Source organism: Gobio gobio, assembly GCF_949357685.1.
Source record: "Gobio gobio genome assembly, chromosome: 21".
Classification (NCBI taxonomy): domain Eukaryota; kingdom Metazoa; phylum Chordata; class Actinopteri; order Cypriniformes; family Gobionidae; genus Gobio; species Gobio gobio.
This window is the reverse complement of record NC_137117.1, coordinates 10,433,807-10,558,208: the sequence shown is the minus strand read 5'-3', so window position 1 is coordinate 10,558,208 and position 124,402 is coordinate 10,433,807. Positions and strand designations below refer to the sequence as shown.

Genomic DNA, 124,402 nt, shown 5'->3' with positions numbered 1-124,402 from the left:
TCAACCTCTTCTTGTCTTCTGTGTGTGCCTCCACGACGCATGCACGAGAATATGATGCAGATCCAGCGTTCGGGAATCCATGAAATGCACACTTTAACCCCATTTTGAGAACTACGCCGAGACCTAAAGCACGATCAATGTAGAATTCAACAGCTTAGACACGCGCGTCTTCCTCTGCTTATAAACAAATCGCTTCTGGGTCATCTGTCCGAACGCCGGATCTGCGTCATATTCATATTCCGACAAGAACAAGTTGGATAAAGGTGTTATTTTGATTTTTTTTGCGCACAAAAACTATTGTCGTCGCTTCGTAAAATTATTGTAGAGTCACTGTGGTGAGATGGACTTTGTAACAACGTTTTTAGTGCCTTTTATCGGTCTTGGGAGTATAAGTGTACTGAATGCCAATGGAGGCCTTTCTCAGCCATCAGCTTTACACTAAAATATCTTCATTTGTGTTCTGAAGATGAACGGAGGTCTTACGGGTGTCGAACGACATGAGGGTGAGGAATTAATGACAGAATTTTCATTTTTGGGTGAACTAACCCTTTAACAGTAGTAGGGCTGTCAAAATTGCTCAAAAATGACGTTCGAATATTCCCTCTAAAAAAAGCATGAATATTCGAACTATTCCAACATCTGGTTGCGCATTTTATCAATGACGCGCATTACGTCAATAACAGGACAAATGAATACAAAGAGACATAACTACTTCTATAGGTAGTCTAGTTAAGTTTAAACATATTTGACAACGTATTACCTACACAAAAACAAGTAAATCAACTAATGGCTAAAGACCGCAGACCTCAGTCTCTCTCGCCCTCGCGCTCTCTGCGCATAACGGGTTAAATGAACACACACACATTGATTGCTGATCAAGAGTTTTGTGCAAGCAATTTAAGGTCGCGACTCTTGTCCCAAATATAGCAGGCTTCGTTCAGTGATTGAAACAAATATTAATATGAGTTTTACAGCATATTATTGAACGCTCCGAGCGAGCTGTGCTGTGGTAAACATGGAACTTTTCCTTGACATGAAACGGTAAATAATCAAACCAGTGGAAGCAGTGCATTTATCCTTTATTCATGCAATATCTCTTCAGTCAGTACCTCGGTTCCACTGCTTGACAGAACTCCCTGTAGCCCCATCCACGACACTGATCGCTCTCATGTCCTTACAAATGAACAAAATTAATTTCTCCGTTATGGCCTCGCGTGTTGCAGACAGAGAGCTTGTGGCGGGCGATGCAAAGTAAGGGTGGTCCAGTTTGCACATACAAATTAGTTGCTTGTATTTACAAAACGACCCTACAAAAGCATAAAAAGCCCGTTTAATAAAGAAAAGTTCACGAAACTAAGTGAAAACTCACTAAAGTGTTTAGTGAAATTAGGAAACATTTAGATATCATAAATTGAGTTGTATAAGTTAACATTACATTTCTACATACATTTTGTTCTCATGTCACAAGTAATATCAAGGTTTATTTTGATCTGTTTTACATGATTCTTTTGTGGTGTGGTTTTCGGTGAAGTGTACTAAAATAAATATCGTCACCTGTGTACATTAGCCCACTTCTTCTCGACGCTTTTCCTGATAGTTTATAGAACAATTACTCCGAGTCGCCATCTGTCGTTTCAAAGAAAAGCACAACGGCGAGCGCGTCAAGTATAAACCATAGACCGTAAAAATATAAACACCTCGTCCGTTTGGGGAGGAGCGCGTGCAGTCAGCGGAGGCTCGCGCTGCGGAGCCAGGCCAAAGTACACAAGGCTTCAGGCGCGCTAGCGCCCACTCGCAAAGCAGACAGCCACGCCTCTACTACCGCGGGCGTTTTTCCCCCCACATTTTTTTATTTATTTTGAATATTAATTTTCACCTTCGAAATTCGTTTTTTAAAAACTATTCGAATATATATATTCGAATTTAGAATATTCCTTGACAGCCCTAAACAGTAGGGGTGGGCTAACTTTGTCACCCATGGCTTTTCCATTTTGGTTTTATTTTTGCTAAATAAATAGACACAGTGTGATATGTCATGTGTTATTGTTCATCTGAGGTTTTATTTTCCAAATGAATAAGACCTGCCAAGGCAAGGATTATGATGTCCTGATACAGAAAACCATGGAATTCAAATTCAATAGGGTGTCCTAACATTTTACATGACTGTGTGTATGTATATATAATATAAACGGTGAAAAGTTTTGAAACATTACTATTTTTAATGTTTTTGAAAGAAGTCTCTTATGCACACTAAGCTTGCATTTATTTGATCAAAAATACAGAAAAAAATGTATTATTGTCAAATATTATTACAATTTAAAACTTTAATATATATAAAAATTTAATATATTTTAAAATGTAATTTATTCCTGTGATCAAAGCTGAATTTTCAGCTTCATTACTCCAGTCTTCAGTGTCACATGATCCTTCAGAAATCATTCTGATATGATGATTTATTATCAATGTTGGAAACAGTTGTGCTGCTCAATATTTTTTTTTTTATATAAACTGTGATACTTTTTTTCGGGATTCTTTGATGAGAAAAAAAATATTAGTCTTTTGTAACAATATACACTACCGTTCAAAATTTGGGGGTCAGTAATTTTTTATTCAGCAAGGTTGTGTTAAATTGATAAAAAGTAATAGTAAAGATTTATATTGTTAGAAAATATTTCTATTTTGAGTATATTCTTTTTAACTTTTTATTCATCAATGAATCCTGAAAAAATGAAGCAGCACAAAAATATAAATCAGCATATCAGAATGATTTCCGAAGGATCATGTGACACTGAAAGACTGATGAAAATTCAGCTATGCATCACATAAATAAATTATATTTTAATGTATATTAAAACAGAAAACTATTATATTAAATTGCACTAATTGGTTTTTTTGTACTGAGTTTTTTCCCTGTATCTCTGATTAAATAAATGCAGGCCTACTGAGCAGAAGAGATTTCTTTCAAAAAAATTAAAGGAACATGCCGACTTTTTGGAACTTTATCTTATTCCCCGTATTCCCCAGAGTTAGAGAAGTCCATACATACCATTCTCATCTCCGTGTGTGCCATAACTCTGTCTGACGCACCCACCGCTAGCCTAGCTTAGCACAAAGACTGGAGGTAAATGGCTCCAGCTAGCCTACTGCTCAATAAGTGAAAAAATAACGCCAACATTTTCCTATTTAGATGTTGTGATGTGTATATTTACATTGTGTACTAAGACCAACGGAAAATGAAAAGTTGTGATTTTCTAGACTGATATGACTAGGAACTATTCTCTAATTCCTGCGTAATAATCAAGAGATTTGAGTAATGATATTACACAGCACCTGAAAATAGTCCCCAGCACGCTTTCTGTGCAAGCAGATTGTCACGTTGTGTAGCGGACCCTGTCCGAATGATGGCCAGACTTTACTGATGTTTCATGGAGTTTATTGAGCTGAACAAATAAAGCAAAGAAGTGCGCATTAACACCTCGTACACAAACTCTCTCTCTTCATAGCATTATCATTAACATACAGCAAAATACACAAAAATACTCATTACAGATGACAGTAAACAAGAACATACACACTTTATGCCTTTTCGGGGGGTGCTTAACAAACTGCAAACTTTAAATCTGCCTAACCACTCCGATGAACCGCGAGCTCTCACTATCTTTCCGTAGACTTCAACATCCGTCAAAATAAAAGTCCCTACTTATTAAGACAGATAATGCAGACCTTAAAACCTATTTAAACACATAGAAATGTCAAAAATGTACACAAAAAACTAATTATAAGATAAATCACAATGAAGTCTGTCACATGTTGGTTATGTTGACGGAAGTTAGCCTATTTTCAGGCGCTGCATAATATCATTGCGCCGCTGCACTCATGGTACGGCAGTAAAATTCCTTGATTATTACGCAGGAATTAGAGAATAGTTCCTAGTCATATCGGTCTAGAAAATCACAACCTTTAATTCTCCGTCGGTCTTAGTACACAATGTAACTACACACATCACAACATGTAAATAGGAAGATGTTGGCGTTATTTTGTCACTTATTGAGCAGTAGGCTAGCTGGAGCCATTTACCTCCAGTCTTTGTGCTAAGCTAGGCTAGCGGTGGGTGCGTCAGACAGAGTTATGGGACACATGGAGATGAGAATGGTATGTATGGACTTCTCTAACTCTGGGGGATACGGGGAATAAGATGAAGTTCCAAAAAGTCACCCATCCCCCCCCCCCCCTTTAAGAAGGGGGGGTCTAATGCTATTTCATGCATTCTGACTTATTTACACTGTTAAAGAGCTGGATTCTCATTCTAAACATGGCCAAAATTTAAGAAAATGAGTTGATATATATTTCTGTGACAATTGTTTTTCGATTATGGCCCTGTATGACATCATAAAGGGCAGTATTGCTCATATGGACACACACACACACACACACACACACGCAAGAGCACATACTGAAGATTAACATGAGATTGACAGAAACTGTGTGTGTTATGACCCCTTCAAAAATGGTAATGTTTCCAATCTTTTGACCGTTGCTGTATATTTTAAGTGCTCATTTAAAGTATTTTCATATTAAATTACATTTTGTGTGTGTGTTTCACCCATGAGAAAATCTCCAAGTTCGAGCAATTGTTCTTGATATAAAACCCCCCCAAACATTTGCGTAGCTTTTTATTTTTCAGTCTCTGGCATGTTTATGTGAGGAACGTCTCTGAGTAACTCCACATGTGTGTTGTGTGATCCGTTCATCCAGAGATCTTTGTGTCTGGACGTCTTCCTGTGCTTAAATATTTGTACTGAACTTTAAACAGCCCCATTGTTCTTTTCTGATTGAATATATGGGGTTTTAAAGTGTTTGTGACAGGATGAGAGGAGGAGAGAGAGAGAGATCGGAAAGTATTGCGGAGATGATGCTGACTGGAAAACGGCATACCTGGAAGTCAAGTTACTTCTTGAAGGAACACTCCACTTTTTTTGAAAATAGGCTCATTTTACAAGTCCCCTAGAGTTAAATAGTTGAGTTTTACCATTTATGAATCCATTCAGCCGATCTTTGTATCTGGCGGTAGCACTTTTAGCATAGCTTAGCATACATCATTGATTCTGATCAGTCCATTAGCATCTCATTCAAAAAATGACCAAAGACACTTTCAATATTTTTCCTATTTAAAACTTGACTCTTCTACAGTTACATCGTGTGCTAAGACAAACTGAAAATTAAAAGTTGAGATTTTCTACACCTATATGGCTAGGAACTACTTTCTCATTCATGCGTAATAATTGCAGATCTTCGCGGCCGTACCATGGCTGCAGCAGCGCAATGATATTACAGCGCCTGAAAGTAGCCCAGCTAGGTAACTTTCAATGTGAGAAGTTGCAGAGAGAGTTTCAGGCTTGCAGCCGACAAATTGTGTTGTGGATTTACCTGTGTTAGGGATCGACCGATATGGATTTTTTAGTGCCGATACCGATTTTTTTTTTCATTAGCCTTAGCCGATGACCGATACGGGCTGCCGATATTTGGAGCCGATACTGCTTTTGCTCCTTTAATTTACAACATAAAAATGACACAATGATCATGATTATGATAATTTAAAATTTACAATTTAAAAAAGAACATTTATTGAACTAAAAAAAACTATATTTAACAAATAGTAAAAACAGGTGAGGTAGAACAAGAAAAAAAAGAGTTCAGTGGTGAAAATAAATTCTGAAAATAAATATTTAGGCATAAATAAAATAATTACACTATTTGCACGCAGTATCAACAAGCAAGCAGCATAATACAGTATACACTGACTGTACTGTACTTAATTTTAAAACTATTTACAACCTAGTCATTTAATGGTTACACTCTAAAAAAATGCTGGGTTAAAAATAAACCAAGTTGGGTTGAATATGGACTAACCCAGCAATTGGGTTGTTTTGACCCAGCGGTTGGGTTAAATGTTTGCTTAAAACAACCCAATAGCTGGGTTAAAACAACCCAATTGATGGGTTAGTCCATTTTCAACCCAACTTTGGTTATTTTTAACCCAGCATTTTTTAGAGTGTATTGGCACTTAACTTAATCTCTTGTAGAGCAACACCAGCGGTAATTCAGGAAAAAATCTCCCAATGCTCCACGTGAAACTTCAGTCTTTCGACCTTTTACCATCGTGTCAATTCTCAATTGATTTTGATTAATATGCACGAGGGAGGGAGAGCAAGACAGTTTGAAGACGGTGAGAGCTGCCCTGTGGACGCCTGTCTGTAAATAATGCTGTAATAATGAACCCAGCAGCATTGTATCGGCCGATACACGTAAAAACGGCCAATATATCGGTCTAACACTAACCTGTGTGATTAGCCATGGTTCTGTGTGTTGTAAAGGGCTGTCAGGGTTTTTCCTACATTGAAATTTTTTTGGCGGCCGCCAAAACAATTTTTTGTCCCGCCAAAGCTTTATTTGATGAGTTATTGTGATTTATGAATGATGTAGAATAGATGCTGCGCTTGTAACTGAGTGACAGAGAGACGATCAGAGCTCCTCGCACGCTCTCTGTCTTCAAAATAAGCATTCTTAGCTTTCTAATATTTCACATATTACGTTAATCAAAATCAAAAGGTCGGAAGACCGAATCCATGTTGCACGTGGCGCTATCAGACGATATTTTCCTTTAATTACCGCTGGGTGTGAAATGCGCTCAAAAAACATTGACTGATTCTCTGACCAGCTGACATAAACCATACTTTCAATAAACGGGAAACAAATCCGATCCGGTTATGAAGTGTTTTCTGTGTGTTGACAAATCTTTCGCGATGTTCTAACAGACGGGATTCGCACACAAAGCGTCTGCTAATGTCCGATTCGCAACCTAATGACTCCTTTGAACCGAATCATTTTAACGACTGGTTCGAACAACTGATCTGTCCAACACTGAACTAACGAATCAGTTGAATCGTTTACCCAGAACACATCTGAAGAGAACAAGTGTGCTTACACAATTTAGCAAGAGTGGGTGTAAGAGTTAGTTGTAATTATTCACAGTCTTTCAGCTTATTTATGTTCATAATGTGTAGCAAAATAAATAGCCTATAAATCACTTAGTTTAGACTGGAGTGAGGTGAACCCAGAACAAAGTTGTTATTAGCTAGCTGATCATTTTATAAAATTATATATGGCAGAAAATTAGGCTATTTGTTCATTTTTTTATAACTACTTTTTAATATTGATATGATTATATACCAAAACAATTATCAGTGTAAAAATAAATAAATAGTGTAAAAATGAGGAACAAAAACAAACATCAAGGTATCCCACATGAAAAAATACTATATTATAGTATTTACTACACTTTGTTAATTTACTGTAGTATATTTACTATAGTACAGTTCAAAAACACTATAGTATTTACTAGAGTAATTTTACTATAATATACTACAGTATTTTTTCATGTGGGATCAAAATAAGATTAGCAAAAGTTACAAACTTTCTTTGAATTTATTTAAAATATATTGTCAGTATTGCGCTTGCAGATCACGTGGGTAGGGTACTTCTTTACTGTGCGTGCGCGTGTGTGTGTGTGTATGGATGACCATGTCTGTCAGCCACCACCGAAGACCATTTTTGACCCAGGAAAAACCCTGGCTGTGCTAGTAAGTCGAAGGTGTAACTACCACCATGTTTCACAGAATACCAACGAATCATTGCGCTGCTGCAGCCATGGTACGGCCGGGAAGATCCGCGACTATTACGCAGGAATGAGAAAGTAGTTCCTAGCCATATAGGTGTAGAAAATCGCAACTTTTAATTTTCAGTCTTAGCACACGATGTAACTGTAGAAGAGTCAAGTTTTAAATAGGAAAAATATTGAAAGTGTCTTTGGTCATTTTTTGAATGAGATGCTAATGGACTGATCAGAATCAATGATGTATGCTGAAAAAGATTGGCTGAATGGATTCAAAAACGGTAAAACTCAACTGTTTAACTCTAGGGGACTTGTAAAATGAGCCTATTTTCAAAAAAAGTGGAGTGTTCCTTTAAAGGGACCCAAAAATCATTCACTCATCCTCATGTTGGCTCCATATCTGTACAGCTTTCCGTTTTCTGTGGATCATCACGCAGAAGAGCTATTCCTTGTCTTTCATGTGTATATCTCTTTCATTCCCAGCTCTCCACGCGTCCAGGCGGTGTTGACCAGCGCGTCCTCGGGTCTAGAGGGCTTCAAAGCTCACGCCGTCTTCCAGGAGATCAATAAAAAGCTGCATGAGGTACGGGGCTAACTCCTCTGAATTCGTTGGCTGAGGTGGTAAAGCCTCTTTACACCTCAGCGTCTCTGCCTGAGACTGAATGGTTCTGAATTCGAGTTATTACCAAGCTTTAATCATGTCAGCAGTGATCCGCTGTCAGGCCTGCTTTGCCCCCGCTGGCTGGTGTGAAAGCTTTTTATTCAGACTACAAAGTTATTGGGTGCTGAAGGGATCGTCATTTCATTAAACCCAAATCCTTTGGTCTTATCTAGCCGATCCTTTTCATGTCACTTCATGTGCATCACATACTTTGATGAATCTGCAACATATGTGTCCATCCCCTCCCCAAACTGCTGTTTCACGACCTGCTTAATACCTCAACGCCTTTACCCGCTCGTCATCTGGGTTTACAGGAATAGTTATTCTCCGTATTGTTCCCAAGTCAGACAAAAGATGTTCTATACACTGAAGGTGTGCATATTAGAGGTCGACCGATACAATAACTAGCTTGGACCACACATGTTTAATCGACCGATAGTTTTTAAAATGGACACTGGATTAAAAAAGTAACACTCTAAGTAAAACAGTACTGCACTTTATTACAAGAAGAAAAAAAAACAGTACTGCAAAATTATATACGCAAATATGAAAATATTAAAAAAGTTCTAACAGAAAAAATTCTACAGAAAATTATTTAAACACTAAAATACTATAAATAAATGTTCCTCTAGCTATAACCTAGAAACATGCATGTGAATGTCTAGGCCTGTCACGATAACTACTTGTTGTTTCGCGATATATCGTCCCAGAACTAATTGCGATAAACAATATTATTGTAATTTTAAGACTATTTTATGCCACTGAACATATAATCCTATTATAACAGCATAATAATGCTAGTAGACCTACACCCTTTAAATGACAACCTTTTAATTCTTTAGATCATGGCCGAACTGCCCGAGAACCACTTTCACGGAAAACATACAAGATGACAGCACAATTCAGTAAAATGTTGGTGACATTCATTATCATGTAAACATAATGGCCGATATATTGCGTCACACAAAATTATTGAGAAAAAAATTATCAATAATTATCAGATGTACATATAAAATTATCATGTACATATATTGTGCCATATATAGGCCTGTCGCGATAGTCAATAAATCAATTAATCACACGATTAAAAAAATGAGTTTTTTCCGGCCGGATTTTTCCGGCCGCGATCATTTCCAGCGTCCGTTTTTATATCCATTTTTGCTGAGCGTTACATTATATGATCACGCTCCTACATGTAAATGCTTCTAAGCGCGACAAGACACAAGAGAACGCGCTGTATGTCAATGTCCTGTGTGTGTGTGTGTGTCAGTGTCCTGTCTGTGTGGCTGCGTCTCATGTCAGCTAATCGAGGGACACTCTGACACACACACACACACACACACACACACACACACACACACACACACACTCGACGCACAGTCTCCTGCTCACATCGAGTTCTCTTTTGCTCATGTACAAACAATAACAACAACACAGAGAATTTTGAGTATTCTCATATTAGGAGTCTTAAATTAGTTAAATAACGTCTTAAATGAACTTAAAGAGTTGTGAGGAAATGAGATGCGCGGGACAGCGCGTGAGATCCGCGTCATGTTCGTCAGCGGCCGATCTTAAAGTGACAGGAGCACTGATGATGCCTGTCATTAATGTTCATCACAGAACAATGGGAACAGAGAAATTTGTAGCTTTAATGATGATTAATCAATATTTCATGTATTATTTATGCCGTTAAGAAAGGTGTTTGATAACTATTACATTTCTGTAAATGTCTAACAGGGAAGGCCATGGGTAAAATAATATTTATTATAATGGGTTTATGTAAAGATTGTTTTAAGTTCACTTAAATTAAAAGTTGTTTTTTAAAGCCTAATAAATGTTGAAATTGGGAGCTTTCAGTTATACTGTAATGTAACGTCATTAATGTTTCATAGAGACATTAGTATCAGTGATACTGGCCTGCATTCATAAAAACATGACAATACAACACATTTAAAATATGCTGTCAATAAATTGTTTCTACATTATTTTGGAGAGTAACTGAAATTATTACAATATCAAAACATTAAAAACTTATTAATCCTGATTAGGGTTGGGTATCGTTTGGGTTTTTTTCGATTCCGGTGCCAAACCGATACTTTTAAAACGGTTCCGGTGCCTAAACGGTGCCTGAACCGGTACTTTTTTTTTTTTTAAAAGGCCACCAAACGAGGTGGATGACATTAAATGGCTTTTTATTTATTTATTTATTATTTAAATTGAACCATTTATTAAACGTTTAATGTATACTTAAATGTATGAATATAAATAAATACAAAACACAATTTACTTATTTACAAATTATAATTGACATATTTACAAATTCACAGTAAAACCTAAGCCACCCAACTACAACAAGCCTAATATAACTCTAAACAGTTACAGTAATAACAGCAGTCGTCTGTATTCTTGCTCTGCTACAAACCAGCTTCGAGCTTCAGCTTTATTTTGAATTATGATCATATTCTCTGGCTAAATATTTTTGAACGCATCGCCTTAATGTTTCCATGGTGAGCAGCTGACACAGCAGCCGCAATAGCACTGACAGCTCAGCTGTATCGGGTTTATTTCGTTTTTTCTTTTTATTCAAAATATTCACAAACTTCTTAACTGTGTTCTTATCTGATGTTCAAATGTGTGAGTCAATGTGTGTTAGTTGATCTATAAAGCGCAATGGGCGGCGCCATGTTAGTTTGCGCCTCAGAATCGGATCTGTCGGATTTACAACACTGAGTTCATTCTCGTCTCACGAAATACATGAAAGTAAGTGACCAGTGAACTGGAAGAAGAATAGAGTAAACTATGTAGTTACTATATAATGTGCATTTATCTGATGTGAATAAAACACGTAACGTTAGTCAAATTATAACCGTCTGAAAGGATTGTCATTGCCGCTTTCATAGACATCAGTGTGTGTTTTTTGCTAGTAGCCTACTTATGAACATTTAAATGTCTGAAACCTGAAATAAACATGATGTCGTTGAAAACACTGAATAGTTGTCATGAGTTGTGATGTGACGAGCGCTGAGCGTCTGTCTCTGGCTCGGTGCAGCCAAAGCGCGAAAGCACGTTTGAATTTTGGCACCGAAATGAGGAACCGAAATCTGCGTTCTGATTCGGTCCGGTACATACCGGATATATAAGTACCGGTGCCATATTGGAACCGGATTTCGGTACCCAACCCTAATCCTGATTAATTAAAGAAAGAAATGTGATTAATTCGATAATTTCTTTTAATCGATTCCCAGCACTACCTAAACAATCATCCGCTGCAGTTTTCCAGCTGTTTATTCAAGTGCGTTTGTTTGTTAACAGACTGAGAGTCCATTGCTTTTTTTGTTTTGGATGTTTCGTTCATTTATTGTGGATATTTAAAATGCTTTCCATTTTCAGTGTTAAATAGTCTTTAGAAATAAAAGTTTATTGATCTTTGAAAAGGCCTACCTGCATTATTATGCCATTATCATTATTTTAGATGAAAATGGTCTCAGAAAGACAATATTATCGTTTATCGCAATAATTTCTTGGCCAATTTATCGCCCAGCAAAATTTATCGTGACAGGCCTAGGTTGGACCACACTTGCTTAATCGACAGAGAAAAAGAAAAAAAGTAACACTAAGTAAAACAGTGCTGCACTTTATTACAAGAAGAAAAGAAGAAAAAAAAAAACGTACTGAACCATGAAAATTGCTAAATTATATACGCAAATATGAAAATATTAAAAAAGTTCTAAAAGAAAAAATTCTACAGAAAATTATTTAAACACTAAAATATTATAAATAAATGTTCCTTTAGCTATAACCTAGAAACATGCATGTGAATGTCTAGGCCTGTCACGATAACTACTTGTTGTTTCGCGATAATATCGTTTATCGCAATTATTTCTGGGACGATATATTGTCATTTTAAGACTATTTTATGCCACTGAATATATAATCCTAATATAACAGCATAATAATGCAAGTAGACCTACACACTTTCAAATGACAACCTTTTAATTCTTTAGATCATGGAAATTAAGGGTCAAAAATATATTATCCTAAATAAAAAAAATTTAATAAATAGTAAATAAACATTTTCTCTTGTGAAACGGCTTTAACACTCGTCATTCTGCGTTGATGGAACAGGGGATCACGGCTTTGAAATCGAGTCCATTTGGGCTTATTCTTCCAAACTGTCAGTAGTGTTCAAGAAAACACTTTAACGCCTCAAATGACGCCTTTTTTCCTCCTGTCGATAACCGCTCTGTGTATGAAGGAACTGCCCGAGAACCACTTTCACCTCCGTCACGGAAAACATACAAGATAACAGCACAATCCAGTAAAATGTTGGTGACATTCATTATCATGTAAACATAATGGGCGATATATTGCATCACAAAAAATTATTGAGGTCATGTACATATATTGTGCGATATATCGATATATTGATTATTGCGACAGGCCTATGAATGTAATGGTTCACAGACTGCAAGTCTCGTTTGTTTACAATTATGTATTAGCTTATTCAGCTAGCTTACATGAACTAAATGCATTATGCAATATACATTTTACAGCATGTAATATTTGAGCAATACAATTGTACCTTGATCATTCATGTTAGTTCATAGTGCATATTAGTGTTAACATTTAAAACTAACAATGAACAATACTTATTGTATGAGTATGAAAATATTCTTGTTGCAAATGAATAAAATACCGTTCCTTTGTCATTTATTTTGAAAGTCACCAAATATGACAACTAGAGTTTGTACGTTTTCAAATTATTTATAGTTTGGCAATTAGGCCTGTCACGATTGGTCGATACAATCGACTGCGTCTACGTCAATATTTTTAGTCGACTGGGTAAGTTGGGTACAATATGAAATTGTATTAGAACCGGTACTTTAAAAATGACAGCACTCTAATAAGAGCAGTATTTCTTAATCTGCGTCGATGTGTGACAGCACACACGCCTTTCACTCAGACAGATCGCAACGCCAGTTTCGCGGATTATTGGGTTTGAATGGTAAAAAATAATGTAAAAATGCTCGTCTTGGCGAGGATTCGGGTAAACGCAATTGGATATGTCTTTAGTGAACGTATACAGAGTTGAATAAGAAATCGGGTGTTACAATGAATTTGGTCCGTGCAGCTCTTAAAGGGCCGGACCTAATATTCTGTGTGAAGCAGGGCAGGAACATGCCGGCCAAGTGAGTATTTTAGGGGTTGTTTTTAACCCTAAAACAATGAATAGTAAGTTCTGTCATATTATTCATATGTATCGAAGTCATAGTTTTGGTATCGTGACAACACTATTCTATATAAAAAGTATTTGCTGATATTCTCTTTTTTTGTTATGGTAGGGTTTACAAATTTGTACCTTTTTAAAATGTTTTACTCTTTTAGTTTTACATTTTGTCAAGGGCTTGTTTACATTTATACTTTTTTTTATAGTACACTACTGAAGGCCAACGTTGCAAGTTAAATTAAATGTTTTTAAGTAAAATTGTTGAAACGTATTGTGATAAATTAGTCGATAGATTAATCGATAAATTAGTCGATAGATTAATCGATAAATTAGTCGATAGATTAATAGATATAAAAATAGTTGTTAGTGGCTGTGGCAGCCCTATTGCCAATAAATATTGCTTTAGGTTTTTACTAAGATATTATTGTTTTAAATATATAATGGCAAACATCCAGAGTCAGTTAAATAATTATGATAAAATATTTAAATAAAATACTTGCAATTAATCTCATGATTTCTGACCAGTCTTTTGAAAGCAGAATGAAGTTGGAATGTTATCAAATTAGGTTAATATCAATAATAATAATAATAATAATATATATTATTATTTTTTTTTTGCATCCATCCATTATAAAAGTAATCCACATGGTAATCCACATAAATGCCTTCTGAAGCAAATCGATTGGTTTTGTAAGATAAAATTTCCATTTTTAACACTTTATAAAGTAAAATATCAAATTAGGTTAATGTCAAAACTATTATATTTTTAAAAACTTTTATTTTGTCCAAAAATGTTTGCAGACAGTATGAATTCAGATAACTTGTAATTATAAGTTGTATCGACTACTTTTATGGTGTCTTTTTGGAGCTTGACCGTAAAAACGACCATAATATCTGGTAATATTCTGTATTGTTTTATCCTTTCGGATGGAACCACATTTGATGTTTTTTCTTTTTTTTGTGAACCAACCATTTATAGCCTCTGATTATCTGTTCAGATTCAGTCTGGGTTCTGTTAGATGTGGCTAAATGATGTGTGTTTGTTCTTGTTCATCCGTGAATCTGATAATCTCTCACTGTCAGCCGCGTTTCAGCTTCTGACAAAAAAAAGAGAGACTCAAATAACAGCCTGTTACACAACAGGAGTACTCTGGGAAAAAACGATGCGCTTTCAGAGCAGTTTTGCTCCATTACGCTCTGCAATGCAGTGTGTAATTTTACGAGGAAAATGAATGTCTCACTCTCTCAGGCTGAGGTAGTTTGTTACGCACGTCTGTTTATGACACTTCTGTGTAACAAATAGGATGCAAATGTTGTTTGTATGTATGCAATGCGAGTCTTTGGTAGCGTTTTATAGGATCTTTTCTTTTCAAGGTTAAAATCAAGTCTCAACCTATTTTACTTTAACCCCTTTCACACAAGTATTCTTTAAAATACACTGATAATATGTCCCGGGATCGTTTGTTTTTGGTTCATTCACACTGCCGGTGATTTTTCTGGAATCTGTGTGTGTGTCTCGTGAAGAAAGCTCTCTTTAGAGATGTGGCCTAGTGGTTATTGCGTGTTTAAATCCAGCTTACAATATTTTCTGATCCTGCTGCCCCTTACTGATGTTATTTTTGTGTTAAATTAAAAATATGAGTAACACTTTAGTTAAAGGGATATTTCACCCAAAAATGACTCCATGATTTACTCGCCCTCAAGTCATCCTAGGTGTATATGACTTTCTTCTTTCAGACGAATACTTGGGGGGATTTTCTTGGGGAGTGAATCTGCATAGAAAACAATAAACAAATTACAAGCATGGATAAATGCAATAGAACAAAGTGCTGAAATAAATAGTGATTTGTTTTTCAGGAAAATGAATAATCAAATGTAAATGAACACCGTGTAGTCTTCACTGTATGAATTAAATATAATGAATCTTTGTTAAAGGGATAGTTCACCCAAAAATGAAAATTCTGTCATCATTTACTGACCCTCAAGTTGTTCCAAACCTGTATGAGTTTCTTTGTTCTGCTGAACACAAAAGAAGATATTTTGAAGAATGTTTGTAACCAAGCAGATAAAGCAACCATTGACTACCATAGTAGGGGGAAAAAATACTATGGTAGTCAATGGTTGCTTTATCTGCTTGGTGAAAAACATTCTTCTAAATAACTTATTTTGTGTTCAGCAGAACAAAGAAACTCATACAGGTTTGGAACAACTTGAGGGTCAGTAAATGATGACAATTTTCATTTTTTCTTCCACAATACCATGGGGTGTTACTACATTAAATCCATGGAGAATGTTTAGGATTTGTGGACTGAAACCCCTGAATGTTTCAAAATGTTTCTCCTGGTCTCCACGTCAGCTCTGTTTGCTCTGATATCGGTGGTTTATAACAGAGAATTCTGCACCAAACGCTTCACGCTAGGTTTCGCAGTATGGATGTTATTAATACTGAGGTGGATTCAAATGTGTTCTCACTGGATCTCCCAGCGCTGTTTAGTAACGGTGTCTCGTGATCGAGATCGGCCCATGTATGAGTTCGCGCTTCAATGTCTAATATTGCTCCGAGCTGTTAAACGTTCCGCGCAGCACAGCTCAAACGAGTAGCGCGGTTCCGCTTTCGTTTCATTTGCCGTCCAATGTTTCTCATATGTAACAGAAATGGTAGCTCTTATCAGTTGGGCACCAGTGCGACCTCCGACCAAATTCAGTCGCACCAGCAGGAAAAAGGTCGCAAAATGCCACCATTTAGTGGCAGTCTGGAGCCCTGTAAGCCATAATTAACTGTGTCTGTGGGGATACTCACCGAGATGGGCATTTTGACATGCTTTTTGTGTGTATGTGTACATTCAAGCACAAATAGACGCGGAAGAGAACAGAATTCTGTTGGATTCTGTTAATGGTTAAACTTTGGGGACAAAAAGTTATCTCTTCATCGTTTAAGTTTAGCTGTGGTTCACACAGTTTATGGTGGGTGTGCAACTGATGGCCTCTCGTGTGCGTGTGTGTGCGTGTGCGTGTGTGTGTGCAGGAAGGAGAGCAGTTTGTGAAGAAGATCGGAGGTGTGTTTGCCTTCAAGGTGAAGGACGGGCCGGACGGAAAGGAAGCCACCTGGATCGTTGATGTTAAGAACGGAACCGGCTCCGTCCACAATGATGCAGGTGAGTCTGTTAAAAAAAATACAGATGCTACGAACAGCTGTGACCATTTCCTAGCTCATCAGTATGTCAGGCTGGACGCGTCTGGATCAAATGTAGTTGTTTTTCATGAAAACAGCTCTAAGATTAAAGGAGATAATAGCTGTAGGTTGAAGAAGAGGTTTGATATTTTCCCCAGTAGAAGTGTGTCTTTCTGAAAACCGTGAACACGTATCAGAACACACACTTCCAACAAACATTCAATGCCAAAACCCACTTAAAATTAATAAATAAAACTTAAATCAAAGAACACATCACACAATGTATTGTTAATTTATTATTTCATAAATTTGCTTAATAATTTAAAGTATATTGAATTAATACAAATACATGATTAACAATACTATGGCACAGAAGCTGTGCATTTGAAACTCTGAGCAGAATGTTGGTGTATTAAGTTGATTTTTGTGCAGAAGTCTTCACTAAGAGACTAGGATATCACAGAGACCTTAGCATCATAATGTTAGCATGGGGTTGTGGCAAACACACAAAGACAAAGATGAATGTAAATAGTCTTTAATAAACTTCACAGATGATTCCAGGAACAGGTAAACGAAGAACTCAACCTACACAGTGCTAATCTTAAATGAGACCGGACACCTGAATAGTAAGGCATATGAGGTAATTAATGACACATATCTGAAGGAAAGACCTAATCATATTTGTAACCATGGTAGCCAAGGAGAAGTGGGAAAACTGAACAAAGGAACACATGAGCTAATGAATACATGCAGCACTTAAAATGGCTTTCATTGGTATATTCTTGGGTATATGTTTGGCCTGTTTTATCTCACACCAGTCGCAAATCATAAATCCGATAATTTAGAAAAGAATAAAGTGACCCTGATGGCATGCTCCTTTGAGAATGTGTCGTGACGCATTGGGTGCTGTTTCTCCAGTAGCGCAAGTGCTTGTGCTCTTGCGTTGGTGTTCAGCACAAAAATGATGTCACAGTAGGCAGAGTCACTGCGGTTACACCCACTGAGCGGCAGCGTTGGTGTTCACCGCAAAAATGATGTCACAGTAGGCGGAGTCACTGCGGTTACACCCACTGAGAGGCAGCGTTGGTGTTCAGCGCAAAAATGATGTCACAGTAGGCGGAGTCACTGCGGTTACACCCACTGAGTTGCAGCGTTGGTGTTCAGCGCAAAAATTATGTCACTGCGGTTACACCCACTGAGTTGCAGCGTTGGTGTTCAGCGCAAAAATGATGTCACAGTAGGCGGAGTCACTGCGGTTACACCCACTGAGTTGCAGCGTTGGTGTTCAGCGCAAAAATGACGTCACAGTAGGCGGAGTCACTGCGGTTACACCCACTGAGTTGCAGCGTTGGTGTTCAGCGCAAAAATGATGTCACAGTAGGCGGAGTCTCTGTGGTTACACCCACTGAGTGGCAGCGTTGGTGTTCAGCGCAAAAATGATGTCACTGCGGTTACACCCACTGAGTTGCAGCGTTGGTGTTCAGCGCAAAAATGATGTCACAGTAGGCGGAGTCTCTGTGGTTACACCCACTGAGAGGCAGCGTTGGTGTTCACCGCAAAAATGATGTCACTGCGGTTACACCCACTGAGTGGCAGCGTTGGTGTTCAGCGCAAAAATGATGTCACAGTAGGCGGAGTCTCTGTGGTTACACCCACTGAGAGGCAGCGTTGGTGTTCACCGCAAAAATGATGTCACAGTAGGCGGAGTCACTGCGGTTACACCCACTGAGTGGCAGCGTTGGTGTTCAGCGCAAAAATGATGTCACAGTAGGCGGAGTCACTGTGGTTACACCCACTGAGAGGCAGCGTTGGTGTTCAGCGCAAAAATGATGTCACAGTAGGCGGAGTCTCTGTGGTTACACCCACTGAGAGGCAGCGTTGGTGTTCACCGCAAAAATGATGTCACAGTAGGCGGAGTCACTGCGGTTACACCCACTGAGAGGCAGCGTTGGTGTTCAGCGCAAAAATGATGTCACTGCGGTTACACCCACTGAGTTGCAGCGTTGGTGTTCAGCGCAAAAATGATGTCACAGTAGGCGGAGTCTCTGTGGTTACACCCACTGAGAGGCAGCGTTGGTGTTCACCGCAAAAATGATGTCACTGCGGTTACACCCACTGAGTGGCAGCGTTGGTGTTCAGCGCAAAAATGATGTCACAGTAGGCGGAGTCTCTGTGGTTACACCCACTGAGAGGCAGCGTTGGTGTTCACCGCAAAAATGATGTCACAGTAGGCGGAGTCACTGCGGTTACACCCACTGAGAGGCAGCGTTGGTGTTCAGCGCAAAAATGATGTCACTGCGGTTACACCCACTGAGTTGCAGCGTTGGTGTTCAGCGCAAAAATGATGTCACAGTAGGCGGAGTCACTGCGGTTACACCCACTGAGAGGCAGCGTTGGTGTTCAGCGCAAAAATGATGTCACTGCGGTTACACCCACTGAGTTGCAGCGTTGGTGTTCACCGCAAAAATGATGTCACAGTAGGCGGAGTCACTGCGGTTACACCCACTGAGAGGCAGCGTTGGTGTTCAGCGCAAAAATGATGTCACTGCGGTTACACCCACTGAGTTGCAGCGTTGGTGTTCAGCGCAAAAATGATGTCACAGTAGGCGGAGTCACTGCGGTTACACCCACTGAGTGGCAGCGTTGGTGTTCAGCGCAAAAATGATGTCACAGTAGGCGGAGTCACTGCGGTTACACCCACTGAGTGGCAGCGTTGGTGTTCAGCGCAAAAATGATGTCACAGTAGGCGGAGTCACTGCGGTTACACCCACTGAGTGGCAGCGTTGGTGTTCACCGCAAAAATGATGTCACAGTAGGCGGAGTCACTGTGGTTACACCCACTGAGCGGCAGCGTTGGTGTTCAGCGCAAAAATTGTCACAGTAGGCGGAGTCACTGTGGTTACACCCACTGAGCGGCAGCGTTGGTGTTCACCGCAAAAATGATGTCACAGTAGGCGGAGTCACTGTGGTTACACCCACTGAGAGGCAGCGTTGGTGTTCACCGCAAAAATGATGTCACAGTAGGCGGAGTCACTGTGGTTACACCCACTGAGTGGCAGCGTTGGTGTTCACCGCAAAAATGATGTCACAGTAGGCGGAGTCACTGTGGTTACACCCACTGAGCGGCAGCGTTGGTGTTCACCGCAAAAATGATGTCACAGTAGGCGGAGTCACTGTGGTTACACCCACTGAGTGGCAGCGTTGGTGTTCACCGCAAAAATGATGTCACAGTAGGCGGAGTCACTGCGGTTACACCCACTGAGCGGCAGCGTTGGTGTTCAGCGCAAAAATGATGTCACAGTAGGCGGAGTCACTGTGGTTACACCCACTGAGAGGCAGCGTTGGTGTTCAGCGCAAAAATGATGTCACAGTAGGCGGAGTCACTGTGGTTACACCCACTGAGCGGCAGCGTTGGTGTTCAGCGCAAAAATGATGTCACAGTAGGCGGAGTCACTGTGGTTACACCCACTGAGAGGCAGCGTTGGTGTTCAGCGCAAAAATGATGTCACTGCGGTTACACCCACTGAGTTGCAGCGTTGGTGTTCAGCGCAAAAATGATGTCACAGTAGGCGGAGTCACTGCGGTTACACCCACTGAGAGGCAGCGTTGGTGTTCAGCGCAAAAATGATGCTACACTCACTGCACATTTTGGATTTTGAGAAGCGTTCACAGGCTTTTCTTTATGCATTTCCCCCGCAGTCTAAATCAGACACACATTATCACAAACCCGGTTATCACTGTTGAGTCCACCTGCCTTTAATTTAAGAAGATAACCTTTTTTTATTCCGTTTTTGCAGTGCCCCCTATTAAATCCAGTCATGTTGCAGGATGTTTTGCCACTCAGTTCAGCTGAGGGAGCGTGTCCCGGCAGAAAGCGACGTCAATGCATATCCTATATTCACAGGTGTGTGTGTGTGTGTGTGTGTCCATGGCCACGAGATTAGTGCGAAGGTTGAGAGGAAATGAAAATAAGTGAGAGTGTGTGTTCGGTCTAATGACCTGGATCAAACCTGCTCACACATGCCGGATTCTGATTCGTTGTGTAACAAGAGCTAAAGAGACCAAAACAACATGTGCTGAGTCGCATTGTCAGAGTTATTTTTTTTTGTGCTTCACTGGGGTAAAAAGATGTTAAAAATACAGTTTTAGTGGTATACTGTTAGCAAACATCCCAATGCTGTCCGGAGCGAATGTGTAAATATGTGCTGTGCGTTTTCCTCTCGATAACAAAATAAAGACACAACATGTTTTGAGAAAACAAATTCACTCAAAAATTAAAATTGTCATCATTTACATTGTCAAACCTGTACGAGTTTCTTTTTTCTGTAACACAAAAGAAGATATTTTGAATAATGTTGGTAACCAGACTGTGGATGGAGGCCATCAATCTGCTTACCAACATTATTCAAAATATTGACATTTTTGAGTGAACTATCCCTTTAAGAAAGCGTCTGATCAAAGGGATATTTAGCCATATAGTTGACCCAGCCTTTGCAGCTCTAACAGCTTCAGCTCTTCTGGGAAGGGAAGTGTGTGTATGGGAGTTTTTGACCATTCTTCTAGAAGCGCATTTCTAATTCATCCCTTCTATCGGGTTGAGGTCAGGACTCAGTCAAGTTCCTCCACACCAAACTCACTCATCATCCATGTCTTTATGGACCGACGCTTTGTGCACTGGTGCGCAGTCATGCTGGGACAGGAAGGGGCCGTCCCCAAACTGTTCCCACAAAGTTGGGAGCATGAAATTGTCCTAAATGTCTTGGTATGCTGAAGCATTAAGTTCCTTTCACTGGAACTAAGGGGCCAAGCACAACCCCTGAGAAACAACCCCACACCATAATCCCCCCTCCACCAAACTTTACACTAGGCACAATGCAGTCAGACATGTACCGTTCCCCTGGCAACCATTTATGTCTGACCTCGACGGACTGAACAGAAGAAATAAACCAGCCACACCCACCTATTACAGCATCGCAACAGACCAATTGTAGTTCAAAGTTGTTTTCCAGCCGGAGCAAACTTTTCCTGAAAGCCGTTTCAAACTTCTGAAATGAACTTCGTTTTGGCCTGATTTTGAAATGACGTCACACCAGTTTGTTCTTTAATTTCACTTGAAGTATATTGCGGTCTTCAATGTTCTCCTTTTGTGTTTCTCAGAAAAGAAAGCAGACTGCACTATTGCCATGGCCGACTCTGACCTGCTGGACCTCATGACTGGGAAGATGAATCCACAGACTGTAAGTAGTGATGAAGCAGACAGCCAAATCACCAAAACAACCCCCAATCAAATTAACCGTCTATCCTACTTGATATACTTTTTATGTCATTAATTTTTGTTTTGTTTTTATCTAGTATGTCAATTATGACCGTCATAATTTTTTACATTTTGTCATAACATTGACATTTTATGTCACAATATTGACTTTGACATAATTTCAACTCTGTCATAATATTGACTTTTTGTCATAATGTTGAAATTGTCATAATTATGACTCTTTATTTCATGATTTTACCTTTTAATGTCAATTTAGTTTTTTTAATCTAGTATGTCATAATTTTGACCGTCATAATTTTAACATTTTGTCATAACATTGACATTATATGTCATAATATTTACTTTTTACGTCATACTTATGACTCTGTATCTCATATGACTCAAAATTTCGACGTTTCACAATATTGACTTTGACATAATTTCAACTCTTCAACTCTTTCTGTTATAATATCGAAATTTTGTCATAATTATGACTTTTTGTCATGATTTTAAGTTTTAATGTCAATTTAGTTTTTTATCTAGTATGTCATAATTTTTAACATTTTGTCATAACATTGAAATTTATGTCATAATATTTACTTTTTACGCAAGGCTTATGACTCTGTATCTCATCATGACTCATAATTTCGACTCTATATGTCATGAGTTTAACTTTTAACGTCAATGTCGTTGTTTAGTCCATTTACCTTTTTTTTTAGAAGATGAGCGAAAGACATTGCGGGTTTGTAACGAGGTAACGAGTAAATCATGGCAGAATTTTCATTTTTGGGTGAACTAACCCTCTAACATCTACAAAACAAGCTTTTTATTCCTCAAATAAACAAACACATTTATGTGAGGAATTGGTTGTCTCATTTTAAGCACAAAAAAAAGGCAACATATCATCATTCCCCCAAAAATAACAACAGTTTTTAACACTGATGATAATCATAAATGTTTCTTGAGCATCAAATCCTCATAGATCAGATTGATTTCTGAAGGATCATGTGACACTGAAGACTGGAGCAATGATGTTGAAAATTCAGCTTTGGAATAAATTACATTTTAAAATATATTCAAATAGAAAGCAACTCTTATAAATTGTAATAATATTTCACAATATTACTGTATTTTTTTAATCAAATAAATGTAGCCTTGGTGAGAACATTACAAAAACATTACAAAATCTGACTTCATTGAACGGTAGTGCATATGTCAAAGACGTAAAATAGTTTGCGAATGACATTTCATCCTGAATTTTGAGCATATGTTGCATCAAATATCCTGTAAAATAATGTCTTGGAAAAGAGTGGGAACCCTAGAATGGCTGCAAAGGCAGATCTCTGACATTTCCAAGTGGTTTGTATGGTTATAATTATGATTTTGGCTGATCTCCGTTTCCCGTTTGTGACTCATCCCTCATAATCCTGATGTTTTCTTTCTTTGACACGGTCTTGCGTAGGTTTGCAGTACGAGCTGCACCTGCATGTGGCGCTGAATTCATAGCAGTATTGTCTTTTAGCTACAAGTGTGCTGTCATTTATTTATGTATTTATTCTACCAAACCGCAATTCACAATTGAATGAAAGAAATGTGAAGACCATTTTTTTCACTCTCTATTCAGGCATTTAAAAGCACACTTTGTGTAGCTCCCACCCTCCTTTTGTACATTGCCTTAAACCCGCCTACGGTTTTCCATGAACAATATCTCCACGGACGCTCAGAAACACACTTTCCCCAGTCGCTTTGCTTTTCTAATGGTCTGTGTTGAGAGAGAGATTGTGCGACCTCCCGTCTGGATCGAGTTTCCATGCCTCCAAGTTTCCACGCTTCCTCTAATCGAAGCTCTTCGCCCTTCGTGGAAAAGCCACAGACATTTTTGACCCATTACAAATCAACAAGCTCAAGTGAGACGGTTTAACCTGGCGATGCTCAACTGGTTCACTAGCCAAGTTCACAAATGGCTTTTTTTTTTTTTTTTTGGCAGAAGACACATTTTAAATGTGCTCAAAAGGTTTGGATCTTTTCATATATATATATTTTAGTGCTGGGGAAAAATTAATTGTGATTAATTGCATCCAAAATAAAAGTTTATGTTTGCATAATATGTGTGTGTGTATTGTGTATAATTATTATGTATATGTAAATACACACACAAGCATGCATATATTTAAGAAATATTCACATGTGTATATATAATTTATCTTGTATAAAAAAAAAATATATATATATATATACACTACCAGTCAAAAGTTTGGAAACATTACTATTTTTTAATGTTTTTGAAAGAAGTCTCTTCTGCTCACCAAGGCTGCATTTATTTGATCCAAATTACAGCAAAAACATTAATATTGTGAAATATTTTTACAATTTAAATAACTTTTTTCTATTTGAATAAATTTTAAAATGCAATTTATTCCTGTGATCAAAGCTGAATTTTCAGCATCATTACTCCAGTCTTCAGTGTCACATGATCCTTCAGAAATCATTTGATGCATTTATGATTATTAACAGTGTTGAAAACAGTTATGTAAAAAAAAATTCAGGATTATTTAATGAATTGAAGGTTCAAAAGAATATATATATATATATATATATATATATATATATATATATATATATATATATATATATATATATATATATATATATATATATATAAGGTTTTGCAACATTATAAATGTCTATTCTGTCAATTTAATACATCCTTGAAGTGCCCCCCCCCCAAAAAAAATTCTTACCGACCCAAAACTTTTGAACGGTTGTACAATGTTACGAAAGCTTTCTATTTCAGATAAATACTGTTCTTTTGAACTTTCTATTCATCAAAGAATCCTTAAAAAAATTTTTACACAACTGTTTTCAACACTAATAATAATCATAAATGTTTCTTGAGCATCAAATCATCCTATTCGATTGATTTCTGAAGGATCATGTGACACTGAAGACTGGATGAAAGATGCTGAAAATTCAGCTTTGATCACAGGAATATATTAAATTTTACAATATATTCACATAGAAAACAGTTGTATTACATTTGAATAATATTTCAAAATATTACAGATTTTTTTGTATTTTTAATAACATAAATGCACTCTTGGTGAGCAGAAGAGACTTCTTTCAAAAACAATCAAAAGAATAGTTTCCAAACTTTTGACTGGTAATGTAAATATAACTTTTTTAAATAAAAATATAACATTTTTTAGGGCTGTAATCTCCCAGTCGATTAGTCGATACGTTCTGGCTCGACCAAAATTCTGATTGGTCGATTTTTTGCCGCGTTCATTTCATTAGTTTTGCCGCGTTCATTTCACCAGTTTTGCCGCACCGCGTGCATTTCATCAGGTGGAAAGCACTAATTGCTAATGGGGGTGTTTTCAGAGCAGCCCTGTTTCACATGTAACAGTCTGTCTTCAGAACACCCCCATTGTTTTCACTTCTTTTGGATTAGCCCAACCCACTGGCGAAGAGAAGTCTCTCGCTGGTCCTTTGTTTTTCATTCCCCGCTGGCTCAAACGCACGCCCATAGCGGTAAACTTGAGGAACGCCCATCAACATACACATGAGGGGAAGCGTCACAACACCGCGCTAAGTGGATCTGTACTGTCCATTTTGCCGCGTTCATTTCATCAGTTTTGCCGCGCCGCGTTCATTTCATCAGGTGGAAAGCACTAATTGCTAATGGGGGTGTTTTCAGGGCACCCCTGTTTCACAGGTAATAGACTGTCTTCAGAACACCCCCATTGTTTCCACTTCTTTTGGATTAGCCCAAGCCACTGGAGAAGAGACAGATTGAAGAAGGCTAGTTTTCTTGTAACTGCTATATTATTTATTTAATTGTGAGAGCGTTTTTTCTGCTCTTGATCTGGCTTGTTTAATAAATATTCATTTTTTATTAAAGTGGACGTGCCTTTTGTGTTTAAAAGTAAAAGCTTTAAGTTAATAGTCTATTCGTGTCTCAGCCGCGAAGCTGAGCTCCTGTTCGAGCTGCACAGAGCGGCTGAAATTATACTGTCTGTCAGTTATTATAATACATATGACAAAAACAATTGTCTAAATTATGTTCCATATTCCTCAAAAGTTCGTGATGATATCTAGTTGACAACATATAGTACTATATTTTTGTAAATCATAGGCTATGATATTGCGCAGATGCACGTGATGCAACGCTGTCAGAGCCGACAGACTCGTGTGTCAGACTCATTTCAGTGCAAAATAATCAGCTCAAAAACTATTTAATATACTGCAAATAGCCTACTAGTTTTTTATGTTTATTTATAATTAATTTAGGCAGACAACAAGGCTACCAAGTACTGCGCACAGTGCGCAGCTTATTCATTTAACGTTTTTTTTCCTAACGTAATTTTAGTCGATTTTTAGTCGAAAATTTCAGGACTTCAGTCGACCAAGATTTTCTTTGGTTGATTACAGCCCTAATATTTTTCTTAAAATATATACATGCATGTGTGTGTATTTTTATGTACATAATAATTATATACAGTACACACACACACACACACATATATTATGTAAACACAATCTTTTTTTTTGGATGCGATTAATCACAATAAATGTTTTCCCCAGCACTAGTCAGACCACTCCGATGAACACTTTTAAATTAAATAAAAAACGTTTTGGATCAAAATGACCCGAGGGAAGGATCTAGTGTGAAATTGTGCATTATTCAACACAAAGAAACTCCCTACCTCTGTTCATTCTGATTGGTTGAGTAAATGAGCTGTTCCGCTGGGTCCTAAAGTCAGTTCTTGAGTTTTTCTCTTCAATATGCATTCAGATACACATATAAACATTATAAAATAATTTTTGTTTTAATTGAGCAATTGTTCTGTTTTTCTCAAGCGGCAGCCTCCCGCTGTTTCTCTTGAAGCCAATACGGAAGTGACTTAAACTGCAGTTCATCGACTGGCCACTAGAGACAGACTCCAGAAGGAGCAGAATCTCATTGAGCTCATGTTAAAATGCCCAACTTTACAGCAGAAAAACACTTGTTTACAGTCTGGGACAAATTGTGGTTTTGGTCTATATGGCTAATTTTGCCTTTCATGACAACTGTGAGGGGGGTGAATTTATTTATAAGTCATTGGTTTACATTATATAAAGCATTAAATTTCTGCATAATTAAGGGCGTGGCCACTTTGAGTGACAGGTGGATTGCCGTTTGTCTGCTGTCTGTTAGTCATCGCGTCACTTCAGCTCCGCCCACGTCCCGCCTCTTTGCCCATTTTCTGTTATCCGGGAGTGACGCGTGATGTCAATATAGCAGCTCGACCCTACTTTACGCTTCAAAACTGCTCTTCAGAATCCTATGGGTGACGTCACGGACATTAAGTCCATATTTTTTTACAGTCTATGGTTTTTCTATGTATACTGAAGCATTCCTTGCATTCCATTCATTCCTAAGGGGGTCAAATTGATCCGCGAGGGAAGGATTTGTTACTTTTTTTTTTTTGCAACCACATAAACTCGAATCCAGCAGGGCTTAAAAACGGAAAAAAATATAAATCGGTTCACTCTGAGAATCGATAGTTTTACGTTTCCGTTTTTGCGTTCCTCATTAAACATTACTGTTCCGAAAACGGTTTGATTTGAAAAAATAACGGTTAATAACGTTATTTTAATTTAGCCTATACTTTACAAATATGTATAAATAAAGACTTATTTTCACTCAATAATAATATAATGCATGATAATTAAACTTGAATATTTATTTCATAACATTTTTAAAACTACAACAGAAATACATGCATTAATTACAAAGCATAAACAGCGGGACAAATATTGACCTGTTTTAATGGAGCGGAAAGTGGCCCTCTATATGCCTAATTCTTTTCAGAAGAGTGATAACATTCTTTGTACATAACTTTTTTTCAACACGACTTGTTTTAAAAATTGCATGAATAAAGAATAAATAAACTGGATAACCATTGCTCTTTTAATGCATCGTCAACTGCTAATTTCAAAGCAAACACTGCGCAACACTTGCATCACATAATCAAATTCAGTCAGCTAATAAAGCTCGATCATTTAATGCAATATAACATACCATTTAATACGAAGCATCAACCGTCTATATAGAAAACATTGACCTGTCCTGTATTGGCAATCTGAAAGACTATAGGAAAATTTTTGATAGATGCTAGTAACCTACTTGGATATGCTTCAACAGAATCCATAAACTAGCCTAAATCAGACTATTTGAGCTTAAAGTCCGTACTGCTTATTTAAACATATGAAAATAATGTCCTCCAATACCTGCGCTTTCATTGTAGACCTCAGCGGGGAAAGAAATGTCTACTTGAGGCATGTAAATGCGCGCTCTACACTGACTTGCGTACCGGTAGATTCATAGATGACTGGTGCGCGGGCATTTCACTCACGCTTGATCCGTCAACGTCACATGCTGTACTACTCAACTCATGATTGGTCACTGCCAAATTAAAATATTAAAGAGAACGATAAAATAACGTTATTAACCGGTTAATGGTCATTTCAAATTAACGTTTCTGTTCAGAACGATTCAAATTGATTTTGATTTCGTTTTCGTTTCTCTTAAAATTTCATTCGTTTCCGGTTTTCGTTTTCGCTCCTTAAACCGGTTCAGAGCCCTGGAATTCAGTAAAAATTATTTTGTATATTCAGGGTTCAAGTGCGACAAAACTCCTTGGGTCTTGGACTACTCCAATGAACACTTAAATTCCACCAAAATTAGCCGGAACAATTTGTACCAGGAACTTTTTTTACAGGAACTTTTTTTCCCCCAGACCTGCTATTGTCTGCGCTTCCACTGCGGTCTAAAGTACCGTGAAGATTAGGCAAATTAGTCCAGAGACGTGGGACTGCGCGCGGCGGGACTGTTCCTCTCAGTCAGCGACAGACAGTAATAATTTTTGCGCAACACTGTCTGCAACAATAACAAGTATGGAGGAGATGCAAGCAGCGCTGCTTTTGCTGGTTATGTATTGGTTTACTAAAGAGGTCATTAACAAAACGGTGGAAAAGAGACGAGCACTGATACTAAAGCGTATTCTGAAAGCTAGATTTAAAATAAGACAACGCATGTTATGATCAGCTATTACGGACATTCACCGTGAGATTGCTCAGACGAACGCGCGCCATCAGACAGAAAGAGCAAGACTGAACGCAGAACGAGCCTCGCAAAAGACTTTTAAAAATGCCGGTTGAAATAAAATGCTGCGTGAGCTCAACCAATCAGCATGTTCAGCTCCCAAGTCCCACCCCTGATAGCTCCTGAACTTTGAAAAATTACAACCTCGTGAGCAGGGACTAGTGGAGTGGGAAATATTTACCAAGAACTTAATTTAGACCATGTGGTCGAAACGCAACGAGTACCACCCCAAAGTCCCTAGTTCCTGGGGAAAGTTCCTGCGGTGGAAACGCGGCTAAATGTGAATTATTCAACACAAAGAAACTCCCTACCCCTCTCTGAATGTTTAATACTCGTTCTCATAATGACAATTAATTCAACGTTCATTCAGATTGATTGATCACAAACCATTCTAATCCACTCAAACAGTCAAAAACACATTAAAGAACAATTTCCAGTCATTTTCCGAGCTTATTTCTCTGTTTTTCAGTCACGTCTTGTCCTTTCTCAACTATGTATTGAATTGTATGAGTGGGAAAATTGAGAGTTGCGTCATGGAGCGGTTAAGTAGTGAAGAAGGTTGATTCCTCGCGTAACGTCCATCAGCGTGAGTTCTGTCTGTATTTACCTGGCCTTAATTTATTTTTGTATTGTGTAATTGCATCCACGCTGCTGGTTCCTGATGTTTGGGAACAGACAAAGATGAGAAGTCATTAACCTCGCTCACCCGCGACTCTGTTTGAGTGCTGTACCTGAGTGCTTCCTGTTTTCAGGAATCGAGGCGCGCGGTTGTGCAGCAAAAGCTCTTAAATGAGTCGCTCGCTGAAATCCCTTCAGGGCTCAACCTGTCCTTAAAAAGGGCTCGCTCGTCATCACTGCTGTCGCAGGAACGATCATATCACGAGATGTCTTTCTATGTGACTAGAGAGCAGATGAGAGATTTCACCTGACCTTGAAATCTTCACAATAAATGAAGGTTAATCAGATTGTTAAGCTTCACTTTTACCTTCAGTGTTTAGTGAATTGTTCCTCTTCTGGGACACGGCAGAAAACCTTATCTAAATGAATATTTTTTTCATTTATTAATGTGTATATACACTATTATGCACTTATGTCCTTGTCTCAACTGTGGCACATACATGTTAACTTTAATTAAACGTGTATAAACCAAACCATAGCAATACAATGTTTAATCTTATAATATTTAGATATGGGAGTTTGTCCATATTTGGTTTCTGATGGAAGTCTTTGTGGTAGGTTGAGAAATGGGGATAGAAGGTGTCCCTAATTTGTGCGTAATTAGGTTAGGGCAGGATGTCAGAAAGTGCAGTCCTGTTTCCACTTGATTCTCTGTGCAGTGGGGACACATCCGGTCTTCGTTTGGCAGGCAGTTCTGATGCTCATGTGCCCACTGTTGGTGCTTTCGGCGGTGGAAAGGGGTCGGCATGGGCACCCTGACTGGTCTGCGGCTATGCCTGATGGGGCGTTCACACCAGACGTGAATGAAACGAATAAATCGCACTATTTGTGCGTAGTTGGACGCTTGAACATTTTGAGTTTACTTGCTTCATTCACTTGTGACATTCACTTCACAACAGATGTGAATTTGCATCATGGGAGGGGATTCTGCCAGCCGGCTCATCTCGTCTCGTTGCAAAATGGCTGACATGGATTGTTTTAAAATACGGAGAATAAGCTCAATTTGTCGGCTTTAACTAGCTTGTAGTCTCAATAGGGTGAATTCAGGGTGATTGGGACACTTCTTCCAAGTCATCTCAATGGCAAAAAGTGTCGAAATCACCCTATGTACAGCTCAAATTGAGTATAGAGCGCTTTTTAAACCTTACCAGATTATCTGACCTCCTCAGGCACTTTCTTCCAAGCAAGATCCTTTTTATTCCTGTTTCTATAAAGTACGTACAGCTCTGGGTATCTACATATGATTTTGTCCTCATTGTTGTCACTACTAGAGCAAGCTCCTGATTGGTTAACGTGAAGCGATTCGTGCGAATGAGGCTTTGGCGTATTTTTTCGCCGTGTTAACCAATCAGGAGCATGCTCTAGCAGTGACAACAATGAGGAAAAAATTAGGGATGCACCGAAATGAAAATTCTTGGCCGAAACCGAAAAAGAGGAAACAAAGGCCGAAAACCGAAACACCGAAAGAAATTATGCCAATTATTAGTACCATTGCATCTATGATTGTGTACTAATTTTAATATTAATCTATGCAATTGCAATGCCTTGATTTTAGTAAAGTTTCAAAGAATAAATCAATTACAAATTATGCCAATATTTAACATTGCAACAATCCACAGTATAAAATAAAATTCAAACTAAAATGTTTAACTTGACCCCACTCATGTGTACATTAAATAATAATAATTAAATACTAATATACAGGCCTACAGAAAGGTTTTTAAATTAAATGTTCTCTCATAAAAACAAAGTGCATTTAGGTCTAGTGCATTTAAAATTTTTCTCTGTAGGACTACTACAAGAAAGTGCATTCAGAACAAGTGCAACTGCTTAAAGATACAACTACTTTCTCTGTAGGCCTTCAACATAACAAAGACTGCCATAGCCCATATGTTAACTGTAGAATAGGGATAGCGGTACACAAAACTGACGGTTCGGTACGGGTTCGGTACAGCAGTTTTTCAAAATGGCTTTTTATTTATTTGTATTGGTTTACTGAAAAAAAAGTATCTGTCCTTAAATAAATTATATTATAACTAAATGTTTATTGAAGATATTGCTGTAAACTATATAGGGAGCCCTTACTTGCACATTAATATTAAAGGTTAACAACAGAGCCCAAACTATTAGCCTAAATGCTATTTATTTTTAGGTCTAATAATCAACACTCAAATAACATAGTACGCAAACATGTAAACTTCACATAAGGCAGTATTTGCAATAACTTCTAAATCTAATTATAAAATATTTTTTTATCAAATTCGTTGTTGAAATATGATCATTTGTGTCTGTCATTTTCATGACAGGTTTATTTAAACATACATGAAATAATCAAGATATCATTAACAGGTTAAGTAGAATATAATGAATATAACGGCTAATATAGGTCATATATTTAGTGAAAGAGTTGATTTCTCAAGTGAACTAACAGCTGTGGACACTGAATGACTGCCTGAGGTAAATGTGATGCTAACTTGCATGACTGTTTAGTTTAGCCTCAGTTATATTGAGGTCTTTCCGCAGTTGAAACACTGACTGAGCGATTACACCACATATGCTACGTGACCGTAAGGTTGTGTCCTCAATGTTCATTCATGTTTATTATTAAGGAAAAGATGATCGATCGCACTCACAGACGATCGCGTTCACGCGCGCGCGCCGCCGCTTGAACTGTGATGTGATCAGTGATGCCACATTAAAGAGCGTCAAAACGGCATTTATCGTTTGAATTTCGTGATACATGTCGGTGTGGGAACTCGGATTGAAGTGTGTTCCGCGCTTAAAACATGCCCACTGTTAAAGATTGCATTGGGAAACCATTGGGTTTCACAGTGAAGTCTGGTCCTCTTCTCATCGAGAACATGAGCTCTCGCTGTCAATGCTTGTGCATGGAGCAGACGTGTGTGTTTCTCAGATATACTGAAACACGTCCACACCGCAGACATGTTGCTTCAGACAAGCATGTGCAGGTCGCGGTTTCTGTTTGCGTCATCACAACATTTCGGCCATATTGTTTCGGTGATAAATGTCTTTCGGCCGAAAACCGAAAATGCACTTTTGGGCCATTTTCGGTGGCCGAATATTCGGTGCATCCCTAGAAAAAATCATATGTCATGCATCGCAGAATGTCTGTTCGCATCTTTGCATTGACTTAACATGTAAATCACTCGTGTGAAACGCTTCTTCGTGCCTGGTGTGAACTCACCATGACACCTTTCTATCAGAACCAGCATTAACTTCTTGAGCAGTTTGAGCTCCAGTAGCTCGTCTGTTTGATCGGACCACACGGGCCAGCCTTCGCTCTTCACGAGCATCAATGAGCCTTGGCAACCCATGACCCTGTCGCCGGTTCTCCACTGTTCCTTCCTTGGAGCACTTTTGATAGACACTGACCACTGCAGACCGGGAACACCCCACAAGAGCTGCAGTTTTGGAGATGCTCTGACCCAGTCGTCTAACCATCACAATTTGGCCCTTGTCAAACTCGCTCAAATCCGCGAGGGTACGCGCGGCAAAAATTACGTCATCGCGGAGTGGGCGGTAGTGTGTGTGACCCCATTTCGCGTGGCGGTGTGCAGCGCATTTTTTGTAACTTTTTTGCGCGGTTCTGCATCCGAAGATGCACAAGTTCTAGGCGAATCTAGCCGAGCATGACGTCTCATCACACTGGCAGCCAGTTTGCACATACAAATGAGGTGCTTATATTTTCAAAATGAGCCTACAAAAGCATAAGCCCTTTTATTGAAAATAAAGATCCATGTTTAATAAAATTGTTCATGAAACTAAATGAAATTAGGAAATATTTAAGAGATCGTTAATTTACATGTGTACATACATTTTGTTCTCATGTCGCAAGTAATAATATCAAGGTTTACTGAGTTTTACACAATGCTTTTGTAGTGTGGTGTTTGCTGAAGTGTACTAAAATAAACATCTTCACCTGTTTACATTCTTCTACTTCTTGTCTCAACGCTGTTTCTTGATGGTTTATGGAACAATTACTCCGAGTTGCCCTCTGTCGTTTCAAAGAAAACTACAACGGAGAATGTGTCAAGGATAAACACCTCATCCGTTCGGGGAGGCTCGCGCTGCGGAGCCAGCCGAAAGTATAAACAAGGCTTTACTGGCATTTTTCCTGCGTCTAACACATCAACTTTGAGGACAAAATGTTCACTTGCTGCCTAATATATCCCACCCACTAACAGGTGATGAAGAGATAATCAGTGTTATTCAAAATGTTATGCCTGAGCGGTGTGTATTCTCTGTTTAGGGCCAAATAGCATTCCAATTTACTTTGTTGGGCTGCTGCGTCTGTCCAATATTTTAGGTATTTTTCTTTTTCTGTTTCAATTATTTGGTTTGGTCTGGCTAAGTTTTTATTCTCAGTCAGACAATTGGCCGAGGGCGTATCTTTCTGTCTGTCTGGCTGAAATCACATGCCCTTAGTCCTGATGTCCTCTACAGTGTTTTTTATTTTATTTTTTAAAATGCAATTGAAAAACAAAATCAGTGCCTTTTTTATTTTTCAAGAAAATCATGTTCTGCTTTGAAATCCTGACATTTTTCTCAGAGGCTTTTACAAGAAGCAATTTGAATATCAATCGGATACAAATAATAATTTGAAAATCACTCTCTTTCAGGCATTTTAAATGGACACATGGATTTTAAAACTCCTCATTATTACATAAGTCAAACATATGACATGCTAAGCCATTGTGAGATGAACAGTTGAAATTACGACTTTAAAAATTCTGATAAAAATTCAAAATTTTGGATTTAAAGTAGGGCTTGGCGATATGGCTGAAAACTGTATCATGATTAGGGTTGGGTACCGAAATCCGGTTCCAATATGGCACCGGTACTTATATAACCGGTATGTACCGGACTGAATCAGAACGCAGATTTCAGTTCCTCATTTCGGTGCCAAAATTCAAACGTGCTTTCGCGCTTTGGCTGAGCCAGAGACAGACGCTCAGCGCTGGTCACATCACAACTCATGACAACTATTCAGTGTTTTCAACGACATCATGTTTATTTCAGGTTTCAGACATTTAAATGTTCATAAGTAGGCTACTAGCAAAAAACACACACTGATGTCTATGAAAGCGGCAATGACAATCCTTTCAGACGGTTATAATTTGACTAACGTTACGTGTTTTATTCACATCAGATAAATGCACATTATATAGTAACTATATTGTTTACTCTATTCTTCTTCCAGTTCACTGGTCACTTACTTTCATGTATTTCGTGAGACGAGAATGATCTCAAGTGTTGTAACGTTAAATCCGACAGATCCGATTCTGAGGCGCAAACTAACATGGCGCCGCCCATTGCGCTTTATAGATCAACTAACACACATTCACTCACACATTTGAACATCAGATAGTTCGTGACACAGTTAAGAAGTTTGTGAATATTTTGAATAAAAAGAAAAAACGAAATAAACCCGATACAGCTGAGCTGTCAGCGCTATTGCGGCTGCTGTGTCATGTGAGAAACATGACGCGTCACCATGGAAACATTAAGGCGATGCGTTCAAAAATATTTAGCCAGAGAATATGATCATATTTCAAAATAAAGCTGAAGCTCGAAGCTGGTTTGTAGCAGAGCAAGAATACAGACTACTGCTGTTATTACTGTAACTGTTTAGAGTTATATTAGGCTTGTTATAGTTGGGTGGCTTAGGTTTTACTGTGAATTTGTAAATATGTCAATTATAATTTGTAAATAAGTAAATTGTGTTTTGTATTTATTTATATTCATACATTTAAGTATACATTAAACTTTTAATAAATGGTTCAATTTAAATAATAAATAAATAAATAAAAAGCCATTTAATGTCATCCACCTCGTTTGGTGGCCTTTTAAAAAAAAAAAAAGTATCGGTTTAGGCACCGGAACCGTTTTAAAAGTATCGGTTTGGCACCGGAATCGAAAAAAACCCAAACGATACCCAACCCTAATCATGATATAAGTGTTTCATATCAGTCGATATCGATAATTATATATATGATATTTATGACCGATTTAAAATAAGGACCAGGAGAAAAATATTTGACATTTAAAAAATTTTATTTTAAGGCTTACGCTGCGGAGCGAGACGAAAGTATAAACAAGGCTTAAGGTGGTTAAACAAGTTTGTGGTATTACGAGTCTTGGTGGGGACGATGGTCTTGCAGACGACATTGGTCTGACTACTTTCAGACTTATATAATCCAAAAAACTGCCATACTGGAGAGCTGACTTGTTTTCCTGTTTTATCAACAATTTCCTCGTTTGCTGCGGCAATCATTTTCCACTTATCCCTCCATGCCGGTTCTGTTTATGGAAGAATGAATCCACCACGAGACAACGATATTGGCGCAACCAAACAGGATACAGTTACCTGATTGGCTGTTAGCCTGTCACTCCCTACGTTGCTTGGTTACCAGAGAGTGAGTGCCTTTGTTCATGCAACCAAACTTGCTTCGCAAGCTCTGGTTTCTTCCGACCAAGAAAATAAATGATCGAACGCATTTTTTATTGATAACGATTACGTGTCTATCGCGATACATATCGTTATCGTTTTATCGCCCAGCCCTAATTTAAAGTAAAAATTATGATTAAAAATCCTTATTATGATATAAAAAGCTGAAATTAGATTTAAAATGCACTTTTCATTTTTTGATTCACACTTATAATATTATAATAATAATAATATTTACATTATTGTTTTCATTTTGTGCAATATATATTTTTTACATGCGTTTTTACATTTTGAAACAGAAATCAATCAAAAACATTAAAGGTCCCATGGCATGGCATTTTTCTATTATTTTATAATGTTTCCTGAGGTGTACTTATATTGTTAGTATGATTTTTACATCATAAAATGTCATAATTTAGAAATAAAAGGCATTTTTTCTATACTGATGTTTGCCCTCTGGCTGAATGCCCTGTTTCAAGAGGCGTGTCTGCTGTGAGACTTCAGTAAAAAACGCCCATTGTTGTGATTGGCTGACATCTTTGCATTTGAAATGAGTATAAGATCTTGTAGCGGAGGGGGCGTGGTTTAACGAGGTCTACGAGGCACGAGCTGCTGCCAGAGAGACGGATGGACCTGAGTTCACTTCTCATCAGTTCTGTCGGTCTCAGTTCAGTGAACTGTTGTAGTTACAGCATATACTACAGGTTATTTGTTTATTTCTAGTCGGAGGGATTGTCACTCATGTCAGAAAGTTAGTAACTCTAGTAAATTATGGATCAGCGCTGACTGGAGACGCGAACCGTTTAGAACGATTCAGTCCGATTTGGTGAACTGGTTCGGTTCACTAAAAAGAACCGGTTCAAAAGAATGATTCGTTCGGGAACCGGATATCACGAACCAGAGACGGAGCGATTGCTAACAAAGTTATTTATAGTAACTACTGATATGTGAAAGCTGTGCTGTTAGCGCGAGTTTGTTTTGTTTGTATCTGAGAGTTCTGAATAAACACGAGTCCCAGTCACGCCGAGTCCGTCTTCATCCTTATTACCAACTTTGTAACACATGTAATGTATCATTACAGCTGTCGATATGAACGAGTTACGAGTAAGTGTTGATTATAGCATTATTTTTAGATCATATGAAAAGTGTCAGTGACGCGCATTGAGTACACAGCGCAAACAAAGACACAACAGAACAGTAATCAAATGTAATCCAGTTTATTGGGCTAGGCTGACCCCCCTTCTGCTTAATCTCGCGCCGCGTTTGGTGCCTCCGCTGTGGGCCAGATGCAGTACTGGGGGTCGGGGATGTTGAAGGCCGACCGGTCAGTGCAGCCCGAGCCTCGGCGTGCGTGAGGTTTATCTCTAAAGAGATGTGAGTCTGCCGATGTTGAGAAGAAACTCATGACTATATGCACATTTTAGAACAGATAGACGCGATGAGGACGTACAAAAACACTGACTCACAAGATAGAAAACACAAAAACACCGTTCTGTCGGGAGAGAGAGAAGCTGCAGTGTGTGCACGAATAATAAAGTTCTGTGTGAACTTGAATAATTAGCTACACATCAGAAATCACTGATCACAGATCAGAAGGAACTGAAAAAAGACTTACGTTTTAATTTATACATCCAAACACTGAGAAACTGCCAGCATTCACTCGTTCACAAGCCATGATCTCTCGAGGACAAACAAATATGGCGCTTGCATGGGCGTGCCAAATTCTCTGGGTGGAGGAAAGGGAGGTAACCGTTCCTGTGTGGACGTCATAACAGGAGACTTCAGGATTGGCTCGTCTGGCCTGTCATTTTCTCAAAGGCAGAGAAAGACAGCCAGAACTCGGTTTTACACCGATCAAAATTTCTAGCCACTTGGGGACAATATTCAGGCTAGGGAAACTCCATATTAATGTTGAAAAACCTCATTAAATGAAAATTTCATGCCATGGGACCTTTTAAATCAATCAAAATCAAAGATAGCTTTTCATCTAAAACAAAACTTATGTCCTCTCATCACTGTAAAGCTGCTCTGAAGCATCTGTGTGTAAAAAGAGCTGGAGAAATAAAGCTGACTTTAAAAATAAAAGGCACTGATTTTGTTTTGTTTTTCAAGAAAATCATATTCTGCTTGAAAACCTGTTATTTTTCTCAGAGGCTTTTACAAGAAGCAATTTGAATATCAATCGGATACAAATAATAATTCAAAAGCAATATCCAGGGATTTTTTTTTATAGAGACTAAACTGTTGCATGTGTTGGGGACACTAAATATTCAACTATATTACTGATCAGCTCATTTCAATTATCATAAAGTCATAATTAAGAGATCAAATGTTGAAAATATGATTTTAAAAGTCCTCATTATTACATAAAAAGTCAAAAATATGACGTGCTAAGTCATTGTGAGATGAACAGTTGAAATTACGACTAAAAAATTCTGATCAAAATTAATTCGACTTAATCTAAATTATGATTAAAAGTCCTAATTATGAAATAAAAAGCTGAAAATAGATTTAAAATGCACTTTTTTTTATTCACACTTATAATATTAATAATATTTACTTTGTTTTCATTTTGTGCAATATATTTTTTTTAATGCTTTTTCACATTTTGAAATCCGTTTTTACAACAGAAATCAATTAAAAACTTACTTTGGCTTTTCATCTCAAACAAAACTCATTTCCTATCATAACTGTAAAGCTGACTTTAAAGCATCTGTGTGTGAAAAGAGCTGGAGAAATAAAACTCATTTGACATGACTTGAGAAAAAAAGGAGGTGGTGTCAGGAGGTTGAGATCTTCAAAATCAATGCTAACCACTCTTTCGTGTCCTCTCGTTCATGCAGGCATTCTTTCAGGGCAAACTGAAGATCACTGGAAACATGGGCATGGCCATGAAACTTCAAACCCTGCAGCTGCAGCCAGGCAAAGCCAAGCTGTAAGAGGCGGAGCCAAGCTAAAAGAGGGCGGGGTCTTGAGTAGCTCCTCCCACAGAGTTGACTCTATTAGAGTAGCTGCACAGGAGGCGGAGACCGGATGCGTTTCTGCGCTGTAGTGTTAAGCCTCTTTCTAACAAGGGAAAGCGATAGTTCACCTAGAAATAAAGCGGTCATCGTTTACTCACCAGTGTTTTCCAGCACCTCTAAAATTAGCAAAAATTTATTTTCTTCCTCAGTGGTTTTTTTTTTAGTACGAATGTCTAAACATTCTTAAATCAAGATACATTTACTTTTTTACATTTACTCACTTTGTCAGATTTTCTTGTTTTAATCATAAAGTCACTTCATTTTGATAAATTTTTCCATAAATAAAATGTAATTAGTCTTCTGAAGTTATTGCATCTTAATTTATGAATATTGTTAGATATTTGTACTGGAAAACAAGCCAATTTTTTGCATTGCAGTCTTCTGGAGACAGTCTTATGGGTTTGGAACAACATAAATGTGGGTAAATGATGCCAGAAGTCTTATTTTTGGGTGAATTATTTAATGAATCACTGATAGATACTGACAAGTACTATGTAAGTATGTACTGTTCTTAAGAAGATCGATTTAATAACTTTTGATATGGTTTTTCATTGATTGGCACCCAAAACTGTTTCAATTATATATGTGTGTGTGTGGATCGATTTCCCCAATGCCTACCTGTGGTGTTAAAATTGTGTTTTTATTGGAAGTGGGGCCGGTTTAAAGTGTGTGTGAACAAGCCTAACTCAAAACTATCAATAACACACACACTCTGAATGGTGTTGGGCTTTGATGGATGGACGTCTTGTCATAATGTACGACAACATTGAAATTCATTCTCTTTCATCTGTATGGTTTATTCTATTTTACTGCTCTGATAAAACAGACTCCATTTATAAATCTATCCATCATATCAGTGCATGGAAATATTTTATTGTGTCCTTCAGGTATTATTGGAGCATCATTTCACGTTGTGTGTCTTGTCACTGAATTCTGCCCATCAGATGCTAAAATACTTTTGTACTACATAAACGTAATCTTTCTCATGAAAATGGGAAGTGTCTGTTTTTCATTTCTCTTTAGATGGATGATGGTCTGAGGAAAGCCCTCAGTCTGGCGTATGTCGCTCATGCAGTTTTGTAGAGTTGGGAATCGAATGCTTGTTATAATTTGATTCCTTTGTGTGCATTTGAGTATGACTTTCAACCATTCAAGCGCAGGAAGACTCGCACACATCTTAAACTGAGTTCTCTTCCGTGAATTTTTGCACTTGAACGGACAAAAATATGTCAAATTATCCACATAAACAGTCGATTATGTCTTAAAGTGACAGTGGCCTAATATTCCTGCTGCCGCCTTTTATAATAACGCCAATCAAACAACAAAGTAGTAAATTACCTTGCTGTTCTTGACTGAATAACCTTTGTAGCTATATTTGTAAAGTATATTTTATTTATAAAGTGCTGTGTTTTCACATTTGATTACAGTTTCTGTATCTGAAGATCTTAAAACACTTCATTTCAAACGTGTCTTTGTTCAGTTTTATTTATTTGTGCGATTTGCTTTTTTGTTCTCTTTAAAGGTGCAATATGTAAGATTTTTGCAGTAAAATATCCAAAACCCACTATGCCAGTGTTATATATTTTGTGCAATTGAGTACTTACAATATCCCAAATGTTTCCAACTATTTGTAAATCGTGAGAAAATTGCGATTTTAACCAAGGAACTGGGACGTGTGAAGGAAGTCGCCTGTCGATGGCGTCTTATCTGCGTTCCCCTCAGTTTCTGGTTTTGAAAATCACAACTTTTCATTTTCCGTCGGTCTTAGTACACGATGTAACTACAGAAGAGTCAAGTTTTAAATAGGAAAAATATCAAAACTCTTTGGTCATTTTTGAGCGAGATGCTAACGGTCTAATCAGATTCAATGATCTATGCTAAGCTATGCTAAAAGTGCTACCGTGGACCCGGAGATCGACTGAATGGATTTGAAAACGGTAAAACTCAACTGTTTAACTAGCCTAGAAATCTAGACGCACCCTAGCGGCAGAAAATGTATTTTGCCGCGAGTGTAGTCTAGCAACTCTCGGTAGACCTTAGAGCTGAAAAAAACTAACTCTGGTCAGGCCAATCACAGCGTGTGTAGAGTCGGTGGGCGGGCTTAACATAATGACGGCACGTCACGGCAGAATTGCGGAGGTTCTGTGTGCTACTCGTAAACAAAGAAGCTGGCGAACAGCGTCTTTTGAATCGGCTTAGACTCTGGAAGACTTGGAGTTAAGCTTTTCTTTGAGAAAAGAACAAAGAACGCCACTGAAGTCATTCTTAAGAAAAGACGATATGTTCGAAGTTTTGACTACCGGATACGGCGAAAGTCTATCAACTAACGTTAGCTCGGCTTCAAGATTCAAGATTCAAGAGTTTTATTTGTCACATACACAGTTATATACACAATATACAACTGGCAGTGAAATGTAAACAGGTCCGTTCCATGGACAGTGCAAATAACAGTTACAAGAAATTAAATAGAAATAGAATAAAATTAGAATAAAAAGTATTAACATAAGTAGAATTATAAATAAATCAAGTAAAAGATAAAAATAGGAAATAAGATAAAAATAAAAATATAAAAAATATGTGGATATGATAAGTGAGATAAACTGTAGACTTAAAAATAAGTGGTTAACATAAAATATATAATATGTATATATAAAGAAGTATAATGTGCAAGGTTTATTACAGGTTGTTACGCAGTAACAATAGGAACGTAAAGTGCTTCACCTTCTTATCTTCTTACCCACCTATCCTATTGCGTGCAGAGGGAATTTGAAAGACAACCGTTTATCCCGCCCCTCGGATTGAGCCCTGCCAATGGTGAGTTTCCAGACCCAACATCTTGATGTGGGTCGGGCTTGTCAGGCTACTGTTTAACTCTAGGGGAGTTGGAAAATGAGCCTTTAATAATAAGTAATGAATAATTGACAACGCGGCGTTGAATTATTAGAGGAAAAAAAATGCAGATCCGAGGTGGTAATGTGGCCACAAAGCAAAGTGGCCATTACACCTGGGGTGTGCATTATTTTTCAATAATTCAACGGCCCGCAGTCAATTACGCCGCTTATACAATGGTTACCACACCTCAAAACATAGTTCAGATGATGCATTTCAAGACATTTGTCAGTTTTTTGTCTACTTGTGTGCAGGACTAATTTCTTACGCATCTCATCCCAAGCGTCCATTCCTAATTCCAAAATGCCATTTAAGAGCTATTAACAGAGGCTTGAGCCACTGATAGCAGAATAATGCAGTTATTATAGAGCGAGAGAGAGAGATGTGAATTACCTCAATTACCTTGAAAACTCCTGCCAGGGTGAACATTTTTACAAACTCCGGTTTCAATGGTGTCGTGAGGACAGTGAAACCGGAGATTTTAGCTTGTTGCATCAGAACCGGCAATAAAATTTTTTCCAGGCTTCTGATTGGCCAACATGGCTTTACGGTTAGGGTTATATCGCCACCTGTTGGTTGGGCATGCTCTTGAAAGCGCTTCATGGCGTGTTTTGGGTTTTCATGTGGATGCAATTTTTTTTCAAACAGAGAAAGGATAAACTCAGTTTATAAAAATATATTACAGTGCGTACAGACTGAGGCTAGTCCACATGTACACGGGTATTTTTATAAACTGAGTTTATCCTTCCTCTGTTTGAAAAAAAATTGCAACAGTGTTCGGCAGCAGCATCTCTACTAATAGTGAAACTGTAAGAACAGCTCTAGCTAGTGACAAATGTCATGTCGCTTTTAAGTTGTTAAACTATTTTACTGATAAACTCGTCAGAGTTTCTGTGCGCGTGTGTGTCCGCATTTCTGTGCGTTTGACTGGGAGAACAGAGAGCAAGTATGTGCTTTTCGGACATAATAAAATGTAATTTTGTGACAAAAACATGGACATAATTGGCCATTTTTATCCTATTGTTTACTATATGTATTTGCTTGGTCAGTGTCGTTGTGGGTGTTGGTTCTTTTGCTGTTGTAGTCTGTAAAGACCTTTTGAAATCACTGAAATCGTTTGGCGGAGTGATATGGAACTGTAATGCGGTCAAAACCTGCTGGAACTACCTTTGCTGTGCGTTTCCCTGAAAATAATCGCACACCTTAGAACGTTCGCCAACCAATCAGATTCAAGCGTTCAACAGCCTGTAGTGTAAAATAAACATAAACAGCAAAACGAAGATAAAGCGGCGGCCCCTCACGGACGACTGGCGCATATAAACATAAAACTATAACAACATGAAGTCTAGGCCTGGTCCTCTCTTGCTCTTTACTGTCATTACTCCTTCTTTTATCCTTCAGGAGCTCCTCCGTGGGCTCATTAACACTCGCGCCACCGGCTTGGCTCCGTTCCCATTGCTCTCGGCCCCGCCCTGCTGCACAACAGGTCTGCTAAATAACTAGAATGTGGAGGCCAATGCTTCAGAAAGCCAATTGGATTTAGCAAGCCAAAAATCCAAACATAAAGCAATGCGTTTTCTTCTTCATAAGTGCTCTGATCATGTTGAAGCTTGTTTGCCTGTGTATGATTTTCTTGCTCTTCTTGAGAGATGATCCAGGGTAAGTGTGTGTTCCAGCTCTCAGAAGTTTCCACTCAAAGCCACTGGCCGTTGTCCAGCCTGCCACGCTTTTGTTTTTCCTTTCAAAACTTCAGCTGAAACACTAAATCCCTGAAATTGTTAACGAGCTCTGACCTACATTCCACAGCTGAGACTTTGTCTCTTCCCTTCAAACCTTTGTTTCTTCCATATCGCATGCAGTACTGGTATAGTAAACTTTATTATTATGAGATCAATAGCTGAATGGACCCTTTTCACATTTCCAGGGTTCTCAGGAGCGGACGTCGTCATAGTTGGGTACTTTTACTTTTACAGCGGTGGATGGGAAACAGCAAAAAATAAATAGCTATAGTTTCCACGACTTTCCAAAAGAGGGAAAAATGGTCACTCCCTCAGCTGTTGAATTAGAAACACCCTTGCAGCTGCGTTCATTCGGTTTTTGTATTTTTGTTTTGTTTTGTAATATATAGCATTATAACACAATATATATCGTTATAAATGTTTAAAATATGACAAACTTTACTAGATTTGCAATGTTGATAAATGTGGAAACCAAGCGGCAACCTTCTGCAGTTTCTCTTGAAGCCAATACGGAAGTGACTTAAACTGCAGTTCATCGACTGGCCACTAGAGACAGACTCCAGAAGGAGCAGAATCTCATTGAGCTCATGTTAAAATGCCCAACTTTACAGCAGAAAAACACATGTTTACAGTCTGGAACAAATTGTGGTTTTGGTCTATACGGCTAATTTTGTCCTTCATGACAACTGTGAGGGGGGTGAATTTTTTTATAACTCATTCGTTTACATTATATAAAGCCTTAAAGTTCTGCATAATTAAGGGCGTGGCCACTTTGAGTGACAGGTGGATTGCCGTCTGTTAGTCATCGCGTCACCTCAGCTCCGCCCACGTCCCGCCTCTTTGCCCATTTTCTGGTATCTGGGAGTGATGTGTGTTAATGCGCTGCCAAGATGGCAACGGCCAGCTCGACCCTACTTTACGCTTCAAAACGGCTCTTCAGAATCCTATGGGTGACGTCACGGACACTACGTCCATATTTCTTTACAGTCTATGGTGGAAATGCGTCGCCACAGTCTGTGAAAAAGATCCATTGTGTCGTTTCTAGTGTCCCAAGTGAATTACCAAAAATGTATGTTTTCCAAACAGGTTTCCTGAACATTTCCCCCCTCCCCTATTGGTCAGGACAAAACAAAACGGACATTGTCATTCATAAACATAAGCACAACGAGCACAGAGCGTTCACCTAATGTTAGCATATGATTGTATTTTTGTGATCTAATTCCTGACGTTTTAGGAATTTTTGTTTTGTTTATTATTATTATATTATTATTGATGTTTTTTTTTTATTATAATCATAAACTATTATTCCCAGAATATCCCAAGTACCAAAGATTGGGCTACCATAGTATTTTTCCCCTACTATGGTAGTCAATGGTTGCTCTCTCTGCTTGGTTACAAACATTCTTCTAAATATATTTTTTTGTGTTCAGCAGAACAAATAAACTCATACAGGTTTGGAACAACTTGAGGGTGAGTATTTTCATTTTTGGGTGAACTATCCCTTTAACACTTAATTAAACAATTGGGCTTCAGTCACAGTCATATTGCACAGACAATTGGTCAGTTTTAAAAGCGAGAAGTATAGCAGTATGCAAGAAAAAGTGCAGAGAGTAAAATGTAGTACCGCCCCACTTCGAGCACTGGTGTTGATTCAGTTCTGTTCAATATCTGTAAAGATCAGCGCCCGTATTCATAAAGATTCTAAGAGTCCTCTCAGAAAACTCCTAATTTAGCTTAAAAACTTTTATGTAGGAGTCTTAGCTTAAGAGCTATTCGGGACCGATCTGACAGCAACTCTGAGCAAGGAAAATACAAAAACTTTTATCTTAGTGAAGAGGCGGGGCTGACCCCGTTACTCTGTATGATTGGTTGGTTGTCCAAAAAGGGGAAAAAAGGAGCGCTTTTAAGTATAGGGTCTATTCTAAGCCTTCACTTTGAAATTACAAGCGCAAATTGTCCTATTTTACCGTTCTCTCTCACTCACACACACACACACACACGTTATATATATGTAAATAAATCCTTTTATTATTTACCATGCTGTTAATTTTCTATAAGGTATTTGATTGGCTTAGAACTATAAACATTGTTCCACTCTTTCCAATTACACTGATTGCTGGCATGTTTATTTAATTGGTGGTTTGAAAGTTGGGTTTAATGCAACAAACATGATCCCTGCACGATCTATAGCGTCTTATTAAATCACTGTCATCCATTGTCTGCAACACATTTCTTCTCCCTCTTCGTCCTTCTGCCATTTTCTCCGCTGCTAAAGAAACTCTTAAGCCTCTTAAAAGTCCTTGTCCGTGCTCCTAACAAATTTGACCTTAAGACCTCTTTTAAGGGTTAAGATGCTTTCTGAATTACTTTTTTCTTTACTTGGATTTTTTAGTTAATTTTAAGAGTAAACGCCCACATTTCAAAGAATTTTCTTAGAATTTTGTCACTAGGAGCTATTATTTGCATTTAAGATTCTTTATGAATACGGGCCCTGAAATGCAGCTCTGTAGAAAACCGTGATTTTATGAAAGCAATGCGCGACTTGAGGCTCTCTTTTGCTTTACTAAATCACTTTATACAATTTGCTGCTCATTCTAGTGCTCTTGTGTTGATTTAATTAGCCATTGACAGTTCACTGGAGTGAGTTTAGCACACATTGAGTTGTGAACAGGTGCTTTGAAACTTTTAACCTTTTTACATGAGAAACATGAGTGGAATGAAGAACTTCAGAACAGATTGAGATTCTTACATTTAGAGTTAGATGTTGTTTTTCTCTGGTTTTAATAGAACGGGAATAGCTGCTGTTGATGTGTGTACTATTAAGTGTCCTAGAGCTTTTGATGTGAAATGACTGTTAAGAGCCATGCATTTCTCTGTGGGCGTTTTATTGTATCCCACGTTTCTCAGCGTCCTTCACTGTAAAATGTTTTCTTGTAGCTTTTTCTCCTGGGAGCTGAACTCAAAGCACTCAAATCGTGTCCTGTGTCCAATTTCAGTGCTAAAAAGAAGGAAAATCACATTTCCGTTTGGGTTATTAATGTGTGCGCAAAAACCTTTTTTAATGTATCAATTGCACTGACTTTTGCTACATTTCCTTTGAGAAAGTCAGACCAAAATGCTCAAATTCCACTTCCACCAAAATAGTGGAAAATTAGATGAACTTTGAGTTTTGATTTCCGAGTCTTGGTTACACTGAATATTTTGCTAATACTCCTCATGAAAAGGGGGACTTAAAATCAACAATGATTTTGTTTTGTTGTAATGCATTTTATTTCAATGTTCCCAGAAACAATGTATGAGCTTGTGGAATCTTCTTTTATTCTCAAACCTTGACCACTTTATTAAGTATATCGATTTAAGGGCTTATAGCCAGAGACTATTTTAATATGACCACATCAGACTTCTGACCAATGAAAAATGCCATGTATGCTTTTGTTCTTTGTTGTGCTAAATGATCTTTTAATCACAGAATACCTGCAGCAAAAGTTCGCTCCTGTGTCCTGCCTCAAAAAGAGGAACAAGCGTTTGTTCTCATCGTCAGTGACTGTTCTTGAGGTGTGAAGTATTCAATGGACGTTTTGCATATCAATGATGAAGTTCTCATGCAGGGCTGCAAGGACAACAAAGACTGAAAACTGATCAGCTGCTTTTGCAACAAGTCTGGACGAGAAGTCTGAAGAATGACATCTACACACAACAGAAAGCATATCTTTGTGGACAATGCCACCTTTGGACTCAATGATTGTGGCCAATGATGCCAAACGGGGAACTGTAAGGTGGAAAATAATCAAAGATATTTGAAATAGAACAAAATCATCTACTTTGCTGTTAGCAGCCATCGTCGTGATCAAGATATTTGAAATTGACTCAACCCCCTCCCCCTTAACGCCATCAGAGGGACCAGTTGGGGTTAGAAGAACAAAAGAATGGATGGCCAAATGGTTTTTACACCTTTGATTCAATGGGGGAAGTTTCATCTGATTGGTTACTTTCAAACGTCTTATGGTTTGGTCTGATTGGTCAGTTTTGAAAGAGTCATTTTTGAGTTTGGTGACATCAGGGAAAAGGACAAAAGAGGATTTCAACTATAGCTCGCTCTTTTTGGATGCTCTGGCATTCTCTAGAGAGAGCTGCTCTTTTTCTCTCTCTTTCTCTCTCTCTCTTTCTCTCTCTCTATCTCACAGGTAACATTCTAGGCAGAGGCCTACTGAGTATAATTAAGGGTTTAAGTTTACATCTATTTGAAACTATTTTAAGTGTAACCATAATTAGAATTTGTGTTTCCTTTTAAAAGAGATTTCTGTCTATGATGTAATTGACATTTTACATTTACTTGATTGTTAATAAATTGTTAAATTTTTGCTCCTTTCTGAATTAATCTGTAATTATTAACTATCTCCAATACGGAACGGTATAATTGCAACAAAGGGTTAAAACCGAATGATTAAATGTATGATTAACTATCAAATATAAATGACCAAACAACCAGTTGGCATTCTCTTCTAAATGCAACAATTATGATAAATGGAGTCAGATAAAGAATATTATAATCAAATCCATGTTTCCAGCTGAGACACTGAACACGCGTGCGGCCTTCACCGCGGTTCGCTACCGATCCTTGGAGCGAATTCATGCGGCCTTACAGTTTTAATCTCAATATGTCTGCAAATCTCAACCTGTGTCTTGTTTACAAATGAATCCGCGGTGAAATGAAGCGAACAAACGCGCAATGTCTTACGCACGTGAGCTGGAAGCGGCATGTTTATTGCTCGGTAGTGCGACCCGTTTAGCTCCACGAGTCGGTGGGTGGGCGGGGCTTGAGGCAGCGTTTCAGCATACGTTGACATCAAGGGTCGACATATTCTGAGATCTCTCGTTTGCTGGGCCTGGTGTCAATAAAAGCTTTTCTTTGACTAACAAGGAAGTTTTCAGCTCTGAAACTTACAGGATATTCTTATAACACAATGAACTTTTATATATCAAAGGCTCAAGGGAAAGTTGATTTCTCAATTCATCACCCCTTTAATGCCTAATGCACTGAAGCCTGGCAAACAACCAAGCTAAATGAAGTGTTTCCGGCAGATGACACCTCGAGCTTGTGCAGCGCAAACAGAATATGTACCATTTGTGCGTGTATTATTACACACATTTGAGTGTGTTGAAAGTTATGTTATAATGCTACTCTGTGCGTTCACACTGCAGTAAGAGATTGATATTAGGCATGGTAAAACATGGTAGGCCTACTCGCGTAAACCAGATTTAAACAATAAGACTAAATGTGTTGAGATGTATAACAATGATTAGTTTTCTGTGGATGAATGATCCAAACAGTTGCTCACCTGTCTAATAAAACACACACTATATTAAAGCGTCTTTGGTGTTCGGAAATCCAGGGTAACGCGTGTATGATGTCCTTGATAGGCGACGCACAGACCGTGTCCTGGTTAAAATCACTTATTTCTCTGAATTTAAACATTCTTGGAAACATTTGGGATAATGTAAGTACTCAAGTCAACTATATATAACATTGTTCTAGTGGTTTTTGTATATTTTAATCCCAAAATCATACATATTGTGCCTTTAAATGTTTTAAATTGCCGTATTCATTCAGCAATAGCTATGCTAATGTTATCAAAGCATTGTGTTACCAGTTAGCAAGCTAGCCAAGTTTCCACTATTAAAATAATTAAGTTAGGATTACATGATCATTTTAAGTTAAAGTATGAATTCGCTTGTAAAGAGTACAAAATCTGCCAGTTCTGCTTATTTAAACTTTGAATTTCTTTTATGTAACTGATTACCTACAAATTTTTTAAGTTTTGCCAACTTATTTGAGTTTACGGTGTAGGCCTGACCTCAGGGAGTGTGTCCCGGTCAGACTGACGGAGCGTTGCTGCTTCTCCAGGAAGAGTTTTTCTTTTCAGGCAATGTATTTCTTGGCCATCAGTTTTATTGTCTGTTTCCGTAGATCAGCCAGCAGACACAGAGGAGTAAAAAGGAAAGAGAATTATTAAACTGCGGATCTGAGCAGGTGTTTGGCCACACAAAACGCTCTTGCTGTGTTTAAATACTGAATGGTGAGTCATACAGAAATTTCAGAGCCTCTGAAGCCCTTCCTTTGAAACTGCATTGATTTGGACCTTCAACCGTTGGTTGCCATCGAAGTCCATGGAGAAAAACCCGGAATGTTTTCCTCAAAAACGTAATTTCTTTACGTCTGAAGAAAGAAAGACACAAACATCTCGGATGAGATGGGGGTGAGTAAAATATCTGGAAATTTTCATTTTGAAGTGAACTAATCCTTTAACTTGAACATTTTAAAAGTTAATTCATACATTTATCTTAAAATGATCATGTAATCTCAATTTAAATATTTCTTGTAGTGGCAATTTAGCTTTAACTAGCTAAATGCTAATTGGTAACACAAGGGCTGAATCCAAAATCGCCCCATAAATCCTCAATCACTATCCCCTACGTTAGTCAACTAATGCCTGGTTCAGACTACACAATTTTAGCCCGAATTTGGCACGATCCGTTTGACGTATGGTGTCGTAGGGATTCGTAAACGACAATGGACGTCGGGACGCAAGAATTGATCGTATCATCTCGTATAGTGTGTCATAGTATACGACAACCGAATCCGCATCTGCGATAGTTCACGACGTCACAGCAGAAAGACTAGCATGTTGAATTTTTTTGAGGTCCCCACGACGGGTTCCCAATCGGAGCACAGACGCTTTTCGTGCACAGCTTTCAAACATGGCGAAACGCAAGAGAGATGATGGTGCGGCTAGGTGGAGTTATAAAATGGAGGAAAGGTTTGTGGAGATGTGGCAACAGTACTCTTGCCTGTACAATGTTTCATTGAGGGACTACCACGACAGATTACAAAAAAAAATAAAAAATTGCTGGCGTACGATAGTGGAAGCCCTTCAGCAACCCGGTGAGTACTGGAATTAGCTGTAACTTATAAACTAGCAAATCATTAATTATATTCTTCTTCGCTATAGAGAAAATTGTGTGTGTGAGAGAGATCGAGATTTTTTTAGTGAGTGTGTGTGTGTGTGTGTGTGTGTGTGTGTGAGAGAGAGAAAGAGAGAGAGAGAGCTTTGACTACTGGCTAATAACAAAATATTTATTATAAAAAGAACGATATTTTACCTCAAGTTCTCCTTGGAGGATTGACAACCCATACTGCCCTCTTCGAGCAAGCCAGGAACGTGTCCATGGTCGGGTTTTCTTTGTTTTTTTGCGCTTTTCTAAACACAAGACAGCCAGTACAAAACACGCCGCTCTTGTTTGTTTCCGGGAGTCAGTCGCTAGTTTCGCCTTCTCGATGACATCACGCGCGTCGTTAAAGACAACAAGCGATGATTGGTCGCGAAGCAACGTGTAGTCTGACATGTTTCTTGTCCAGGACACGACAAGATTTTAGGAGTCAAAATCGCGTAATCTGACACAGTGACTATCGTAACAGACAAAAAAATCGTGTAGTCTGAACCAGGCATAATATAGTCCATTTGAAGGAGTGAATGAAAACGAGTGAGTGAAGTCAGACAGCCGTTGAGTGTACATCGGCTATACACTCGTTATTGCGGTGCATTGTGGGATTGAATGAGTGCACTCAATAACGTCCACTATGGTTTCGGACACCACCACAAATGGCTGTCTCCTCCAATAGTGCCCTATTTTAGGGTCTAGGGGGCGATTTCGGATTCACCCAATGTTTTGATAGCATTAGCATAGCCATTAATGAATGAGTACAGCAATATAAAACATTTCACATATCTGTTCTCAAAACAAGCACATGCTTGTCACATTGCACACAGATATAAAGTGGTTTCTAACACATTTACAATGGAGAACAAATATAAGCTTTCTGGACAAATAAATGAATAGGTATAATTTAAGGCTTTGCGGGGGAAGGGATTGTTACAGGTACGGGAGGAGATGAGGGTTAAGCTTCAACAACTCTTTCAGGGTTTATTTTGACTCAGTTTCTGTCAATCTCATGTCAAACTTGAGTGCCTATAGAGTAGTATTGCATCCTTCATATCTCCGAAAAGTCTAGAGTTTTATATAAAAGGCAGATACGCTGTACCGAGTCAATCGTGTGGGCGGAGCTAAAGAGTCAACGTTCATGTTGTTTACTTTACGCACCGATAGCCAACAACACAGACATTTGAAGCAGTTTTACTCACCGCCTGCGGTTCCAACGCTTGACCTTTGAACCTTTATCATTGGGACTGCTCCATCTTTCAGCATTAGACGAGCTACAAATCCGGAGTTGAACTGGGCCTTGTTTATAAAACAATCATCATCGCCGAAATTCAGGGAACAAACAAAAACACTTGCGCAACTCCGTTGTTCCTCCGGAAAAACAAACTCCATCCACTGTCGCATTAACGCTGGGTTCTCTGGGAAGCTGAACAGGGTTGTCTTGCCCTGACAACCAAAAACACACTTCTTTGGTGACATTGTTGATTTCGTGAAGTCCTGTGGAGTGCAGCCGACGACTTCCCTAAAGCCGAGCAAAGTGCGTTGATGGGCGAGCTTTTGCTCTCTTGCTCTGGTCGACGTGTGTCGACCAGATTCTGCCCTTGAAATTCTGCCCTTGTTGACGTCACGCAGACCCATACTCGAAAAAAACGTTCCAAAACTTGTGAGAAACCAGAAGGAGTATTTTTGGCACAGAAGTCCAACTTATTTTTGGAAACTTTGTCCATGTTTAGCATGGGAATCCAAGTCTTTGGAAAAACAAAAAACATTTTCCATGAAAGTTTGAGTTAGAATAATTTGAGGCTGTGGATGCGACTAGTGAGTAGATGATGTTTAGTCCCGGTTAGACACTTGTTCGCAACCGCCTTTTTCAAGACAAGTAAAATCACAAGCAGGTATTACCGATGTATTTTATGTCATCAGATAAAACGTGACAATATATTACAGTGAACTTTGAGTGAACTGTGAGCACTTTAACAAACAGCAGGCTTCAGGTTTTGTTTTTAATGCGTCATATCTGAGGATAAAACTTTTAAATTGGGGCAGAGTGAAGACATTTGCTGAGTTCTGAGTCATATTTCATGTCACAGTCGAAATGTTTTTATTGTCAATGAATCTTTAATATGTGAGTGATCTGCAGGATGAATGCAACTGTGTTCAGTCCAGTTTGTTTTGCTGAAAGAAAAATGTGTCTAGACTGGGATGGAGGCGATGGATGAAGTGAGTATGTTTGTCGGTTTCATCATTGAAATCATTGAATGAAAATCATTGAAATCATACCTTCCCACAGAAGGTATTTTCAGGATATGCAGTGTGATTAATTAATGATGTCTGGGAGCTCATCCACAATTCTTCTCATGTCGTCTCATGTGACCCTCAGCTCTCCACGAAACGAGGTTATCATGTTTTCCTCAATGCAAGTATTTCAGCAATTTTGCGTATGTTGGTGTGTGTTCAACTAAGGTGTATTTGCATCAGGTATATCCATTATTGGCTCTTTTTTTACTATGATATGATAGAACTGCAAATGAGCCATCTCATAAACAAATGAATATGGTTATGTATTTCCACTTTTGATGAATAATCAAACCAAATGATGCAAGTTGCCTTGAAGGCTGAGTTTGTGCTAAAGAATGTTAATTATTTGACTTGTTTGTGCCAATGTTTAGAGAGTTTTTGTTAATGAATGAATTTGTCTATTGCGAATTTGATATTTTGCGATTAGAATAGAATCAAGTTTATTTATCAAAAGCTGGACAATGAAATTAATGTAATATAAATGTGTTATAAATATAATATAAATATAATGTGTTGGCACAACAAAAAAGATTAACGCAACAGTTTGCATACATTTTTTTGAGTTATGACAACTTTGAGTAAATTTACGTTCAACCAACAAGCTACATTGAGTTAGAGGAACTTAATAATTTGAAGCATAAACACAAATGCTTAAAGGGTTACTTCAGCGATTAGCATTAGGCTTTGTATCAGTAGAAACCCCGTAGTATATTTGAATTATGGTACTTTCCCCCCTCATATCCCCCTGAGACGAGAGAATAATGCATTTAATTTCTGGAAAAAATCCTCAGATGACGCAAATATTGTCATTTTGCGTCATCTGAGGATTTTTGGCCAGAGGCTAGAGACTACAGCCAGTAGAAGGAGTTAGTTCTGCATGTTTTCAACCCGCCCACAGGGGAGGGATCTCACTCACAGAATGTAAATGCGCACGGCCGCTCGGATCGGGCATTAATAAAATTTGAGTTTTTCAACTTTTCAATGAATTCCTATGAAAGTTTAGCTTCCATATGCGATCAGAAAACGTGCCAGACTGGGGAGTGTCCTCGTTGAGCAGCGAAGCAAGTGCATTCTGGGAGTTGTTGTCTTTCATCCACATGAGACAAAAATAAATGTTGTCTTTTCTCAGTCTAGAAGGCACCAAATTCAGAAATAATTTCACATTTCTACTACATAAATGGCCCAGTTTAAATACACATTTATCTTCCCAGCACTGAAGTAACCCTTTAAGATGATTAGTTGATTAAAATTAAGTTGCTCCGACTACCAGAGTTGCAGCCCTGGAACCAATTAATCTATTTCAGTTCAAACCAACAGCTATCATAGCACATGCTAACTTATTGAATATTTAATGAACAAGTGAGGTATTACTTGTCACGGGCATTGCTTGTAATGTTTACCTTCGTGGTAACCACAAAAAATTCAACATTACAGAACTTCTTTTAAATGTCAAACACAACTGTGTTAAACACTAACAGAACTCCCTTCCCTAAAAACAAATAAATTAACGCTTCATTTCAACATTTATTCTTCTTATCCAGTCCTATGCAAATCATGCTGTGAACTAGAAATCCACTGCCTAATTTACGAAGTTATCCAGACAAGTTCATTACGTTACTACAACCTAATAAAAAAAAGCCAATTAATGCAGAAATTTGAGTTTAAATTACAGATGATATTAAGTTGATGTAAAGATTAGCATTATTATATCAACATAACTCTACAAAATAATGTTTGCAACTTAAAAGGTTTAATTAAATCAGTACATTTGAATTTTTAAGTTGCAACCATGCATTTATTTAAGTTGTGGTAACAGGTCACCTGAATTACTTTTTAGACATATACACAACGATCAGGCATAACATTATGAACAGGTGAAGTGAATAACACTGATTATCTCTTCATCACCTGTTAGTGGGTGGGATATAGGGGAGAACCGGGGCGAAAGTAACAACGCGATTTTCTCCGAGCCCTGAATACATTTGCATTTCAAGCTATGACAGCACGTTCAGCACACAACCCATGACGGATCTGCCAAATATCATGTGATTCCGCCATCGTTTCCCGCGGTTAGGTCCGAAATTCAGTTTTCAAGTACGGCAAGTAAATTAATGAAGCGGTACTTTTTTTCTAATTACAAGTTGTGTTTCTTGTTTCATGTGTCACAGTAATGATCAATCTATGGGTTATTTAGTGCTGTTACACACCCTGAAGGTTTGTCTTTTCAGAGTTTTTCAGTATAAAAGTAAATCGTGTTTAAATGTCAGGATTTCCTGTCGGGACGAAAGTAACACTTGTCACTTTTGTCCCGCTATTATATATATAATGCATATTATGCAAATTTAATTAAATTAAATTTTTATATTGTTCATACTGTTGAAGAAAAAACTCATCAAATAGATTGACATTGCAAATAAAAAATATTCTAAACAATTCAAGTTTGTACTGTCATATTACATTTGAAACATTTGATGAACTTTAACATATAAAATGAAAATGTAATTTAATAATTTTTTTGCAAAGATAAAGGACAAAATATGTTTGCAGTTACATATTAACAAGGTCATAGTCAGGTATGTTTAATAAAAACAAGAGTAGCACCAAAAAACCTAGCTTGTATTGTTGTGTTACTTTTGACCCACCTGTGTGTTACTTTCTTCCCACCTGATGGGGTCAAAAGTAACAATGTGCAGCTTATGTTCAAAGTGAAATTATACTGTAGTCGTTCTACATTTGTACAAAATACCACCTGCTATTGATAGACCACACTTGTGAGTTATTGGCCACAGCAAAAATATATCTCGGTCTAAAACATTATCTTTTAAAATTACGATTTTCTGAAAAATTGTACTTTCGTCCCTGCTCTCCCCTATTAGGCAGCAAGTGAACATTTTGTCCTCAAAGTTGAAGTGTTAGAGGCAGGAAAAATGGGCAAGCGTAAGGATTTGAGCGAGTTTGACAAGGGCCAAATTGTGATGGTTTGACGACTGGGTCAGAGCATCTTTAAAACTGGAGCTCTTGTGAGGTGTTCCCGGTCTGCAGTGGTCAGTCTCTATCAAAAGTGCTCCAAGGAAGGAACAGTGGAGAACCGGCCACAAGGTCATTGATGCACGTGGGGAGCGAAGGCTGGCCCGTGTGTTCCAATCAAACAGACGAGCAGTTTATATAACACACACCTATTCATTTTGACAGAAAAACGACATTACTATGCAGATGTTTTTGGAGGAATTACGGTAATTTATTAAATTTATTGAAACTTGTAAATAGAAGCCCTGTTGTTTTTGGATGCATATATTAGATTAACATTTATTAATTTAACAGACGTTTTATACAAAGTGACTTCATCACTTTCAGTTAAAAAAACCCTTATGATGACATAAAAAAGGAGGACCCTGACGTCGCCCAGTACGGCGCAGCCGGGGCCCCACCCTGGAGCCAGGCCTGGGGTTGGGGCTCGTATGCGAGCGCCTGGTGGCCGGGCCTTCCCCCACGGGGTCCGGCCGGGCTCAGCCCAAAGGAGCGACGTGGGGACACCTTCCCGTGGGCCCACCACTCACAGGAGGGACCGTAAGGGGCCGGTGCAAAGAAGATCAGGCAGCAGTCGAAGGCAGGAGCCTAGACAACCCGATCCCTGGACACGGAAACTGGCTCTTGGGACATGGAATGTCACCTCACTGGCGTGGAAGGAGCCTGAGATTGTGCGTGAGGTTGAGAGGTTCCGACTAGAGATAGTCGGAATCACCTCTACGCACGGCTTGGGCTCTGGAACCACACTCCTCGAGAGAGGATGGACTCTTCACCACTCTGGAGTTGCCCATGGTGAGAGGCGGCGGGCTGGTGTGGGTTTGCTTATAGCCCCCCAGCTCTGCCGCCATGTGTTGGAGTTCACCCCGGTGAACGAGAGGGTCGTTTCCCTGCGGCTTCGGCTCAGGGATAGGTCTCTCACTGTTGTTTGTGCCTACGGGCTGAACGGCAGTGCAGAGTACCCGGCCTTCTTGGTGTCCCTGGGAGGGTTGCTGGAAAGTGCTCCGACTGGGGACTCCGTCGTTCTACTGGGGGACTTCAACGCCCACGTGGGCAATGACAGTGACACCTGGAGGGGCGTGATTGGGAGGAACGGCCCCCCTGATCTGAACCCGAGTGGTGTTCAGTTATTGGACTTCTGTGCTAGTTACGGTTTGTCCATAACGAACACCATGTTCAGGCATAAGAGGCATCAGTGCACATGGCACCAGGACACTCTAGGTCGTAGGTCAATGATCGACTTTGTGGTCGTTTCATCTGACCTGCGGCCGTTTGTCTTGGACACTCGGGTGAAGAGAGGGGCGGAGCTGTCAACTGATCACCACCTGGTGGTGAGTTGGATCCGATGGCGGGGGAGGAAGCTGGACAGACTCGGTAGACCCAAGCGTACTGTAAGGGTCTGCTGGGAACGTTTGGCCGAGTCTCCTGTCAGAGAGATCTTCAACTCCTACCTCTGGCAGAACTTCGACCGGATCCCGAGGGAGGCTGGAGATATTGAGTCCGAATGGACCATGTTCTCCACCTCCATTGTCAAAGCGGCCGCTCAGAGCTGTGGCCGTAAGGTCTCCGGTGCATGTCGAGGCGGCAATCCCCGAACCCGGTGGTGGACACCGGAAGTAAGGGATGCCGTCAAGCTGAAGAAGGAGTCCTATCGGGCCTGGTTGGCTTGTGGGACTCCTGAGGCAGCTGACACGTACCGGCAGGCTAAGCGGACTGCAGCCCGGTTGGTTGTGGAGGCAAAAACTCGGGCCTGGGAGGAGTTCGGTGAGGCCATGGAAAAGGACTATCGGCTGGCCTCGAAGAGATTCTGGCAAACCGTCCGGCGCCTCAGGAGGGGGAAGCAGTGCCCTACCAACACTGTTTACAGTGGAGAGGGGCACCTGTTGACCTCAACTGGGGATGTCGTCGGACGGTGGAAGGAATACTTCGAGGATCTCCTCAATCCCGCCATCACGTCTTCCATTGAGGAAGCAGAGGCTGGAGGCTCAGAGGAGGACTCGTCCATCACCCAAGCTGAAGTCACCGGGGGTGGATGAGATCCGCCCTGAGTACCTCAAGTCTCTGGATGACACGCCTCTGCAACATCGCGTGGCAGTCGGGGACAGTGCCTCTGGGATGGCAGACCGGGGTGGTGGTCCCTCTTTTTAAGAAGGGGGACCGGAGGGTGTGTTCCAACTACAGGGGGATCACACTTCTCAGCCTCCCCGGGAAAGTCTATGCCAGGGTACTGGAGAGGAGAATACGGCCGATAGTAGAACCTCGGATTCAGGAGGAACAGTCTGGTTTTCGTCCGGGCCGTGGTACACTGGACCAGCTCTATACCCTCTACAGGGTGCTGGAGGGTTCATGGGAGTTTGCCCAACCAGTCCACATGTGTTTTGTGGATTTGGAGAAGGCATTCGACTGTGTCCCTCGCGGCATCCTGTGGAGGGTGCTGGGGGAGTATGGGGTCCGGGGTCCTTTGCTAAGGGCTGTCCGGTCCCTGTACGACCGAAGCAGGAGTTTGGTCCGCATTGCCGGCAGCAACAAGTCAGACTTGTTCCCGGTGCATGTTGGACTCCGGCAGGGCTGCCCTTTGTCGCCTGTTCTGTTCATAATTTTTATGGACAGAATTTCTAGGCGCAGCCAGGGGCCGGAGGGTGTCAGGTTTGGGGACAACGCGGTTTCGTCTCTGCTCTTTGCGGATGACGTTGTCGTGTTGGCCCCTTCTAACCGGGACCTTCAGCATGCACTGGGACGGTTTGCAGCCGAGTGTGAAGCGGCTGGGATGAGGATCAGCACCTCCAAATCCGAGGCCATGGTCCTCAGTCGGAAAAGGGTGGTTTGCCCACTTCAGGTTGGTGGAGAGTTCCTGCCTCAAGTGGAGGAGTTCAAGTATCTAGGGGTCTTGTTCACGAGTGAGGGGAGGATGGACGGATCGGTGCAGCTTCTGCAGTAATGCGGTCGATGTACCGGTCTGTTGTGGTGAAGAAAGAGCTAAGCCGTAAGGCGAAGCTCTCGATTTACCGGTCAATCTACGTTCCTACTCTCACCTATGGTCATGAGCTTTGGGTCATGACCGAAAGGACAAGATCCCGGATACAGGCAGCCGAAATGAGCTTTCTCCGCAGGATGGCTGGGCGCTCCCTTAGGGATAGGGTGAGAAGCTCAGTCACTCGGGAGGAACTCGGAGTAGAGCCGCTGCTCCTCCACATCGAGAGGGGTCAGCTGAGGTGGCTTGGGCATCTGTTCCGGATGCCTCCTGAACGCCTTCCCGGGAAGGTGTTTCGGGCATGTCCAACCGGGAGGAGGCCCCGGGGAAGACCAAGGACACGCTGGAGGGACTATGTCTTCCGGCTGGCCTGGGAACGCCTCGGTGTACCCCCGGAAGAGCTAGAGGAAGTGTCTAGGGAGAGGGAAGTCTGGGCATCTCTGCTTAGACTGCTGCCCCCGCGACCCGGCCCTGGATAAAGCGGAAGAAGATGGATGGATGGATGGATGGATGGACTTCATCACAGAGACAACAATATTCATAGTTTAGTATAGTAAGAGCAGAGGTGAAATAGTTAGAGCAGAGGTGAAATGCAGAAAAGAAGAGATTTTTTTGTTTCTCCCTCTCTCTCTCTCTCTGTACGTGCCTTAGTTCTTCAGGTTGTGGTTAAAGGGGCTATATGCAACTTTTTCCCCAAAATAAACGTAACAATAGCCTTTTTATTTGACCATTTATGACTCAAACATCTCCTGATGAGCATACTGACACCTTGTCCGCTCACAGTGGGTGCACCTATAAGCCTGTATCCTATTTTTCCTATTTTCTGGCGGGTCGGTTTTTCCCGCGCTGTCTGCGGATGTGACGTCACCACCGCTGCGAGAGCGAGCAGAAAATAAGAGCAGTTCTATTTTTTGGCCACAGGTGTCAGTCGCGAGTTTAAATTTCAGAAAAACGCATATAGCCCCTTTAAGTTGCAGATATTTTTGCCTTTTCATCCAGCACAAATCAAAACATCAGACTTAAAGAAAGCAGTGACCCTAATGCCCATTGTCTAGTTTTAAGGCAATAATGAAGAAATTTCAGTGCTTTAAAAAAAGTGTGCATGTGCTGCAGTCTTGAGTTAATGACTGTGAGATGTGTTTACACGAGAGCCGCTCCTCGTTTTTAACATCAGAGTTTGTCCTTGGTGTGATTGTGAATTCTGCCTCCGCTCACATTGTCCATGTGCTTCTGCCCAGAAACAAGTCCAGTTTTAGAAAGGTGAAAAAGTGCTTTCTTCCTGTTAAAAACTTGCTGAATTCTATTGCCTGATGCAGTTTTTGTACATTTAATACATTTGATAGGTCAACATGAAATTAAAATGAGCTCTGTAAAAAATAAAAAAATATATAAATTCCACGTATTTCAAATTAAATGTTTAAACATAATCAAATTGGCGGTACTGTCCTTCTTCCAAAATGTGTTTTTGTCTTATCCTGATTCTCTATGGTAAGCCTATCGTAAGTGTTTATATTTTAGACCTGTCGGGATAGTTTTGTGGGAAATTACTGTCAGGGTTGGTGAAGGGAAAGGAGCGAGAACTCAGAGATGCAGAGGAAATGGGTCTTTTAATGATAAAAATAAAATAAAAAACAAGACAAAACAAAACTACCCCTAGGGGGAAAAACTGACTTGACTTGACTTGACTTGACTTGACTTGACTTGACTTGACGGGAGCAGGGAAACAAGAGGTACATTCGACGATTCCGCACTGGACTGCAAACACAAGGAGATTAAATAGGGAACAAACAAAAGAGGGTAACGAGGGAAGACAGGTGGGGCAAATTAACCAATAATCAGGAAACAAGGTGGGCGGGGTTAGACAATAGACACGAGCACACAAAGAAACACTTGACAAGACGTGCTCACACCAAACATGACATGAACATGCAGCTAATGAGAACTCATCAGCTGCATGTTCACACAAAACATGACAACATGACGTAGCCAGTGAAAAACACCAACCACGTGCTACACAACATAAGACAAAACATAACATGAAAGCACACGGCCGATGTAAACATGAACCGTGTGCTACACAGACAGAAGAGCACACGCTCACGTGACAAGACAAACACACGGAGCATGAATGTCCGAATCCCAACACAAAACTGAAACCCAAACTAGACTGAAGTGCTGGGATCCGAACACCACGCCCCGCACACAAAACACAAGGATAGAAGAGCACGCAGCTTGAGCATGCTCAAAGCTGTGCGCTCACACAAGACAAGACAAACAATACAGGAGTGTCAGGGCTCTGTCACAAACCAAGAGTAAACTAGACCGAAGTGACAGAACCCTGACAATTACGTACACTCTAAAAAATGCTGGGTTAAAAACAACTCAAGTTGGGTTGAAAATGGACAAACCCAGCAATTGGGTTGTTTTAACCCAGCGATTGGATTAAATGTTTGCTTAAACAACCCAATTGCTGGGTTTGTCCATTTTCAACCCAACTTGAGTTGTTTTTAACCCAGCATTTTTTAGAGTGTACGTAATTGTCAGGGTTCTGTCACTTCGGTCTAGTTTACTCTTGGTTTGTGACAGAGCCCTGACACTCCTGTATTGTTTGTCTTGTCTTGTGTGAGCGCACAGCTTTGAGCATGCTCAAGCTGCGTGCTCTTCTGTCCTTGTGTTTTGTGTGCGGGGCGTGGTGTTCGGACTAGAGAAAAATTGCTCCGCCTACTGTGGCGCATGTATGATGTGGGAGTGGCTTAGTTTTTACAACGAGCAAGACAGGTTGACATGGAGCAGCTAAATCTCCAACCTCCGGAAAATCACCCGTTTTAAACAAACGGCAAACAGAGGAGAGTCTGCAGGCAGAAAGAGAACGTAATAAAACCAGAATCAATTTTGGCTTGGCTTTTTGGCGATGGCGATAACTGAAGATTTGAAATGTTGTAAAAGTGACGTGGAGATGATGGGGTTTTTATTACTCAACAAGAGCCTCATTTATAACTGTTGCGTACACACAAAACAGTGCCCGGTTGCATAAAGCACCTTAAGTGTAATTTTCCCTTAAGTTCACCCTTATGTTTCCCTTAAACCTAAGGGTGTTGCAGAAAAAAACCCTTAAGTTTTACTTAAGGGTTTCTTTAAGGCTATTGTGACAGTACTGACGTTATTACAATCTTGCTCATCCCGATAAATATCAAACATGTTTGATATGATCGGGGCGAGCCCGATTTGTGTGAGAGCAGATCGGGAGGGGCAAGATTTTATCTGTGAACGTCTCACATTACCAGATAATCTGCGGCGAACATCGGAACCGATCGAGGTCGTGGACAAGATTTTTTCTCAGAATCTCGGGAGGGGAAAATCGGCCATAAATCGGCCTAAAACTCCTGTAGTGTGAGCCAGGCATAAGTGAAACATCATAAACACTTAGAATTCCCCTTAAATGCTGTTTTTTCACTTAAGTAATCCCTTAAAAAGCGTTAAGTGTTGCATAAAACCCCTTAACGGTCATTTCCCTAATTATAACTTAAGGTTTGGAAATCGTAACCTGAAGAGTAACGCAGACAAAAATAAGACGACATGGCTGAATTTATGGAACCAGCTGAAGATCATTATGTGCCAAGAAGAATTTTTAGGGATAGGGAGAACCCTTTGGACCATTTTAGCGATGAAAAATTGTTGCAAGAATACCGATTTGACCGTCACACATCGCAACCACTTTGACACTGAACACTTGCAGTCATACGTACATTTCTGAACGAGATGAAGAAAAAAATCACATAATCAAAGAAGTCGTTTGACGTTATAACAAGTAATAATGTCTTTATATGTTTCATATAATAGAACCGAAGCTATAGATTGTGAATTTAAACATTTCTCGTTTACCAGCGGCAAAAGTCACGAGGACTAGCCGAGGTAAGGCTGTTCCAGGCGGGTTACATGAGCGCGAGGTGATCGCCGGGATCTCACAACATGCAGATGCCGGGATTATCTTTACAAATAAACCACAGATTTGAGCTTTAAACAACTACATTCTCGACTGAACAACTCTTAAAACTACATTTCGTGACACAATAACAGTAGTATTTTTCAATTTCGCGGCCGTACACAACCACTATGAAAAATGCAAAAGGACGCGCGTCAATTTCGCTTCAAACGCTTGCTTTTTACGCGTCCATCTCGCTTTAGACGCGCAAATGCATTCAATTCAAGCGTCAAACTAGACGCAAATTTCAAACGTGAAATTCACGTTTGGTGTGAACGCAGCATTAGTGTTAGTGTTTTGCGTATCTATGGCAACAAGACTTTTATAACGTGAATCCAGGATCGCTGTCGTGAAACACTTAAATGTTTCCCTTACCTAAGAGAACCGTTTAAGAGATTATATGCAACACCCTTAAGTTATTCTCTTAGGTAAGGGGAAATCGCCCCTTAAGTATCATACTTGAGGGAAAAACTTAAGGTGCTTTATGCAACCAGGCACAAGCCCTGAAAGAGGCGTACGTCACTTCCGACACTTACATTGTGATTTATAAAAACAAACTTCACGGGAAAATGTGCGCACCTGCACACAAACTCTCACCCGTGTGTGCAAACTATTTTACTGGAGTGAGAAAAGTAACGAAGTAAGAACAATTTTGAACTCTGTTTTCATTTTGATATACATATTTACATTAATGGTGATATGCACTGCAATGACATAAAAGCCCCGTTTCCACCAAAACTACCCGGAACAAACTTTTTTTACAGGAACTTTTTCCCCCCAGACCTGCTACTGTCTGCGTTTCCACTGCGGTCTAAAGTAGATTAGGCAAATTAGTCCAGAGACGTGGGACTGCGCGCGACTGTTCCTTCCAGTCAGCGAAGGACAGTAATAATTTTTGCGCGATACTGTCTGCAACAATAACAAGTGGAGGAGATGCAAGCAGCGCTATTATTGCTGGTTATGTATTGATTAACTAAAGAGGTAATTAACAAGACGGTGGAAAAGAGACGAGCACTGATACTAAAACGTATTCTGAAAGCTCGTAAAGCTAGATTTAAAATAAGACAACGTATTTTATGATCAGCTATTACGGACATTGAACGTGAGATTGCTGAGACGAATGCGCGCCATCAGACAGAAAGAGCAAGATGTCAGTATTTACTGAACACAGAACGAACCTCGCAAAAGACTTAAAAATGCGGGTTGAAATAAAATGCTGCGTGAACTCAACCAATCAGCATGTTCAGCTCCCAAGTCCCACCCCCGAAAGTTCCTGAACTTTGAAAAAGTACTACCTCGCGAGCAGGGACTAGTGGAGGGGGAAATGTTTACCCGGAACTTCATTTAGACCCTGGTTCCTGCGGTCGAGTACCACCCCAAAGACCCTAGTTCCTGGGGAAAGTTCCTGCGGTGGAAACACGGCTAAAGTCATTACTCAGAATTTAAGATGTGGATGTGCTACTTTTGATCACTTTTCCTGTGACACGCTGTTTTAATGACAGCATGGATTAAATATAGGCTTATTCCAATAATTCCTCTTTAAACTAAACTGCAGATCTCATGTTATAACAAAATATGTTTTAGCCAGAGGTGGACAGTAACAAAGTACATTTACTTGAGTACTGTACTTAAGTACACTTTTTGAGTATCTGTACTTCACTGAAGTATTATTTTTTAGGGATACTTTTACTTTAACTTCACTACATTTGAAAGACAAATATCATACTTTTTACTCCACTACATTTCTATCAAGGTCCTCGAAGGTGAAAGTCGTTTCTGTAGCAGCTGTGCAAGACAGTGGATGATTTTTTTTCTTCTTTAAAAGTTTTTTTGTTTTTGTTTTTGCAAACAGCCTATCAAGAATCTCTTTTGTAGGGTCATCTGAAGCTTCCCAGCATTACTGACTGGCTTAATTGTCCAAATATATAATGGATTTTTTAAATAATGTGGATCTTTCATGGGTTTTCTACTACATATTTCAGTAAGAGACATCATTTGTTATATTAAGCCATACAAGTCTTAACACCTGGGGATCCCTTTAAGTGAACGTAAACAGTTGGGGGAATTTCGGATGTGTATCAGTGTATAGGATTTGTGCATTCTGCCTTAATGTGACAGCAGCTTTGTAAAGAGCTTTGTAACTTTTATACAAGTATTTAAATGAGTTTAAGTAGTCGTATGCTAGCATGTCGGATGGAGCATCACTGACTGGCTTAAACCACCATGATGGCATAGAGTGCATTCATACAACAATAATACAATAATGCATTGACATAAAAAAAGGACATTTACTTTTGATACTTAAGTACTTTTATAAACAAATACTTCTGTACTTTTACTTAAGTAAAAATCGTTTTTTACAACTTTCACTTGTAACGGAGTAATATTTGACCAGCAGTACTTTTACTTTTACTCAAGTAATGGAGTTGTGTACTTTGTCCACCTCTGGTTTTAGCGAGGAAGAGGATCAGCGATGCACACTTACTTCGATATTACAGACACTGCAGGATTCGGTGGTCGAACGGTCCATTATCCGGTTGGAATTTGTCCAATGATAATCTTACTGTACAACCACAACTGCACGGATACGGAGTGTAAAGACATCTTCACAAAATTATGAAAAACACCACTGTATTTGAAGGATACAACTTGAAGAAAAAGTTCATTTGATTTGATTTAAATTGTTTAAAATGAACTAAATATTAAAATACCATTTGGCTCGTGGAAATGAAGTAATCAACTTTATTCTAAAAAAAAAAAAATTTCTGAGAAGTATTTGATACAATTTAGTTTTTATGGATATTTTGATATATTTATTCAAAAACATAAAAAAGAATATAGGATGATTTAGGGTGCTTTCACATCTCTAGTTCAGTTAGTAATTTGGTCCGAACCAAGGGCAAACAATTATACATTGTAGCATTTTTCAGCTTTTTTGGTTCCTTTTCACACTACACGGATTGCTTTGGTCCGAACCAGCTGAAACTAACCAAAATGCAGTCACATGACAACATCCACATCACTCATTGGCCATGGCGTATTTCCTAAACTGCGACTGCGCAGGCTGGTTTCGTCCCAGGCCACATTGTTTGTATACACCACAATATGCAAACAATACATTAGAGCAATGTAATGTGTAAGGCACAAATGGGATTTATAGTCCGTATCTAATATTGTCTTGTACCTTTGACAGTGTTAAACATGGTGTCACGTGGATGGGAATATGCATGCAAATGATATGCAGATGAGGTTGTGCATAGTAAAACTAAGCGTTCTAAGCTCCATATATGGTGATTTCAGGGAGGAGATGCACGTACGCACAATCTTCTTCTAGCTGTGATTTATGAAGGGATTTTTGCGCAGGTTCTGGCGTACACATGGACGCAAAATCTAGCTTTTGTGTGTACGTACACTTTTAGGATAAAATCTACGGAAAGTTTTATAAATGAGACCCCCGGTGAGTAAGTAATTTTCACTTTAGGGTGAACTATCCCTTTAAGGGGCGGGACTTTCCAATCCACACAAGGATTTGATTGGACAAAAATCTACGTAGTGCAACATGACTCATCAAAATGTTTAGATTTTTTAAAAATGCATTCATCTGCTGAAAGTGAATGTTCACAGATGAAATTTTAGACCTTTAGATGTCTACATGAAATAAACATGGACATTGTATTTACCAAGATCTGCATGCGCATAAATTATGCAGTTCAAACCCAAGAGACAAATAAAAAACACATGTTCTTCTGGGTTGACCTATTTGTCTCCTAACAGCTCGGGAACTTTCTTGATGCGAGTGATAAACTTATAACATTTGTTTATATAGTAAAGTGAGAACATTTCTACTCACTGAATGCGCAAAATATGTTTCCCAGAAGATGAAATCCACCCCAGCCTCATATATCAACCATGGAAAAGTTGTTTTCAAGAGGAACAGAAGACGTTAATTTTTGGCAACACCACTTATTCCTCTTTCCTCTTCTGCGTTCTCTCCCTTTCTGGCTCTTCACACATCTGGAAGGTACAACGGGTGACCGCGTCTCTCCAGCGCTGCTGATCTTCTGATGTGTTTGGGCTGTTTTAGGAAGCTTTGACACGCTGGACTTTTTCTTTAACTCTGTTTGGATACTTTCAGAGGGAACTGAGGTATGAATCTATACTTTCTGAATATGCATATATGCTTTTTTCCCCCTCCTGATCCAGCGTGCGAAGTGATTCCAGCTGTTTTTGATGTTTTGACGTCGAACAGGTGTTATATTGGTGTCATGTGTTTTTCATTCTACTGTATGTTTTATAGTATCTGATCCATGAGTTACAGTTAGTGTTACATAACAGTGAACTTCATGGAAAATGTGAACAGTCATTTTTATTGTCAGAGAAAGATTGAGTTGAGAATTAAATATGTATAAGTGTGGTCCAAAAGTTTAAGAATGCTTCCTTTTTGCCCTCATTTTCGAAATTAGTACAAGCTTTTCTTTGAAAATGATGTTATCAGCATAACAATTTGAGTGAATTTGAGAATGTTTTAGTATTTGCTGTCTCTTTGGCTTTATTAACAGCAGTAGTGGAACTGACATGAACAAAACCTGATGATTATGTTCTCCACACTCTTAGAAAAAAAAGGTTAAATGGGGTTCTATATAGAATCCTATGGTTCTTTACGCCAACAATGTTCTTTATAAGGAGAAGTGTCTTAAATACTTTAATGTTTAACAGTTTTTTTTTTCTAATGATAAAGCTATTTAATTAATTAATTAATTAGCTGTTTCATAATAAATACAAAAAATTTAAACAAAATGAATTAACCCTTAAACGCATACCTCGGGTCTTTAGTGATCCTCATTCTCTACCCTCCTCCTCACTAATTTGTTAAAGTTAGACATCAATCTTCTTAGTATTCCTATAAACGATATAACAAGTAAACAACAACAATAATATATAAAATGATAAAAGAATGATTTCCCATTAATTTGTGGTCAAAATTGTATAGGGTCGCTAATGACCCAAGGTGTGTAATAGTGTAAGTATATTCTTTCTGCATAACAATAATTGAGTCTTTGATGACTGAAAAAGTGCACCTTCATTCCACAAGGTGGCAATGTCTGATACACAATGATGACGTGACGCTTCACTCATAGTCACCGCAGGCAGAAAACAAAAGAATAGGAAGAATCATCAGCAAAACTTGAAACGGCTCTGATTTACTGCAGAGCAAGAACTGAACGCAGTCAAATATTACTGTCACTAGCTGCGTTTCCATTACCCTGAAATTGTGTATTGAAAATATGCCCAGTGGAATCGCGACAATTTCGACAAGTGTTAGATGTAGATCTGGGTCGCTAAAGACCTCAATATGTAATAATGATTGGCGAAACATTCATGCATTTAAGGGTTAAAACAAAATGCATAAAATGAATGGGACCCTGCTGTGTTGTTTACATGACAACAATGCATGGGCGTCGGAAGCAAAAAAAAGTGGGTGGGTCCTCTCTCAGAAACTTTTTTGTGGAGTAGATGCCATGTACATTAAAGGGTTAGTTCACCCAAAAATGAAAATTATGTCATTAATTATTAATCATCCTCATGTCGTTCGACACCCGTAAGACCTCCGTTCATCTTCGGAACACAAATGAAGATATTTTAGTTGAAAGCTGATGGCTGAGAAAGGCTTCAGATAGGCCTCCATTGGCATTCAGTACATTTACACTCCCAAGACCCATGAAAGGCAATTAAAACGTCGTTACAAAGTCCATCTCACCACAGTGACTCTACAATAATTTTACGATGCGACGACAATAGTTCCCTTACGAGAGTACTCTCGTATTGCGTTTTGCTAAAACGCTATGGGGGAATTCCTTTCCTCGAGATATTGAAGCAAATTTTTATCCAAAAATACCATGTACACGCAGTGCAGCTGCACAGCTCTCAGCAGGAAGCAGCTGCGTGCTGATTGGCTGTGCCGCTGCAACTGCAGCAACCTATGGCGAGACCGTGGGGCGGGACGGACCAATCAGGTCCTTCCAAATTCCCGCCACAAGGGGCAACAGAATTTGCATAGCCTAGGGTATATAAGACCCACTCTCGCAAGGTTAGTCAGATTAATTCTTCTTCAGCGACTTGCAATCGTTGAGCTCCGGATCGAAGCCCGCCGTCGACACGCACCCAGCGGAACACGCAGCCTGAGGATGTCGGATTCTCCGCCTTCAGCCTGCCTTCCAGCTGCGCCATCCGGCGTTAAAATATCCTTTATACTATGTATGTGTGTTTATGATATGTGCGTTGCTGCCAACGCCACTTCTAAGAGCTTCTAGCTCTCCACCTCTCTTCTCTCGTGCCGCCGCGTGTTTACGCCGCGAACAGAGAACATTGGTCCTCCGCCGCTTCAAATAAAGCCGAGGACAGACGGAGCGCTCCTCTTCTCTCGTTCCGTCGCGCTAAGGCGCCGCGGACAGAGAATGTGATACCCCACGGAGCTCTCCCTTTCTCTCGTTCCGTCGCGCTGAGAAGCGCCGCGGACGGAGAAGGTTTTCCCCGCTGCACTGATGACGCCGCGGGCATACAGAGTTTCACTCCTTCCTCTCTCATCCCCACCGCTTTAAATGGCCGTGGACAGAGAACATTATATCCCCGCTGCGGACATACAGAGCTCTCCCTTTCTCTCACTCCGTCGCGCTGAAACGCGCCGCGGACCGAGAAGGTTATATCCTCGCTGCGCTGATGACGCCGCAGATATATGGAGCTCTCCACGCGCCTCCCTCTCTCCTCCGCCGCTCTAAATGGCCGTGGACAGAGAATGTTATTCCCGCTGCGCTAATGGCTCCGCGGGCATACGGGGCTTTTCACTCGCTCCTTCTCTTACTCCGCCGCCCTGAAATGGCCGCTGACAGAGAATGTGATACTGCCGCCACGCGGATGGAAGATGTGCACTTCTACACACGAGTGAACTCAACATAAGCTCTCCTCACTCTTCCTTCTCTCTCGCCCCGCCGCCCTGATATGCCGCGGGCAGAGAATGCTTGAGGAGAGACATGCGAACTCAGGCTGCTGGATATACCGAGAACGCGCTTACGTCACAGCCGTTCTCGCTGCAGCGCGCGCTTGCTGCCAAAGGTAAACAGCCTTATATGGCAGCGCGCGCTCTCTGCACAGCGCGCGTTCGCTGACTAGAGCGCGTCATAACACGCGCTCTCCGTCTGAGCATAACGAGGTCATAAAATGGCTGCCAAGCTTGCGCCTTTTTTCCCTCAAATATCACTTCTCCCAGTTCCCCTATTCAGGCGGCTGGAGTGGTTCAACACTGTAGGCAATGTGTCCACTACATAGTGTGCACTCCTGCATAAGCACTGTTAATTCAGTGCCACAAATCACTCAATAAACATGATATTCTCCCAGTTCCCTTAGTTCAGGTGACTGGAGATGTAACATTGCAATAACTAGCCTGTGGCCAAACATGCTCAGTTGCACATTGACGCTGTTATGCGTTTACCACTGTGAATTCGCTCGCTGGCGTACGCCGCGAATACACTAATGTAGTGGCGCCCATTATACAGTGCGCGCCACCACACATTATTTACAATGAATCAGAGCTTTCTAGTGGCTAGGTAGACAAACGCGCTCGCCTGTACACATTTCCCCGGCGACACAAAGCGTTCGCCACTATTCTGCGTTCTCCGGCCCCCTGCACTCAGGCGGCTGGGAACACTATTTCCCTATTTACTATTATGAGCCCGTGAGCAACGTGCTCTTCTGTACACAAACACAATCCCCTTGGTAAGCGCCACTTCCAAGGCGACCCAATAAGGCGTGCGTCACCATTCAGTGCACGCCGCCTCTCACAGTGCTACTAGCACAATGCATCCGGGCTACCAGGTCCCTGTTACTCAGTGACCCGCCCCACAAATTAATTCAACCCTTGGCTTTGATAACAAGGTTACTCGCTACAGTTCGCTCGCAGACCACCGTGCTTTCGCACTGTGGTAGAGACAGCGGTGAGAAGTGACATGAGTCACGTGCTTCGAACCGAAATATCAAACTGTTAAATTAAGGGAGCGGTGGAAACCGTGCACCCCTCACAGAGCGAGTCAGGCTTTTACAGTCGCTACTTCCTTGTGCCAAAAGAAGGGTGGTGGTCTCAGGCCATTCTAGATTTCAGACATCTGAACAAAGCCCTTATGAAGCGCCCGTTCAGAATGTTGAGAATGAAACAAATCCTCGCGCACATCCGCCGGGTGATTGGGTTTTCACTGTGGATCTAAAGGATGCCTTTTTCCACATACAAATAGCCCCTCATTACAGGCCATTCTTGAAATTCGCCTTCGAGGGGAAAAGTTTACCAATACAAGGTGCTACCTTTTTGGTCTATCTCTGACTCCCCGCACGAAGTGCATGGAAGCGGCGCTAACCCCGCTGAGGCTTCGGGGAATGAGAATTCTCAATTATCTCGACGACTGGCTTATAATAGCTCCGTTAGAGATACAGTTATTAAACCACAGATCTGGGCTTCTCAACCATTTAGAATGCTTGGGACTCAGAATCAACGTGGCAAGAGTTTATTGTCTCCCACACAGAAAGTTTCGTTTCTGGGAACAGTATTGGACTCACTGCAGATGAGCGTGCGACTGACGTCACAGCGCGCGCTCTCTGTTCAGAACCGAGCGGTTTCCCTCAGGTCCGGTGCACGCATTCCTCTCAAACACTTTCAGAGGATGCTGGGTCTTATGGCCTCGGCGGCGCTAGTTCTCAGACTGGGTCTGTTGCACATGCGCCCCCTACAGCACTGGCTGAATCGCCACGTTCCAGCTCACGCATGGCTCTCGGGCCGATTGCAAATCAAGGTAGACCACCGCTGTGTGTTGGCTCTGGCTCCTTGGAAAAATCCCGTCTGGTACCAGACGGGCGTGAGTTTGGGCACTGTTACGAAGTGGAAAGTTATCTCGACAGATGCATCCAACCTAGGTTGGGGAGCCCTTCACGAGGGCAGGCCAGTCTCCGGTCTCTGGTCAGACTCGGAGAAGAGCCTTCATATAAACTGTCTAGAGATGAAAGCGGTCACGCTATCGCTAAGAGCTTTCCTTCCGTACATAAAGCACCACCATGCCCTGGTCCTAACGGACAGCAGGTCGGTGGTAGCCTATATAAATTGCCAAGGCGGTCTGAAAATAATCGATCTGCACACAATGGCGTAAGAAGTCCTAATATGGGCAGAGCACAATACGCTGAGAGCGACTCATGTGCCAGGCATTCTGAATTTGGGTCCGGACATGCTGTCCAGGTGCAATTCAGACAATTGGGGCAGTTCTTGGAGAGGCAAAAGTGGATCTTTTCGCCTCACAAGGCTATGCTCAATGCCGAATATAATTCTCCAAGCACAAGGATGCGTTGGCCCACGAATGGCCCAACCTTCTTCTTTATGCTTTTTCCCCAATCTCAATGTTACCTCAGGTCATAGAGAGGATTAGGGAGAGCAGATGCGCTGTGCTTTAATAGCCCCGCTTTGGAGAAATCAACCTTGGTTCTCACTACTGAATCAGATGTCGGATACAGATTCGTGGCCGGTCCCGCTGAGGAGAGACCTCCTCATGCAGGCGGGACGACAGATCTGGCATCCCCGTCCCGATCGATGGGCGCTTCATGTCTGGCCCATCAGCGGGTACATGAGAACCTCTCTGAAAAATTATTGAATACCATTACTGAAGCTAGAGCCCCCGCGACCAGGCGGCTCTATTCAGACAAATGGTCAGTCTTTTCGGACTGGTGTAAAGCGCGAAGTCTGACCCCACAGGATTGTGAAGTGTCAGAAGTGCTTACATTTTACAAGAGCTTCTGGACGCGGGTCGTTCCCCCTCCACGCTCAAAATTATGTGGCTGCTATAGCAGCGTATCACATTCAAGTGAACGGACTAACATTGTTCGCTTCCTTTAAGGGGCTAGAAGGCTTCACCCACCTCGCCCCCTCTTCAGTCTTTATATGGGACTTGTCCAGTGTCTTGGATGTCATGAAGAGCTCTGCACTTGAGCCTCTGCATTCGGTGAGCTTAAGCTCCTGTCACTAAAGACCGCTTTTCTGCTGGCGATCGTCAGTTAAGCGAGTGGGTGATCTGCACGCGCTCTCTGTGAGCGCCTTCGTGTCTGGAATTGGGCCAAACGACTTCAAGTCGTCCTCAAACCAAGACATGGATATGTACCTAAGTGCTTTTAACTCCGTTCAGAGCACAGGTCATTTCACTCTCAGCACTTTCATCACCGATAGATGAAGAAGATGCTAATTTGCTCTGTCCTGTCAGAGCGCTGAGGATATACATGGAGCGTTCCGCTGCTTAGGCAACTGAACAGCTCTTTGTATGCTTTGGCGGCTGCACCTTAGGGTGCGCGGTTACAAAGCAGACCTTGTCACGATGGATAGTAGATGCTATCTCGCTGGCTTATGAGTCTAAAGATCTCAGCTGCCCTTTAGGCATTAAAGCCCATTCTACTAGAGGCATGGCCTCTTCGTGGGCTTGGTCTATTGGCATTTCTCTAAATGATATCTGTGTGGCGGCAGGCTGGGCCTCCCCGTCCACTTATCAGATTATATTTGGATGTCCCGGCCTTATAGGCTGGGCTTCTTGCTGTGTACAGTTTTAACCCTTAAGGCTCGAAAAGTCCGGTCTGGGTTAAGTATTGTATAAGTCATAGCACATTCCTTATACGGCTCGAATTATCTGGCCATTCATTATTCCTGGCCCGACTATGTCCGGTCTATATATTATATTACACGTATATCGTGTTCATTCTCATTAAAGGCTTGACTCAGGTCTGGCTCATTTTGGGACTTCTTGATATCATATTACGGGCCCACCTAGGTTGGCCTGGGTTTGGTGTCGTCGGCGTTAGAGCCGTTAAGCAAGCACGGCGTTTTGCATTGGTCCCCCATAGCGTTTTAGCAAAACGCAATACGAGAGTACTCTCGTAAGGGAACGTTTCGGTTACTAACGTAACCTCGGTTCCCTAAGATGAGGGAACGAGTATTGCGTTTTGCTTGCCGTGCTTGCTCACTTGCTCAGGAGTCGCTTCAGTCGATTAACCTGACTAACCTTGCGAGAGTGGGTCTTATATACCCTAGGCTATGCAAATTCTGTTGCCCCTTGTGGCGGGAATTTGGAAGGACCTGATTGGTCCGTCCCGCCCCACGGTCTCGCCATAGGTTGCTGCAGTTGCAGCGGCACAGCCAATCAGCACGCAGCTGCTTCCTGCTGAGAGCTGTGCAGCTGCACTGCGTGTACATGGTATTTTTGGATAAAAATTTGCTTCAATATCTCGAGGAAAGGAATTCCCCCATAGCGTTTTAGCAAAACGCAATACTCGTTCCCTCATCTTAGGGAACCGAGGTTACGTTAGTAACCGAAACGTTTTTGTGCGCAAAAAAAAATCAAAATAACACCTTTATCCAACTTGTTCTTGTCTTCCGTGTGTGCCTCCACGACGCATGCGCGAGAATATGACGCAGATCCGGCGTTCGGACACATGACCAGAAGCGATTTATTTACAAGCAGAGGAAGACGCGCGTGTCTAAGCTGTTGAATTCTACATTGATCGTGCTTTAGGTCTCGGCGTAGTTCTCAAAATGGGGTTAAAGTGTGCATTTCATGGATTCCCGAACCCCGGCGCTACGTCATATTCTCGCGCATGCGTCCAAACTTTTTTTCCAGGATTTTTTCCAGAAATAAAATGCATAACTCTCTCGTCTCAGGGGGATATGAGTGGGGAAAGTACCATAATTCGAATATTCTACTGGGTTTCTACTGATACAAAGCCTAATGCTAAATCATTGAAGAAACCCTTTAAGTACAAATATACTGCCTTGTTTGCTAAACGTCTGGTTGGGCAAGACAAAATTACGGACATCACCATATCTGTGAGAGTGGCAATAGTGTAGGGGTAAGACGCATGGCATCAAGGTTTGACGCAAATCGACCCGCGGTTCGAATCCGCCTTTTGCCGAACTCACTTTACTCCCTTTTTCCATCACTTATCAGATCGGAAAGGCCTTTATTTTCAGTAAAAATGAAGAAAATATTAGAAAAGTGGAAATAAAGCGTCTAACGTGTTTAATAATAAGTGTTTATCGATTAAGGGTAGGTAAACAGATGTGCTGAGTTAGAGACGATAAAAGTGAGTGGGTCCAATATCATTGATCGTAGAAAGTTGGTTCCGCATACAATGGTTCCGACACCCATGCAACAATGTACTAAAAACGATCTGAGAAAACCAGTGAAAACGACAAAAAACACTGTATTCTGCTGTCAGGCCAGTAGTTGGCGATGTCACTCATGTTTTTGTAGTTTACACGGAGACGATAACGGTATCGTTTTCAAAAACTTGCACTTTGGAACCCGTCTTAAAACGTTTGTGGTCCCTCAAAACGCAGCTGCCGTGTGAACGAACTACCATCCGTTTTTAGTTGAAACGGTGTCGTGTAAATGATTTGATGTGATCCAAAGAGCGTCAACGGAAGCAAGGAAATCACAAACTAAGTCACAGTGCAGAATGAGATTTGGTATTCTGTGGTTTAGATTATTGTGCTCTTGAACTTTTGGACCTCACAGTATATAAATTAGTCAGTGAAAAGGGTATTTGGGATGCTGAGACGCCATGATTTTGCCAAGTAGGACATGTTCCAGGATCAACATCCTTGTTGATACTGGAATAAGATTCCTGTCAGATTTTATGTTCATGGTTAAGGCTTGACCAGGGAACAGTTACAGCTATATTTGTTCGACTAGGATGTGGTAAACACAGTATGAGCTACTTGGCAAAATGAGAGTCATGATGTGTTATTCCTGACTAAAACATCGAAATCATTTTCATTCATTTAAATAAAGCTGAAATAAAATATAAATATTGCACGTTAACAGTAAAGTTAAACAAATATTACTGGAGTATGTTTTACAAGAAAATACTTCAACATTTACGTGCCGTTTCTTTGTAGTTATCTGTGAAATTTTCTAGCAATTTCTGCACTGAAAAAAACAAGTAAAATGTACTTAATTTCTATAATTTCTGCTAAGTTGAAGTTTCCTTTGAAATACTTTTTACTCGAACAATATAACACTGAATTAAACCACACTTTTAAAGAGTATGTTTTACTTAGACACATCTAAGTAAATAATACTATAGATATTGTGTAGACACCATATCTATATAATAGAAGTAAAGCGGCTCCTGAACACAGAGATCTCAATACACAGTGCACAGTAACATTCAACGGATCGTTTTTGAGTTTGAATGTGCAATTTGAGTAGAAAATGTCTAATGTGTAGAAATGTGTACTAAAACTCCAAATGTCACAAAAAGTTACTAAACCTAACAACAAAAGCAACGATAAAACCTACGCGAAAACCGAATTAATTATTCAAACCCCAGTGTATGATGGGAACACCGCTATCAGAAAAGTGGTGTAGATTTACTTCATTTTATAACGTTGATATAAGCTTGAATTGAGCACTAATATATATTTACTTAACTTTTTCATGTAGAAATTAGATACATTTTTTTCTGTAGTATTTACTTCACCACAGAATCATTTTTATCAGTGTATCACCAGGTTTTTTTTAGTGCAACCGAAATAAGTGGAAGTAGAAATTTACTAAAACTAAAATTAAAGCTAAATAGAAATAGTAAAATCACATAAATCTTAAACTAAAATTAATGTGGAAATTGAATATATTAAAATAAAATCTTAACAAATATGAATACATTTTGTTGTGCATTTGTTATTCTATTTTCAATAATTTTTTTTATTTCAGTTTTAATTTTAGTTATTTTACATCAAGTTAAACTAAAGTTGGCAACTAGCTGCAATAAGTTTAAGGTTTTTATATTTTGTCATATTTCCTTTTTATGTTTTAAGTTTTAGTTAACTATCCTTGTAATAAATACTATAGAAATAACACTATAACAGTGATTTGGAGCTGTTTTTCTAGAAAGTCTTTCCCCCCAAGCGGCCGCTTCAGTCCAGCTCCTCCGTGTTTATGTTAGACACCTGTTTGAGATTGTTGGAACTCATTCCAGAATGTTTCCTTCCAAACGAGACTTCAGATGTGGAATGTTGAGGTTTGTATGAACACGTTGAGAGAAAACTGCTCTCAGATCAGGGGTTTGGTGGCGCTTGCACATGGTGAATGAATCCAGACCTGGATTTATTTACTGTGGTGAAATTAACCACATTATAATTTGAAGCACCACAATAATCGCTGTTGTATGTTTGCTAAATAATGAATATAGAATATACACAGATCAGGCATAACATTATGACCAGTATCATCAATCAGCAATCATAACACTGATTATCTCTTCATCACCTGTTAGTGTGTGGAATATATTAGGCAGTAAGTGAACATTTTGTCCTCAAAGTTGATGTTTTAGAAGCAGGAAAAAATGGGCAAGCGTAAGGATTTGAGTGAGTTTGACAAGGGCCAAATTGTGATGGCTGGACGACTGGGTCAGAGCATCTCCAAAACTGCAGCTCTTGTGGGGTGTTCCCGGTCTGCAGTGGTCAGTGTCTATCAAAAGTGCTCCAAGGAAGGAACAGAACCGGCGACAGGGTCATGGGTTGCCAAGGCTCATTGATTCACGTGGGGAGCGAAGGCTGGCCCGTGTGGGCCGAACAAACAGACGAGCTACTGGAGCTCAAACTGCTCAAGAAGTTAATGCCAGTTCTGATAGAAAGGTGTCAGACACAGTGCCACAGACCAGTGAGGGTGCCCATGCTGACCCCTGTCCACCGCCGAAAGCGCCAACAGTGGCACGTGAGCATCAGAACTGGACCACGGAGCAATGGAAGAAGGTGGCCTGGTCTGAAGGATCACGTTTTCTTTTACATCACGTGGATGGCCGTGTGTGTGTGCGTCGCTTATCTGGGGAACACATGGCACCAGGATAGGCAAGCCGGTGGAGGCAGTGATGCTTTGGGCAATGTTCTGCTGGGAAACCTTGGGTCCTGCCATCCATGTGGATGTTACTTTGACACGTACCACCTACCTAAGCATTGTTGCAGATCATGTACACCCTCTCATGGAAACGGCTGTGGCTCTTTCAGCAGATAATGCGCCTGACACAAAGCAAAAATGCTTCAGGAATGGTTTGAGGAGCACAACAACGAGTTTGAGGTGTTGACTTGGCCTCCAAATTCCCCAGATCTAAATCCAATCGAGCATCTGTGGGATGTGCTGAACACACAAGACTGATCCCACCTCGCAACTTACAGGACTTAAAGGATCTACTGCTAACATCTTGGTGCCAGATACCACAGCACACCATCAGGGGTCATAATGTTATGCCTGATATGAATAATAAATAGAAGTCATAAATCACTTAATGACTGAATGCTGTGTCAAAACTGTAAATATACGAATAAATATGGTTCTCTGAGAACTGACATACAGATGTAATAAGATGAACAGGGAAGAAATAACAAAAAGTCATGCTACTCTTTTGTCTTAGAGACTAAACTATTTATAACAAACAAACCTGGAAAATGTAATTGTTCAGAATTTGCTCTCATTGCTCAGGAAACCTAATGTAGGTAGCAGCAACAACTACATGTTTGAAAGAGTTTAAATAGTCTATTTATGCTAGCAGCATTCAAATGATATATTTGGTCTTGGATGAATTAGTTGTGAAATGTTTGACTTTTGATCACAGACTTTGGTTTCTTGGCAAATCTGATCGTTGTTTGAGACATTGTTGATCTTATGTGAACCTCCAGAAGAGCTTTTTCTCAGAGAAGCAGGAGACTTCAGCGAAAGCCCATTCATCTCTCTATGAGAAATGACAGATGTCAAAAGATCTTATTTGTGATTTTTTTCCCTTTCTTTAAAAAAAAAAAAAAGGTGGATTCTGTTGCAAAACAAGAAAAAGGGTGCCTGATGAAGGCTTGTTTGGGCTGATACGTGTTGGTGTTTTTTTTTTTTTTTTTACCTTTTTAACTATGTGAGTGCCTGGGTGTGGATTTTCTTGTTTTGCAACAGGATCCCCAAACCATTTTTGATATTTTGTTCCCCTTTTGGATCACCCATAGTTTTGTTTGTGAGTACCAGATGCGCCCCTAGTCGAGATATTTTCTTTGATTATGATATATAAAAATACTTTTTTTATTTCTATTATTTGAAGCGTAGAGAAAACATTTCACTGCACATGTGTGACAAAATAAATTTGAAATAGAACATAAACACTTATGTAAAACAGCTTATTGGTTTAAAATATTGATTTCTTGATTTAATCAATTAATCGATTCTCATTTTGAAAAATTGATTCTTAAAGGGGTGATGAATTGACAAATCAACTTTCCTTTGAGCCTTTGATATATAAAAGTTAATCGTGATATAAGAATATCCTGTAAGTTTCAGAGCTGAAAACGTCCTTGTTAGTCAAAGAAAAGCTTTTATTGACACCAGGCCCAGATAACGAGATCTCAGAATATGGGGTGGGGGGTGGGGGGGAGTGCAGAGGCTTTGTTTGTAAAGATGATGGTTCTTGTAGCTCTAGACTAAATGTGAGATGGCATTTACTAATCTCACTTGCACAAAAAAGATTCAGTAGCTTATTTCTCAAAATCAATAATCAGAACCTCCAATAATTAAATATGTTAATAAAACAAATAGTTTTATGCATTTAATAAAACAATTATGTTATAAAAAAACCCAGGCCAGGTGAGAAAAAGTAACACAAAAGTAATGTAACACATTACTTATCTTAAAAAGTAACCAAGTAACGCAATTTACGTTTCAAAGTAACTTTCCCCAACACTGGTCACAGGCTGGAGAATCCTTTATTTGAGATGTTATTGGTTCATTCGCGATCAGACTCGGACTTGTAACGTTATGGGCCAGGGCTCTCAAAGCCCAACGTCCCGGGGCTATGTGTTTTTCAGACGGGCTACCAAAATGTATCACCGGCCTACTGACGGGCTATCTTAAATAGTGAAATAACATTCCTTTCTTGATCTGTGTGTGTACGGTTCGCGGTTATATTCACCGATCGGGCCGGCCAAGTAATAAAAAATTAACATTCCAATCAATTGCGGGTGTTTGATAAAGACATCTTGCGAGACCTGTGAGCGTTTCTCCACACGCTTTCAAAACAATTCCCACATGTACTGAGGGGAGCTGAAGCTCATTAAATATGCAAATCTTATCCAATCATAGCCGTGGGCGTTTACTTCCAAGTCTTCAGTGCGGCACGCCCATCAAAACCGAGGGTGTCTTGAGAGAGCCTCAAAACCAAGGCAGAAAATAGCCTATTACTTATTCATTATGATGTTTTTGAATGTAAAAACCATGCAAACGTAATAAGTTGACCTCAGACAGCAGTATAAAAAAATTAAAAAGCCAGTTCATGACCCCTTTAAATTCCAAGAATCGATCTTTCAGTCAATGCTGTTTTCAGTTGACGAATGAACAAAGCTTTGCAGTGGACCTCCCATCTAATCGCAATAAGTTTGTGGCATGAAATAAACATGAATGAACATCAGAAGGTATGTTGAAAGATAGTACAGCTTATCGAAATCCATATCATGTCGCATGGAATCGCTCATTTACCTCAAAGCCATTCAAAATGTAGTCAGCTAGGAAAATCAAGGAGGAGCATTTTGCTAAATATACGCACCATTCATTGCATTTTTACTTAACCCTCTGGTATTGTTCATTTGGGAGTCGCACTTGTGTTGTTTGAGGTGAAAAGTAACACAATGTAATATTTTTGCTCAATAACATTTTTTTTTGAGAGAATTTCTTGGGAGGCCTACTAATTAATATTTATGCAATAATTATAATAAATATTACACTCTAAAAAATGCTGGGTTAAAAACAACCCAAGTTGGGTTAAAAATGGACTAACCCAGCAATTGGGTTGTTTTAAGCAAACATTTAACCCAACCGCTGGGTTAAAACAACCCAATTGCTGGGTTAGTGCATTTTCAACCCAACTTGGGTTGTTTTTAACCCAGCATTTTTTAGAGTGCCAAAAATATAAATAATAATATTTTTCCCCCATTGAAAATAAACATGTTTTACTACTTAATTAAAGCAGTATTTCAGTGTGTCTATTTTGCACTCTAATAATCACACTTACAAGAACGAAATCTCCCTAAATCACATATGCATCAATCCTTTTCAATCTCAGGTTTCTTTTGATGCCCGGAGGTCCAGATCTGGTTTGGTTCTGGCTGGATTGGTGAACAGCATTCAGACTTGGATTTTGGATCTCGTTTGGCCGAGCGAACGCATTCAGAGTCGGCAGTGATATGGATCAGCGGCGCGGCCTGCTGGAGCTGCTGTGTTTGCTTCTGCTGGGCTGGACTCTGGTTCGCGGTCAGGCGGAAACAGACGGAGAGGCGGAGGACGCCCCCGGAATAGTGGAAAATGTGGAGCAAAAGATATCTTGTCCGGAGAACTGCAGCTGCACCGAGGAGGGGGCGGTGGATTGTAACGGAGCGAGCCTTAATGAATTCCCACACGAGATATTCGAGCAGACCCGTCAGCTCTCGCTGCAGGTGCGTGGGTTTGTTTGTTTGTTTGCAGATAGTTTCCCCAGAACACTTTCACTGAGTGTTTTGTTTCTTGTTCATTTGCTGATAAAATCAGACTGAAATTATCAAATTCATGCATCTGAAATGTTAAAAGGATAATTCACCCAAAAATTAAAATTCTGTCATAATTACTCACCCTCATGTCATTCCAAACCTGTAAGACTTTCATTAATCTTCAGAACACAAATGAAGATATTTTTGCAAAGCACCACTTTGACGCTTCAAAATATTCATAAAGAGATTGAAAAATTGATTAGATTAGATTAGATTAGATTCAACTTTATTGTCATTACACAAGTACAAGTACAAGGCAACGAAATGCAGTTTAGGTCTAACCAGAAGTGCAATAGCAGCAAGTGCAGGATATACAACGTTTGCATAAGTGCAGGACATGGATATGTACTGAATATATATAAATATATCTATAAATAGAGAGATGGTTATTACTATAAACAGAATTTACAGGTGAATATGTACAGTGAATAATATACAGATGGTTAATACTATAAACAGAATTTACAGGTGGATATGTACTATGAATATAATATAACATACAGATGGCTATTACTATAAACAGAATTTTACAGATGGCAGTGGATTAAGGTAGTGCAATAAATTATGGACAGAAGCTATCCGAAAAAAGTGTAAAAGTGCAGTGGAAGTGATTGCATATTACAGTTAGAAGTACGGTGCAAAATACAAATGTAAACAGTTGGTACTGTAAATACAGTCGGCAGTGCAAATGAGCATCATCCAGTTACGGTGTGGTAGTGCAAAATGCATAAGTAAACAGTTGTGACTCTAATAAACAGTCGGTAGTGCAAATAACAAAGTGAAGGCGGATGTGAGGTAGGAGAGTTATCAGTTTATGAGGGAAGTGGATCAACGGGGGTTTGAGTTCAATAAAGAGACAGCTCTGGGGAAAAAACTGTTCTTTAGTCTGCTGGTCCTGGTCCGGTGGATCCTGAAACGCCTGCCGGAGGGCAGGAGAGAAAACAGTCTGTGGGCTGGGTGCGAGGAGTCCTTGAGGATGCTGCGAGCTCGATGCAGGCAGCGTTTCCTCTGGATGTGCTCGATGGCAGGTAGTGGAGTCCCTGTGATGCGCTGGGCAGTTTTCACCACCCGCTGCAGTGCCTTGCGCTCCGCAACAGAGCAGCTCCCATACCATACTGCCACACAGTTGGTCAGGATGCTTTCTATTGCGCAGCGATAGAAGTTCACCAGGATAGCCGAGGAGAGCTGATTCTTCCTCAGTGTCCTCAGGAAGAAGAGGCGCTGGTGAGCCTTCTTGACCAGGCTGGAGGTGTTGGTCGTCCACGACATGTCCGCCGAGATGTGGATCCCCAGGAACTTGAAACTGGAGACACGTTCAACAGCCATTCCATTGATGTGGATGGTGTCGTGTGTGCCTCTTGTCTTTCTTGACGTTTTGGTGGTGTTGAGGAGCAGGTTATTTTCGGTGCACCATGTGGCCAGGTGCTGGATCTCCTCCCTATAGGCAGTCTCATCGTTGTTGCTGATGAGACCAATCACCGTTGTGTCGTCCGCAAACTTGACGATAGAATTAGATCCATACACAGGCTTGCAGTCGGCGGTGAAGAGGGAGTAGAGAAACGGGCTTAGCACACAGCCCTGTGGTACACCAGTGTTAAGAGTGATGGATGTGGAGCAGGTGAATCCTGAACGAACATTCTGGGGTCTGTCAGTTAGGAAGTCCAAAATCCAGTTACACATTGAAGTGTTGATGCCCAGGTCTCCAAGTTTGGCTATTAACTTGGTTGGGATGACAGTGTTGAATGCTGAGCTGAAGTCAACAAACAGCATGCGTGCATAAGTGTTCTTATTGTCCAGATGAGTGAGCACAGAGTGCAGTGCCATGGAAACGGCATCCTCTGTGCTCCTATTGCTGCGGTAGGCAAACTGGTGTGAGTCCAATGTGGATGGTATAGAGTCTTTTAGGTGTTCCAGGACCAGCCGCTCAAAGCACTTCATGACGATGGGTGTGAGTGCTACAGGATGGTAGTCATTAGGGCACCTCGGGTTAGAGTGTTTTGGCACTGGCACAATGGAAGTGCGTTTAAAGCATGATGGTACAGCTGCTTGGGCAAGAGACAGGTTGAAAATGTCTGTAAAAACCCCAGCGAGCTGCTCCGCACATACCCTGAGAACACGACCAGGGATGTTGTCTGGTCCAGCAGCCTTGTGCGCACTGATCCGGCTCAGTGCCTTGCAGACATCTGTGGTGGAGAGTGTGATTGGTGGGTCAGCTGAGGGTTTGAGCTTGGTGGCAGTTTCTCTGTTGTCTCTTTCAAAGCGAGCATAAAAGTGATTTAGCTCGTTCAGGAAGTTGACATCAGTGGCTGCGGGGGTGGAGTGGGGGGGTTTGTAGTCACTGATGGCCTGAATGCCCTGCCACATGCGTCGAGGGTCAGAGTTGGAAAAGTGACCCTCTATCTTTAGCTTGTAGCAGTGCTTGGCCTGTTTGATCCCCCTCTTCAGGTTTGCCCTGGACGTACTGTAGGCTTGTGCATCTCCTGATCTGAAGGCAGTATTGCGTGACTTCAGCAGGAGTCGCACTTCCCTGTTCATCCATGGCTTCTGATTTGGGTATGTGGTGATCTGTTTCTGGGTTGTAACACTGTCAATGGTGGTATTGATATGATCCAATACAGAGGAGGTGTAGGAGTCAATGTCTGTGTGAGCGCCACTGGTGGCTTGAGAAGCAAACACACTCCAGTCTGTGTGTAGAAACCTTTCCTGGAGTGTGGAATCAACCCCCGCAGGCCACACCTTGATGGTCTTCACTGATGGCTTCACACGGTTGATGAGGGGTGAATATTTGGGGATGAGGAACAAAGAGAGGTGATCTGACTGTCCCAGGTGGGGGAGGGGTGTCGCAACGTAAGCGCCAGCCATGTTTGTGTAAACATGGTCTAAGGTTTTGTTTCCTCTGGTGTGGCAGGAAACATGCTGGTGAAACTTGGGTAGCACTGACTTTAGGTTTGAATGATTAAAGTCACCTGCAACAATAAAAGCAGCTTCCGGGTGATCAGTCTGTTGTTTACTGATGGCTGCATGAAGTTCTTTCATAGCAAGCTTGGCATCAGCATCCGGGGGAATATAGGCTGCAGTTATAATGGTGGAAGTGAACTCCCGCGGTAGATAAAACGGTCTACATTTAACCATGAGAAACTCGAGGTTAGCTGAACAATGACTCCCAACAATAGCAGAGTTTGTGCACCAGGCTTTGTTAATGTAAATGCACAATCCACCACCTCTGGTCTTACCGGAGCCATCTAATGTTCTATACGCCCGGAGCGTGTGGCATCCCGCTAGCTCAATAGCGGTGTCCGGTATTCCGCCATTTAGCCAGGTTTCCGTGAAGATTAGGATGTTACAGTTCAAAAGTTTCTTGCTGTGTGTGATGCTGAGTCGAATCTCCTCCATTTTGTTCACTAGCGACCGTACATTGGCAAGGAAAATACTGGGTAAAGAGAGCCGATGTGGGGTTAGCCTTAGCTTTAGCCTTAGCTTAGCTCTCAGTCCTCCGCGTATCCCCCGCCTTTGTTTACGATCTCGGCGCCGCCTTTCAGCACTTCCGCCCGGCCGGGTAGAGTGCATAGCCTCGGGTGTCCTAGCGATCTCAGGAAGGAGTCGAAGATTGTCCATAAAACTGTCGGAAATTCGCAAACCAATATCCAAAATCTCACCACGGGTGTACGATGTTAAGGCACAACTATTCTGAACGAACAGACCTGAGATGAGCAGGAAAAATACCGCAAAATTGCAGAATCTGGAGAGACCCAGAGCCTCGCGAACTACTCGCGCCGCCATCTTGGATCGAAATAAATACAAATAAATGATCCAAATAAATACAATTTTGTTCACATTTTTTGAAGAGACATGATTGCTTTATATGATGAACGGATTGAATTCAGGCTTTTTCACATTGAAACATTGATCAGCGAACATAAACAGAACCTCATTGGTTCTTACTGAAGCTCAAACGTGCTGCGTAACACGAGAATGAACCTCGGTTCTCACACGTCAAGCGAACATGCTTGAGCTTCCGTTTACCAGGCCTAACCAAAACCTAAACCAAACCTAGACAGCTGACTCGTTGCCTCGCTGCCTTATCAGACAATGGTGTCCTTTTACTGCCCCAGTGACAAGCTGCTGTACCCCTAAAGGTACAATTAGTGGAATTTTTTTCAGAGTGAGGTTGAGTAAATAATGACAGAATTTACATTTTTAAGTACCCTTTAAGTATCAGGAGTTTTATTGAGGGTGGGGGTTGATATTTTTTATATATATATAAAAAAAGTTTTTTAAATATATATTAAAAAAATATATATTTTTTATATATAAATATAGTAAAATTATATACACTTACATATAAATATATATATATATATATATATATATATATATATATATATATATATATATATATATATATATATATATATATATATATTTATTTATTTATTTATTTATTTATTTATTTATTTATTTATTTATTTATTTATTTATTTATTTATTTATTTATTTATTTATTTATTTATTTATTTATTTATTTATTTATTTATTTATTTGTTTATTTGTTTATTTATTTATTTAATTTACTTTTCACCAAGACTGCATTTATTTGATCAAAAATACAGTAAAAACATATTATTATAATCTAAAATAAAAATAAATAAATTACATTTTACAATATTTTCAGAAAATGTTTTCTATATGAATATATAAATATAAAATGTAATTTATTCCTGTGATCAGAGCTGAATTTTCATCATCATTACTCCAGTCTTCAGTGTCACATGATCCTTCAGAAAGCATTCTGATATGATGATTTGCTACTCAAGAAACATTTATGATTATTATCAATATTGAAAACAGTTGTACTCAATATTTTTCATCTCAACATTATAACTGTCTTCACTGTAACTTTTGATCAATTTCATGCATCCTTGATCCTTGCTGAATAAATATACCATTATTGTTGTTTTAAATCATACGTGCATAATTGATATGAACATTGCATACGAACCAAAAAAGTATGTACAATCAAGTAAAGCTAAGTTGCTTCATCTTGAAAATTTTAAAGTTATTCTTATGTTTACTTTATAAAAGTCAGTAAACGTTTCACAACAAAAAGACGGGGGAGGTTTTTACAGTTGCACTAAAAGGCCTTTACTTGCTCAACAAAGAAGGCATGTAGATTGTGTACAAAGAGGCTTTATGTGTTTAAAGGGTTAAATGCCATTTATTTTTCTGCTCTGTCCCAGAATAACCAAATCACTGAGGTCACGCTGGAGCATCTGTCCCGTCTTCAGCAGTTGGAGACACTGAATTTACAGAACAACCGCCTCACGACACAAGGTACAGCTGATGGGAGGGGCAGAGGGGGTCAGCGGAGGACAGCAGCGGAAAATAGCACAATAATCTGTTACAGAGGGTCAGCGTGAAAGAGGGATGAAGAGGGGAAGGGTGGTGAAAGAGCTGCTGTGTTTGGATTCCACTCTTTCCTGCATGTGTGCTCAACATGACTGTTTGAAGTGGAAATGTTTTTATTGAAATAAATCAGACGAAACATCAGATTACATAAAAAAATTAAATCCTGTTATTATTTAGGCCTACTCGCCTAACATGCTGTTCCATGCATGCATATGAGCTAAAAGAGGACAAAAAGCACAATAAAAGTCGCTCATATGACATATGATGCATACATATTGAAGCCATATATGAATTCTCCGTGTGATTAACAGACTGAATTTGCTCACTGACGTCAAACACCATTTTTCACAATCATGTTGTGCTTCTATCAAATGGGTTTGGAACGACATGCAAAGCAAATGAACTATTAACCCTCTGGGGTTCTTCATTTATGGGTCACACTCAGGACCTTCGGGTCAAAAATGACCCGGAGGGCGGGATTAAGATAAAAAAAGATTTGAGTAAAATCAATGAAATATATTTTTGTTCAATAACATTTTTACTTTTCTTTTTTGGTGTTTTGAGATCATTTTATGATTTATAATGAATATTTATGCAATAATTATGACCCATTTTTTTCCCATTGAATATAATAATAATAAAAAAATAAATAAAAAAAAATTATATATATATATATATATATATATATATATATATATATATATATATATATATATATATATATATATATATATATATATATATATATATATATATCATTTTTTTTATTTTTTTTTTTATTAAAGCTGTATTTCATTTTAGAGTCAAGCCTAGGCCTCATGAAGGCAATTTTATAAATGAGATCCGGTGGACACATTGAGCATTTTTATCACGCAATAGCATATTTTTACCACTATAGTGGATCTTGCGTTTTGTAAATAAAAATCGTAGCTTCATCGGAATGGTCCGAAACTTGGTGACTTTATTGGTACTTGGTATATGAACACTCAAAAAATTGGGGACAGGATTTGAAAAGTCTAAGTGGTCGTAAAAAAAATTAGTCACACTCAGGACCTTCGGGTCAAAAATGACCCCCATAGGACAACAGACAAAAAAACTCACACACACACACACTTCTACACACAAAAACACACGCACACACAAATGAATGCGTTTCCAAAAGCTAATTGTGTTTTTGTGTGTGTGTGAGTTTTTTTGTCTGTTTTGCACTCTTACACTTTAGAGATTTACCCCTTCACTGTTGCGTCCTTTTTTCTGCATCCTGGCTGATTTGTAGATTGTATGCACAAAAAAACTCTGTATTTTCATATTTTTGCCAATTTCCCATTCATTTCCTATGGGGGTCATTTTTGACCTGAAGACCCTGAGTGTGACTATTTTTTTTTACGACCACTTAGACTTTTCAAATCCTGGCCCCAATTTTTTGGGTGTTCATATACCAAATACCAATAAAGTCACCAAGTTTCGGACCATTCCGATGAAGCTACGATTTTTTAACATTTTTTATAAAACGCTTCGGGTCATTTTTGACCCGAAGAACCCCAGAGGGTTAAGTGAACTATTCCTTTAAATGTCCCTGTTCTAGAAAGAAAGAAATTAATACTTTTATTTATGTAGGAAGGATGCATTCATTTGTTTTAACCCTAAAGCCATCTTTTGGACAAATGAGGGCAACATCGTTTAAAAAAAAAAATACTTTCCTTAATCTGAGCGGTACAAGACTTGGCTACTTTTCCTGAGTTTGCCACCTGAACACACAACAATAAAAAAATTGACTCGCTTCTACAATGTTAAGTGCTTGAAAAAAAAGTCCTTAATACCGCCTTCATGGACAAAAATGGGCACCCATAGGAATGAATGGAAAAAACTGCAATTCCGAGCATATTTTTTATTTATTTGTCCAATAAAAATCAATAAATCCATCACAATGCAGATCATACATACACACAAATGAAGGAGTGAGCCTATACAACATTCTCAATGTGGCAAACACTCACACACACTCAAACACACTCCATCCACAAAAGCATTGCATTGAAAGCCATTGACTGAGCCTATAACAGTGAGTTTTATTTTTTTTATTTTTGTCAAATTTGTCTCTCACACATACACAAACAAATGAATTAAAAGAGCCAATAACTGGGCAATTTAAAAATAATAAAGAATTGTTAAAACATTGGTTTACAGAGTTCAGCCCATATGCAACCATTGAGTTATATTGCCATCTAGTGGCTATTGATATTTTAGCTTTAAAAAGAAATTAATACCATCATAGGTCACCAGATGTCACCACATTTTTAGATTTTGGCACTCTGAACTTGTCGATGTTTTTTTTTTTTTTTACTGAAGTTAAAGAAATATGAAATATAACATAAAAATAAGCATATTTTACATTAAAAAATGGTACTTTAGAGGTAAATAAATTCATTAATACCCCAAAAATCACAAAAAAGGAATAAATTGATAGAATTAATTTTATCAAAGATGGTGATATAACATTTAAATGTGTCCACGAGGGCGGGATTAAGGGCTGTTAGGCGCAGAGGTGGGTAGAGTAGCCAAAATCTGTACTCAAGTAAAAGTACAAGTACTTACGGAAATATTTACTCAAGTAAAAGTAAAAGTAGCAATCGTAATATTTACTTGAGTAAGAGTAAAAAAGTATTCGATGAGAAAACTACTCAAGTAGTTAGTTACTAGTTACTTTCAATCTGATTGATAAGAAGCGAAAACCCTACTTGGAGAGCTTTCACACACCTCTCTGTAACACTTTACAATAAGGTTGTATTAGATAACATTAGTTAATGTATTATAAGATGAACTAACCATGAACAACACCTCTGTTCAGCATTAGTTAATATTTTTCAACGTTAGTTCATAAAAATCCAGCTGTTCATGGTTTATTCATGTTAGCTCACAGTGCATTCTTATATTTTTATAGGCTATTCTTTAAGTAGGAATAAAATACAATACCGTTTTTATTTGTATGCATTTTCTACACTTCAGACAGGTGTCTGTCCGGATTTGTGTATAAATGCAAGACGTCACATTAGGCTGTTCAATTTGTTTCGTTTTGTGAAGAAAAGGATATGTAAATGTGAAGATGTGAACGTTTGTTCGTGGACGTGTGTTGTTTGGAGGATTCAAACGATTTGTCATTGCTTACACGAGCGCATATGAGGAAAACACTGGGACAGTGTGTGAAATAGTATTATAATAAGGGAAAATTTCCCATAGTTACCAAATGACCGTTAATAGTGTTCAAATAGGCATCATTGTGACACTTACCGCTACATGTTCTTTTCAGAGTGGAATTCTTGTATGCTGAGAGATGTCAGTTCGTTGTGGTGCACACAACATGCATCGCATTATGAAACTATTATTTTTGACATCTTGGAGTGAAAACATAGACTGAACTTGAGGCCACGGGCAATCTGCCTCCCGTCACACACATCTTCCTCTGCTTCGGTCATCATCTTCCGACTAAACGCGCGCTAATTATAAGCGGGTGATGCGTAGCAACCTCTCGCGAAGCAGCCTCTCCAACGTTTCGCGAGACTTGCGAAAGTCATATGAACTTATTTTAATATATATAATATAATTATTACCATTTGACAGTAACGGAGGAACGCCACCGAATGTAACTAAGTAAAAGTACAGTTTTTTCACAAAAAATCTACTTGAGTAAGAGTAAAAGTACCCATCTTTAAATCTACTCTAAAAGTACAAGTTACCCAAAATATTTACTCAAGTAAATGTAACGAAGTAAATGTAATTCGTTACTACCCACCTCTGGTTAGGCGAGGGTGGCTTGAGGGTTAAAGTGACACTAAAGACTTTCATAATGTTACAAAAGATTTATTTTTCAAATAAATGCTGTTCTGAAAAAAAAATCACAGTTTCTTCAAAAATATAAAACACTGATTCTGATCATAAATGTTTCTTTAGCATCAAATCCTCATATTAGAATGATTTCTGAAGGATCATGTGACACTGAAGACTTGAGTAATGATGATAAATTCAGTTTTGATCAAATAAATAAATAATATTTTACAATATAATCATATAGAAAACAGTTCTTTTAAATTGTACTGTATTTATGATCAAATAAATGCAGCCTTGGTGAGCAGAAGATATACAGTATATAAATATGGGTACGAACATAAATTATGAAATGAAACATGACATTAATGTGCAGCATGTCAAGAATAACATACTTGTGTGTGTGTGTGTGTGTGTGTGTGTGCGTGTGTGCAGGCCTCGACGATGAAGGGTTTCATATTCTGGAAAGGCTGAGTTATTTATACTTGGCAAATAATAAGGTGAGTCATCAATGTTTATCTCTCTCTCTCGCTCTCTCTTCCCCCTTTATTTACTAACTTGTATGCTTCGATGTAAAGTTTACATAATTTGTGTCAAATCCTCGAATTCTTTTTAGCATTCTTCATGCAAATGATATCTGTCATGATTGTCCACGCATTCCAGCATAGTTCGCTCCGCCGTTCGTCATTTAACTCTGTATACTGGATGGCTGAACTTAAACGCAGCCAATAACAGTTCACATGTAAAGGGTGGGCGGTCATATGCTAATGAGCTTTTGAAAATACTACCAGGTTTCTACTGATACAAAGCTTAAAGGATTAGTTCACTTTTAAATAAACTTTTACTGATAATTTACTCACCCCCATGTCATCCAATATGTCCATGTCTTTCTTTCTGCAGTCAAAAAGAAATTAAGGTTTTGGATGAAAACATTCCAGGGGTTTCCTCCATATAATGGACTTCAATGGGCTCCAAACGGTTCAAGGTCCAAATGACAGTTTCAGTGCAGCTTCAAAGGGCTTTAAACGATACCAGACGATGAATAAGGGTCTTATCTAGCCAAACGACCAGTTTCTGCGAGAAACCGAGCAGTGTTTATGCTATTATTTTACCTCTTGACAGACGAACGTGATCATCTCTGAGCTTCGCCATAACTTCCGGGGAGTGAGGTCAAATTCGATCGTGGGTATAGATATATCGATTGTAGATGCCTCATTCTACTGTTCCATGAAGTCGCTAATGAGGCATCTATGTATACATCTATGACCACAATATAATTTGACCTCACTCTCCGGAAGTTATGGCTGAGCTCAGAGATTATCGCGTTCCTCTGTTAAGAGGTAAAATAATAGCATAAACACTGCTCGGTTTCTCGCAGAAACTGATGGTTTGGCTAGATAAGACCCTTATTCATCGTCTGGTATCGTTTAAAGCCCTCTGAAACTGCACTGAAACTGTCATTTGGACCTTGAACCGTTTGGAGCCCATTGAAGTCCATTATATGGAGAAAAACCCTGGACTGTTTTCATCCAAAACCTTAATTTCTTTTCGACTGCAGAAACAAAGACATGGACATCTTGGATGACATGGGGGTGAGTAAATGATCAGCAAAAGTTTATTTAAAAGTGAACTAATCCTTTAAAGCGAATTGCTGAAGTGACCCTTTAACAACAAATAATTCCAAACAAGCCATTTTTGCACCCAAATTTCACTTTTATATCTTCGCATGTTGTCAATATCACAAGGCTAGAGTATTTAATGCTTTGTGGTTGTAAATTGTTCTCAGTAGTGCTATGTGTTCTGGTTTGGGGGATTTTTTCCACCTGTGTTATGGTCCTGCAGGTGAAAATGGTGCGTCTGATCATTTATGATTTAAAGACTCGCATCTGGAGCACATTTGCAAGTCAAGTTGCGCCTTATTGTCAAGGTTTCAGCATGTTGTGCTAAAAGCCAAACCTGTGTTTCTGTTTTGCACTGTTTATCATGTAATCAGATTTGCTGTGGTGTGATTTAATTGCAACATTTTTGTTGGCAAGTGCACGCGCCTTTCATAACAAACTCCTCATCCCTGCCAGTCATAAAAAAAGCAGAATTAGTCATGTTTCGACATAAAACCAGACCGAGTTTCGTTTAAAGGCCAGGGTTTTCGGTCACGGCCCCGGAGAGCGACTAAATTTTGCGTTTTAACATTTGTTTTCCAGGCCTTTCCCAGGTCTGTTTAACGCTGGCTGGTGGGAGCTTGAGTTTGATGTTTATGTTGGTCATGAGACGGTCAGTATTCGTGTTATCGGGAGCCAGTTTGGCTCGAGCGGAGCGGTCACTGCTGTTTAGCTCCCACAATCCCTCGTTCCGTCAGTGGAGTGGATTGTTCTTATGCCAGCTGGTAACAGCGGCGCGGTGGCAATAGGCTTTAGCGCGCCCTCGTCTCTCTGGACGTACCGTGCCAGCTTTCCCTGTTAATCACCCAGCTGTGCACGCCAGGCGGTGGGAGCTAAAGCGGTCCCGACGACCTCCAGAGCGTGTGCTGGACAGATTTGTAGCTGATGGACTTAAAAAAGGATAACAGCAAGAGAAAGAGATCCTACTGAGATTTTAGTGTAATCTCACCGTCGCACTGGAAAACTAAGACAAAAGCCCTGTTCGGATGGTAATTGTTTCTCATGGGCTCGTAAGGTATTTTCAACATTTACAGGGGCTAGTCTGTGATTTTTATTGCCGTCTGAATACAGAATGTCAGGGTTTTTCTCCCTCCACCAGAGTAATCCACCGAATCCACTGAGTTTACAAGAAGAGATCAATAAAAAATTCTCGTCCATAAAAATTTGTATGGCACCTCAGTGATACAACGCATGCATTCGGATGGTGATTTCTTCCGAGTTGGTTTTCTGTCTTGTATTTAATCTCAGAATGATGGATGTCGTGATTTTAAAAATGTGGAAACTAGCGGAAATAAAGCTGCTTGGTTTATATGTTTAATGTATATAATTGCTAACGACCCATTTCAAATGTGTATGTGCTTGTCTTATCTTTCTCTTTTGAGCGGTGATGAAATATTGTTCTAGTAAATACTTTTCAGCATTTCAGTAATAAAAGTGCTCGAAAATGCATCTAAATTACAGATGATTGGCAGTGGTCAAAAAGGATTTAAACGGTGAATTTTTAATTGATCTCTTCTTGATTCGGACAGCAATTAAATTACTGTACGAACTTGGTGTTTGACGAAAACAGTAGGTAATTCTAACTATTTGTTTTCACTGACTTTCTGGATTCAGGCGGCGCTATAATCACAGACTATCCCCTGTAAATGTTGAAAATACCTTACGACCCCATGAGAAACAATTACTGTCCGAACAGGGCTAAAGACGCGCCAATGAAAGCCAAAGCAAATGCTAGAAACATGCACGCTGATGATGGGAATTTTTGCCGTTGATCCCATTGGACCGGTTACATGCATTCTTGTGTTACTGTGTCAGTGTTTTGAGTGATTGTGAAGAACAGATCATCTGTGAATTTGCCAAAGCTTTGTGGCTTAAAACAGGGGTTTTCAGGGTGTCACAAGGGACTGTCAAATAAATAAATAACAATTAATAGTAAAACATAAATAAATAATAATAAGATTCAAGTAAGTAGATGAAAGGGTTAGGTCACCCAAAAATGAAAATTATACCATAATTTACTTTTTTGAAGCCCAAAAAAGTGCATCCATTCATCATAAAAGTAATCCAAACGGCTCGAGGGGGTTAATAAAGGCCTTCTGAAGTGAAGCAACGCGTTTTTGTAAGAAAAATATCCATATTTATAACTTTACTAACAAAACTATAATCACTGGCTTCCGGGGGAAGAGTGACCTCTGATCTGACGTAAGCTCAGGTGAGAGTAGACGCCTCTCGCAGTTCAAACAAAGACTCAAGCTCCTCCCAGATTTCTCTTTAAATATTCTCGTTTTAGACTCTAATTTCTTGCCTGGTGTTGTGTTTTGCTCTATCCTCTGCGCTTCAATACATCATGCATCGGGTCAGAGGTCACTCTTCCTCCAGAACTAGACTCAAATTATTATAGTTTCTAAAGTTATAAATATGGATATGTTTCATACGAAAATGATTGGTTTCGCTTCAGAGGGCCTTTATTAACCCCCTGGGGCCATATGGATTACTTTTATAAGTTATCATTCACACCCATTATAAAGCTGAGAATAGCCAGGATATAATTTTTAATATAACTCCGATTGTGTTGGACTGCAAAAAGGAAAGTCATGTACACCTAGGAGTAAATTATGGGATTATTTTCATTTTTGGGTGAACTATCCCTTTAAAAAATAAAATGATTAGTTAGTTATTAATCCTTTTATGACAAATAACACCAATAATGGTGTGAGCTTGCAGCTTGAAAGGCACGTGAAGTTGGTCGTGTGTCTTCTGTCTGCTCATATCATCTGTTCGCTTCACACGGTTGCGCTCAGAAGGATCTCCGGACGCCGTCTCTTCAATCTCCGGACACATGCTGGAGGCTCACACTTCAGCTCTTTTAGAGGCTCATGGTCCATGATTCCCTTAATCTTTCTTTTGCACACATAACTGTACTTTTCATTGGACATAAAGTATTTCTCCTTGAGTATGTTGGAGTTGAATTGTAGCTGGCGTCACCAAATGCCAATGGAAATCCTGAGTTTTCAGTATATTGTTGTGTGTGCTTTTTCTTTGTGATGCACAGGTAATATTCTGGTTACTAGAGGTGGGGGAATGTATATTTGAACATATTGCAATATTTAACCTAACCATGCTGTATTGACATCCTAAGAATAATTTGATATGATGTTAATATTTTGGGGTAAAAACTACCAATGAAGATGAAGTTTTGCATTAAAGGAACACATTTTCCGACTCCCCTAGAGTTAAACAGTTGAGTTTTACCGTTTTCGAATCCATTCAGCCGATCTCCGGGTCTGGCGGTAGCACTTTTAGCTTAGCTTAGCATAGATCATTGAATCGGATTAGACCGTTAGCATCTCGCTCAAAAAAATGACCAAAGAGTTTTGATATTTTTCCTGTTTAAAACTTGACTCTTCTGTAGTTACATCGTGTACTAAGACCGACGGAAAATGAAAAGTTGTGATTTTCTAGACCAATATCGCTAGGAACTATACTCTCATTCCTGCGTAATAATCAAGGAACTTTGAGCCGTACCACGAGTGCTAACTTCCGTCAACATAACCAACGTGACAACCTGCTTACACAGGGAGCGTGCTGGGGACTATTTTCAGGTTTTAAAGTTTATTTTTCAAGTTTTAAATAGGAAAAATATTTGAAATGACCTCTTTGGTCATTTTTTTGAGCGAGATGCTAACGGTCTAATCAGATTCAATGATCTATGCTAAGCTATGCTAAAAGTGCTACCGCCAGACCCGGAGAACGGCTGAATGGATTCGAAAACGGTAAAACTCAACTGTTTAACTCTAGGGGAGTCGGAAAATGAGCCTATTTTTCTTTTAAAAAAGTGGAGAGTTCCTTTAAAATCACTATTATAACTCAGATATTGATATAATATATCACCAGGCTTTTTCTTTTCTTTCCTTTTTTTAACATGTCCATTTTTAATATATTTTATATGGCTTACTGGAATATGATTGGTCAACATCAGCATTCTGCAGTCTTTTTTTTAAATATTGATTGCTAATTTTTGTAATTTACATATTGCCTCAGGCAAACGATTTCCAACACACACTACCGCTCAAAAGTTTGGGATCAATACAATAAAATGAATAGTTCTATTAAGCAAGAATGCATTAAAGGGTTAACTCACCCAAAAATGCTCTCTGACCTCTCCTTAGACAGCTGTTTAATTAACACTTTCAAGGTCCAGAACATCGTTAAAGTAGTCCATGTGACTCCAGTGTGATTTTCGAAACTTTACAGCGAGCAATTGGCCATTAATCCTTTTTGCAACATGAAAAACAGTAGTTTTATTCAGTGGATTATATAGATTGTAGACTCGAAAGTGAGCCAAGACCGCTCCATTTACGATCACTAAACGCTGTCGCTATGTCAGTTCATCGCGATCTCACAAAGTTCAATGAAGGTGCTAACAATGCACAATAAATATCTTGCTTACGTCGATTCGTCGATTCACTTTGTTTGTTCATGAGAGGTTTTGAGAGCCTGTCACTGCTGCAGAAACATGTTGTAAATGGATACATTAGATGTTCTACGGACCCAATTTTTTTTTTCTGTGTATTAACTTGCACCGATTAATTGTTCACCCTAAGACCTGTAATGTGTGCTAACAAAGTAAATAAGATCGATTTTGATTTCATGAGGACTTTACCCCCTGGGGTTCTTCATTTATGGGTCACACTCAGGACCTTCGGGTCAAAAATGACCCGGAGGGCAGGATTAAGATAAAAAAAAAGATTTGAGGAAAATCAATGAAATATATTTTTGTTCAATAATATTTTTTATTTTCTTTTTTGGTGTTTTGAGATAATTTTATGATTAATAATTAATATTTATGCAATAATTATGGCCCATTTTTTCCCACTGAATATAATAAAAAAAGTATATATAAATATAATTTTTTATTTTTTTTTATTAAAGCTGTATTTCATACAGTCAAGCCTAGGCCTCATGAAAGCAATTTTTTAAATGAGATCGGTGCCATCCAGTGGACACATTGAGCATTTTTATCATGCAATAGCACATTTTTACCACTATAGTGGATCTTGCGTTTTATAATTTTTTTTTTTTAAATTGTTGCTTCATCGGAATGGTCCGAAACTTGGTACTCGGTATATGAACACCCCAAAAAATTGGGGACAGGATTTGAAAAGTCTGAGTGGTCGAAAAAAAAAAAGTCACATTCAGGACCTTCGGGTCAAAAATGACCCCCATAGGAAATTAATGGGAAACATTTTTCTGCATACAATCTACAAATCAGCCAGGATGCAGAAAAAAGGACTCAACAGTGAAGGGGTGAATCTCTAAAACATCAAGATTGCAAATCAGACAAAAAAACTCACACACACACACACTTTTACACACAAAAACACACGCAGTCACGCACACACAAATTAACGCGTGCCATTCCAAAAGCTAATTGTGTTTTTGTGTGTGTGTGTGTGTGTGTGAGTGTGATGTTTTAGAGATTCACCCTTCACTGTTGAGTTTTTTTTTTCTGCATCCTTGCTGATTTGTAGATTGTATGCACAAAAAATATTTTCATATTTTTGCCAATTTCCCATTCATTTCCTATGGGGGTCATTTTTGACCTGAAGACCCTGAGTGTGACTATTTTATCTGTTTCTCGAGCAGCAAATCCTCATATCAGAATGGTTTCTGAAGGATCATGTGACACTGAAGACTGGAGGAATGATGCTGAAAATTCAGCTTTGATCACAGGAATAAATTACACTTTACTATATATTCACATAGAATATTTTTTCACAATTTTACTGTATTTTTTGATCAAATAAATGCATCATTTAACTGTAATGTACTGCAGAGAGCTAATGTCTCTGGTATCACTTCTTGCAAAATCATACCTATGTAAATAACCGCGTCTGTGTCAGTGTTCATTTTGCTGTAACGACTGACTTGTTCTGACATGATCCTTTAAACGTGTCCGCAGCTCACAGCAGCTCCCAGACACCTCCCTCCCTCTTTGGTCAGCGCCGATTTCGCTGCTAACCAGCTCACTAAAATCTACCCCAACACATTTGGCCAGAAGCCGGCTCTGAAGTAAGCCCGAAATGCTCTTTTCACTCGTTTTATGTGTTGCTTGGTGAGTGTTAACAGTCTGTGTGCTGCTGTGCTTCAGGTCTGTGTATCTCCATAACAACAAGCTAACGGATGCCGGTCTGCCGGAGAACATGTTTAATGGATCAGACAACCTCGAGATCCTCATTATGTCCAGTAATTTCCTACGTTATGTCCCCAAAGAACTACCCGCCGCCCTCTACCGCCTACACCTGAAGGTAAGACCACTGCGGAGCTCATTAAATAAAGAGTTACACAAAAACATACGTTCTGTCATTGTTAACTCGCACTCAGGTTGTCCTAAATCACTTTCTGTCTTCTATGAAACACAAATATGCATTGTGGAAAATTTAAACTGGTATTTTTCTCACAAAAAAAGCACCATAATAGTGGTCAATATGCACTATATTTCAAATCTGCGGAAAACATAGACAGTTTTGTATGAGGAATAGAGAGCTTTGATCTGAGAGATATTGGAATGAGAGACTGATCACGGATTATTCTGGTCTCCGCCCCCTCATCCTTCTCCACCAATCAGAACCCTCGAGCACTCATTGCTCGCAGCTGCTCTGGTGTAGAGGAGTTTATAAAGTCACAACATTTTTCATTGTTTAACTAATTAACTAATTTAGGGGCTGTGACTGACGGTTATTTCGATAATCGAGTAATCGGTCGATTATTTTTGATGATTAATCGAGAAATCTGTGGTAATAAAACCAGTGTTGGGAAGGTTACTTATGTAATAGGTTACAGATTACAAGTTACCCTATAAAAGTAGTGTAACTTTTCAATTACTTTATTACAATAATGTAACTGATTACTTTTGGATTACTTTTCTATTTTTATCACTCTCAGACAGGTTGTAGTCTAAAGCTTTAAATGGCAATGTGGTTTGATGTAACAGGCAGACGTGGTGCGCTGCAAATTCAAACAAGAGCCAATCAAAAGCATCAGAATAGCATCGCTTTACTAAACGGTCTTTAAATGGCAGGAGACATCATGTTTCGTGTATTATTCAACATATCCTAACATTTCCTTTTTACAGAAAACAGATGTAACCCCCTTTGTAATCATTAATATTTTCATAAGTTACATTTATTTTGTAATTAAATTACGTAATCTAATTACATGTCACTAGTAACCTAGTGACCTAAGTGAACAATATCTTTTAAAATGGCTTGAAATTGGGGCTGTCAAATGATTAATCACGATGAATCGCATCTAAAATAAAAGTTTGTGTTTACATACAGTAATATATGTGTGTGTACTGTGTATAATTATTATGTTACACACATGCATGTATGTATTTATGAAAAATATGATATATTTATATTTAAATATAATATAAGTGATATATATATATATATATATATACAGTATATGCATGCAAATATTTCTTAAATATATACATGCATGTGTGTGTGTCCTCAAATATATATAATAATTATACACAGTACACACATACTGTATATATTACGCAAACTTTTATTTTGGCTGCGATTAATCGTTTGACAGCCCTTCTTGAAATACATAAATAATAACCATATAATAATAATTGGTTAAAAATAAAAGTATCAAAAGCAAGTAATCATTTGGTTTTATTGAACAACACTTAAAATACATAATATAATCATATTCAACTTATGTACATTATGTATTAAACAAATGCCTGTAGGATTTTGTCACTCAAGACTCAATCATTGCCATTTATTGAAAGGTTACAAATTAAGGGGTAAAAACTATTTTTATAGAATTTCCATGTTTTTATTCAGAAAAATATATTTATGTACATTTTTAAAAAGGTTTCTCCTGGAATAATTTTAGAATTTCTGTCATATATTAAATTGAAAGATTCTATATAATTGTTATTATAACATGTATGTGTTTGTATATTTATTGTTTTTAAGAGACAAAATTGTTAAATTATTGAAAGCAATGTATGGAAATGATTTTGCCATGAATGTAGCCATTGCTGCTGATATGGCGTTAAATCATAAACAATCAAATCTTTGTTTAATATTGTCCAAACAACATTTAATTCAAATGTCCATTTATCTTTAATATTTTTAAACTTCTTTGATAGAAAAACTACAGGCACTGAACATGTGGACATCAAAACATGTAAACTCGTTTAAACTTTTATTTTTAAATTGCGATGAACAATTAGCATATTTAGAAACATAATGATGTATTCTCCTTTGTTGGCATATTTTTTTTATTTGCTTGCACAATAGCATCATTTTTTAGGTTTATTACAATATTGAAATATCAGCCATGACACAAACATAATCAGATATTGTTTTTTTAATTTCCGTATCAGTGCATTGTTAGTCTTGATCAGTGTTGGGCACGTTACTTTAAAAAAGTAATTAGTTATAGTTACTAGTTACTTCTTACAAATAGTAACTGAGTTAGTAACTGAGTTACATCATTATAAAAGTAACTAATTACCAGGGAAAGTAACTAATGTGTTACTTTTTTTTTTTCTTCAAATGTTCAAATATGTCAAATAACTTGGATGCCCCCAATATTAAATATGTTAAATGAATAAATTGGACACTAAACAGAATAAATTATTATTATAAAACATTGTACATTAATGTACACTATTGTAATGTTGCTGTGGGACAATGTGAGACACCTATCAAATTCAATATATTATTGTAAATATTATCAGTAGACCTACTATAGTGTACATATTGTGTAAATAGTATCAGTAGACCTACTATAGTGTAAATATTGTGTAAATAGTATCAGTACTTCTTTACTACTCCTGGTAGTGGAGCTCACGTTATCACCTGGGTTTTTAGCCACTAATGTTGTGGCTGTGATGACGTGAGGCTTCATTAGATTAGAATTACTTGCCACCGACGTGGAGAGACTCTTTCTTCCTGGGCATAAGCTGCACGTTACATAAACATTCTTACCTTTCACCTCAACGAGGGAAAAGTAGCGTTTATACTTTCAGTTTGCGAAAGCTACCTTTGAAGTCGTTGGACTGCCATCGCTGACTGTGCATATGCGTGTGCGTCATAGGTGTGTGTGTGTGTGTGTGTGTGTGTGTGTGAACTCAACCTATCAACCTCAACCTTGTCTCCAACCCACCAATCATCATCAGATATGTGTAGCCTACCACCCAACCCAACCCCCAACACGCATGGCTGGCGCGCGCACACACACACACACACACACACACACACACACACGCGCGCGCTGCAGGTCCGACTGACAGAGAGCCTGTTCGGATGAAAACCGCTTCAATGAGCTCAATTATAGTAACGCCGCATTTTTTTCCTCAGTAACGCTAACGGCGTTGTAACGGAAGAAACAGTAATTCGTTTGATTACTCGTTACTGAAAAAAGTAATTCCGTTAGTAACGCCGTTTATCTATAACGCCGTTATTCCCAACACTGGTCTTGATGCACCATATTTGTATAGAATGAGATAGCAAATGACACCGGTTCAAACAAGTTTTGATGTGCCATATTAAAATTTTCAGTTGTTTGGGGATCTAACAGTTCAATAACCGTTTTTCATTATCATACGAATAACAACAGGATATCATAATAACAAGAAGCAAATATAAACATAATGTCATCACAGCCTCAATGCACATCTCTGAAACAAAAATAACCAGCCATGAGTTGTTTATATGATCATTTGTCTGTTTTTATGCAGAACAACAAGTTGGAGAAGATTCCCGCAGGTGCATTCGATAATTTGTCTCATCTTCGAGAACTTTACCTGCAAAACAACTTCTTGAGTAATGATGGCGTGGACAACGAGACCTTCAGGTCAGCATGACTGAATAAACCAAGAAAACCATAATTTACCTCCCACTCTTTCTTCTGCACAGCTCTCTTCTTCTTCATCTTGTAAAAACTCTACCTGAGCTGTAACTGATGGAAACTATCCTGCCTTCTCTCATCAGTCACTTGAACAGTCTGGAATATCTGGATTTGTCCAATAACAACTTGAGCATGGTTCCCCTCGGGCTGCCCCGCAATATCGTCCTGCTTCACCTGGAGAAGAATAACATCCAGAGCATCGCATCCAACGCTCTGACGCCCATCCGAAACTTGGAGTACCTGCTCCTCCACAACAACCGCCTCCGCTCCCGCTCCATCCATCCGACCGCCTTCCAGGGCCTCAAACGTCTCCACACCGTCCACATGTACAACAACCTCCTAGAGCGAGTTCCCCGCGGGCTTCCTCGCCGCGCTAAAACCCTCATGATGCTCCACAACCACATCGGCGAGATCGGACGCAACGATCTGATCGCGCTTTACACCCTCACGGAGCTCAACCTCAGTTACAACCGCCTCACCAGTGCCAAGCTCCACAGAGAGGCCTTCAGGAAGCTCAGGATTCTGGAGACATTGGATCTGTCGGGAAACAAGCTGCAGGCGCTGCCGTTGGGACTTCCCAAGAGCCTCCAGATTCTGAAGGTGAAGGACAACCAGATGAATGAGATACCGGAAGGAGCTCTGCTGGGAATGAGCTCGCTGAGGGAGATCTACCTGGCCAACAATCAACTGAAGCTGAACTCCATCTACCAGGGAGCGTGGCAGGGGCTGAGCGCGCTCACGGTGAGAGATACCTGCGCGATTAATCCTCAAAAGATCTCGATTCAAACACTCTAGCGATCTCATTTCTAAATGACAATGATTCGTCTGTGTCTATTAAACCTTTGACAAAACCACACCAGAACATTCAAATCTGCGTTTGCACTGCAGCTGAGCCTGAGAGAGTCATTTCAGCCAGACAGTATCGTTATTTCTGTCCCAAATATTCATATTATCACGGAAGTAATGGGATAAACGTTTATAGTTCGGATATAACCAACTGGCAACCTCTTGGTTTCTCTTGAAGCCAATACGGAAGTGACTTAAACTCAGTCCTTCCAGAAAAATGCGGCCTTTTTTTGTGATTGTTGCGGGCAAAAATCCTTGATTATGCGGCACGTTTTCTTAAAAAATGCGATGGAAAATGCGGGATATTTATGCAATTTTATGCGATTAAATTGCGGGAACTTGCAAAAACTGCGGTTTGATGAGAAAGAGGAAAAAAAGCACTACATCACAGAAAGTGCTGGGAATATTTAAGTTGTCTTGTTTTATTGAAGACATTAATAAACACATGGCTCAAATTTACAAAACATTGAGTCAAACAGTTCTGTAGCTTTACAAAAGGAATATGCTACAAAAAAAATGTATAAATAATTTCCTGTTTAACAGAGGTAGCTATAGAAAACAGACATTTGAGTGCTTCCAATGCACAAAGTGCAATCTCTTAAAGGGTTAGTTCACCCAAAAATGTAAATTCTGTCATTAATGACATCCCCTCATGTCGTTGGACACCTGTAAGACCTCCGCTCATCTTCAGACACAAATGAAGATATTTTAGTTGAAATCCGATGCTCTGAAAGCCCTCCATTGGCACAATGCACTTTACACTCTCAAGACCCATAAAAGGTACTAAAGACGTTACAAAGTCCATCTCACTACAGTGGTTCTACAATAACTTTATAAAGTGACGAGAATAGTTTTTGTGTGCAAAAAAAACCTAAATAACGACTTACATAGTGATGACGATTTCAAAACACTGCATCATGAAGCTTCAAGCGTTATGAATCAGCGAGTCGATTCATGATTTGGATCGTGTGTCAAACTGCTGAAATACGTGACTTTGGCGATCCGAACCGCTGATTCAACTCACTGATTCAACTCACTGATTCATAACGCTTCGAAGCTTCATGATGCTGTGTTTTGAAATCGGTCATCACTATATAATTATCGTTATTTAGGTTTTTTTTGTGCACAACTATTCTCGTTGCTTTATAAAGTTATTGTAGAACCACTGTAGTGAGATGGACTTTGTAACGACGTCTTTAGTACCTTTTAAGGGTCTTGAGAGTGTAAAGTGCATTGTGCCAATGGAGGCCTTTCTGAGCCAACAGATTTACACTAAAATATCTTAATTTGTGTTCCGAAGATGAACAGCTGGTGAAACCCTGGAATGGCGCCGCCATTGATGACATTCTCATTCAGAAATTTCCTCAGTGCAGGTTGGTCACTCTTAGACAGTGGGATGTTGATGGCAGTGCAGGTGGCAACCCAGGTTTCACAAATCTACAAACAGAAAAATACTTTTGTATCATTGGGCTGTATTGTGTACTGTACACACACACACACACACACACACACAGTGTAACCTACAAAAAATTGCAGTATAAAACAGAATCAATTACAGTCAGCCTTCACATAACAGTAGTGTTTCTACAAATAAAACAATTCTTTCATGGCAAAATCAATCATCTTGCATGGGAAATTACACTACTGTTAGGCTATCTAAACCTAATGTTAACTTACATCCACACACAACATACTTGGAAATCTCATTAACACTCACACACACCTCTCTCTGTTTCATTTTGTTTTCAATTTAACTATCAACATTTTCTTAATTTTACGTGCTTTAATCTTGTAGGCTACTGACCTTGATTCTTTCAGCCCTGGCAACTGTTTTAGAAGTTGATGCCTCGGTGTAGGTGAGCTGCTTCTTCTTGGCTACCTCCGCTGTTGCTTCAACCATCCTCAAATGTTTGGCGGTGGTAAAGTGGTTGTGCAGCGTCGACTTCCGTCTGTGGTCCAACACGCAGTTGTACGGAGTGCAAAATAATTTGCCTCCACTTTCATGTAAAACACTGGGAAACTGCTTTGCGCGGTCTTTTGCAGTTATTTTTGTTGGCAAATGGGAATTTGCGTGCTTCATCATGGTTTCTCCGCTATCTATGGTTTCTCCACGGGGTTTGCAGCTTTTCGATGACGTTCGCGTCGGGTAATTACGTCACTTCAAAACGTTCTCATGGCAACAGGGGGAAATGGCGGCTCTTGTGTGAAGTAGACTGACATTTTTCAACTTTCTGCTAATATATATGACTTTTTTGCAACGAAAATGCGGGGATTATGAAATCATGCTAGCCCGCATATTTTGCACGCGGAAATAGGCAATTTATGCGGCGAAAGTGCGGCGTATTTGAAAAAATGCGGCCCCCGCATGAATATGCGGACTTTGGCTGATTATGCGTTAAATCACGCGATCGCATAATCGCGTTTTTCTGGAGGGACTGTAAACTGCAGTTCATCGACTGGCCACTAGAGACAGACTCCAGAAAAAGCAGAATCTCATTGAGCTCATGTTAAAATGCCCAACTTTACAGCAGAAGAACACATGTTTACAGCCTGGGACAAATTGTGGTTTTGGTCTATACGGCTAATTTTGCCCTTCATGACGAATGTGAGGGGGGTGAATTTTTTTATAACTCATTCGTTTACACTATATAAAGCCTTAAAGTTCTGCATAATTAAGGGCGTGGCCACTTTGAGGGACAGGCGGATTGCCGTTTATCTGCTGTCTGTTAAGGCTAGTTCACACCGCCCGATTTTAACCCCGATTTTGACTCGCCGACAGGTTTTGCGAAATCGGCGACAAATGCCCGAAATCATAGACAAATCGGTGCTCATGCACGTGAGTGACAATCAGGCAGTGTGAATGATCAAAGGCGCGATCAGAGAGAATCACAGATGAGTCGTCAATGCCCGCGAGATATTTGGCATGCTAAATATCTGGACCTGTCGGCGATTCAAACTCTTGCTGTGTTAAATGTGTTCTGACTTAAAAATACATCGGCGATGACCGACAGCCAATGAGAGAGAAAGATACAGGACAGCGGGAGATTCGGGAAGGAGTTATAGACCATAATATCAGTATTTTAATAGATATATGTACAGTTATATCAAACAGAAACAAAGCACAAACATTTGCTTGATCAGCCGCAACAGCAGCACGGTGCAATATTATTCATTTACCTCAAACTCTCTTTTTTCACAACACAATCCTTGCTCCCTGTCTCCCCCCAACCATTTTTCTCCCTTTTGCTGCAAATCAGCGAACAGACAATTTGGACCGCAAGTTTCTGCACTGCAGTCTATATTTGTAATAACAATTCCAGTCTCGCGCGAGAACTCCAGTCTGAAGCACGTGTGATCTTGCGTTGTTTCTTTCTCACTTCTCGCGTGTGCTTTGTTGTGAAACGTAATTTGCGGACGGGACAGAGCTGTCGGCTATTATTCCTCTTGTACAGTCATGCAGTGTGAAACCACTTGTGAACACAGCAATGACTGAATGCTGGCCCAGATAGTCATGCATGCAGTGTGAAAAGAGCTGTGATCCGACGAGTTTTTGAAAATCTTTGTGTCTGAACTAGGCATTAGTCATCACGTCACCTCAGCTCCGCCCTTGTCCTGCCTCTTTGCCCATTTTCTATTATCCAGGAGTGACGCGCTGCCAAGATGGCGACGGCCAGCTCGACCCTACTTTACGCTTCAAAATGTCTCTTTAGAATCCTATGGGTGACGTCACGGACACCACGTCCATATTTTTGTACATTTTTTTACAGTCTATGGATAAAACACAGATGTCTACAGATTACAGAAGCAATAAAAATAGAGCAAATCACCTTTACACAATGTCCTAACTACACGTGACGCTATAATATTCCAGAAACTTGTCTGTCCACACCAGACGCGACGCGACTACGAGATGCGACAAATCAATCAAAAACCACAGCCAATCAGAACAGCGTGTGGGCGGGCTCTTGCGGGAAGTGTAGGACACGCGAGATTAATCCTGATGGCACTCGCAAGGAAATGGAAAAATACATAAATCAAATTCACAAATTTTACATTTAAACATTACTAAAATACATACTGAGTTACTAAAACAATCTTTGTCATAGAATATACTTGTTTGTTCACAGTTTGAACGTTCTTGTTTCCATTTGTTTCATTTCAAAATCTGAGGTGAATTATCCATTGTGCTTTTAGGACGACTATGTTACAAAGCTGGGAGCACTAAATGATATTCAAAGTCACATTACACGCTTTTAACATTAGATAAAGCACATAAACACTACCTGAGATTATGTTTTGTGTTGTTGTTCCATCCGCGACGCCGCAGAAATAGAAACCATTTCTAAAATAGATTCATCGCGTGTCACCGTCGTGGCTGGTTAGAACAAAAACTCAAATTAACATGGGAAAGATATCTTTTATCGCATGTCACGTGTAGTTAGGACACCTGTTAGAAAGTAATATGGAGCTTCAAATAACGATTACATCGTTACACCAGTAGGTGGCAACAAGTGACTGTTAAAAAATGTATTTGTCATGAAATAATTTATTCTAGAGAGTCGTAAAAAAAAAAAACACAAAAAACACTGATTCATCCAGTATTTACGAGTGAGTCACTGAATCATGCAAGAGATTTGTTCATTTGTTGTATGATTATGATTCAGGCAACATTACACGTCAGAAGTCAGATTAGATCAGAACATTCCGAATATTTGTCCAGTTCCATCTGGTTGAAGATCGGAGTCGTCACGCAGGAGACTGGATGTTGTGTCGATGAGGCCTTCACAGGACAGTCTAGTTGACGCAATCTCTGCAGACACTTCAGGGATGTGTCAGTCGTGTCAACACTCTCAGAAAAAAAGGTACAGTGGATGTACAATTTTGTTCCTTGGGGAACAAAATGTATAACTGTACCTTTAAAGGTACACAAGTGGTCCTTAGGTTACAATTATACCATTGGCAGGCAAGTTCGGTCCTAGAGAGTCGCTGTCCTGCAGAGTTTGGCTCCCTGAAAGACGTCTATAGAAGCTCTTATTTAGAATTAACAGAGGTTTAGATCTTGATGCTTTATTGAAAGTATTTGGTCACCATTATGGTGATCCGTGTTTCATTTAGTTGGGCAGTTTGACTCTTGTTTTTTTTGTGAGTTTGCGTTTTTTGTTACATTGTTAACAAAACACATAATCTCTTCATATCAAAAGAAGCCATAAACAAAAATTGTCACAAAGAACATTTTTTGACTGAAATCATCACTGACTAAAACTATTAATAAATAATATTCACCAACAATACTTTCTTGCCACAGATCAGGCATTCTGAATTTTGATTTTTAAATACATTCTAGGGGGTAAAAGGTTAGATGCACACAGATATCAAGAATCAGCATATGAATCTCAACAATGGTGACATACTTAATGCTGCAATGCATGCTGGGAGCCATGAGTTTTATACTGTGGTGGCTTAGTAGGGTTGGAGCTAAACTCTGCAGGACATCAGCTCTCTAGGACCGAACTTGCCTACCCCTGACTTAGAGCTACAAAAATGTACCCTTAAGGGTCCGACCACAGTGACAAGCCATTATACCCCTAAAGGTACAATTATGTAGTTTATTTTCTGAGAGTGTAGATGCAGGTCCACCATCTGATCTGGATATAACCCAGATCCTGCTGACTGTAGTAATCCTCGGATAAACAGAGAGACTAATATTAGCGTAGATGCCATTCTTCTGTTCTTCTAAACAAGTACACGGGTGTTATAGGTATTATCAACTGGCCAGAATTTTGAGAGCGCAGTAGACGTGAGGGAGTATAATGTGTAAAGAGCTTGCTCAAGTACTGGGGAGCTAAACCATTTAGTGCTTTGTAAGTAATTAGCGTGATTTTAAAATGCATGCGATGTTTAATAGGGAACCAGTGCAGTGTTGACAGAACTGGGCTAATATGGTCATACTTCCTGGTTCTAGTAAGAACTGGAGCTGCTGCGTTTTGGACCAGCTGGAGTTTGTTTATTAAGCGAGCAGGGCAACCACCCAGTAGAGCATTACAATAATTACATGCCTTGAGGTCATGAATGCATGAACTAACTGTTCAGCATTTTGCATTGAAAGCATGTGTCATAGTTTAGATATATTAAGATTGAAGAATATGGTTTTACAGATGCTAGAAACATGGCTTTCAAATGAAAGATTGGAATCAAAGAGCACACCCAGGTTCCAGAGCAGCCATCAAGTGTTAGACAGTATTCTAGGTTACTACATAGGAAAGATGAACAATAGGACCCCTATAAGAAAGAATCTGACTATAGCGATGTGTCTCCTCTAGAGTTTCAAAATGAGAGTCTTATCAAGTGATCAACTAGATTATTCAGCTCGATACTCCTGCGGAGAAGCAATCGCACTGAGAGAGCTTGTTTTTCTGCTCTCAGCTGGATAAGAAAAGCAGACCCAATGCTCTTACATGAAAGATAAGATATTAAAGGAAGACATATCTGTCACTGCATGCTCTCATAATGCTCTTTCTAGCCAAGGAAAGATTCATCTGATGTGTTTCCTGAACCGTAAAGTCCAATTTCACTTTTCAAAGTTTTTGGTTTGGCCACGTCTCCCTTTAATATGTGATATATGGAGAAAGAGAATGCTTGAGCATGTTTTATGTGTGTTTCAGACGCTGGATCTCTCCGGTAACTTGTTGTCACACGTTCCTCCTGACCTGCCCGAGACTCTTGAGTTCCTTCATCTGCAGAACAACAGAATCAGCTCGGTTTCCGCCGCAGCCTTCCTCAACACACCCAACATCAAAGGCATCTTCCTCAGGTGACGCTCGGCTCCTTTATATTTCTGTTTCCATCATGATTTTGTGCATTGTTTGTACTTTCACTCGTAGTAAGGCCTGCATCCCACTAGCAGATTGTTCAGTCGAAAACATACAATATTTTGAAAGAAGTCTCTTCTGCTCACCAAGGCTGCATTTAATTGATCAAAAATACAGTACAATTGTAAAATACTATTGCCAATTGGATTAACTTGTTTCTATGTGAATGTATTGTAATATGTAATTTATTCCTGTGATCAAAGCTGAATTTTCAGCATCATTACTCCAGACTTCAGTGTCACAATCCTTCAGAAATTCAATCCAATATGATGATTTGCTGCTCAAGAAACATTTATGATTATTATTAGGGATGCACCGATACCATTTTTTAAGGACAGAGTATGTTTTTTGGTGATGTGGCAGTTTTCCAAGCACAACACAGTGAGACTAATGAATGTAGGACAGCTTTATTATACTCGAATGAAAAAAGTATTTTTATGTGCTTATCACAAACTTAAAGCACAAATTTCAGTGTCCAATAACCTTCAAAGGGCATAATTACCATTGTCATAAAAAAAGCATGCAGTTGGCAATGTGTGGGTTATATCATTAATTCTTGAAGTATTTCAAGAAGCTGACATTGTGTGTGCTGCTTCTGCTGGTGTGACTGTGCACGGAAAATTCTTATGTCACGTGCACTGAAGCACCAAGATTTGGTGCTATATAGCACTAAAAGTGGTTCTTTGGCTCGTAATCATAGGGGAACCACTTTAAGTGCTGTATAGCACCAAATCCTGGTGCTTCAGTGGTTCTTCAGCGGTTCTTTGGGATGACTGAGGTGCTATATAGCACTGCTACCATATACTGAACCTGTTGCGATATGGTGCTATATAGCACTGCTATCATATACTGAACCTGTTGCGATATGGTGCTATATAGCACTGCTACCATATACTGAACCTGTTGCGATATGGTGCTATATAGCACTGCTACCATATACTGAACCTGTTGCGATATGGTGCTATATAGCACTGCTACCATATACTGAACCTGTTGCGATATGGTGCTATATGGCACCAAAAGTGGTTCCCCTATGATTACGAGCCAAAAACCACTTTTAGTGCCATATAGCATAATTTTTTTTAGAGTGTGAGGTATCGGTCTTTGGTATCGGGGTATTTTTACAAGTACAATACGAGTATGTGAGCTTGGTATCGGGCCCTAATTATTATCAATGTGGAAAAAAGTTGTGCTGCTTCATATTTTTGTGGAAGCTGTGAGATTCTTAGATGACTAGAAAGTCCAATAGACTTTTGATAAATTTGAGGCATCTTTTCTGGATAGACTTTCTATCTGTATTTTAATTTTTGTAAACACATTTTACCGCCGTTCTGATTCATTGTCTCCATGTGTTCGTGCATGTCTGTTTATATTTTGGTGTCGAAACCGGATAAAACCCAGACGATGCAAACGTGGCTTGCTTACATTGTTGGTTTTTGTAATGAGCTGATGTGTTTTGTTGTACATATAAACACGCTCATTGGCTAATCTAATCATTTGGGATCACATCAGTGGTTTCTTTTTCTGAAACTCTGTGATACATTTTCGCTCTGTTATAGTGAACTTATTTCAAAGCTCTCACAGCTGTAGCTCCCACATAATGTGAGAACATTTCCCATAAAACCATACAGTACCATAACCGCGTTCAGACTGTAATCTGAGCATGTGGAGCGAATTAAAAATGGCGCACTTTAAGAACATTTCTCAAAATAGTTTCCCCATCTTGACCGGATTATTGGTTTCAGAAACATGAGAAGCGCTGGGATTTGGACTAGTTTAGGTGCTGGTATGTGGTGATGACGGTGCAACATGAAAATATGCTGACTCAGGTTTACAAAAGAAGAGATGTTCCTTCTGCAGTCAGATTACTTTATGTTTTGTTGTTATTTAATCAGTTTTTTTTTTACATTTAACAACTTTCAACAAATAGGTTACTCTGAACGATAATCTTTACCTAACACTGTACACATAATAGGATGATATAAAAAATGTGTATGTTTCAGACACCAGTTTGTTATGCAATACACTGCAAAATGATTTTTTTCTCCTCAGTGTTTTTGTCTTGTATTCCAGTACAAATATCTAAACATTCTCAGTGGCGAACGCGATTTCTAATTTCTACCAGAGGCGATTTAACCAACACCCCCGGAACAACTGTTAGTGTTTCTCTGTCTAGATTAAGGATCTTTACACACAACCTTATCAGAGCTATTTGATGTTGAGCTGTCATGTTATACATTTCCTGTAGATTTAGTTTGGGTGTGTGCAGTGCTCATTTACATATAGCCAACAACACATTTCCCAACAACAAAATTGTGTCCAGTGAAAATGCTGAGTGGCTTGTAACTTTGGAAAACCACTAGCCACAGTGGCTGGTGAGCAAAAAAGTTAAAGGTGCACTATGTAAAATATTTGCAGTAAACTAGGCCAGTGTTATATATTTTGTTCAGTTGAGTACTTACAATATCCTAAATGTTTCCAACTATTTGTAAATCGTGAGAAATTGCTATTTTACCCGAGGAACCGGGACGTGTGAGGGAGTCGCCTGTCAATGGCGTCATATCTGCGTTACCTTCGGTTTCTGGTTTTATTCGGCAGAAACGCTTTACTCTCACTGCAGTGTGAACAAGTGTCATAGCAGCCGCCGAGAGAACGCACAGAGTAACGTCATAACATCATTTTTACATTTCTAATGTGATAAACAGGGCTGCGTTACCTCATACTCATGACCGGAAAGAAATGGCGCCGGCGACTGTGTCATAATAAAGGTCCCGCTGCTCGCGAGGCGTGTGTTGCGTTCATCTTATTAACAATCGCTCCAGCGGCCTTGCTCAGCTCCTGCTCTACTTCATACTACAGTAACATTAATAATCACATCCATGAACATGATTTCTGCCCGAGTCCTATCCCGATTCTTTTCCACCGGCTGTGAGGTGAAGACCACATGTCCCAAGATTCTGCGCTCAAACTTGGCGTCATCAAACTACGCCTTTGTTTTGAATAGGCGACCTCTAGCGGACGGAAAAGTTACATAGTGCAGCTTTAATGTCAAGCCCTGGGCATAATGATTCAAATCAGTCAATAGACAGCGCAGGACCAATACGTCAAACCTAATAGCTTACTATAAACAGATTTCCTCAAATAAAAGTTAGTCCACATAAGTCAGCACTTTAAGGTATCATTGTTCGTTACCACGGCTACAACTTGTGTCCAGGTATGAACGCGCTTCCCATGTATGAAAAGTAACTGCACACATGACAGGCAGCAAAATCACAAGGGCCCAAATGTAAGTACTTGTACTTGGTCGGAAAAAAGTGGTATCGGTGCATCCCTAATGGTAATCCACTAGTAATGACCATAGACTGTAAAAAAAATATGGACGTAGTGTCCGTGACGTCACCCATAGGATTCTGAAGAGCAGTTTTGAAGCATAAAGTAGGGTCGAGCTGGCCGTCGCCATCTTGGCAGCGCATTAACACACATCACTCCCGGATAACAGAAAATGGGCAAAGAGGCAAAGAGGGAAGTGGGCGGAGCTGAGGTGACGTGATGACTAACAGACAGCAGACAAACGGCAATCCACCTGTCACTCAAAGTGGCCACGCCCTTAATTATGCAGAACTTTAAGGCTTTATATAATGTAAACGAATGAGTTGTAAAAAAATTCACCCCCCTCACAGTCATCATGAAGGACAAAATTAGCCGTATAGACCAAAACCACAATTTGTCCCAGACTGTAAACATGTGTTTTTCTGCTGTAAAGTTGGGCATTTTAACATGAGCTCAATGAGATTCTGCTCCTTCTGGAGTCTGTCTCTAGTGGCCAGTCGATGAATTGCAGTTTAAGTCACTTCCGTATTGGCTTGAAGAGAAACTGCGGGAGGTTGCCGCTTGGTAATGACTCAATTGTTATTAATTGCTTCAGAAGGAATTACTAATTATTTGGATTGTATTCTAAAGTGAAAAGCTTGATAACTCTCTAGTAATTAAACTTTTTTAATAGTAATTAAAAAGTCATTGTACACGTTTTTGTAAGGTTTTCGATAGTAATGACTGAAGAGTTACAACATACTTCTATTGGAATTACTTGTTATTTGGATCATGGTAACCCACTAGTAATTACTTAGTAACTAAATATAACTATATATTAGTAAGTAACTATAGTGTTATCTAAAACCTTACAAAAAACACAAAATCTTGCAATGACTTATTACTAAAGAGTTATCATGTTTTTCACTTTAGAATACAGATCCTAATAATTAGTCATTCATTTAGAAGGATCTAGTAACACTTGAGTCATTACTAATGGGTTACAATGATCTTCACTTTAGAATTAATTATATTATTCATGTTAATTATGAACCTGTATGTAGTAACTCTTAGTAGTCCTCTGGTACCCCTTTTCCACCAGAATGAACCGGTGCTAGTTCAGAGCCAGTGCTAGTGCCAGTTCTGAGTTGGTTCGACTGACGAGCCTTCTAAGAACCGGTTTGCCTTTCCACATGTTGCCATTTTCCACCACAGAGCCAGGTCTTACATCACTGTATAAGTCTCATCTTGCCTTGGTGGAAAAGGGGTATGGGAGTTAATGTCAAACCCTGATTATAGTGGAAACAATACGATAAGAAGTAGCTTTTTTGACAAGAGACGTTATGTTTCCACTCTGTTTTTGATCAGATCATTTTAAACCGTAAACTAAAAAAGTTTTCAGTCCAAGGACCCAGTAAGTGAATGCATTCGAACAGCCAGTCCAAAACATTCCTAATGCAGAGATAGAGGAGATAATAGTGGATTTGGCTTCGAAACACAACCTCTCTCCTATTCTGTGATTGTTTCGGGGCAACCCAAGCCATTTCTCTCTTTCTTCGGTTTTCACTGTATTATTAAAAACAGTTTTATTGGCAGTAAAGTGGGGGGGTGGGGGGTGAAAAGACCTACATGTCTCTAGACCTACATTGTGCTGTTATTTTCTGTACAATTTCTATTTTTAATGAACAGGACTTTTATAATTTTCAGGAATAAATAAATGAATTAATTAATTGAAAATGGTCATTCACGTCAGCAGAAGAACATTTAAAGAAGCGAATGGAAGTGGAAATGAAAATGGTTCAGTTCTGATATATTGAGTTGATTCCTCAAAGCTCACGTGGGAGAGGCAGATTCCAGGTCTCTTGCACATAATGTCCTGTCCGTTCTCTTCAGTATTTATCAATAAAAGAAAATGAATGGATTCATGTGCATCAATAAAACACTCAGTCTCAAGTGCGTAGGTGGACGACATCATGGACTCGATGAAAGCTGACATGCCTGAGCCATTACAACTCATGCCAGTTAAACTTTTTTAGCAATTTATCTAGTCTATTTATAAAAAGTATGGGCTGGAGCACTAAATTAAACCACTCATCTTTTCTGAGAATCCGCTCGCCGTCTAAACTGGAATTGGATGGCATGTTCGAAAATCAACTTATTAAGTGATTCTTCCTTTTGCACGCTATTAAAAGATATGTTCTTCCTCAGTAATTTCTTTTACTATCATGCTTTTTCACATGTTCATCTTTCTTTAGTGTGTAAGGTTTCTGTTTGAGCATGAAAAAGTCCCTCCAGCGCAGGTTTTCCTGCTGAATTGGGCCACATTAAAACACTGTTGCCGGGGGTTGTTTGTCATGTCCGCGGGTTGAAGCGACCCCAATTATGTGATATTTAGCCCAGAGAATGCAAATTTTTGCAAGGAACCCTGTCAAAAAACACATATTCCCCCACCATACCCCCCCCCCCGCAACCGCCCCCCGGATGTGATTTTTACCGGGGAACCCCTGCTGAAATGAGATTGGGCTTGTTTTGAGTAGCAATTGTGCGGGTTTTGTTATGAAAACCTGGCAACCCTGCTCCAGCGGGAGTTATTCTCTATATCAGTGTCAGTGTTTCTGAACTTCTGAACTCCATTGTAGTCTTGAGTTTTCTTCTGGGAACGAACACGTCACAATATTCCTCATTTAAATAATTCCTGCCCAGGGCATACGCTAAATAAAGGGCTGGGGCCTGGTTGAGTTAATCAGTAGTGTGTTGTAACTTGGGGCTATCCAGGGTTTTGGCTCCATTTCAATGAATTTTTGTCTCAGCAAAGCCTTATTTCATCAGCTGTTGTGATTTATGAGTGATGTAAATGACTGCTGGGCTTGTGATAGGGTGCTTAAGTTAAAGTCTCACCGTAGTCAATAATTTTATCCCTTAAAACTCATCTTTGATCTCCAAAATTACATATTTTAATGTTTTTTTTCCTGTGGGAAAAAATTATTCAAGCCTCAAAATAGCACACCCTGGATTCATTTAGTATACGTGGATCAATTAACTCTTTCCCCGCCAAACACGGAATGTTCTGTTATTTGTAAGAAACCGCTTCCCCGCCAAACACAGAATTTTCCGGGTTTCCATGTTTTCACTGTTATACGCTATGGGGGGCGCAATTACGCATCTCCTGAATGAGTACAGAATCACCTGATCAAAAAAACACAGGTGAAGAAGATGCAAAAAAAACCAAGTGATCGTATGTAAGTAGATGCATATGTAAAATAACGGGATCATCAACATTAAACATCATATAAATCAAAACTATCTAATGTTACTGAATGAATTGTCGGCCCAGGACGAGCTCTAGGACTGTGAAGCTTTGGGGTGTTGATGGACTCGATCTACTCCATCTGTGTTTGATGTTACATAACTACCCGTCTAGGGTTGATAGTCAGTAACAATGAGAAAATAAAATAAAGTTAAATAAAAAGAAAGCTTGGAGAGAGAGAGAGCCAAGATTATTCAACTTCCTGCCCCTGAAAAGTATCAACCAGTTCAAATTAACATCTTTTAATTTGAAAATATGAAGATAATACGAAAATCCCATGAAAGGATACAAAAATACAATTCAAAGAATAACAAATAATCAAGAACAGGGGATAATACTTCAGGGGAGGGCCAGGCCAAAACAACAAACAAAACATAAGATAACTAACCCAAGAATCTCCATAAATGTCCTAGAAAAAGATAATAGAAATAAAAGACATCAAACTTCCCTTACTCCCTACCTACCCAAAAACAGGAGAAAAGATTAGTACAAACATAAATGGCACCCTCCCCCTACAATCCCCAAATTACAAATAAGTTAAGAAGAATATACAAACATACTTAACATAAGATCATAGATTAAATCAAAGGTAACTCTTTAGTTCTCTTCCCACTAAAGAACTCACGACAAGATCCTGAGCTCACTCAATCAGAATCAAGACGACAACAATCCAAACAACAAAGTCTGGGCAGACAGGAGGAAGAATTCATCTTGGCAAAAGAAAGTCTCTATCCCTTCTCAATTGATCCGCTTCTACTTATATCTCAGCTCCTCCCCTTCATTCTCCAATCACGTCAAGCACCGTTAGATTGAGTACAGCTGGTCGTTGTACCTGTTGGAATGACGAAAGAGAGAACAAGAGACAAAGAGAGCAAGGCACCCAAGCACATACACAAATGCATGACACACTGCAGTAACAAATAAACATACGTCCTTGGACGTAACATTGATCATCGCTCTGAATCTGATCTCGATGTAGTCTTTGACAAAAACGTGATTTTCTCAGCTTTTTGGCTCAAAATGTTGCTTTTTTTCATGCTAATAAAATTCCTTTTTTTAATAAAAAAGGAGTGCATGAAGCTAGAATAAAATAGTTTGTTTTAATATGGCATGCTCAGATATGCATACAACAAAATATTCTATGGGCCATTACATTTTTGTGAAAATGATCAAAAACTCTGGCGCTGGCTGGCAACTTTTTTCTAGTTAAAATGTAAATGAGCCCCGCCTCCACTCACTCATACAGGCTCGTCTACAATAAGGTAACTAGACGTCCCCGTTTTCATGGGACAGTCCTGGTTTTTAGTGTCCTGTCCCCAACTGGAGCTGTCCCCGTTTTACAGCGAGTTCAAAATCATCCCGCACAACTGCAAAAAAGCCCAACCAACGTAGCCTGCGGGTTACCAGAGCAATCCTGTAGTGATTTTGCGTCACACAGAAGAAGAAGAGAGACAGGATTTACGTGCTTGCCAAAACCATTCACACACTTTTTGCTAACTGGCAGGCAGCATTAGCAGCTCATCTCAAGACCGTTTTGTGCTTGAGCGCCACCAAGTGGTGTTTTACTGTAACTTCAGCAGCTCCAGGCACGTGAACAAAAGTGCAGATCTCATTGGTCGGACAGTTTTTAACGCGCCACGTCAAAACAAAATAACGAACCCAAGGCGTTTTTTTTTTTTAAATGACGCTTTTATGTGCCTGGTCGGTGTGCACACTCACATTGGCGCCCTTTGTTTAGTCACAAGGCGTTAAACGTCGACGGTTAAACGCGGGTGAAATCGTCCTGGTGTGAACAGGCCTTAAAACAGTTAATAATTTGTTACAGTTTCGTTTATATCAATTTTGTTTATTTTTGTAATATGCTTTGGTAAAGTAAAAAACCTCATTAATTATTCAAACTCCAGTGCATGATGGGAACACCAGTATCAGAAAAGTTCAGTAGATTCACTTAATTTTATAACGCTGATATTTACGCTTGAAGTTCTACAAGCTTGAATTGAGTTCTAATATAGAAAATCTTGCCTTTTCATGTAGAAATAACATTCATTTTTATCTGTTCACCCCCAAATCATTTTTATCAGTGTAGAAACAGGAACTAATCAGAGCGTTACTGACAGACTGGGAAGAGACGAGCTGCAACAATGGAGAATATGGGAAGAATAATGTGGTTTTTTGAACATTCAAGAGTGAAAACCTGTTCTAGTGGAGACCAAACAACATCAAGACTTTGAAAAAAGGCATTATAGGTCCTCTTTAAGATATTAAGTCTTGTTTTCTGGCGAAAAAAAAAATCAAAAAGAAGTGTTTAAACTTAAAACAGTGGGGTCAGAAAATAAAGTAGTTTCACCCTAGAATAAAGTCCTCATTGGTAGGCCTAAGGTTAAACTCACTTACTTTTGATACATTTCTTCAGAAACAAGACATAACATCTTAAGTCATTGTATCTTGAGTTAAGATATTTGTACTGGAAAACTAGACTTTTCTTTTTCTCAGTGCATTAACTATTTCTCTTTCTCCCTCAGATTTAATCGTCTCTCAGCTCATTCGGTATCCGAAGAGTCTTTTTCTCACCTGTCCAAGCTTCAGGTGTTGGACATTGGCCACGGTAACATCTCTCCCAAACGAGGCCGAGGAGGAGATGAGGAGGAAGAGGAGGAGGACTTACCGTATGATGAAGAGGAGGAGAAACATTCATGAGTCAGGAAGGAATGGAAAACAGTCAAATTCATGCCCTGAACTTTCCCTCACTCAAAAATAAAATAAAAATGACAACCATTTCGAAATGTATAAATGCATTTTGGCTGCTGACGGAACGTGATTATTTCCAAAAGCATTGACTGATTGCATGGGGAGATATTTTTAGACAAAATATGCATTTTGCTACTACTAATCATCCAAAATTTGGCTTTATGTTGTAATCGGATGCAAGTGTCATACACAGTATGTAAATATCTGGTGCAGGATACCGGAAAGTTTTATTGGTTGTCTTTTATTTTTTGTTTTTGTGGTGTTCGCTCATTCACAATGACCCATGGCTCACCATGTCTACATGTATGAAACCATTTTGTGCTATGATATTATAATTTCTTTCTCCAGAGAAAAGGCTCGTCTGAGTATTTTTTTTTTCTGCAAAAGAAGACTGATTTATGCGTTTGGCAGACACTTTTATCCATAGCGACTTGCATTGCATTCAAGGTACACATTTGACATTTTTGTCAGGTCTTGCTTTCCCTGGGAATCGAACCCATGACCTTGGCGTTGCTAGCGCCATGCTCTATTGCTTGAGCTAAAGCTTAAGTATGATGTAAGTTTAGCTTTGGTAAAGTGTGATATCAAGAAGTACGTAGGAGGGCGGAGCCAGGCTAGTGTAAGACAGTTCTAGGAGGGAAGTATACCGAGCACCATTCAACTTCTGAATGACCGAAGCAGCATTTCAGATGCTTTGCAAACAAGATTTTTCTGCTGGTTATACAGTTATGCTGTTACATCGCAAAAGTCACATGATTTTTTTCAATGCGCATCGAGAAATGTATTCGGTAAATTTTTTTGCGGTAAAAAATTCGTAGTTTATGCGCATGTTTTCGTATCGGATAGAATATTTACATTCAAACAAATGTTTTTTAATGCACATTTTTAGAATGTATGCGCATCTTGGCGTTTCCATTCAGCATTTATTGATGCGATATCCCAAAATGCGCATAAAAATAGGTGGATGCTAACATAGCTATCCCTTACGGAAATTAACTATGGTTTTACTACAAATAAAACCAAAAAAACATGGTTATTATAGTTAAACCATAGTAACCACAAATAAACCATGGCTTTACTACTCTAACCATAGTTAAACCATGGTATTTGTGGTAAAACTGTGGTTATATAAAAATGGTAATCAATTAGCCAAAAAACATGGTTATCCTGCTTTTACTATAATAAAACCATGGTTAATTTTCGTAAGGTGAACAGCTATATACAAAAAAAAATCGGATTTGAGCAATACATTGGAATTGAGCACTAGGGCTTGCAGTGTGAACATAGCCATATTGACAGCTAGCTGTTGAAAAGGGTACTGCAGTCCAAATTAAAAATATTGGAGAGGGTTGTTTCCCCCGCCCCCTCCTCCTCAGAATCGACGCTCACGTGGGTTGCCAGATTGAGGACACGCAATATAAACTTATAAAGTAAAAACTTGGCATGTTTCCGAAATATCTACAAACAGATATTTGTATACTTTAGTACAGTCAACAAAATTACATACAGCACCTTTAAAGTTAGAAAGTTTTATAGGCCTTACACCGTGTCCTAACTACACGCAACGCGATAAGATTCCAGCGACAAGCAACTTGTCTGTCCACACCAGAGGTGACGCGACTACGAGATGCGACAAATCAATCAAAAACCACAGCCAATCAGAACAGCGTGAGGGCGGGCTCTCGCGGCAAGTGCACAGCACCAGAGATTAATCCTGATGGCACACGCAAGGAAATGGATTAGTACATAATCAAATTCACAAATATTACACCATTTAAACATTACTACAAATACATACTGAGTCACTAAGACAATCTTTGTCATAGAATAAACTTGTTTGTTCACAGTTTGAACGTTCTTGTTTCCATTTGGTTCATTTCAAGATCTGAGGTGAATTATCCACTGTTGCTTTTAGTAAGACAAAGCTGGGAGCACTAAATGATATTAAAAGTCACATTACACGCTTTTAACATTAAAAAGAGCACATAAACATGAACCTGAGATATGTTTTATGTTGTTGTTGTTCAGCCGTGACGTCGCAGAAATGGAAACTGTTTCTAAAATAGATTCTTCGCGTGTCGTCGTCGCGGCTGGTTAGGTCAAAAACTCCAATTAACATGGAAAAGATACCTTTTATCGCGTGTCGCGGCGTCACGGCGCGTATAGTTAGGACACAGTGTTACAGACTTAAGGCCTGTACACACCGGGACGAATATCGCGCGCGGCCGCACTTATTGCCAGCGTTTTTCGTGACGTTTTTCAGCGCGTCTTGAGTGTTCACACCCAAGCGATTTTCACTAGCGATGCACAGAGTGAACGTGCAAATTCAGTAGATAGCACTCCCGGTACACAAGGTGGTGCTGTGCCACTTTACGCTTCTGACACTCGCTCGAAAATCGTCCCGGTGTGAACAGGCCTTTACAGATTTACGGACATGAACACTTAATTTCCCTAAAATGCACCCAAAATACCAATTTCCTGTTAAGTTTAGGCTACTTGAATTGCAATTAAGGCCCTTTCACATCGGAAGCGTAACGAAAAAGCGAAGTTGAATATTTTGTGTGCGAATAGTTCGCGTCAAGACCATTCACATCAGCCACGACACGAATTTGCGACGTCTGAGGCGTTTCAGAGCTCTAAGATTCCAAAACATTTGCGGCGACATCTGAGAAAACACGGACACTTCATCATTCAGTGAAGACGAGCTTTTCATTTGATTTAAAAGACCGAAAATAAGGTTGTGGGTGCACCCAGTCTTAAAGAACAGAGAGTCTGAAGGGGAGTATATGCTAATCTTGTACAGGAGCTAAAACTTTATCATGGCCGGTTCCGCACGTACTTTCTAATGTCCGTGGGACAATTTGAGCAGCTCCTCTAGAGACAGTAGCACCGCATCAGACGAGACAAACAACACACTTCAGGAACCAATCGATCCGGAGCAGCTGTTTCCAGTTGAGTCACAATGTAAACATTAAAGTGCCACAGACGTTCTGACGGAAACCCATTCACTTTCCATAGTCGCGGACACAAGGTTTAGGAAAAAAAATCTACGAGTTTTAACTCAAAAGGTGATGTTATCGATGTCTATAGCCTACAATGGGCAAACACAGCTACATCTGTACAGCTGTAAACACAACTACAGCTGTAACCTCATGAGAAATGCCATTCCTGGCAAAGGTTAATGTTGATTGAATGGCTAGTGACATCAACTGGGCATTTCGTCACCTTTGTTTCCTGGTATGTGATTGGTTGAAGCCTTTTCTGTCGCTGCGAGTGTTAAAAAAAAATCGGCATCGTTTTTTCGCCGCAGCACATTTGCGTTCGGTGTGGGAGCACTCATTACACAAACAGAAAATAAAACCATTGCACAAATTATTTGCGCATCAAAATCGTGTCCAGTGTAAAAGGACCTTTAGATGTAAATTTCCGATTCCTGTCATTTCAATTCAACTTCCTGTCAGGTTAGACCAATTCTATTCAAACTGAAATCTTATGAATTAAAAGAGTGTTAATTGTTAATTTCTGAATTTTGCACAATTCTGCTTGACAGGCGGGGTCACTCAAGACCCACGTGAAGATTCTTCAAAAATTCTCCTTTTGTGCTCCACAGAAAACAGGTTTGGAACGATACAAGGGCGAGTAAATGATGGCAGGATTTTCAGTTTCAGGTGAACCATGACGGCCTTCATTTTTCTCATCATCATGTAAGTTTTGAGACTAATGTAGTTGGGCTCTGCGTTAGAGTTCGATCATCATTTTTTCTGGGAAAATCGCTTTCAGAGTTTAATGAACGGAAAGTTCTTCTGCAGCAGACTGGGCGTTTAAACTGCCAGCCAGTTCCCAGAAAGAGTTTTAATTACGTTCATTTCCTAGACTAATGAACGTGTAGCGGCGGGTAACATGACGTGCAACGCAAATATGTAGGCAAAAGTGTCCTGTGAAGACTGAAATCTCACACAGTTATAATTTGCTCTAATTCTCTCTGAAGATTGTGAGCCTGTCATCCTCACAGTTTGTTTCATTTAACATTCCTCTTACCAGCATACATTTTGCAGTCTTAATTAAATAATAAAATCACATAATAAAATCACTTCAGAAATAACAGCTGAGTGAAACAACAAAAATAGGCATTAAAAAGCAAATGAGAAACCTTTTATAGTTGATTGGACGAAAGCAAAGGGTTAGTTCAACCAAAAATGAAAATTAGGCCATGATTTACCTCAAGTCATCCCAGGTGTATATGACATTCTTCTTTCAGAAGAATACAATCAGAGTTATATAAAAAAATTCCTGGCTATTCCAAGCTTTATAATGGCAGTAAATGGTTGTGTCGTTTTTGAAGTCGAAAAAAGTCCATGGTGGTCTCACCGGGGATCCCTCATTGTGATCCTCAGGTCACCAAAGCCCCGTTTCCACCAAAACTACCCGGAACAATTTGTCCCAGGAACTGCTGTCTGCGTTTCCATTGCGGTCTAAAGTACCGTGAAGATTAGTCTGATGACGTAGGACTGCGTGTGACTTTCCAGAGCCCACTGGATTTCGTCCTCCGCAAATAAACTTAATAAAGCCTGAAACTCGTCGTCGGTCCATTGGTCGTATTTTTTAAACTCCATTGTTGATTTGAATAGCAAACGACTCTTACTGCGCGCACCGCAACAGACTTTTAGGTTGAAG

General features: G+C 39.6%; 2 protein-coding genes across 2 annotated transcripts in view; both read left to right on the top strand.

Moving 5' to 3' along the window:
• The window catches only part of scp2b (sterol carrier protein 2b), a 43,930-nt gene extending 2,098 nt beyond the window's left edge, over positions 1 to 41,832 (top strand). Inside the window, exons 3-6 of the mRNA XM_079801830.1 lie at positions 8,156 to 8,255; positions 16,586 to 16,715; positions 21,890 to 21,969; positions 39,124 to 41,832. Of these exons, the coding sequence (XP_079657956.1) occupies positions 8,156 to 8,255; positions 16,586 to 16,715; positions 21,890 to 21,969; positions 39,124 to 39,219 (406 nt within the window). The 3' untranslated portion in view covers positions 39,220 to 41,832. The remainder of the gene's footprint in view (positions 1 to 8,155; positions 8,256 to 16,585; positions 16,716 to 21,889; positions 21,970 to 39,123) is intronic.
• A 24,972-nt stretch (positions 41,833 to 66,804) lies between these two features.
• On the top strand, positions 66,805 to 121,579 carry podn (podocan). The gene is made up of 10 exons (XM_079801969.1): positions 66,805 to 67,351; positions 81,365 to 81,734; positions 87,062 to 87,155; positions 91,488 to 91,552; positions 98,673 to 98,782; positions 98,862 to 99,018; positions 102,480 to 102,595; positions 102,733 to 103,390; positions 110,158 to 110,306; positions 119,503 to 121,579. The coding sequence occupies exons 2-10, from the start codon at positions 81,486 to 81,488 to the stop codon at positions 119,675 to 119,677; spliced, it is 1,773 nt and encodes a 590-aa protein (XP_079658095.1). The 5' UTR covers positions 66,805 to 67,351; positions 81,365 to 81,485; the 3' UTR covers positions 119,678 to 121,579.
• Positions 121,580 to 124,402: the final 2,823 nt, after the last annotated feature.

What these genes read in the sequence shown, in the direction of transcription:
- podn (XM_079801969.1), top strand. Translation starts at nt 81,486, where the DNA reads ATGGATCAGCGGCGCGGCCTGCTGGAGCTGCTGTGTTTGCTTCTGCTG. An exon ending in GGCCAGAAGCCGGCTCTGAA is followed by an intron (nt 98,783 to 98,861) that starts GTAAGCCCGAAA and finishes GCTGTGCTTCAG; the next exon opens with GTCTGTGTATCTCCATAACA. An exon ending in AGGGGCTGAGCGCGCTCACG is followed by an intron (nt 103,391 to 110,157) that starts GTGAGAGATACC and finishes TGTGTGTTTCAG; the next exon opens with ACGCTGGATCTCTCCGGTAA.